The following is a 138,451-nucleotide window of genomic DNA, read 5'->3' as shown; positions in this document are numbered from 1 at the left end:
GCGCGAGCTGGTCCCTTCCCCAGCCGAGCCTTCAGACCGGAGCCCGGCCCTGCCGACTCCTTGGCGGTAGCGGAGGACCCAGCCGTGCCCAGACCCCTCCCCCAGGACCGGTGAGGCCATCGGTGCATGCCGATTCAGGCTGCCGAGGGAGTGGTAGCGGTGTGTGGCATCCAGGTCGCACACACACCACGAGGTGCTCAAACCGCGGTAGCACTACTGGGCGGAGGGCCTGCCGTGCCGAGGAACCTTGAATGACTGCCCCTTCGGCGATCGTGCTGCAATCTACGAAGTCCTACTCAGATACCAGGGACCACTGGGCTCCCAAGTGAACTGGAGACAGGGTCAAACCCCAAAGCCCCAGATCTCTGTGACGGGGAACATACCCAGGTTCCAGGGGGAAAATGCCACTCGTTTTTCCTTCTGGATGTTTCCAGAAATCGGAAGATTCTCCAGCTCTGATCTCCGCTGGCTGCCACTCGAGGCCTCCGTGTTACATCCGCTCCACCGGAGCCACTGATCACGCCGCATTAGCACCGCTGAGCCCTTGGGCATCGGCGCCCCGTCCTGCCCAGGCGGCCACAACAGAACCACACAGGCTGGGTGGCTTCAACAGCCAATTTATTCTCACGGTTCTGGAGGCTGGAAATCCAAGATCGGGGCCCCAACCGATTCATTTTCTGGTGAGAGCTCTCCTCCTGGCTTGTGGATGGCCACCTTCCTGCTGTGAGCTCCTGTGGCAGGGAGGGAGGGAAGACAGAGAGACAGAGAGAGAGAGAGAGAGAGACCTCGTCTCTCCTTAGGACACGAATCTAAGATCCGGGCCCCACCCTGATGGCCTTTTGTAACCTTGATTACCTCCGTAAAGGCCCGTCTCCAGATACAGTGGCCTTGGGGGTTGGGGCTTGACAACATCAATTGGGCTGGGGGCAGCGCGAACACTCAGTCCGTCGCAGATCCCCCCTGGGTCTGCAGAGAGGGCTAGATGCCTCTCCCTCAACCGCCTACCATGGATCCTCTCTTACTTCCTCTGACAATGACCAGTGCTGCCCAACACTTCCCAGTATGTTTCCCACCAGACACCCGTGTGTCTTCGGAAAACAGGATTCCACGGTGAAAGAGCTTGGCCGTGCGGGGTGACCCCGACCTCCCAGAGCCCCACGGAGGGACACCGGCCCCAGCCAGGGCAGTTCTCCTCGGATGGGCGGCTGGGGGATGGCGCCTCTGGCCCAGACGCCGCGTGGCCACTCGCCCTTCCGAGTCCAGCCACTGAGTCCGGTCACGCCGCCCCCAAGGTGAGTCAGAGCCCAGCCAGGAGACCCACCTACCCCGGCAGACAGACCAGCCCCAAGGGAGCCTCATCCAGGCCAGCACCAGTGGCTCCCACCCATTCGCTGACTCTTCCCGAAGCCGGTTCCTGGCTCAGTCAGGGTTTACTGCTGCTTCATAAACTGCCTGAGGTCACCCCTCCTGCCAACCCATGAGCAAACTAAAACAAGGAGCTTTTCCTCCCTCCAAAGGCCTGAAAGGGCATCTGAGGCCCTGTCAGCTGCACCCGGCATCCGGCTCGGACTCATCACTCCGGGCAGCCCGGCGTGTGGGCAGGGCGCAAGGGAGGACACTTAACCCCACCGGGGGCAGGCAGGACCCCTCCCGGGTCGCCCTGCTCATCCCTCCACCTCTCGGCAGGGTCTCCTGCCAGCCCTTGCCCTGGGGACTCAGAGCAGTAGCAAAGTCCCAGGTCCCCACGGGGTGGGGAACTCTGCAGAAGGGGCGTGACGGGAGCCCCCTGAGTCCGGGTGGGTGGGGGACCCCGCGGGAGGGGCGTGGGGACGACCACGCGTGCACCCCTCCCACGCCACTCTGGAAGCCATCAGAGCCCAGCACCGGCAGGCACCCCGGCTAGATGCACCAGCCGTGCCCAGTGTGGCTGCAGTGACACCACAGGCGCCCCCTTGCCTGCACAGAGCCGCCAGCCCGCTGGGGAAATGGCGGGAAAGCGCTACACGTCCGGGACGCTGAGCCCGACCTCCCCCTCCATCGCGGGGGGTCCGGGTGAGGCCTTCTCACGCACCCACCTGCGTCCGTACCTGGGGGACGGGAGAGAGCTTTCCTTCCAGAGCGCGGCTGAGGCCTGTGCCTCTGCAGGACCCGCGGCCTGGGGACACGCCAGCTGCCACCACCTCTGGTCGTCCTCGCCGCAGGGAGGCCATGCCCTTCCCTCTCCGGCATCCCGCGTTTGGGGGGAGCGGGAGGGCTCTGAAGGTCCAGGCATCCCAGCAGCCCCACCCGTGACTGACAGGGCCCCCACAGTAGCAACCGCTCCCCCCCCCAGCCTCCCTTCCCCCTGCCCCACAGTGTGGATCCCTCATACAACTCTGGCCCCCAAAACTCCACGTCTGCTTCCAGAACACCCAGCCCGAGACAGTGGTCGGAGAAGGCAGGGCCTGCCCAGGTGGGGTGGGGGGGCCCATAAACAGCCCTGCGGGAGGCGGGGGTCAGCTGCTGCAGCTTCCCCAGGAAGAACTGGGAGGGGTGCATCTGGCGGGACCAAATAGTAGCTACGAGGACCAAGGGTCTGCGAGGTTATTTCGAAGCCCACTCATGTCCTAGAGAAAGACAAGGGACAGCTGAGCACCAGGGCAGGCAGTGGGACCCTAGGTGTGAAAGCCAGGGGGCCTGCAGGGAGGTGGGGATGGAGAGCGTGTGGGACCAAGCCCGTGGTCCCGGACGGTCAGGGCGGCTGGACTCGGCAGACAGCCAAACAGCCGACAGGGCTGGCCTGCAGGCCAAGGTCAGGGGCCTGGTTGGGAGAACCCGGGACCACAATCCACAGGGAGACACCCTCTCCCCAGTGCTCTGAGCCATCCGTGTCGGCAGGTGAAGCCCACCCAGCCCCGGGACAGCATCCCTCCCCCTGGGTGGGGGCCTATAACCGGGCTTAGGGAAGAGGGGCCATCAAGTGGGGTTTGAGTCGGAGGGGGCTGGAGCAAGGGGCCAGGGCCCTAGAAACATCCGGGGAGAGGCTGACTCCACAGAGATGCTGGGGAGACAGGCAGGCCCTGGTGGGAGACACGCAGTGAGGACCCCGGCTCTGGAGAGGCCCATCCACGGTGGAGACGGTGTCCCTTTTGCAAGGCAAGGCCCGGTGGAGCCTGAGGGCCGGACGGTGGGACCCCGGTTCCTCCAAGTGGCAGGGTCCCGAGAGGGCAGGGCTGAAGAGCGGCGCCCGGCCCCCTCACTGCCTCATCCCTCAGCGGCTCCTCTGTGACCTGGGGGGGGGGGGTCCCACAGACAGCTGAGGGAGGAGGAGCCCCCCAGCTGGGGGGCCGAGTGGTTCTGCCCGGCTCGTGGACACAAGCTGACACCGGCCGGCAGGTTCACGGCGGCCCGGCCTCGGGGTACAGCGTGGAAACCCTGACCCCAAGCCCGGCCGCACCCTCCAGCACCTGTGCCCACGGAGGGGCGGCAGTTCTCGCGAGGTCACACGGCTCCTTCTGCTGACCTTGGAGGAAAGCGGTAAAAGCTCACCGAGAGCCACATCCGAAGCCTTGAAGGCTCCTTGACTCGTGCGCGCAAAGCCACTTCCATGCCCCGGAAAGGAGAGCCAAACGCTGCGCCGAGGCGTTTTTAAGCACATTTCACGAGTGTCATAAACCCTGACTGCAGATAATTTTGTCCACCTGGTTTCTGTATTTCCTAAATAAAGCTTCACAAGGACCTAAAATTCTTTCCCATTCCAGAGGGTGCCTGAGAGCACATTTATGAGGGTGGATGAGTCAAACCATGCCGGGGGCGGGGGGGAGGTTGGGGGGGGCGGCCAACCCCCCAACTTGGGTCTGACTCCAAGAGTCGGCACAGCCCACACTCGAGTCCGATTTCATCAGAGCTTCCCTGCCCCAGACTCCTGGCTCCGGGGCCCGGCCAGGACTGGGGCACTTCGTGTGTTAGGGGCCCAGGCCCCGGGAATCCGCTGGGCCCGCCCTCCCCGCCCTCCCGGGCTCCCCACGGGCCGCATCCAGGCCACAGCCCATCGGAGACGTGCCGAGCACAGCCTGTGGCGGGGTCGACACCTGAGAAGCCGAGAGGCTGAGACAGAGGCGGTGGGGGGGCCCCGTGCGTCCCCGTGTGTGCCTGCCCCACACCCTCCTCCGGGGCTCTGGACCCGCAGCCTGGATCCGAGCTCCCCTCCGCCCGCCGGCTGAGGTTTCCCACCAGGGCCCGGGGCCAGGAAGCTCTAGAACGTCCCCAGAGCCCGCGCCGCCGGGCTCTGGATGGGTGGGCGGAAGCGGTCGCGGTCGCGGCTTCGTCGGCGCCCGCTCCGTAGACAGGGAACCTGAGTCTCGGGCAGCGACAGCTTGAGGCTACACGGCCAACACGTGGGCAAGCTGGCAGCCGGTCCCTCGTCTACACCCCTTTCACCACCGGCCGGACATCTCCCGGGACCACCTTGCCCATTACACAGGTGGGCAAACTGAGGCCTGGAGAGCGAGCAGCGGGCTAGCGGGTCCCGGGTGTGTCCCCGCTCTGCTCTGAGGAAGCTCCGGGAGTCTAGGACTTTCCATAGACCCCCGCCCTTGGAATGTGTGGGGGCTGAAAGGGCAGCTGACCGTGGCTGCGTCCCCAAACCCTGCTGGCAAATGCGCACGCAACACTCAGGGGCAGGCGGAGTCGGGGAGTGGCTTGCGGGGGGGGGGGTCGTCTGGTGAGGAGAGGGGACAGTGTGGGCTCCCAGCTCAGCCCCAGCCCCACGGAGCGGGGTGGGGGGGGTGGGGAACTAGGGAATAGCTCCCTGGCCAGGGCCTGCCTCCCCGGGAAGAGGCCCAGAAAAGGAGGAGGAAAAAATCCATTTCCTGAACATGCACAGAGACAGGGAAGGCAGTGTCCACGTGGCAGCTCCCACGGCATGGCCAGCAGCCTCGCCCCCGGCAGGGGACCGGCAGCGCCCGCTCCTCAAAGCCGGGCCCTCGGGTTCCACCCCTTCAGGCCCTTCGAAAACCCTGCACCCCTGCCCCCCCACTCCTCCTTGCTCCCAGGACGGCGGGGCGAGGGCCCCAGGGAGCCGGGCCGGGGGGGGCGGCCGGGGGGGGGCCAGGGTCCCTCCCACCAGCGGGAGCAGGCTCCCCAGCCCCGGGCCAGGCTTTTTCTTGGGGCCAAATCCATGCCTCCGCGTGCTAGGCCTTCCCCGGGGCACCAGGACCACAGCTGGGAACATTCAGTGCAGAGAGAGGGAAGACGCCTCCGAGCGGGAGGAAGGAAGACACAGGGAGGAGAATGAGTGCAGGGGAGCGTGGGGACATCCCGAACGGCCCCTCGGAGAAGGCCCTGCCCAGAAGCGGACGCCAGAGCGGAGCCTCACGGAGAGACGCGGGAAGACCGGGGAGGAGCTCTGGGCAGAGGCCCTGGCAGAAGCAAAGGCCCTGAGGCAGGAACGTGCCCCCCAAGTGCAGCTGCGGGGCTCCCGGGCACAGGTGCCGTCCTCTCACTAATGGGCACCGAGCACCAGCTGTGCACCCGGCTCTGCAGGGGTGGGGCTCTGCCTCCGAAGCTCAGGCTCTCGACGGAGGACAGATGCACCGGCCGACGGCCACCTTGGGGGAGCTCACAGCAGGGCGAGGGGCAGGGGGTCCCCAAGCTTAGGCCTTACCTCGTGGAGTGGCTCAGAGGCTGGCCTTGGGTGCTCTCTCCAGAGCGGATAAGTCCTCCCCCCGGAGTTCCGCCGTGAGGACCCAGGAGGACGCCCCCGTCCCCCGTGGCGTTGGTGAAGGCGTCTGCACCCTGTGTTGGCCTCCCTGGTCCCCAGGAGTCTGCGAACGCCCACGCGGGGCAGCTGTGAAGGAGAGTGGCACCGGGCACGTCACATGACCTGTCACCTCACCCGGGAGAGGGGGGATTGCCACCTCCCACCCCAGACATGGGGCACACGGAGGACACAGAGGGCACAGAAGCCAGGGTCCACCACTCCGTCAGTGGTGAACGGGGCCCGCGATGAGCCAGGGCAACCGTCCCAAGCCGTCCACACCCTCGAATGGAGCGGGGTGTGAGGGGGGACCCTGTTCCGGGTGCTAGACGTGGGGAGGCAAAGGCAGGAGAGTGGCAGGTGGAAAGGAAGGGTCTGTGCGGCCAAGGGTCCTCGGAAATGCCCCGCGCAGGGGTCCGGACGGTGGGGGCTGACTCCCCCTTTGCCGGCTGGGAACTGGGGGGGGGGGACCAGGTCCTCTCCGGACCGGGCCTGGACCCTCCATCTTCAAGACCGTCGAGGCTGGGCCATGAGAGCTACCCGGGGAGGGAGCCCCCCACCCCCAGCGCCCTGCTTGAGCGGCCTGCTCTGGATCTAGCGTCTGAAACCCCAGAGCCGCAGGGAGCTGCGCTCCCCGCCCCCCAGGGGGTCAGCCTGGCCGAAGAAGGCCCCGGATTCTGCGAGAGCTCAGTGACCGGGACCCGGGGCCAGACTCCCCGCAGCCCCGCGCTCACCCAGCCGGCCACGGTCTGAACAGCCGTGTGAGGGGAGGAAGGTTGAGACCCCACGGCCCCGCGCTCAGGAGGCCTGTACCCGGTTTGTCCTCTGCGGTCGCCCTCCGGAAAGTCTTACTCATTCTCGAATACGGGGCCCTATGCGTTCGTTTCGCGCGGGCCCCACACACTGTGCAGCCGGTCCAGCTGCCAGCTTTCACACCGAGTGCGTCAGAACCCGCCGTGCCCCCACCCCCCGCCTGGACCGCCCATCTGCGGAATGGGTTTATGCCCAGTCCCCGGGGTGGTCTGGGGGAGCTAAAGGAAACAGAAAAGTTCTGAAGCCCTGGGGTGGGTGGCGAAGGGGGGGGTCCCAGAGAGACGGAGGGGTGAGGGGGAGAGGGAGGAGGGGAGGGGCAAGGAGGGGCAAAGCTCTCTGTGTCCTTTCCGCGTGGCGGGGCCCCCTTCCCTCCTTCCTGCCCAGCGCCCACCTCACCCGGGGAGCGAGGCGGGTTGGGTACGAATCCCGCGGAAACGCGGTGGCTGCACATTTTCCGAGTTGTTTTAAAACGTTGTTTTGGTAACGTCGCCTCCCCCGTGGCCCGGGGCCCTGACATAAAACAAGCCTGACCCGCGTCCCGGCCCCAGGCTCCCGCCAGCCCGGGCTCCCGGCTGCCAGACGCCGGGCAGGAGAGGCCAGCCTGCCCTCTCCAAACGGCCTCTTTTTGGGGCCAAAATACACCTCTGGGCGAGCCGGGCTCTGCAGTCGCTAAATGGCAATACTGCGTCGGTGGGGACGGTTCCAGGCCCCGTGCCGACATCCCGGGCCGGGAAGGGGCCCAGCTCAACTGGTGTAATCGGGCCCGAGGCTCTCATGGCGCAGGAGGGGAAACTGAGGCCCGGAGAGGCGGAGGCGCGCGCCTGGAACTCGGGGCAGATGGCCGAGTTGGGGCGGGTCCCCAGGTGGGTTGCGGGATAGCGAAGGGCGCTGGCCTGGGGCGTGCAGCCCAGCGGGGGTTCTCTGAGCCTCGCAGCCCACCTGTAGGTGAGAATACGGGATGGGTCTAGACGTGAAGGACCTCATTGTACCCCGACTGCCTGGCCCAGGGCCTGATTCGTGGAGGCCAGCAGAAACTGGCAGCACATCCAGGAAAGGAGGCTGTGCCTGGGAAGGACTCGGACGCGTGAGTAGGAGTTCGCCGGGATGACAGGTGGACACAGGGACCCAGGCCCCCGGTCAGCAGCAGGAGGGAGGCCAGCAGGCCCCACCCTGGGCAGGAGCAGGGCTGCCTCCCCTGCCTTCATCCGGGCTCATGCGGGGGCCTCCTGTCGGGGAGGGAAAAGTGCTTCCTACCCTCTTAGATTCAGAGTTGGAGGGCTGCAAATTAAACCAATCAAAGTCAGAGTCATGACAGAAAAGACAGATTTTTATCTGTATACGTACAAGCTTGGGAGCTACAGAAAAAAAATGTGATTCACAAGGGCAGTGTGGGGCTTATCTGCCATCTCACAAGGATAGAAGAGAAGAGGAGGGGAGAAGGGCACTTACAGGAAAACAAGTGACTTTCGGGAAAGCTGAACAGGCCTCAGGAGAATCGGTGGGAGGTCTGACAGTCAGGAGAGGGCAAGACCAAGGACTGTGGATGACTCCCCCGGCGCTCAGCTCCAGTCCTCCCCCTCCCCCGGCCCAGGCCCTGCGGAGGGAGGCCCCAGGGTGGCCAGCAGCAGGTGACCCCACCTGCCAGCTCCAGCCCCGGAACGGGCATGTGTCGTGTGTCAGGCAGGCCCATCGGGACTGAAGCCAGGGACACACGTCAGAGGTGCGCAGGGCACCCAGCGGTCACGGCCTGGGCACGAGGGAGGCCAGCCACATGAACGGAACAGAGCAGAGGGCAGGAAGACACAGCGGCGGGACACAGGGTCCCGGACAGAGGCCGCGGCTCAGGCCTCCCCGTTCTACCCGCAAGAGGCCCACCGGACTCTCTTCCTCCCCAGAAAGCTCCACGATGGCCCGTCGGAGCCCCAGACGCCGACGCCCTCCGCGCGGGTCGGGGCCTCGCGAGTGCCAGACGTAGCTGGGATCCCCCGGCCGTCCTCAGCCGCACCCAGAGTCCCCCCAGCAGGACTCAAACTCTCGGTGAGGGACAAGAGCTCTGCCGACAGGGCCCTCTCCCGGGGCTGAGAGCTGCTGGCCCAGAACGGGCTGGCCACCCAGGCCCCACGTCGGCCAGGCCGGGACCACGGGGAGAGGCCGTCCACTCATGAGTGTTCACTCTGGGTAGGCCACGATCGTGGAAATTTCCTTCCTCCCCGCCCGGGGTGGGGAGGGGGTGGTGACGGTGACCTCCCCCGGGGGGGGGCGTGGGGACAGAGAGGAACAGGACAGCGGCAGTTGTCCCCAGACCCAGCTTCCACAGGGAGCCCGCAGCTTCCAAAGTGGAGGCCAGGTGACAAGCAGGCTTTGAGGGCAAACCTTCCACTTCTCCTTTTGAAGCCTCTTTTATGACTTTTTCAATGAGAAGGAGGCATCGAGTGACCAGGAGCGAAAGCGATCGGTATGGAAATGTTCGGGAGGGTCTCTCACCAACGACCTGCACAAATATGGAACCTTCTGGAGCGTGGGGCGGGGCTGGGGCTCCGCGCCCGTGGACGGACGCCAGATGGGCCAGGACGGGACCAGCAGAGGCCGCCCGGTCTCAGCCACTAGCGTCTCCTGGATGCATTGACGCCACGAGCCTCCCGCCAGGCTGGGCGTTCTGCTGGCCGGGGTTTTTATTGAGCTGTTTTAAAGGCTGCGTTTCTTCCCCCTCGCCGCACAAAATTGATGCCCTTACTCTTCAGACGGCCGGCTGTCTTCGGGCAGAAAAATGCAACGGGGGAGCCCTGCACCCGTCCGGTCTGTCTCCGTGAGAGGAGGGGGCCGGAGTCCGGCCGCCAGCAGCCGGCCCAGGAGCCGGCAAGGGCCGGTGACGAGCTCGGTGCGTTTACAAGACCCTCCCGCCCGGGGGTGTGGCTGGCTGGGCACCCCGGGCATGGCTCAGCCCCCGGCCCGGCCCCGCTTCAGAGCTGCTGCCCTCACTCTCTCCCTCCCCGGTAGCTGGGCACCGAACTCCCTCCAGCCCCACAGCCCGTGTTAACCTAGCGTCACGGCGCTGGGCCTGCTTCCGGCTTCCCCCGGCCACGGCCGCTGAGCGCAGCCTGTATCTGGGAAGCCGGTGCCCCTTCCCTGCCTCCCCCCTCCTGCTACGTTCCCCCCCGGTCCTCCTACCGCGGCGAGGCCCAGCGCGGCCCTCCGAAGGCAGAGGCCAAGAGCACAGACCCCAGTTTGGGGCAAGTTGCCGTCGTGACGATGCCCACGGGCGCGGCTCCCGGCCGGAGAAGGTGGGGGGGTTCCATTATCCCCAGTTTACAGAGGAAGAAACTGAGGCCCGGGGGAGCTCGGTAATGTGCCTGAAGCCACACAGGCTGGGTTGGAAGGCACGTCCCTCTCGACGGACACCAGCGCATTGCAACACGCCTCCGAAGCCAGAAAACGGCCCCCGCGGGCCGTCCAGGGTGCGAGTCGCCCGGGCTGAAGGCAAGCCGGGAGGCCTGGAGGCCCAGTGCTGTTCGAGCGCCAGCTGGACCCATCCGCCCGTCAGACACGGGCGTCCGTGGAGGAGAGGAGCCCAGTGCGCGAGAAAACAGGCCGCGGGACCGCGCCACGAAAGCCACGTGGGTCTAGCCGCTGCCGGCACCTGGCCGTGCCGGGTGGGCCACCTGAGGGCCGGAACGCGTGCGAGCCACAGCGTGCGTCGGGAGGCCGCCGGAGCCGCCTCCGAAGCGGCCTTCCAGCCCCGGGCGAACCCTCTGATGACGCGGCCTCTGAAGCGCTTCCGGGTCCCCAGCTCACAGAAGCCGCAGAAGATGGCCCGTGGTCATGCGGTCTTCGGCCACGAGGCTGTGAGCTGGGTCCCTGTGCGGGCCCCCCCACGGCCCTCCTTCCTAAAGAAAGGAGGCGACGATCCCCACCCGGGCCCGCCCCCCAGGCACGGCGGTTTCTCCCATTCGGCCCCCGGTGGGCACACGGCGGGCCCCCGCCAACCCGGCGTGGGGTCGGGGAGGCACCGGGCACCCCCTCTGGCAGAGCATGATGGGGACAAAGGGTGGCCTGGCTCCCTGAGCCAGTCTGACTCCCGCCTGACTCGCGGGAGGACCACTGCGTCCCCCAGGGGACATGTGGCAACGTCCGAGACAGTTGTGGTTGTCACAACCAGGGTGGGGGCGGCTGCCGGGATCTGATGGCAGTGGCCAGCTGCTCGCCACGTCCTCCCCTGCATGGGACGGCCCCAGTCCCGGACGCGGCGTGCTGAGGAAGGCGCTTTGGGCCGGGGGGGGGGGGGGGGCGGGCGGGGACGACGGCACTTCCCTGAGTAGCAGGACCCTGCCCACGGGTGAAGAAACGGCTGTCCCCAGAGCCCCGGGCAGCCTGGAGGCAGGTGTTGGGGGAGGCCGTGGCCCTGACTCCTCCGGCCCGGTGCTGGGGCTCTCCACGGCCGGTGACGGGGAGCCACAGAAGGTGCGTGAGACGGAGCCTTGCCACCAGTGCAGAGGGCCTTCCAACTTTGGACACAAGGAAGCCAAGGGTGGGGGCCACGGCTAACTCAGCACCACCTGAATGTCCTAAAGTGAGTTCTCAAACATGGGGCACTTGTTTGAGAACTACCTTCGGTGACCTGGGTGTCCCCTCCCGACCCACCGTGCACCGTCTCTCCCCCCGGCTCTGGGCTCCAGGGGCCCCGGCTGCCCTCCAGCAGCCCGCTGGCTCTGCCGGTCAGAGGACCAGTGCAGGGTGACCCAGTCCTTCCGCACCCCCCCCCTCAGGTCCCATCCCACCCTTGGCTCCCCACTGCTCCCAGCCCCGCCCTGCGTGAGCCCCGGAGATTCCCCGGCACCAACCCCCGTCTTTGCACACGGCGACCTCGGTAAACTTGCTTCCAATCACCCTGGCGACATGGAGTGTCCCTTTCCTGCCGGGACCCTGCCATCTCCAGGTCCCTGAGGCCCATACTCAGAGGGGGACTAGGCAGCCACCGTGGGGAGGGTGAATTCTCTGGCTGTGACTTCCGTAGGCCTCCGTTTCCCCAGTCGGCAGAGCGAGAGCTTATCCTGGGGGATTCCGAAGGACTTGCCCCGCAAGCCCTCGAGGCCTTCGGGAAAGAGCGACAAGGCAGGTGGCCGCAGCGGGAAGTCGTCACAGCCCGGAGAAGGACCGCCACCACCGGCCACCCCTCCCCCGGGCGGCTCGCGGCCTGGCCCTGGCCGTGTTCGCATTCAGCAGCTCACAGACCCCTCACCAGAGCCCTCTGAGGTAGAAGGTGGCCCCGTGGCACAGATGGGGAAACTGAGGCAGAGGAAAAGTCTGTCATTACCTAAGGTCAGAGAGCTGAGGAGGGCACGGCCGGGTTCTCCCTGTCCAGGCCCAGAGAGCCCTTATCCTCCTGTCCTGCCGCCTTGTGAAAAATACAGCCACCGCCCTTGGGAGCTGCCCAGGACCTCCATAGGGGACAAGACAGACCTAGCCCTGAGCCCACTGTTGGCTGTCGGTGCGCGTCAGTGACCACTGAGGGCAGGAGCCCCCAGGATGCTAAAATTAATGGGCAAAGGGTCAAGAAGAAACAGGATATTCGCATCCTTAAAGAAGCCTCCCTCTCTAAAAAACAAATACTCGCCAGTGTCAGTGGGCTATGCTCCCGGGTCACGGGCAGGGTGGGGGCAGAGGGCCTTCTGGAGGTGGCTCGGACCCGGATGGTCTGCAGGCGCCTGGAGATCCATCACCGTGAAAGCCTTCCGGGAACCCAGGGAGGCCACTGCCGCTACGATCCTATCTCACAGGAGGGGAAACTGAGGCTGAGAGCGGCGGGCCACGTGGTCATGTCCACGCAGGTTGTGGGTGGTGTAGCTGGGGGTCGCACCTAAGCCTGTAGCCCAGGACCCTCTACGGGCCCACACGCCTGGCACCCGCTCGCCCCTCGGCCGACACAGCCAGTGCTTACGGGGAGCCCTCCGGGAGCCGAGATCTCCAGAGACACGAGACTTCTCTATTCACAGAAGCTAGAACACAGGAAGGGCAGACCGTGTGGTCCACAGCAGAGTCTAAAGGAGGAAGAAACTCAGGCGGGCAGACAAGGTTCAAGAGGGCTTCCCGGAGGAAGGAGCAGCCTCACAGAGCTTCTGCCGTTGCAGCCCCGGGGCCACGTTGTCAAGACCACTTGCGATAACCAACCCACTTTGGGTCTTTCCTAGGCTGTATCCACACCCAGCCAGGAGGCCACCCACCCAGGTGAGAGACCTGCCGTGCGGCTGCCTCCCCTCCCACCCATGCCACCGACAGGAACGAGGAGGGGAGGCCCCCGAGCTTGGCCACAAGCAGCTGCTCTCAGGTGACACTGAGCCACGGGTCATCACTGAGGACCCTCTGCCCCTCCCCCCGCCGGCACCAAAAGTTCTGGGGCTCCTGGGGATGCCTGCGTTTCCCGTGGTGGGGACGAGGCCCTCAAGGGGCTGCAGGGGGAATTGCTAACAGGCTTATGGCCAAGGGGCCCGGGCAGAACGGGCAGGGGGGCACCCCACGGAGCAGGTAGGTGCGTCTCCCCCTGGGCTCTGGTGGGGAGGTCTGGGGGGGGGCGAACACCCCCCCTCCACCTCCTGCAGCTCCCCACCCCCACGCCACCCCCATCTTCCCCTTGAAGAGCTGACAAAGGAGTCGGGTCTGTCCCCTCCCGGCCGGGCCCAGTGCATCGTCCCATCTGACCCCAAAGTGCGACTCAAACAGAAAGTGAAGCAAAGACTCAGAAGACAGGCGCTCGCTGCCCGCTGACCCAGGTCCCGAACCCGCCCGTCTGACCCCTGCCTGGTGCTCCCACCCCACCCCAGGCCGGTGGAAAGTCCGACAGAGAATCAGCAGCACACTGCCAAGGCCCCCACCGGCGGCGGGAGGGGGACAGAGAGCTCCCTGCTGAGCAGAGAGCCAGCGGCTACTTTCCATGGAAAAAATGTCTTCAGACCCCCCCCAGAGGCCAGGAGGCCCCAGCCCATGACTCAAGGCTCTGCCGCAGCCACCGCTGAATCGCTTCCCAGACAGACGCGCCCCCCCACCCCCCCCACCCCCGTGTCCTGAGCCAAGCTCCGACCCCCTCCCATCTCGGGGCCCGCTCCAGGCTGAGCCCCACCGCCCCGAGCAGGCCCGGAGCCCTCTGCCCGCACACCCCGTGTCCTCGGGGACCTCAGCCGGGTCCCACCTGTCCGGTGGAAGGAGAGGCTGGGGGAGGAGGGAGGGGGTGGTTTCTACTTGGGCCCTAAGGGCCCACAGGGGCTGAGCTCAGGGGACACCCTGCTGGGTGGGCTCCCAGGGCAGGGCCTGGCTTTCAGGACTGACACGGTTCGGCTGGTCCGGTTGAACCTGAGTCCCTTCGGGCGGACACCCGCTCGTCCTTGCTACGTCACTGGGCATCTCTGGTTTTATTTCAAGAAACATTTCTGACGAAACGTGGAGACGGCAGTGGGCTAGCCACCCCCCCCCCCCATGCAGACTGTCCCGACCGCGAAGTCCTTGCAGACAGCGGGGCTATCTGGGACGGGCTGTGGTCCCCTCCGTCGGGGACCTGGGCTCCATCAGGGTGGGGGTGGGCAGCATCTATGGGGAGGCCCTAAAATCTTGAGGACGGGGAGTTGACATCCTTTCCTGTGCAGCTCCTGTCACGTTCCAGCACCCCTGCTCTGGAGTGGGGTCTGGAGACCCCGGCTAGTGGTGCTGGGACAGGCAGAGGCCCCGACCCGGGGGCAGGGGGCACAGAGGTCAGCTGTCACCCTCACTCCCACTCCAGGGCAAAGGTGGCCAGGACCTGGGGACGCCGTGAGGGTCACCGGCACTCAGCCCCACACCACAGGGCACCCCCGGAAAGCACTGGAATGGGGGTCCTCTGAACTGGGGAGCCCTGAGGGCTGAGCCAGCCCTGCACCCCCGGGGCACCACCCCCCCAGACCCGGGAGCCCGCGATGCCAAAGGCACGGCCGGCGGGCAGAGCAGAGTGGGCTGGGCCAGGCCCGGATTCGTGCCCCCGGAGTCGGTGGGCTTGCGGTGGGCTCGACAGACACTGAACTTCGGGGAGGAGCCCCGTGGAGCGCTTCACCTCTGTGGCCCCCCCCCTCAGCCGGGGCCGCCCGGCCAGACGCCCCAGTAAGTCCGCAGCAGGGAATCTTGTCCTGCTTCCCTCGCCTCTGGAAAAGACCCGTGGCCCATCGACTGTCCTGATTCGAAAGCCAGGAGCCGGCCTGGGACCCATTCCGTGTTCCGTGTGTCACCAAACTATCTGTCTGGGGCCTCATGTTTTCTCCTGACGTCACCCGCACGGTCTGCATCTGAAGCGGCTGTGAAACCCGCAGGGGCATAATCGCAGTTGCCTCTGCAAAGTGAGATCAGATGGTTTTTCCAAACCTCCCCCAACCCCTGCCTCCTCCCCCGCTCCCCCTCTCGCTCCTTTTTTCATTATGTTCTTTGGACCACGTCCAGATGTTTCCTGCAACAACAACCCTCCAAAAATTCACAAAAAAGAGAGCAAGAGTGAACAGCTTCCTGCCGGCCGGGCGACGTGGCGGGGCGGGGGCGGCCGGCCACGTCCGCAGGCCAGGGAGGAGGCGGGCCCCAGTCCGGCCCGGGTCCTCTGCCGCCCCCACGCCCCGGGTCTGGACCCCGGGAGGACACGGTCCCGGGGCCCCGGGGCGTTAAGGACAGCCCCTCTCCCCGGAGGCCGGGGCCCTGGCCACACTGTGGGCCGAGGGGAGGCCGTGGCCCGGGAAAGAGCAGGGCAGGGCGTCAGGACCAGGCTTCGGGCTCAGACCGTCCTGCTGGGCCTCCCAGCCCCGCAGCCGAGGCTGAGTGGCCGCGGGGAAGCCACGTCTCCACGCGGAGCCTCCGTTTCCACAGGACGGGGGTTGTGCTGGGAGCCTTAATTAAAAGCAGCCTCTGTCCAGGGCTGGCACCAGGGAGCGCCTCAACTGGACCGAGTCACCCGGAGGCAGGTGTGGAGCTGAACAGGGAGGGCAGGTTCCGGAGGGCTCGCGGCCAAAGGGACACCTGTGCCTCAAGGGGAGCCCGGTTTTTCCGCAGGCCCACGTCGAGGCCGGGGGACAGCTTTGAGCAGAGGCCCGAAGGCTGGACAGACACACTGTCGGGGTCCTGAGGCGCCTCTGGGGGGGGCTGGCACATGAGGGCCCCCGGTGGGGTGCGGGACGGGGCCAGGCCTCCCGGCCCTGTTGCCACCATCAAAGCTTTGAGCCAGCGGGGAAAGACCCAGACGCTGCCTTTGGAAGCCCCTCCCAGCCCCCAAGCACTCCAGCTTCTGAGATGACACAAAGTCTTTGTGTCCAAAGTTGTTCGCGTCCCCCCCACCCTGTCTGCTTCCCTGTGACCCAGGAGGATGAGATCTGGGATGGGGCTGGCACAGGTCCCCCCGAGCCCATGGAGCCTTTGCACATCTGTTCTGCGCGGGGACTCTGGGCAGGTGGATGTCCTGGGTGGGCAGAGCTGGGGATGCGGACGGGAGGAGAGAGGGGTCAAAGGCCCCCAGGGAAGCCTCAGCCAGCTGTCACAAGCGTGTGTGGTGCCCTGGGTTCCTGGAACAGGACTGCCCTCTGGGGGCCGTGAGGGAAACGGGGCCGACACCTTCCCCACTCCCCTGCCTCCAGGACCAACCACCAGAGATGCGGCACAGGCGTCCCCAGGACCAAGCTCAGGTTCAGCGATTCACTAGGGCTCACAGAGCCCAGCCAAGCCGCTGCACTCACGGTCACAGTCTCTTCCGGCCGATGGACGGCGGTCAGCTCGCCCAGGACCCTGTGTGACCACACACGCGGGGTGCAGCCAAGCCAGGAAACCATCTGAGCTCAGGTGTGTAGGTTTTCACTGGGCAGCGGCCACGTAGACGCGGCCGACCTGAGCCTTCTGCGCACCTCCCCACCCCACCCCCCACCCCCGAGGTCGAGCTGAAACCGTGTGGCCCGAGGGCCCCCGTCGATGCCTCTGGCGTGGGCCGAGGCCCCAGGCAAACAAAGGCAGGACGACATCCGAAGGGCCCAGAGGTCGCCTCCCAGGAGCTGGGCCAGGGCCAGACCTTTGGAAAGTGCCGGCTGTGGGCGCACCCCAGCTGCCCGGTTAACCTTTTCCTGCCCAGTGACACGGCCCGCCGCACACCATGTTGGGAGGCACCGGGCCCGAAGGAGCCCAGGTAGGGGACAATGGGGAATGAAAGCATCAGGCAGACTTGGAGCCCCCCCCCCGCCCACCCCCGGGGTGGGGGGTGGGGGGCAGGACGCCTGCCGCCCCCTCCCCCTTGTGGGTGGTGAGCGGTGGCCACGCGGATGTCACAGAGCCCGAATCCACGCCCGATCTCACACGGAGGCCCACGCTCCTCCCACGCTCCTCCCACGCGCCCACTTGGCCCCTCGGCGAGGTGGGCCCTGCTCGAACCCGCCCAGGCCCCCCAAGAAGAATGCGATGGGACCACTTCAGCCGTGGAATGTGCAGCGAATGTCTGCAGGGGGCAGGGCGGGGCGGGGCAGGGGCTCCGTTTCTCCCTTCCGGATGAAGCCCCAACAGAGGAGGCAGCTTCGGGGGACGGAGGGGCCCAGAACAACCCCCTCCTCTGATGGCAGGACAAGTCGCCACCTCCAGAGAGTAGAAGCGACCTGCCTCTGGTCACGCAGAGCCGTCACGGCCCTCAGCCACCCCCACACCGGGCACCCGTCCAGAGACGTCCCTGATGCAGATTTCATCTTCTGATTCTTTGTGGACACATTTTGGAAGATGCGTACCTAACGGCTTTTGTGAACACAGTGGCTCTCCAGGCTGGTCCCCGGGGAGAGTTGTCAAAGCAGGTAGCACCCAAGCGGGCTGGCCTGGGCCCCGGCGGCAGTGAGAGACTTTCAGTTCGGCCTAACGAGGACCAAACAAGCAGGAACCAGATGATCCTACCGGCTCTGCCTGCTTACAGACAGGTCTAGAGAATCCCCGGGTAACACATAGGCCAAGGTTCTGGAAGGTTCACAAACACAGGCACAACGGCCCTGTAAGCAGCAGTGGGACCAGGCAATATGCGGCCTGGCCATAGAGCTCAAGATTTGGGGCCCACCTGGCGTAGCTGAACCCCCAGACCTCAGCGTCTCTAACGAGAAGATGGGAAAACATCAGCACTGGCCCCAGGGGTAGAGATAAGCCCTAACAAGAGGGCTTAAGCCAATGGTTCCTTCAGGAGCACCCGGTGGGGCGGTCACTGAAGGTCCTTGATTTCTCCAGACTGTCCTCGACCGTCATGAGCCCCACCCGGGGTACGGGGAATGGAAGCCGAAAACTTTGCGCTCACTCAGAGAACTGCCTAGTCATCCTTCGGTGCCCAGCTCGAAGGGGGAGCCTTCCAGCCCCTCCTCCGTGGGTTGCGCTCTCCTCTGTTCTCCCACAGGACCTTGAACGGGACCTCCTCCTGACACGCATCGGCCCACATTTGCTGCCTGCATGCAGCCCCATGAGAATGTTCTGGACTTTCACGGTCCGATACGCCAGCCACTAGCCACATGCGGCTTTGGAGAGCTTGAACGTGACTTGTACAAGTGGAGATGGGCTGGGAGCGTAAATGTATACCAAATCTCAAAGACTTTGTACCCCCAGACCAGATGCAAAATAGCTCATTGGTAACTTATATTGCTTGCATATTGAAATGACACTGACTCTACATGCTGGGTTAAATAAAAAAAAATTATCAAAATTCGCGTGCTTCTTGACGTGACTACTGGCACATTTTTAATCCCGTATGTGGCCCACATGGCATTTGTGTCACAGGGACTCTGCTAACTGCTGTCTATGGAACCAGCTCAGATTTCCAGGCAATGTTTGCTGAATGAATGAATGAATGAATGAATGAGTGGGTGGGTGCTCAGGCCGAGGGCCCCGGAGCCTCTGACTCACCCCAGCGTGACTGTCCTGTCGTCCTGCAGCCCCCTCGTCTGGGCTACGGCCCACCCACATGTCACGTGCTCAGCTGTGCGGGGCACCTGGTCCTGTGCTGGGGTCTCAGGGCCCCTGAGGAGAAGACGGGGAGCCCCCGTGAGCAAGGAGCCTCAGAGGTTGGTTAGCATGTCCCTGACCAGCTGGGGACATGACGGGGAAGGCATGGCGCTGGCCTTTTTCTCAGAGTCTGCGAGGCCAAGGAGAGGGAAGCAGGAGGGTCGCGGACAGTTGGTCGGGGGCAGAGTCACTTGAAAGGCGGTTGGGAGGAGGCCTCTGGAGCCATCAGATGTCTGGCGGACGCTTAGCCGTGTGGGCCTCATGCTGCCCAGCCTCTTTCCCAACCTCCTCCTGGGCCCCAGGCACAGGCTGCTTCCTCCCCGTCTCTACTCTGAGCAGTTCCTTGAACACCTGACACACTCCCGCCTCTGAGCCATCGCCCCTGCTGTTCCCTGCTGGGTGGTCCTTCCCTGGCTCGTCACATGGCTGGCTCCTTGTTGAGGCCTGCTCCCACTATGTACCCCAGGTTGTCTTCCCTTGATTCCTCAGAGTGCTTGGCTGGGGCTGATGGCCCTGGCCCCCCATTGGCCACTGGATGCCCTGCAGAGGCTGCTGGTATGTCCCTCACTGCCCTTCTCTTACACGACTTGCTCAGAACTGGAAAGGTGCCCTCCTGGGCCTTTCTGCAGGCTCTGGGGACAGGCCGGGGGCATCACCTTGGGGTCCAGGGAGGTCACAATTCATAATCACGTCACACCGGACAAGGTCTGGCCACGGAGGGGCTCCCACTGGACCTCCCCCAGGCCTGGGGGCCTTGATCCCCTCGTCCTGCATCCCTCCCCGCCCCCCCCCCAGCAGGTGCAACCTCCCCGCCCACTCCCTGCCCTCCAGGTGTGAGATGACCAGCTGGGAGGCGCATGCAGGGGCTCTGCGGGAGGGAAGGGGGGCGGGGGGCAGGCGAAGCAGGTCACAGGGTTCCCGGGGCCTTCCTGTCTGGCTTGGAAAGCTCCCTCTCTTGTTTTCCGCTCTGTTTCCAGAACAGGATGTGGGAAAAGCAAGCATTTAAGGACAAGAGGACCCCTCAACCAAAATGAAACCAGAGATGCTGATATCGGGCCCCTCGACGCTTCGGGGCTCCGGGTCGGGCAGCTCCCGGGCCCCAGGCGCGCGACAGGGCGCCGGCGGCCCCGGACCACCCCGCAGGCAGCGCGGGGCGCCTGGACGCGGGGAGAGGGCGGGCCGGAGACGGTTGCCAGGGAGACGGCAGGCTTAGCCAATCAGCAGGGTCCACCGCCGGGCGGCGGGCCGCGCTCGGCGGGGCGACGCTGCCCTCTGGTGGCGGTCGCGGGCGCCGACAGCCTGTGCTGCAGTGTCCCCAGACACCCGAGGGAGGCCTGACCTCATTCCAGGTGCATCACACCTGTCCTGAGGGGCAGGGGCTTCTCGGGGAGAAGGCTGAAAACCTCCAGGTGTGGCGAGGTTCCCGTCCATCCCGTGCTCCAGGGACGTCACTTTTTGTCGGAATCACGCCCACGTGCAGCCCCACAAGTCAAGGAAAGGGGTTTGTGTCTCTTTGAATTTGACTCCGTTCAGCGCCGTAATCCGCAGAGTTCAGCGTGTGCAGAGATCGGCTTTACTGAACCCGCTAGTTCCATAGCATATGTATCCCCTAAAGTTGCAACATCCAGGGACTTCCAGCTTGGAATAATTGGATGGCGCCACCCACTGTCCACCCGGAGATGTGCAACCCAGCTGTACCAGCGGCCGTAACTCCTGGGCTAGGGGAGGGGGTCCGGGACCGTTGGAATTCCTGGAGCCCTAAGAGGGCCTGTCCAAAGTCACAGGGGTGGCCGCCCAAGGGGGCTGGCTCCAGACCCTTAAGCCGGCTGCCCACTTGCCCCCTCACCCCCAACTGACCCAGGGGAGCAGGTGCACAGTGACAGTTCCGGCTGACTGGCTGGCGGGTGCCCTGCCTCCACTCTCCTGAAGCCGCCGCAGACCCAGCCCGTCGGGCCTCCGTCTCCTGCCCCCAGACAAGACCTCAGAGTCCTTCTCAGCACAGCGCTCCAGGCAGCGCGGCCATTGGTTGGAACCGGCAATCAGCCCGCCCCCCAATCCAGTCCGTTTCCTCCTAACTCGTTATTTGTGTGTGTGTGTGGATTGCTTTTGTTTTCCTAATGAAAATCCATTTGCTGTTGTAGCCAACGGCCATTGGAGTTGTCCTCACTGGCAGACTCCCACGCCCCTCCCTCCGACCTGCTCCCCCCACCCTGGGGCCCTCTTGAGACCTCATGGCCCTCCGGCAACGCCCGTATCTTGGTCCTCGGCCCCGTGGGCAGCCTCCACTTGGCTCACCGGGGACCCTGCAGCCCAGGCAAGTCCCGCCTTCCACTCCCACCCCCCACTCCCCACCCCCCGCACTGACACCCTGCTTGCTCTCCCCTCCTACGACCGTGGCCACCCAACCCCGGACGGGGAGAAACTCTCAGAAACCCTGCCTGTCTGGAGGGAAGGCTTGCCTGCAGGTTCCTGGCTCGGGGGCCCCTCCACCCCGGGTCCGGCGGGCCTAGGGCTCGGCCAGTGTTGCGGAGAGCTGGGGGCTGAACCACAGAGCGTAACGTGCGCGCGGTGTGGCCCCTGCTTCCGAGGTCCCCAGTGTGCTCAGGACCCTGGGCGCCCCTCCTTTCACTTACCTTCCTCCCCCCACCTCCCTCCTTCCCTCCCCCTTCCTTTCCTCTCCCCACCCCCCCCCCCCCGCCTCTAAATATGAGATACTAATAAGGGCGTGCTGTGGAATCTTTCTGGAAAAGCCAAGTCTTCACTTACAACAGCTGGAATATCTCACAGGGAAACGCATGGGTTTCCGTAAGTAAGAGCTCAGACAACAGTCGATGACTTTTTTTTTTTTTTGTATACATGCCGCTTCGATTTTCTAAATAAACTTTTTGAATTTCGAACAGCATTAGATTTACGGAGAGGTACAAAGACGGCTCAGCGGCCCCCCACGCTGAGCGCCCCCGCCCTGCCCCCCAGCGGCCTTTCCACGCTGTCCTGTCACGCTGCTGGGCACATTTGTCCTAACAAACGAGCCAGGACTGGTGTGTCGGGACTTTGTTTTTCACCCAGTGCCCTCTTCCTGCCCCCAGGGTCCCCAAGACCCCACGTGACATTTAGCCACCACATCTCCTTGGACCCCCCTGGAAGGAGAGTTGCCCAGACTTCCCTTGTTCCGAGGACGACGGGCCGGGCGTCCCGTAGAGTGTCCCTCCGCGGGATCTGGTCCCCAGGTGGGTGCTCAGGTGGGTGCTTAGGTGGGTGGGGGTGGGGACCACCAGGTGAGGCACCGTCCTCACCACATCCTCTCGGGGCGCACGCTGTGGCCGTCACCGGCGGTGGCTCTGGCCACTGGCCGAGGTCACATTGCCCGGCTTCTGCACTGTGGAGCCCCCTTCTCCCCTTCGACACCGTCCCTCGGCCCAGCCCGCGCTCGGGAGCGGGGTCAGGCACCACCTCCCGGGCGCGAAGCATCTACGCCAACTATCTAGCATTTTTCTCACGGCTCTTTGACCGCCTCCCCGTTATGTGTTCAGGTGAGCACGGACGGACTCACGGGTGTCTGTGTCACAGCTGGAGCCGTCGGCCAGCATGACCTCCCTCCGGCCGGCCTGGGCCACCCGGAGCCGTGCGGGTCACGCCCCGTGTCCGTCCGATGAGCCCCACTCCTCGGCCTTCGCTGTTCTGGTTGACCGGACCCCTTTCCCTCTCTGGCCCCGAGACGCTCTGGGCTCCTCCGGTCCGTCTCCCGCCCGCCCAGCCCTAGAATCGTCCCCATCAGAGGCCGGGGTCTGGGTGCCTGCCGGCGGCTTCTGGTCCCCTCGGCTGATGGCGCGGGGAGGTCCCGTGTGCCTCCCAGCAGGAGCGCGCACTCCCGTCTCCAGCTCTGACCCACCGCGTGGCGGCCGCAGCCTCTGTCCCCGCCAGCCTGTCACCCCCACTCCAACAGGGACAGGCCCGAGCCCCCCCACTTAAAGGCACGTGCCGGATCTGGCACCCCACATCCCGGGAACGGCTCCGTGGGCCCCAGCTCGCCCGCACACGCCCCCTCCGCCTTTAGCTTCGCAAACCCCCACCTCTGCCCCCCCCCGCCTCCCCCCGCCATCCGTGAGGCGGCCGTGCACATGGCACTACATGCGGGAGCCTGTTCTGCGCCCGTCTGCCTCCGCCCCGCATTCTCCGGCCGGCCTGGGGCCCTCGGTTTGCACACCGCAAGGCTCCCTGCTGGGGCGGCCGAGGGCTGTGGGTTTTGACAGGCGCGCAACGCCACGCACCCACCGTTTCGGGGCTCGCCGCCCCAAGGGGTCCCCTGCGCTCCACCTGCCCAGCCTCCCCCTGCCGAAACCAGCGTCTGCTCGCCCGCTCGGTGGCTTTGCGTTTTCCAGGAGGCCCGGCGAATGGAGCCACACGCCGTGTCGCCCTCTCTCTCCCCAGCCTCCACCGGCCGCCAGCACGCGTGCGCGATGCGTCCAGGTCCGTCTGCGGCCTGACAGCTCATTTCTCGTTCTCGCTAAGGGTGCTCCGTGTCCATCACCTAACCGGGACGGGGGGCGGGTCTGGGCTGCTTCCCGTGCGGGACGATGGTGACCAGAGCTGCCGTGAGCGTTCATGCGCGGGCTTGGGTGGGCGTGTCGTCAGGGCCGTTGTGTAAACGGACAGCCGTGTGATCGCTGGGCGACATCTCGCTCTGGGGGAACCCACCGCCCCGCCTTGCAGCCTCCTCTGAGGGAGACGACGTGCCGAAGTCTCTCCACCTTCGAAGCTCCCACCTGGCCTCGGGGAGCTAGAGCGTCCGGCGAGGGGAGGTCCGCAGGCGTCGGCTGGCCTGCTCTTCCCCCGGGCGCTGCCTGGAGGCCGCGGTCCAGGCTCCACTGCCCTGTGTGACCCTGATTTGTCTCCTTCCCTCCGAGGTGACTCTCAACTCGGAGCCTTTGCGGAGCACACTCTCGACCGCGTTCACCCGGCCACAGACGGAAGACTGAGGCCCGGGAGGTACGCGTTGCACCCCCAGATCTCCAGCTGGGGTTGGACCCGGGGGCCCGGCTTCCTGACCCTCCAGCCTCCCGGGATGGCCCTGGCCACCGTGGCAGCTGCTGGTGTCGGCAGGGCAGGGGAAGCCAGGCCCTCTCCCGTCTGCACCAGAGGCCTGTCGTCCCCACCGCCGGGGAGGCTGTCGAAGCTGCTCCCCAGCCCTGCTGCACCGGGACACCCCTGAAGGGCAGGCGGCCAAGGAAGGTGCCATCTGGTTCATTCCGGCCCCTGCCCCATGATCCTCTCTGGGCAGCGGGCCAGACTGGCCCGGAAGCTCCCAAGCAACCCGTGCCCGTACACACCGCAGCCAACACCGGTCCCCACGCCGGTCCCCCAGTGGGAGCGGGTTCTCAGCCCCCGCGTGTGCAGCGTGCTCTGCTTCATAGGCGTTGGTCACAGACCCCACAGCCAGCCCTGCCAGCTTGGGTCAGGGTCACCAGGTGTCAAGACAGGGCCTGAGGCTCAGGGTCAAGAACAGCTGTGCTCGGGTTGCAGTGCGGAGTCCAAGGGGTGGGGCGTGTCGTCCAGTGAACGAATGAATGAATGAATGAAGGAAGTCCCCACCCTCCAGATTCCCACCGCCCCCCCTCCCCACGCAGGCAGCTCCAACCTGCCCTTGGATTTTCACCTTCAAGGGCACAATGATGCCCCACCTTCTGGGTCCCCATCTCCAAAGCCACCTCCTGGGCCCACCTTCTGGGTCCCCATCTCCAAAGCCACCTCCTGGGCCCCAGGCCCCAGAACCCGGGGCCCACAGCCCTGGCCTTTCCAGAGGTGGACCCCCGGGGGCTCTCTCTCTCTCTCTAAAGGCTCCAGCCCCAGCCCCTGTCCAGGTCCTCGCCCCGTGTTGGAGTCTCTTCACAGCAAAATAAAACAGCATGGTGGCAACTTCAGAGCATCTGACCCGGATGACCAAGGTCTCGTACACCCACATCACAGTTCTGGGGTGTGAGGCCTTTTGCCTTCATTGTGGGGGGGGGGCGGGGAACCGAGGTCCAGGCGGAGCACACAGTGGCTGGGCTGCCTGGGCCCCCCCCCCCGGGCGTGTCCACAAGGCACATGTGCCGGCTCCACCCCAGACCGTCACATTTATGGGCTCGGGGGCCGGGAGCCGGCTCCTGGGGACGCTGATGCACAGAGAATTAGGAGCCGCCGCGGGTAGGGGCTGCAGGGGCGCCCGCTGACGGACGGATGGGACAAGAAGGGAGCGGAGGAGGCAGGGTGAGCTCTGCCCCGGCGCCTCCAGCAGAGGGCAGTGCCGCTCTGTGCCTCGGGCACCCGGGCGCCAGGGGTTGGGGTCTGGCTTCCCGACCGGGCTCCCCCCGCCCCCAGAGGACTCCCCAGGGGCTCTGCATGCGTCAGGGAGGCTGACCTGGGTGCCCTGGGCCCCGCGGCTGGAGGGCGGCTGGAAACGACGCGATGGCGATGTCTTCCGACACTCCCAGAACACAAGGTCCCCAGCAGCCCTTGAGTTTAGGGACCGATGGGACCGTTTGGGCACTAGGCGCTGGGGACTGAGATCTTTACATGGTCTCCCCTCCCGAGCTCCAGCCCCTTGCTGCCTGAGGTCCCCACAACTTCCCTGACCAGCTCCGAGGGGTTCCTGTCACTGGATGCTGTCGTCCTCATGCCCAGCGATGGCACCAGCTCCTGTCATGTGTGTCCTAGGCAGGGTCTCTCCCCTGCAGCCGCCACCCCCCCCCCCCATTTCCCATCCTCCCATCACACTGCCGGCTTGCTTTCTGATGGCAGGGCCAGCCCCTTCCTGTCACTAGAGAGTGAGTGCTCAGTACCGTCCCTCCAAATCCCCCTGCCCCACACTCACCTCTCCCGTTACCAACCCCAAGCCCTGCTGGGCCCATCCTGCTGGTGGCAAACCTATCAAGCCCAGCATCTCTGGTCCAGGTGATGGCCCCAGGCAGGTGTCACTGAGGCAGCTGGAGGCAGCAGGGAGGCCCGAGGCCAGGTGGCCGTGCCGTGTGGGCCCATGCGGAGCCCAGGGCCGCTGCTGGACCGCTGGAAACTCAGCACACAGCGGTGCTCCCGCTCCGGGGGGTCACCAGGGCCCCTGCTCACCGCAGGAAGTTGGTGTCAGAACCTTGCCCACCTGCACTCACTTGCCTCCTGGCCCCATCCTTCAGCCTGACTCCTCTGTGCTCCCTCACCGGGATGGGGCGGGGGTCAGCACGCTGTCCCGGGTGTGCTCCCCAGAGCCTGCGTCCTGGAGAACACTTGGGAGGACCCTGGGTTGGGGCAGGGTGGCCCCCACAGAGGTCATCTCAGACCCCTGGCCACCCGGGACTGACTCAGACTGACAGAGAGGGCCAAGCAGCTCGGCCCCCGCCTGGAGCGCCCCCCCCGCCCCCCCCCCCCCGCCCTGCCCCGGCTCATTAGGAAGACACAGGTCTGTCCTCCGAGCACCAGTGCGGGGCCTGGGGAATACTGCTTTCCTGGTCTCCCGCAAAGGACCCTCGAGGCCCCTCCTGGCTCTGCAGCTGTCCGGGCCGCTCTCGGACGGGGACATGTACACCTGGGGCCCTCCCAGCCCACAGGAGCCCTCCCCACACGACCACTCCCGAGGGCCTCGTCCAGAGCCCGGCTGGCACCTGCTCGGGGCACACGACCGCCGCTCAACAGTGGGTTTGGTCGCGTGGAAGGTAGGAGAAGGGGTCCATCAGCAGGGAGGAGCCCTCCCAGTTCTCCAGGCCCTCCCAGGACTGACCCTCCCTCCAGACCAAGGAAGCGGCCCCCCGTGGCTGGTATACACGTGCTTTTGACAGGAACGGAGCGTGGACCAGTCCCGGCGAGGCCCAGAGTGGGGGGGCTGTGCTGCGGGGAGAGGTGGGGCTCCCCGTGCCCGCCCCCGTCCAGGCTGAGCTTGTCCTGGCTGAGCTCCCGCGGGCAAGGCCAAGGCCTTGACCCAGGGGAGGGTACACGGAGGGAGCAGCAGGCCTGACAGGCGTCTTACGCTGACACCAAACCACGTCGTCACTTGCTGTAGTCCCACGGGTGCCCCCGACCCAGCCCTGGGGCCCGGGGAGCGACTCGAGGTGGCGGTGCGGCCGCCTCGGGTGAGCCGCTCCCGCTGCGACCGCCTCGCACGTCCTGGGGCTACTGAGGTCCTTGCACCCGTGTGTGGGTGTGTGCGTGTCCTGTGTGCACTGTGGGAACGTACGTGTGCGTGCACACGCGTGTCTTGTGGGTACGTGTCGCGTGGGGGGCCAGTTGTGCACGTGCACACGTGGGTGAACGCACGCACGTTGTGTGTTCGCGTGTCGTTTGTGTGCACGTGTGTGTGAGCACATTCGGGGGGGGGGGGCGGTAACGAAAGGGGAGCCCCCGGCCTGTGGTCGGCTGCACACGTTCCGGCCGGGAGCCGCCCTCACCCTCGGGCCAGCTGTCTGGTGCCACAGAGCAGGACCCCGCCCTCAGGGCTCCCAGAGTCTCCCTGGGAAGGTGCCCGCTGGACAGAGGGCACAGGCACCACCTCCAAACCGCGGCCTGGCCCGGCCCGCAGGCAGCGTGGACGCGAAGAGCATTTATCACACGGGACGCAGCAGACGGGGTGTCATCACCTCGTTATTAACGGGGCAGCGAGGTGATCTCCTTCGTTTTGTGGCCTGTGTGTGGACCGCTCCCCCGTTCGGGCTTGGGCAGCCTGGGGCAAGGCAGGTGGCCGCTTGCCCAGTGCCCACGGATGTGGGGGGACCCCTCTCGGACCTGTGGCCCGGCCCCGGGGGGCTCTGGAGCCGAGCAGACCCGGGAAGGCCCCGCCCCCCCCCCCCCCCCCCGCGGCAGCCAGAGGCCCCGCTCGCCCCTCGCGAGGCCGACTTCCAGACCCAAAGCGGGAAGCCTCCCCGCCCCCCCCCCGCCCCCAGAACAAACGAGAACCGAACGGGGACGTATTTTTAAACGCTCATATTTTGTTTCTCCTCTCAGTTTTTCTGTGTTTCTTTCCACGTTCTGACACCGTTGTTCGTCCGTGCCCGGCACCTGCGGTGGCGGTGTTCAGAGAACAATCACGCAGGGAAGGAAGTTCACAGCCAAACAGAGTCTCGGGAAGGCCGGCTGGCAACGGGGGCGGGACAGCGCAAGGCTTTAAAGACCTCTCGGAAGGGGAAGAAAACCCTTGAACGTCTCGGGCCCACCCCCGCCCGAGGGGGACGTCTGCGCGCAGAGGTTCTTACAAAGCCCGTGCGCCGCGCCCCAGGCTTCGCGGGGAAGCTCTCGCCTCCGTGTCCAGAAGCAGAAACAAAACAGGTCCCACCCCCCCCATCATCCAAGTATACATGAGGGATAAAATTACATTTGTACAAAAATAGATTTTTTTTTTTTTTTTTACCTTTCCCGATGCTTTAGACATTTTATCTCTGTATGTACTTGTCAACCTCTCTAAAGCGTTAGCTACGCGTCCCAGCTAAGGCATGGCTAAGGATCGGGGACTGATGAAGCTGCTTGCTCCAAAGCATCTTAAAATAGATGCACTCCTTGCCTTGACATATTCATTCGAACCCGGATTTCACCCAAGGAGGGGTCCTTATTACTTGCTCACATGAAGCAAATGTACAGGAACACGGGAGGAGGGGGAAAGTCTGGATTAAAAATGAAAACAAAACGCTGGTAACCGCTACGCGTGTGCTGCGTGTCGACGGCGTGTGGCTCCACGCAGTTCCTCTCTGTACAGCACGGACATTTTACACCACACCCCTGCGAGGGCAGGGACCAGGCCACGCGCCCGAATTCCGTGATGGGGACAACATCAGCCGATCACCCACTGGCTGCACGTCCGGCTGGGCCCTCCTAGGGGCCCCCTGCAGAGGAGGGAGCCCTGCCGTGGCTCCCCATGCTTGCCGCCGGCCCGAATCCTCTAGGAACGCCGAGACTTGGAAAGCCGAGGGCGTGGGGCCATCTTCCCCCAGAGACCGTGTGTTTCCAGGTGACAAGGGCAGGCTGGCTTCCAAGGAGACACTTGACGGGGGCTGGGGGGGGGGGGGGCAAGCCAGAGCCTGGCTTTGCGGACACCTTGCAGACGCGGGACGCGGTCATCTGGGCTCCTCTGCCGTGGGAACCCCGTCTGCATGTCAAAGCGGGGCAGTGAGTCCGCGGAGCAAGTACGCGGAGGCACCTGCAGGCCGGGGCCCGGGCGGCGTCCGGCCCGGCCGAGGCGGGATGGGCAAGAGGTGGCTAACGAGCTGATGTTAGTGCTATCTTTAGAAAATTAAAGATTGTCCCACCAAAATAATAATAATAATAATAATAATAATTACAAAAAAAATCACCTTAATGGAACCAGATTGGTAATACTATTAAAGGTCTGGTCACATAAAAATCCTACCTCTCTACTGAGCAACGGGCCGTCTCCCCATCTACCGCCTTCTCAAACAGCACAGGATGGATGACAAGGACAGCAGACAGATGGAAGAGAAGGGCAGCCCAAGGCCCTGGGATGCTGGGCCTGCGGGCTGTGGGGGGGCGGGGCGCAGAGGGGCTGGGGGTTTCTGGCTGTCGAGGTGGCGGGAACCCGGGGGCCTCAGTGCTTTACGGACTAACAGCCGGGGCCCCCGGGGCCCGGACCGATGACGTTCCCACATGCCCGAGGGGGCGGGGTGGGGAGGACCGGGTGCACAAGGCACCAGGGATGCTGGGCGAGGGGCAGTCTACCATTTATTTCCACGACCGGGGACCCCACGAGGGAGTCCCCAAGCGTCCCTGCGTCGCTGCTGGTCACAATGGAGCCCCCAGAGGCTGCTGAGATTTGGGGGAGCGTCTGGGAGCTGGGCAGGCCCCAGCACACCCCGCCTCTGCCGCCCGCCCAGCAGGGGACACCTCCCCACGTGATGAACGGGGTGGACGGTGGAGAAAGGAGGGTTTTGTGCCACCTCAGAGCCTCTGCCCGGAGCCTCACTTTCCAGCTTGGCCGGGGACTCTGGAAGAAGAGCCACAGCTACTTTCCCCACGGAGGCCTGAGGGCCAGCAGGCCTGCCTCTCCGCATCCTGCCTCAGGACCCCCCCCCCCCCCAGGGTACAGGTCATCCCCTCAAGGGCCAAGAGGGCAGGAGCCGTCTGCATCCCCTCACCCCCCATCCCTGCTCAGGCCCCCACTAGTGACAAACGCTGGGATCATGGAGTATGAGGGGTGAGAATGGAAAGTACTCAGACCAAAGGGAGGGCATTACAGTGCAAAAGAAGCCGGTTCAACCTGAGAGAGCCCCTGCACCCCCGGAGCTCGGAGCGTGCCCCCCCCCCCACCACCCAGGAGGCAGCGCCCCTGCCCGGGTCGGCAGAGATGCTACGGAAGCAGGTGCTGGGCTGGACTGGGGAGCCATGAGCCGGAGCAGGTGTCCGATGGAGCCCCACATAAGGCTGTTGCCCAGACAAGACAGCAGCCGGGCTGGCTGTCCCCGAGGGGCATCAAGCCACAGGCCCGAGGACGCTGGCACGCGACGTCCCCGATTCCAAGAGGTTCCTACACACAACAGCCAGCCAGCAAAGGGGGCCTCTCTCCCAGCAGCTCCAGGAAGCAGCCCCCCCACCCCTGCGGGCCTCCCCTCCTCCCACCCCTGTGGGCCTCCCCGGAGGCCATCTCTGCCCGCGAGGTCAGCTGAGTCACACCAGCGTGGCCCGGACTTCTAGGAAGGCCGGGAAGCGGGCTCGCCCTCCAGGAACCGGGCGCGAGCCCACCCCTCCTCACAGGCCGAAACAGAAGGCAGAACGGAGACGGGCCACACACTGGGTCTGGCTACCCTGGGTCGGACGGGGCTGTGCGAGCGAAGAAGCTGAAACCAGGGTGATGCAGAGAGAAAACCGAGGTGGGAAGGTGGGTGACCCCAGTCCCGGCAGCCTTGAGGTGGCCCCAGAACCCCGCACGGAGGTCAGTTCCCGTTCCGGTCGGCTCGGGGGCGAAGTTGCAAGCCATCTTTGGGAAGGGGCTGCTGGCCCGTCCCTGCGAGGGAAGAGGAGCCCGGGGCCCCGGAGCCCCTCTCAAGCGCCCCGGGGCGGGGACGGTGCAGGTGGGGTCGTTGGCACCCCGCCACTGACGCTGGGCGGGGCGCGCTGGCCGGGGGGCACCTGACGGGCGGCGAAGGGGCCACTGCAGACACAGGAGGGTGGCGCGGGATGTTCCAATCACCAGCGGCTGCTACAGCTCCAGGGCAGGCCGGCGGCCAGGTGAGCCGCGCTGCCCTGAACGTAAGGAGGCGTCGGCAACTCTGAGGCTTAGCAGGCTGCGCCCCCACGTCGAACAGGCCAGGCGGAGAAGGGGCGGGGACGGGGCTCGGCCGGGACGAGCAGCTGGCGGCCAGGCGGGGTGGCCAGGCCGGGGGTGGGGGAGCAGGCGGGCGCGAAGGACGGGCCGCGGGCCTAAGTCATTTGGTGTGGAGCTTCCAGCATCTCCATGAGGAAGGTGTCGATGGGCGTGTCCCCGATGAGTTTGAAGAAGAAAAGGTGTTCCAGGCACTTGAGGCCGATGGAGCGCAGGGCAGGAAGGCGCAGCAGCAGCTTGGCGAACCTGTGGGAGGGCCCGTGGAAGAGGAAGCGGGCGGCCCTCCCCCTTCCCCCCTCCCCCCTCCCCCCTCCCCCGTGCCGGTGGCCGCCTGCTGGGCGCCTGGGGACAGGACCCAGGTTGGTCCTGCGCCCACCGCCCTCCGGTGCTGAGCCCGAGGGGGAGGTGGGGCCGCTCAGCCGGCCAGGGCCTGGGGGCGGGAACAGGCGGGGTGGACACAGAGACCCCGAAGGAAGATCCAGGGAATGAAGATCTGGGATGAAGAGTCAGGGCCAGGCAGTGGCTGGGCTGGCGCAGGCTGAGTCGGGCATTACGGGAAAGCTAAAATATGTGGGCCCTCTCTCTCCAAGGGCACTAGGGAGCCACGGCAGGATTTTAAGCCGGGGAGAGAGCTACAAAAACGGATGTGAGTATCAGCAGTGCCTTTGGCCACAGCGGGGAGACTAAGGTGGGGCCGTTCGTGGGCCAGGCAGCAGGTCTGTGCTCGAGCAAGCCTCACCCCATGAAGCGCTGGCATCCCGGGTGCCCCATGCCAACGCCCACCCCTTCCCCAGAAATAGCTCTATTGGAGCTGGGCCAGAGGCATGATCCCCAGGCCCTGCCCGGCCCCTGGGGGTGGGGAGGGGCAGACTGACTGGGGGAGGGAAGGGGGAAGGCTGGGGCTCTTGGAGGAGGGACACCAGGCTTAGCTGCTCTGCCACCAAGGATAGTGCCCTGTCCCCTCCGGGGATGTCCACAGCTGCCCCCCCCCCCCCCCAGCAACCACACGGACCCTCGAGGGGCTGCGGGGCCTCGTTAACTATTCACAGCGTCTGTATTTCAGGGGAGAAAGCCCTGGGGTTGGCTGCCATGCAACCCACGTTTTAAAGGCAAAAACGCAGCATAGAGGCTGGACCGGGGCCAGAGAAAGCGGTTTTCTGCTGAGCTGGCGAGATGGGCTGCGGCGTGCAGCCAGGAAAAACAAGCAGGCCTGCCCTCCGTCCTCCCCGGGAAGTTTCAGTTTAAACCAAACCAGATGAGGCTGGGAGGGAGCGGGGCACAGTCGGGTGCGCGAGCCAGCGGGCACCGCGGGGCGGGCGGGGGAGAGGGAGGTCTGGTGTCCGGGGCTGGGGGGCACACGCCCTGCCGGGAGAGGCCCTTCCGGAGGGAGGGGCTAGAGTAGGACGACAGGCACAGCAGCACCAAGCCACCTCCTGTGCGTCTGGCGCTGTGGACCCAGAAATGAGGCCCAGCCCTTCCGGTGCCCCCGTCAGGTGGGAGGCAAACTCCGAACACGTTTAGGAAGCACCCGCTCTGTGCTGGCCCCCGTCCCTGCTGGGGGCTAGCACGCAAAGGCCCCGCCTCTAGGGGTTCCCTTCAGGGGCGGAGGAGACCGCTGGCTTCATTTTCATACCCCACGGAGACCAGCACCTGCCGCGTGCGGACCGTTTCCGGTGAGTTGCAGGGGGGTGACAGCGCATCCGCGGGGTCCCCGCCCTCCGCACACCTTCCCTGACGGAGGCGGTGCCGCCTTCTAGTTCCCACAGCCGTGCGGGAGAGCGGGTGGCCGTCCGGCCTGGGGCCGGGGGTCTGGAGCGAGGCCCCGAGGGCCCCCGGGGCAGGGGGCCAGGGCCGCGGGCTCACCTTCCCGGCTGCTCAGGGTATTTGTGCTTGCAGTATGCCTCCAGGGACGCGTAGACCTTCTCCCGCAGGGCCTCCACCTCCGCTGGGTTCGAGAGCCCCTTGGAGTCTGCAGGGGAAGGGGCTGCGGGTCAGAGGCCTTGGCCCGGGAGGCTGCACGGGACACCCGGGCACTCAGGCGAGCTCCCCGCTCGGACGAGGCCCGCAGCCGCGGGTGGGCTCTGGGTCCCGACTTGCCACTCGCTGGCCACGGGACCTCGGGCCCATCCCTGGACTTCCCGACACAGCTTCCCCATCGGGGCTCAGACGCAAGGGGACCGCCCTCCCCCCCCCCCGGTTACCGTGGCAACCAGGCTGATGTCCCACCCTTGCTGCACTTGGGACTCCGTTCCTTTGAGGTGGATGAAAGCTCCGAACCTTCACCCCAGCAACACCCCAGAAACAGCCGCCCCCCCCCCCGAGTCCTGGGACCCTGAGGGCGGGAGCCCGGTCCGGAAGGGGCTCTGCCCGTGGACGGCGATGCCCGGGACCACAGCCACCAAAGCCTCCAGGACCCGCCGGTGGGATCCGAGGCGCACGGGGCGGGCCGGGGCTCGGCCGGGTGAGCGTCGTGGGGCTCCCGGAACCAGTCGGAGCCCACCGGGCCAGGCAGTTCCGTCCAGCGTCCTCTCTGCCTCCTTGTCTCCCGGGGCTTCCCAAGGCCCAACAAGCCAACGTCCGACGAGCCCATCTCTCCCCGCAGCAGCCAGCCCTTGGTGGTATCGCGCTACGGTTCACGAGGCCCCGGGTCTGGTCCCAGGCAAGTGTGGTCCAACCCGATGGCTTGGGGACCGGAGGCTGGAGCCCACCACTGCCCGCTTGCTGCCGTCTGAAGCCGCCGCGGCCCCACAGCGGCTCAGCCACGGGACGGGCCCGCCGTCGGGTCGCCTCTGGGCCCCAGGTCGGGGGGGGCGCTCACAGCAGCACTGCCCTGGCAGCCTGACATCCCGGCAGGTGCGCCGAGGCCCGGCTTGAATGCCGCAGGAGGCCTGGGGTCCTGGGCCTCTCGGGGACGCGCCAGGTTTCTCCTTAGCTCAGCGCCCCCAGGCCCTGAGGAGGCCCCAGCTGCAGCCATCTCCTTCCTGTCCCCAGCAGCCCCACACCCAGGACTCGGACAGCGAAGGGGCACCAGCGGCCAGGCCACGCACAACTTGAACGGGGACCCCACCCGGGCGGGGCCGAGATGTGTGGCCCGGCCTCCCATGCTGGCGGGATCACAGGCTTAGAGCATAAATCTGGGGGACAAAATGCCCCACAGAAATGGGGTCTCCCCTAAAGGAGACGTTCACGGATCCACAGGCGGATCGCTCAGCACTGGAGCGGCCGCAAGGCAGGAAGGCAGGGGGGCCCGCTAACCCCCCCCACCCCCGCCCCCGCCTTCCCCACGGCCCGGCCAGCTCGCCCACCTCTCCCTAGAAGCCCGCGGCGGCCCCGAGCCTGCCCCCCTGCGTCCCCACCCGCCCCTAGCAGACCGTCCGGGCTCCCGACCTTCCCTACGAGAAGTTCACAAGGACGCTGCCGCTTCCAGCGACCGGGATTCTGGCGGCCGGTGGTGCCACGCCGCGGACGCGGGGCTCGGAGGGCTCGGCCACAGGCCCCGCCGCACCGCGAAGGAGGAGCGCGAGCCACTGAGCCCCACTGCCCGCGGAGGCCGCCACGCTCTCACGCTCACGAGAGCCACGAGGAGGCGGCGTGCCCGCTCCGCCAGCGAGGAGGCCGCAAGCGATGGGCCGCGAGCGCCCGGGGCGTGCCAGGGGGGCCGTACCGGGGTTGAAGAGGACGATGGCGCGCAGGCAGCCCAGCTCCGTCTTGTCCATCTGCATGTCCCGCATCTTGGACACGAGCTCCGTCAGCACCCTGCGAGGACGCGGCACCGCGGTCCCAGTCAGGCCGTGGCCTCGCCGGGGACCCCCGCGGCTTCCCCAGGGGACTCGCTCGGGAAGCGGCGTGGACGCCGGGCACGGCCGAGAACGACCGGGCCAAACCGGGGGGCCGCCCGGCCGGGGCCTGACGTCCCCCGCGCCCCGCGTGTGGTCCCACCCGGAGACGGGCGGCAGGTGGGATTTGCCAGGAAGGGACCCGTGACAGCTGCACCGAGGGGAGCCAGGGACCCGGACACGGTGGGAAGAGTCCACCGCCACGGCTCCCCACGGCTCGAAGCAGGGCTGTGGCGCACGGCACCCACACCGCTCCTGTGGGTCCCCCGGACGTGGCCCCCCTTGCTCCCTCCCGGCTGCCCGAGGGGGCTTCACTTCCAGACCAAGCCACGCCACCTGTCACAGGGCGAGCCCCGACCCAACCTCAGTTGGCCCAGCCCCTGCGGGCAGCGGGCTCCTGGGTCCCCGGGCTGCCTGTGCTCCCCGACCTCGTCGGCCTGCTCACTGGCCCCCAGAACTCGACGGCCGTGTCCAAGAAGTGGCAAGTGGCTGGCGAGGCTGGGCCACAGGGGACCAAGGACGGTGGCCTGGGAAGAACCTGGATGCTTACCCTGAGGAGCTGGGGAGCCCCCAAGGGTCTGCGGGCTGGAGACGGGAAGATGCCAGGGAGCCTCGGGGACAGGGTGGGAGGGGACAGGCGCTTACGTGCCCCACCACCTCTGCCGCGGCCACGGGGCCCTGAGGCAGGGGTCACCCGTTCCATTCGCTCGAAGGGCAAGGAGGAGCGGATTCCTTCCGATGCCGCTCTGGGCCCCCTCGGGGTACAGCCCCACGCCTCTGTCGCTGTCACCTCTCTAGCGGCTGTGACACAGAACTGGCGGCTGGGTGCACGGTTGGGGCTGCATTCCTAAAGCAAAGCAGATCCCAGCAGGCTATCCTCTCTAAAGAAGGCCTCTGTGGACAATGGTTGCACCCCGCAGCTGCCTTTGCTGACACCTTGTACGTCAGCCTGTTAAAGGCCCTGAGAAGTCCTGCAGCAGAGACGCACCTGTATGCTGTTTAAACCAGCACTTGCCAGGGTACGTGGCCACAGCCCGTTTGCACTTGACACATCCCGGGGAGCTTGAGGGCCGACTTCTTGGTCCTACCGGAACTGCCCTACAGGGCAGCGTGGTTCCTGCGTTTACTCTCCCGTGGGTGATGGCCGGGGGGCCCCGCTCACCTCTGACTTCAGGGCTCCCACACTCGGGCTCCCTGGGAGCCCTGCCACCACCTTCCCTCACTGCTCCCGTGCTGCGTCCCCCGCCCCAGGGACCCTACGACGTCTCTCCCAGCCCTTCGTCTGCAGCTGGCCCAACCAGACGCCCAGGTGCCTGCAGCCGGGGACGGGCAGCTCCCGTCCACCCTGCCGGGTGGAGCACAAGGGAGCTGTGTGTGTGGAGCCACCAGACTGGAGGCGCGGGGTCCCGCCACCCCCGCCAGCGCTGCCTCCCTGCGTGTACGCTACGGAGCGCAGGGGTGCGGGGAGGTGAAGGAGCAGCGGCCGACACGGCAGGGCGCTCTCAGGCTTCGACGTATTAAAAACACAGCAGCTGCTGTAAGACGGTGACTCCTCCTTTTCAGAAAGTGCAGTGCTCCTTCCCCAGCACAGGAGTTAAAGAGAGCCAGGAGGTGGCTCCGTCGGTTAAGCTTCCGACTTCGGCTTGGGTCACGATCTCGCGGTTCATGGGTTCGAGCCCCGCATCGGGCTCTGCGCTGACAGCTCGGAGCCTGGAGCCCGCTTCGGATTCTGGGTCTCCCTCCCTCTCTGCCCCTCCCCTGCTCGTTCTCCCTCTCTCTCTCTCCCTCTCTCTCTCTCTCTCAAAAATGAGTAAACGTTAGAAAAATTTTTTAAATAAAATAAAGAGAGCCGGGAGAAAATAAATCAAAACATTAGGCTGCGGCTGTTGGGTGCCCCTCGCTGACAGACTTAGGGAGACGTGAACCTTCGTCCCTACACTTCCGTGTCCGCATCTGACACCCGCGTGAACAGAGCCCACGCTAAGCGGGACGGGAATGTGGGCCGGGGGCCCCACCTGTCAAAGATGGCGCCCACCCCGGCGCTGTGGGCGCTGTTCCGGTGGACGTGCAGCCCGGTGGCCAGGAGGATCCCGTCCTTCACGGCGATGGACCGGTGGGAGAAGGAGGCGATGAGCAGCTCGTTCCAGCCTGGGGGGAGGAGGGCGCAGGGTCACGCGGCTGCGTCCAGGCCCCGGGGCCACCCTTCCCCCCGTGGGGCTGCCATCCAAAGGCAGCACGCTCTATCACAGGACCATCCCAAAGTGGGGTCTGGGGAACCCCTACATGAGCGTGCCACAGGAACGAGGTTCCCAAGCACCTATGTTTGGGAAATGCCTCTTTCTTCTACGGTGCAAACTGGGGCAATAAAGGCCCTGAGAAGTCCTGCACAGAGCACCCGATTTGGCTCTGTTTAACCAGGTGCTCCCAAACTCATGTGCCCAGAGAAGTCTCTTCCCACAAGGGTGCGCAAGCCACGGAGGATGTGGGGGACTCTCTCCAGGGCGACCCCAGAGCTGCTTCCGTGAACCTTCTCTCAGCAGCGAACTCTCGCGTTAACGTGTGCCACCTGGGGCACCACCAAATAGTACGTTATCAAAGTGAAATAAGGCTGAGCCTCAGGCAAACCGGAGCCTCTCTTTACATGAGTTCCCAGCGCAGACAGACCAGAGCAGGTATCTCGGGTCAGGAAAAGGTACGGAAGAAAAAGTTGAAATGGAAACAATTTCTGTGCTTGGTTCTCACTGACTCCTGTGGAACCGGGAAGCCCGGAGCCTCTTCCCCAAGGACAGCGAAATTCACAGCCACACTGCCAAGGGCTCGGAAGGCTCCGGGCTCCGTGGCAGACGGGATGACGTAGACCATCCCGCTCAATACTGACTACAATCCTACAACAAAACCAGGAGTGGCCCCGTTTTACAGAAGGTGAAACTGAGGCACAGCAGGGGTTACCCCACCACAGTGAGTCAGGTCAAGAACGTGGGCCTCTGCCCACCTTCCCCTGATGGCTCTGGGTGTTGGGTTTTATGCCCCAACTAGAGTGGGAGCTCTTGGAGAAGGCGCCCCTCCCCTCCCCGCCAGGCTGGGGGCAGAGCCGGCCCCAAGAGCACCTGTCCTCCCCAGCCGGCCCCAGCCCTGACACCGTGGGATCACTCAGGAGTCACTCTGCTCTCCCTGCTGCCCCGCGGGGCCTGCCTGGTCCCCTCCTACCTCTGGGCCCGGCTGCCCTCTGCCATTCCCTCAGCGCCCAGCCGGGGGCACGGCCGGGGTCGGGGTACGGCCTCAGCCGGTGGACACAGCACCACCCAGCACGTGCAGGTGGCCCGGTGGGGCAGGAGGCTGGCGGGGGGGGGGGGTGCCCCTGCCAGCACCCTCTGAAGGAAGGCCCAGCATAGCTGGTTCCCCCGTCCCTGCTGTCCCTCTGGCAGGAACTTGCTCTGAGGACCCTAGTCTCACGGCAGAAACCGGCAGAAAACGGCACGCCCATCACGTGTCGGGAACTGGGCCTGAGCTGAACCCCAGTGCCGACGCTCCCACCCACCTGCCGGCATCGCAACCCCCACCCACAGAAGGAGCTGAGGCCTCGGTGTGGGGAGAGGGCAGGACACACACACAACCCCCTCACCGGGGCAGCCCGTGACAGTCACAGTCCCCTCACCCTCTCCAGAGGTCCCCAGACAGCGCTTTACCTCTCAGAAGGCCACTTAGAGACCCCAAACCCAATACCTCCTTCGGGAGGGCGGAGCGAGGCCAGACGGGGCAGGGAGCCCCACGCTGCGGGAGGATGGGGCGTCCCAGGGTCTGGCCCAACCACGGGGCCCCAAGGCCCATGCCCTCTCCCCTCCGATGCCTTCCCCGGCCCCGACCAGACCGGCCACTTACCTGCCCTCAGCAGGATGACCTGGTCGTCCAGGGGCAGCTCTGAGAAGTGCGGGATCCGCTTGGCCCACTCGACCAGGGTAAAGAGCTGCTTGTCCGCTGCCTGGCAGATGTTGGTGACGGGGTCGTTGGGCTGGGCGGGGGGAGGGGCACACAGTGAGCGCCCTGCTGGGAACGAGGCCCGGACCAGGTCCCCCCACCCCCCCGCGGCACCTGCCCCGGGCTGAGGAAGGCCGCAAGACCAATGTGCGAACGGGCCACTTTACATCTCCCTTTGGGGGCATGCCCCGGTGGGACGACGACGGAGGAGACCGGGTCAGAGACGGGAACAGTGAGCAGGAGAGACGCTCGCTGGAGGACGCGAGCCAAGGACGCCTCCGGCACCCGGAAGGGCAAGGGGGCGTCCTCCCCAGCAGGACCCAGCCCTGCCACACCCGACCCCAGTCCGCAGACACAGATTTGGGACCGCGGACCTCCAGGACCAGAACCGTAAGATACTAAAAACGCTGCCGTCTGAAGCACTCAGTGCGGGGCCCGGTGACCCTGTGGCGCAGTCGGGGAAAGAGAAAGGCAGGTGTGAAGCTGGAGCTGGGCCGGGGGGACCCGGGGGGCGGGGGACAGTGCTGGCCCCTCCGTGCCATTTCTTCCTCCCAGCTGTGGAGACGGTATCCAGATGCGGGCATCAGAGCCCCTTCTGCAAAGTTCTAGCCAGAAGGGACCTCTCCACTCATCCTCACCGATGAGGAAACACAGGCAGGCCTCCCAGGCTCCTGGCAGGCGGAGCCTCGGGTCCTGAGCGAGGGGGGGTGGGGGCAAAAATCCGTCGCTCCGGGAACCACAAGGGCCGGGGCCCCCTGGCAGGGGCAAAGGCTCCTCTGAGGAGCTTCCCCAGACAGCGGCCATCTGCCCTAAAGGGAGGCGCAGACTCAACACCCGGGGTCCCGCGGGAGGGGCCTGCTGAGGGCTTGCACGGGAAGCCAGGTGACAAACTGTCACAGAGGCCACCAGGTGGGGAGGGGCTGGGTGAGCAGAGGGGGGGATGCGGGCTGTAGGAACAGGCGTCAGCCAGGGCTTCTGGGGCTCACGGGACCCCCAGCCCAGGGTGACGGCCCCCAGCACACCCCTATACTTGCCCTCACCCCAAAATCCCTCTGCTGCCCAGGGCTGGCCTGTGGGGGTGGGTGTTCCCCCCTGCGTTCCCTGCAGCAGATTCCGCATCGACCAGAAGCCGGGGGCCAGGCTCTGCTCAGGGCACATGTGTCCCCACGCAGCACCCCCATCATCCACACTGGCACCAAGGCTGGCCTGCATGGGGTCCCCAGCTCATGAGGGCGACACACCCAATAGGTAGCCTTGTCCGAGGCCACCCCTGCCGGGCTTAGCGCCTCCGGCCCCGTCAGGTCAGGTGGAGTGGGGCCCAGGGAAGCCTTGTGGAGCGGGGGGGCGCGTGGAGGAGCCTCAAAGCTCCTGGAGGAAGCCCAGGGAGCCAGCCTCCCTGGCCACCGGCTGTTGGCCCCCTAGGAGCCCACAAGGGGCCCAGCGCAGCCCCTGAACCACTCCCGGGCAGTGGCCTCTGCAGCTGGCCGCACAGGTCACGTGTCCCAAGAGATGACAGCAGGCCCCCCCCCCCCCGCCCCCGGCCCCAGGGCGCAAAAGGTGCCACTCCAGAGTGAGCCACCCTCCTGCCGTCTGAGGGACGGGGCCTAATGAGTTGTCCGAAGGGGGGCCAGGCCGACCCAGAGGAAGCTGTAACGAGGCCAGCCACAGGAAGGCAGGCTGGCGCCCCCTAACGCGGCCAGCCCTCGGCACGGCCCGAAGCTCCGGGCCGGTTCTGAGAGCAGGGGGAGCAGGCGGCAGCTGGTTTTTCCCAATAACGTCTGCACTCGACAGAAGAAAAACGTCGAGAGCCCCTGGTCTATCTCCCGATTTTGTCCCGGAGCTTCTGTCCCACCGTGAACCCCTCGAAGCCGGCCCCCCCCCATCCCGGGGCCCTGAGGGGTGGGCTCGGTCCACAAGCAGAGTGCCGGACGCCTGCCTTCGGGCCCCGCGTGCACCTGCTCCCCGGCTGGGCGCCGGAGCGGAGGCCCGACAGGGGCTGTGGCCCTGGGCACCGGGCGCCCCCACGGGGGTCCGGGGAAGCCAGGTGGCCAGCCACGGCGGCCTCACAGTGCCGGGGCCTCGTGAGCACACGGGACACGCGTAGCCGGGGTGAGGGCTGCGTGCGAGCACCCGCGAGCAGGCGGGGTCCCTGGCCGGGGCCAGAGAATTAACCCACCACGCACCCCGCGAACGGCTGCCGTGTGCCGGGGGCCGTGAAGGGAGCTCTGAGCCACGCCCTGGGGCCAGGCCTGCCTTCACAGGGCCGTGGAGGAAGGCCACAGGGGGCAAGGGCCCCAGGAAGAGAGACCCCTGAGCCCAGACAGACGCGAGAGGAGGAATCAGAGAGAGCTGCACGTGCAAGGGCCCTGGCGGTGCACGGGTGGACGAACAGGGCATGTCCAGCACGGTGGGAGCCGCGGCGAGCCAGGCGGAGGACGGAGGGAGAGAGGCCAGTGCCACCTTGGGGCCACAGGCTCTGGGCCCAGCCCTGACCCCACGTGGGGGCACAGGCGGAACAGCAGAGTGGCCTGCACACCTGGGGCACACACGGGACCCCCGACACCCAGCTGAGCGCGGGCTGCAGTCCCCGTGGGGCAGGACAGCACGTGCGGGGTCCCGGGCGTCAGCACGGCCCACGACAGATGGGGCCTCTCGCCCACAACGCTCACCAGGGGCCAGCGGTCCCCAGGCAACGCCGGCCCCTGCTGTCCCGGTGGGGAGGGGGGACCACATGGGCAGGGGTGGCGCTCACCGAGTTGGGGTTCAGCCCCATGTTCGCGTCCACGTACGTCTCGGTCTTGGGCTCGACGGCCAGCTCTGCCTCCAGAATCTTCTCCACCGGCATGTCCTCGTTGGCACTGCTGGTGGACTCCACCTCGTTCTCGTTCCGGTCCTTGCCCCGCTGCCTCTCCTCCTGCACGGCTGCAGGGTGAGGGAGGCCATGGTCAGCCCGAGGCTCCCTGGGCAGCGCCTCCCGCCCCCCAGACCAGGGGCCAAGCCATGTCGGCCCCGAGCCAGCGCGCCCGGCAAGGCCAGTGAGGGCCAGACCACGGCCCGGTCTCTGCCTCTCAGCAGCCACACACACTCACAGAGCACACCCGCCTCTCGTTAATTCATCCGGCTAATTCCACATCAGGACCTGTCTGGGGCCAGGCATACACAGGCCAGGGCACACGGGGCCCAGCTCTCGTGCAGCTGATGGATGGTTCAGCAGGGAGCCTAACGTGCAGCGAGAAGGGTTTTGATGGGCTCAGACAAAGCCAGGAAGGCTGCCCGGAAGAAGCGGCAAGGAGAGTAAAGAAACACGAAAGACAAGGGTAATAGTTCAGGCAAAGGAGGCAGCGTGTGCAAAGGCCCAGAGCCAAATCAGAGATACTCCTGATGAATGGGCCTCTCACACCAGCTGGAGACCCGGTACAAGGGGTACACGGGAGCAGGGGCAAGTTCCTGTGCCACAAGAAAGGGACAGGATAGGACACACACCTCTGAAAGTCCCATCCAGCTGCAGAAAGAAAAGGGGGGCCCAGGGGAGACCAGGAGCTGGATGCCAACCCAGAGCATAAGCCAGGATGGCTGGGTCAGCCCGGTAGGGAATGGGGCAGCCCTGGGGCTGGAGGGCTGAGCAGATGGGTGGACAGGGCATGGCCCAGTCCCTGGGAACCCAGGGAGAGAAGCCGATGGAAGGAGGCAGAGAGGGGGGCATTCACTTGCACACTGCCCCAAGGAGACCCACGTGGACAGAAGGGAGGACACCAGGGCACCGTGCAGATGGCGTTTACAGACCTCAGACTTCAGAGTCCACGAAGTTCAAACTGCCCTTCCCAAGAGAGGCCGGGACCCAGGGGTCAGGCTGTGGACCCCACCCAGAGCCCCACAAGCACCCAAGATGGCTCCTCGGGGCTGCCGCAGCCTCCTGGGGGACCCCCACCTCCACCCCTCCTCTCCGGTAAGAGAACTAAGGGCCCTGGACTGGGGCAAACGAGTCAGCCGTAGGGAAAAGTCACAGCCTGCAGCCCGGTGCGGGGCCAGAAAGGCTGTCCACACGGTACTGTTTCAGCCTGAGCCAGCTAGGAGTGTCGGGAATGCCCAGATGCTGTCACAGCAGCCTCCCCCGAGCCCACCCGAGCCCACCCAAGCCCACCCTCCTATGGTCCCCCTCCACCAGGCCCCTGGGGTGGCCTCGACCTCCTCAGAGCCGGCTCCTCGGCTCCCCCGCCCCCAGACAAGGTCCTCGGTTTCTTGAAGACCCCATCACAGAGTGGGAGCTTGGTGAGGGGACTTCCAAGGGTGTAGCACGGAGACTTTTGTCCCCAGGCCCATCTAAGCTGAGAGGAAGGGCCTGGAAATAGCCCCTCACTGCAGAGCCCAGAGGCAGGCCGACCCCTGGGAGGCCCCAAGGACCGAGAGAGCTGGACCCACCTCTTGCAGCCACATCCAAGCCCAGAGGGCTCCCGTAAAAGGCAGAAGATAACCCTGGGCTGGGGGAGCCCCACATGCCAGGCCCAGGTCCCCCACAGCACCCCAGGGGTACAGGCAGCTCACTCCCTTACTGGAAACCCGAGGGCTTTGAGACCTGGGCGAGTGCTCGTGGCACACAGTCCTCGGACTCAGCCCCTCGCAGCCCCCATGACTGCACCCGGCAGGCCACTCTGCCGAGCCAAGTGCCCAACAAACCTCATGAGCCCCTCAGAACCCTCACCTGGATGGATGCCCAGACCACCCGACTCAGAGCAGCTCGCCTCACCGTCCCGCTCCGGGATCGCAGGACCCGGACCCCCACCGTCCCGCTCCTAGATCGCACCCTGAGCTGCAGCACCAGAGGCCCTGGCGAACGGCCAGCTCCTGGGGGGCTCGTGGGTAGAGCACGAAGATAAAATACAGTGACGTTTGCAGGGAGCCGAACCTGCAGCCCCCAGGTCACACTCCTGCATAGGAGCCAGCTGAGGTCAGCTGACTCCAACCGCTGCAGGCCCTCTGGACCACTGCCCAGCTTCCGGCCAGCCCTGGAGGTGGGGGCTCAGCCAGGGGGCCTCACGGCCCTCCCGAGGATGCTGGCCACACCCTCCTCCTCCAGCGGGCCTTTCCTTGGGCCATCCGGGTCTCCCACTCCCCATTGCTGACCAGTCCCTGATTTATATTCCCAAAGCCAGCTCAGAGCCCCTGCCCTGCAGACCTCAGCCTGGCATCCCTCCCTCACACCCTCACACTCTCAGGGCACTGCGCTCAGTGCCCTCTTTCCTGGTCCAATGTCCTGGGGCAGTGCCTTCTGGAGAGCGGAAGGTGCAGCCTGGCCTGGGGCTTCCTGAGTCAATGGCCCCCTGGGCCTCAAATGGGCTCATTCTCCCCTCCAGGACATCTCTGTGGGGCACAGCACGTCCCCGAGTCTCACAGATGCCAGCTGTCACGAGACCACCTCCTTGAACCTCCAGAGCCCACCCCCCTGCCCTGGCTCTGAGGGCCCGAACTCGGGCTGCCTTACCAAGTCCTCTCCCCTTTGGTTTCCTGATGGGTTTGGCAAATGCAACGGACGGGCAGGAGGGAGGAGGGCGGGAAGAGGCGTCCGTGGCTCTGGCGCCTCCCCGCCCAGCCTCGGCTCTCACCTGCCACCTCCTCCCAAGGCCATGGCTCCTGGGGACCAGCCCTTGAGCCCCCCTTCCTCTCTCGCCGCTCCAGTCCGGGGGGCATGAGGGCTCCCTGACGGTGCTGGCCCAAGGGTCCCACAGGCCTGCCTGGTTCCCTGACAGCCCAAACGGACACCTCTCTACCACCCCGCGGGGCTCCCTGAGGGCAGGCGATGTCTGCCACGCCGGCCGGTGGCTATTTAGAGCCAACCCCAAGCCAGAGGCTATGCTCTCCGAGACCCAGAGCACGGAAGAGGGCCTTTGCACTCACAGAGTGCGACTCAAGGACGGGGGCCAGCTCAGCACCTGCAAATCGCAGCAGTTGGGCCGAGGAGCCAGGCAGGAAGCCCAAGTCAGAGTTTCTGCAAGGCCGGCGCTTCCCAAAGGCCGACAGCAGGTGGGGGCTGCGGGGGGCGGGGGGAGCTCCAGCTGGCGGGCAGGTGGCGAGGAGGCACGGTCGTGCTCCGGGCCCTCTCCAGCCAGGCTTCCAGACCCCAACATGTGGCAGGTGCCGGGCTAGGGCAGGGCACCTCCTCGTGGTCACCCTGCTGCCACCGTGCACGGAACTGACGCAGCCAGCAGCTGGGGTGACGGACACAGAGTCCAGGCAGGCCCATGTCCCCGAGACCCTGAGCGGGGGGGGGGGGGGGGGTCCCGGGGTCTGTGCTCTGGGCACAATCCGAAACCCTCAGGGCCGGGACACAGCCGAGAGGCATGCGCTTTGGCTCAACTGCCTCGTTCTTCCAGCTGGGGACGCAGGTCCAGAGCAGCACGGGGGCACGGCTGAGCTCACAGGACAGCGGGTGGCTCCGGGCGCCGTGGCCCTGCCCCTGCCAGCTGTGTGGCCCTGCTTCCCCCCGCCCCGGAGGGAGCACCGCAGCCCCGGCCCCGGGCTGGCCCCACGCGGCGCTCCCGCCTCCGGCCCCCACACTCCCCACACGCCGGTCACAGATTTCCTCCCACTGCACAGGCGGGCGGACGGGGTGGCCCGAGTGTGGGGGCAGCGCCCGGGGCGGCAGTGGCGGGTGGGGGTCCCCGGCACCTGCCTCCTCGCGGGGGCGGCACGAATTAATTAGCCAATGCTTCGTGAAGCACTTTGAAGCCGTGGAGGGCCGGCACCTCTGAGCGGCATCATTATAAATATTATGGTTGTATTTGTAGCTGGCGGAGGGGGCGGGAGGAGCCCGGGGATTTATGTTTTGCCAGCTCAGTCACCTTCTAGACGTAGTCATGTTTGACTTACGTTCTGCCAGCGCCGGGGAGCCTCAGGCGGGAGGCGTCTGCGAGCACAGGGCCTCGTTCCCTGCCCCCCCCACCCCCGCCCTGGGCCTGAGCCCCCCCCCCCCCCCCACCGCCCCGGGAAGACCAGAGAGGGGGCCGCCAGACATGCGCCTGGGAGGGGGGCTCCGCACCCGACAAGACCGGGGTCCCAGGCATCAAGGGAGACGCTGACATGGGGGTTGGGGAGCGGGGGCCACCCCGACCCACTGCCGTGTCCGCTGCACCCCTGCGGGCCGTGGGGGCTGGGCGGGAAGCCAGGCGGGGGAGGGGGTGGCTATGGGAGCAGCACCCAGCCCCGCCCCTCCTCTGTTTCCAGCACAGAGACAGGCAGGCCTGGCCCAACGCCCCTTCTTTAGCCGGGGCCACTGAGACCCAGAGAGGGGGTGTCCTGCCGGAGGGGCTCTCTATAGCTCAGAGGACACGTTCCCCCCTTCCTTCGGGACTCAATCCAGGACAGTCAAGGAGTCTGTACTCGAGAGCAGCCACACACACACACACACACACACACACACACACACACACACACACGAGGCACTGCCCCCTCTGCACCCCGGTCTTTGGGTTGGGAGACGGAGCACAGAAAGCAAAGGGAGGCAGGAAGGAAGCAGGGAGAGGCCTTCCTGGAGGAAGAAGGAGGAAGCAGAGAGGCATACAGAGGGGCGACCCCTCCAGCCTGGAACAGCACCACCCCTGGTGGGGGCCGGATCCCCCCATCGGACCAGGAGCGCCAGCAGGCCCCCCGAGCCCTGCCCCCGCGTGCTCCAGCAGACAGGCCCGGGCTCAGCCTGGCGGACGGCTGGCATCTCCCCCCGGAATGCCGTGGAGCGAGTCCCAGGTGGTGCAGGTGCGTGCAGGCCCCGGCATTGCCCAACACAGATGCTATCTGCCTGCCTGCAGCGCCCCTCATCAGCCAGCACGCGGCGGGGCGGTCCCCATCCGTGCCCACCCCGACCGCGCCCTCCCGCGCCGCACTGGGCAGCGCTACCTGGGCCCGCGCCTGGGTCCTCGCCCGTGACAGAGGCGTGATCGAGGGCCTCACTGACAGGCCCCGCAGCCCGGGCCAGCCTAGAAGCCAACACCTCACATCCTACGCGCTCCCTACGGCCCACGGTCCCGCTGCAGCAGCCCTGTCCCCAGGGCAGCAGACAGGAAAAGAGCTGTTTCAGGACCAGTTCTGGGGGCGGGAGGGGGGCTGGGGGCAGTTTCCAGCCCCCAGTCACAGGCCTCTTGGCCTGGGAGACCGTGGAGCCCCCTGTGGGGCCAGCACTAAAGCCACACTGCGGCCACTGGTCACCCCTCCCAAGGGTGAGGCTGTGGCCTGGGCCCTGCCACAGAGCTACACACGGGAAAGCATGGGTAAGAGTGCCGTCTGAGGCACGAGAGAGCTCCGGAGGAGGGTTTTTACCGCACGTTCATGACTCATAAATCCAGTACGAGGCAAAGGGGAGGTGGGCCCTGACGGGATCAGGTATTTATCTAACGGCCCATAAATCAGGTCTCGAGGGCCGTGCGCCGCCTCGGGAATGCGCCCAAAGCACCAGATTTATCCATCAGGCGAGAGAGACAAACGGCCTGGTGCCACCCCGGACCAAGCCAACGGCTGCAGACGGGATTCGGCCTGTGCTGGCCCGGAGACCCCCCAGGTGCCCACCCCTGCAGCCCGTCTCTCTGTGAGTGAAGTCAGGGCAGAATCCCCACACCACGGGCAAGGGGGCTAGAGTGAGTGTGGAGACGGGGCCGGTGCCCAGTGAGGCCCCGCACGAAGCAGCTGTTTCTAACAGCCACTCACAAGACCCGGTCACTGTGGGCGCCAGGAGGGGGGTCAGACCAGGTCTCCCCAGCCCTGGGACCCAGCAGCATCCACTCTCTCCCAGACCTTCGGGAGGTCAGGCAGCTGGGGTCTGATGACGCTCAGGCTGAGGGGGCCTTAGAGAGAGATCCGCATTTAGCAGGCAGTCCCGGGGACCCACGGAGAGTGACTCTCTGGGGCCGGGAATGGCATCCAGGCCTTGCAGCATGCCGTATCTGCTGATGCCCTCGGCCTCTGCACACGCCATCCCTTCCGGCTAGGCACCCGGTCTACCCGACACCCTTCCGCCCTGAAGGCATCAGCCTGACATCTGCCTGTAGCTGGGTCACCGCCTCCTCTGAGTCCCCTGCCAGCGCTGAGCACACCTGGGGGGCCCCGCCTGGTAATGTGACAATCCCTTGCAGTGGACGCATGCCCACGGCTCGCTGCTGCGTGCCCAGTGCCCAGCGTGGCGCCTGGCACCAGGAGTGCTGAGCTCGGCCAGTGAGTGGTCTCGGGCGCTGACCCGAGCTCGCTCTGTGCTGGGGTGTCCTCAAGGGAGCCCGAGCCTCCTCCCAGCCCACTGGCACCTGGCCATCTGGCCAGTGCCCTACGCCCGGGGAACACACTCATCCACCACCCACCATGCGCCTGCCCCGCCCAAGTCCCCATCCCGGGAACACAGCTGTACGGGCCACCTCCGGCCAACCCTCCCTGATTACAAAAGGCACCCAGAGGAACCAGGGCCGGGTGCACACCTCCTCTGGCCCCCTGGACAGCGTAAAGGAACGAGGACAGCACCAGGGGCCTGGGTCCCGCCTGGCACGTGGCCTTGGACAAGTCCTGGACCTTCTGGGCTTCAGCTCCTCTGCCTTTCCGAGGAAGGGTGGGTGGGCAGACACTCCTCGAGGCCCCGGCCAGCCCCTGCAGCTCAGTGCTGCAGCTCCCGAGGCCCCCCCCCCCCCCGGCCAGAAGCAGTGCCAGATGCAGGACATCCCGTCGTCCCACTTGCCCTCGTGGCCTCGAGGAAGAAGTCCCACAGGACCACCTGGCCCGGCTGGGGTCTCAAGTTTCCTAACAAGGACGAGTGGGGTAAAACAGGAAATAAGACGAGAGCCGCAGGCACCCCAGGGGACGGTCCTAGGTGGTGAGGCCCCACTGGAGGCCCCACGAGGAGGTCAGAGATGCACACCCTGACCCCACGCAGCACTTCTCCAGCCCCGTGAGGCGCCGGCTGCGAGACTGAGCCAGAGGCAGACGTAACAGCGACCCAGGATGCAGGAGTCATCAAGCCTGCAGACGGGGAAACCGAAGCCCATGGACGGCTGGGGGGCCGAGCAGAGGTCGCACCGTGAGTTGGGGTCAAGGGCTCAGACCCAGGTCTGGCTGAACAACTGGACGATTTCAATGACCTCAGGTGGCCTTCCCTACCTGCTCCGAACCCCTGCCCGTAACAAACGGTTGTCAATAAAACGGGCTCCGAATCCAAGGCGGAGATGCCCGCTGAAGGAGGTCCGAGGGAGGGGGAGGCGGGGCGCAGGGCGGCCCCCCGCATGCAGCAGGGCTCAGCGGCACCCCCGTGGGGGCTGGGGCTCCCTGTTCCACTCCGCCCCCTCATCAGCGCTGTCCCCGCCACGGCGTCCCCGACTGTCCCCTTACCAGTAGGCCGCAACACGACCTCAGGACCCTCCCTCTCCCCATCTCCCACCTGCAGCCTCGGGTCCCAGAGCCCACGCCCTGGGCCACCGGCACCTGAAGACGCTTTGATCGCGTTCCCCCGCGGGGCTGAGAGCCGCCAGCGGGCAGGATGACAGCAGGCGCCCGGTGAAGAGCAGGGGGCCCAGGGCCCAGGGCGAGCCACGGGGCTGGCCCCTGGAGGGAGCGAGCGCCCCGTCGGCTGGCGGGGCCGTGCGCGGGGCGGGGCCGTGGGAGGAGCCGCGGGGACGGCGCCGGGCGGGCCTACCTTCGCGCTTCATGCCCATGGCCAGGCACTTCTGGTAGCGGCAGTACTGGCAGCGGTTGCGTTGCCGCTTGTCGATCAGACAGTCCTTGTTGTCCCGGCAGGTGTAGGTCAGGTCCTTGCGCACCGTCCGCTTGAAGAAGCCCTTGCAGCCCTCGCAGCTGTACACCCCGTAGTGCTTGCCTGCGGGGAGCGGGGCCGTGAGCGCGGCGCCCGGGCGCGTGCGGCCTCGTTGGGGTGCAGGGGCGCGAGGCCGGGCCTGCCCCCTTCGCGGTCGCCCCCCCCCCGACGGAGGCCTCCAGGCCCCGCCCACCGCCGTCCCCCCTGCGGCCTCCCCCGCTCGCGATCGCTGTGCTGCGAAAACACCAGAAGGTCCGGCGCGAAACCCCCTCCTGGGCCCGGCCGGCCGCCCACCTCCCCGCACCGCTGCGCCCTGCCCAGGGGGCGGTGGGGGCAGTCCTGCGGTCCCGCTGCAACCACGACGGCCTACCTGAGGAGCGGTCCCCGCAGATGGCACAGATGTGCTTGGTGAAGGACGCCATGTTCCCTGAGGGGTGGGCCGGGACTTTGAGGACACCATTGAGGCCCAGCGGGGGCTTGATGTCCTCGCTGCTGCTGACGGGGTTCATGGGCGAGCTGAGCTGAGGAGGGAAAACCGGGGGCGTCCAGGGGGGCACGTGCCAGCATCCCCCCACCAGCCCTACCATAGGAAGGCGCCAATGAACCCCCCCCCCACCTTGCAGAGAGGAAACCGAGGCCCAGAGAGGGGCGATGCCAGCCACAGGCCACACAGCACAGGAGCGGCAGGGCCCAGCCCCGCTGAGCCCTGCCCTGCCCTCAGGGACCCCCCCATGGCCTCAGAGGAGGACCCCCCCAGGGCCCTGCTTACACCCCCTGACTCTCACCCACCTCCCATCACTGAGTGAGCCCTGGACAGGGCAGCGTGAGCTCGCGCCCCTCCCCTGTGAGGAAGGCACTTTGTTTTGGGGACCCCCAACCCGCAGCTGGGCGCCGAGGCCTGGTCACAGCAAGGAAAGGGAGCTGGGGTCAACCTCGGCAGCACACCGCTGGGGGGGGGGGGGGGAGCTCGGATCACGTGACCCAAGGAGAGCAGGACAGACAGCGCCCCGCCCCCGCCCCGCCCCACCCGGAGGCTGACAGCCCGATGCTGCCCAGGAGGAAGCGTGGGAACCTCACCGTCACCCTGGCAACAGCTGCCGCTGCAATGACACAGCAGTTTTGGTTCCGCTGCATCCACCCCAGCTCTCCCGGCAGCGCTAGGGCCCAGGGGTGCTTCCCGCTGCGCCCACGGGCTGGCCTGTCTCCACTGGCGCCAGGACCCCGGCCCGGCGGCCCCCGGCCCCCCACTTCTGCAAACCCTGACAAAGGCGGAAACCGGGCGGTGTGCGCGTCTCTGGGAAAGGACAGCAGGCGCCTGGCTGCCCCCGGGTAGCCCCGGGCCCCTCCTGCCAGCGGGAACCTCACCTCCTTCCTTCCCCACGGCCCCCGACCTCCACCGCTTTCTCACGGGGCAGCGAGAACTTGGTGCTCCGAGCACACAAAGCAGAAGGCCCCCAGTGCCTGTTTCCACGCCGGCCAGGGAGGCTGGGAGGGTCATTCCAGCCCCCGTGGCTCTGGGCCCCTCCCCCGCCCGGGGCCCTGTGACTCTGAGTGCACTGACCACCCCCCACCCCCCCACCCGGGACTCCGGGGGGGCTCCCGAGAAACCCCTGGGGGCCATCAGGTGAGAGGGCGCCTCGGACCAGAGCGGCCTGTCCAGTGGCACCAGGGCACTCTCTGCGCACCGTCCCCAGGCCTGGGAGCGTTTCCCACAGGAAAGGGGACAGAGAAGGGGCCGTTTGCGGAGGGCCCTGTGCCCAGGTGCGCCACACACGTTCGCCTCTGCCATGTGGAACCCCCCCCCCCGTCCCTTCCCAGATACGGATGTGGAGGCTCAGGAGGTCAGGGGCCCGGCAGGCAGGCCTCTGGGTAGCAGGCGGTGGGCACCAAGGCGATGCCCGCATGCTGCAGGGGGAACAGGCCCAGAGCCACTCGGGGACCCCACCCGTCACACGCCGTTCCCTAAGTGCCCAGCGACACGGGACACACAGCCCCGCGCAGCCCTGCAGAGCTCGCTGGCTCGGTGGGGACGGGGCGGAGGCGGGTGGTGGGAACAACACGGCCTATGGCGGGGCCCCTGGATTATGCCCTCTTCCGTCCACTGTGTGACTTTGGGGAAATCATTCAATCATTCTGAGGTTCGTCGAGGGCCAAGCTGAGGGCCGCCGTCAGGAAAACTGAGCCGACACAGGGGCAGCTTGCTGCACACACTCGGCCTCCAGGAGACGTTGCGGGCTGGGTCCCAGGCGGAGGGGCCGCTGAGCCGTTCGGGAAGGGCACGACATGGGTGCAGAGGGGGCCGACGGGGGGGGGAGTCACTGAGGACATGGGAGCGGGAGGCCTGCCCCCGCTGCAGCCTTCCCCACGCTGTGGGAGCCCGGCCAGGACCCCACGTGGCTGGATCCACTCGAGGGCACCAGGGAGAGGAACCTGGGCATTTCCTCTTTCATGCTTGCCCACACCGGGCTGGGTGGGTGGCAGGCCACCTGCCCTGTCCCCCGTGTACATGCAGGCCCTAAGAACTGGTGACTGCCCTAGGTAAACTGAGGCAGGGCCACTGCAGTGAGGAAGGCTGGGCGGGCCCCACGTGGGAAGGAGCTCCAGGCGGGAAGGACAGTCAGTGCCGTGGCTGTCGGCCATGTGCCGGAGGCATCCCTGCCCTCCCGGCCTGAGGCTTCCCAGGGGCACAGCAGTCAGCCCAGAGGCCTCTGGGAGCCCTAGCAGACCCTGCACACGTGGGGAGACGAGGCTGGCTGCAGCCCCCCACTCACCACAGGCCTGGGGCCACCCACATCGATCCTTTGCCTCAACTAGTAAACGGTGCCCATAAGGCCACCAGGGCCAGGCTGTGCGGGGTCAGGGGTCACACTTCGCCCTTCCCAGCTCCAAGCTGATGCGCCTTGGGCTGGCCCCCCCATTCTTTGAGGAGCTGTACCCCTTCCCCCCTGCACCCCATCCACGGTGCCAACAGCCCCTGGCTAGGGCCTGGAGGCCATGTGGTGTGGCCAGGGCGGGGCCCAGTCCTATTTCCCCTTTCATATCCTTGGCATTTTTTTCAGTTCCCACTGGAGCCTACAGGACTCGCTGAAACAACCAGCAGCCTCATCAGGGCCCCGCCAGGGTCTCCTGCCGCCTCTGGAGGCTCCTCTCTTCCGCACCCGCCACGCCCTTCCTCCTGAGCCAACAGCAGGCTTCCCCGCCATCCGCGGCCAGAACTGGGGGTGGAGGCTCAGGCCTGCCGCCGCGGGACCAGGCCCTTGGCCTCGCCTGCCTCACAGGCCCCCCAAGGCCGGGGCAAACCTCACGGCCACGGGACCGCCGACAAAGAGCAGGCAGCCGGCCCACTGGCCTGAGCAGATCCCCCACCAGGGAAGGTCTGCTGGGCTGGCGAGGGCTACATGCCGTGGTGCCCACGGCAGGCCCGGTGGGGCCAGAGGGCTCTGGGGCGCGGTGGGGGTGCTCCCGGGCCCTGTGCTGAGCCCCCAGACCAGGAAAGGCACAGGGCAGCCCGGGTGCCGGCGCCTGGGATCTGGACCCCCAGGCACCCATTTCTGGGCAGGGAGGGCGAAGCGAGGCAGACGGGGGGCGCTGGCGGGCCTTCTGGGCTGCGTGGACTCACGCAGGCAGCCCTCGGCAGGGCGCCAGCCCTTCTCCGGCAGCAGAAATCGGAGGACCTCGCTGGTTCCGCCAACCATGACTTCGCGGTTGTGGTTTTGGGGCAGAGGGTGGGGCACGCCCCCCTTTGAACTCCACCCACACTCTTCGTGAACATGGGGAACCCCAGGTTTCCAGGATGAGCTGCTGAAGCCCAGAAGCTCCACTCACTCCAGGAAGGCGCTACCGGGAAACTGAGGCCTCGCCAGGACGGGCAGCCACGGGGGAGGCCGAGTGCGCGGCTCAGACCGTGGCAAAACTCACTGTGGCGCGGCTGACTGATGGACAGAGGGACACGTGGGACGGGTGGCCACAGGACAGCAGTGACCATCTGGGGCACAGCGGGCTGGCTCCCCACACCCTCTCCCAGGCCTGACTCTTGCCCCGATCCCCTCATCAGCCTCAAGGGGCCTGGGGCCCCTCACTCACACGCAACCTGGGTTCAACCAGCACCACCAAGTGCCAGGAACCTGGCTGGGTGCCGAGAATAAGAGAGAACAGGACAGATGTGGTCCCCCAAATCCCTCAGTCCCCAGTACTACCCCGCCCCCTCTCCCAGACGGGCAAACAGTGCCATGTGGCAGGTGACCCCAAGGTCTGGGGGACACCACTGCCACGCCCAGGCTCCTGCTGGACACGAGCCCTCAGGGCGTCCAGGGCAGGTGGTAGGCCTACGACCAGCAAGGAGCCTCATGGGGCTGAGGGCCAGCAGGTGACTGCCTCTGTCGCGGTCCCCAGGGGGGCAGGTGCAAGCTCAGTCTTCATCTGCCCCCTGGCTCGCTGTGCAGCCAGCAAGAATGGGGGTGGGGCGGCTGTGCTAAAAATAACCTGGCCAGGCCGGGCAAAGCAGCCGAGCCTCCCTCAGGCCAGCACCTCAGGCCTCCTGCCTGCTCCGGGGGCCAGGTGACGCGAGAGGAGCACGGGAGCTCTGCACTGACGCCTGAGACCGCAGCTCTTTTGCTCCCGTCCCCCAGACACAAAAGGTTGACAAGGTCACTCTGGAAAAGCCAGCAAGATTCTCCCCCCAAGGCCGGCTCTGGAGGCCCAGCGAGAGGGGCAGTGGGCTGGCTCCAGCTCGGTGGTACCCCGGGGCCAGCAGCAAAGGGGACTGCCCCGCAGGCAGGGTCTTGGGAGCCCACAGGATGTGGCTGTCAGGAGGGCATGTGTGGCTCTGGGCAGGGAAGCCTGCGCCCAAGTCTCTCCCCAGGAGGCTGTCCTGAGGCTCTGTGGAGATGTGCCCCGAGGCTCTCCACCACGGGGCTGTCATCTCGGGGCAAGAATGGCCGAACCCAGCCTTGGACTCGGACCTATTTCAGGAAGGACAGCTCGAGCCCCAGAGAGAGGGAGGTCCCGCTGGGATTCAGGCAGGCCCTCTGGCCGCCCAGCAAGAAACCCAGCAGGAACCGCACGGAGCTGGGAGAGAGGACACCCCGCTGGGCCCCGGGGACCCGTCACCACCCAGGGATCTCCAGAAGAGCTCCGGACAGCTCTGCAGGAGTTTGGACGACAGGTGCCCAGGGGAGGGTGGACTGGGCCCCCACGGTCCCCACGGCAAGAACCAGACCGAGCCAGGCCCGCCAGGCACCACTTCCTTCCTGATTCAGAAACAACCCTGAAAGCCAGACTGTTCCAAACCCACGCCCGTGGAAAATCCCACCGAGCCCTGACAGATGAGCTGAGACCACCGTGGGGCCTGGGGCCCGGCCTGAGGAGGGCACATCGACACAGTGCCTGGAGACACCACCCGGGGCTCTGGGCCCGGGGCGCCGGAACCACCTGGTGTGGGCATGCGCGGCAGCCAGGAGGGAAGGGCCGAGAAGGGACAGGGGCTCAGGGGGGTGGGTGGGTGTGAATGCTGAGGAAGGCGGCGCCCCGCCCTACAGAGCTCCGAGTCAGGGGAGCAAGGGAGCCCCCCGCGGGGGGGGGGGGTGGGCACACTGGAGTAAACAACCAGCAGCGGGGAGGCCGGCTGATGACCTCGGACAGTCGAGGGCCAGGGAGTCAGCCAGACCCGGGCTCAAACTCAGGCCGAAGCCACCGCTCGCTCTGAGGCTCGGCTTCCCAGACATAAAGGGGGGAGAGGACCCCCCGAGGGTCCGCAGGACGGGGCCCGCCTCTGCACTTACCTGGGGGCTGCTGGTGCCGAAGCCCAGGGTGGGCGTGGTGGGCACTGACATGGAGTGGGGGCCCATGGGGGAGCTGATGACTGAGAACGGTGGGCCCATGCCGTTGATGGGCGGGCTCAGGGTGCTGATGGGCGAGTGCAGCTGGCCGGGGGAGCCGAGCGAGGAGCCGATGCCGGGCCCCAGAGAGGGGTGCAGCGAGGGGGCGGCCATGGAGCCACGCCCCGTGGGGGAGTTGAGGGAAGAGGAGTTCACCTGGGTGGAGAAATCTGCAAGACAAGAACCCAGAGGCCGGCGGTCAGGAACCCACCCGGCCCGGCCTGCTCCCCGCAGGGCACAGAGACCGCGGCGAGGCCGGGCCCCAGCGCCCCCATGGCGATCGTAACGGCTCGGGCCGCAAATTCCCCCCAACACGAGGTCCAGCCGGGCCAGGGCGCCGGAAGCTCCCCCTCCGAGGTGGCCCCAGTGCTGGGGCTCAGGCTGGGCCGGGGGGGGGGGGAGGGGGGCAGACGCCGGACAGGCAGGGAGACGGGAAGGCTGCCTGTCCGCCTGGGATGCCTGGTCACCACGAGCTGCCAGTCCTTTGCCCATATGCTCAAGGGGCTGAGGTAAAGGTGTGGGTACAACGGCACAAAGGACGAGACCAACGCCTCAGGGTGCCCATGCCGTGGCAGAAACCAGCCCGTGTCCTCGGTGTAGATTAACGCAAGGGAGGAGGTGGGAGGCCTGCGGCAGGCGCTATCATCACCCCATTTTACAGACGGCACATCTGGGCCTGTGTTCTTACAGTGCCCAGGGCCCGGAGGCTCTGGCACCAGGAGGCGCCCCAGCAGCCGGGGCCCTCTGCCCCACGAACCCCAGATAGATGCGCACTTCCTGTGTGCCCCAAATCCGCGCTCCCGAGAGGGCTGGTGCTCAGAGCGAGCAGCCCACAGAGGCTGTGGGGAGGGGCCGGGACCTCCCACACACAGACTTTCATCTCAGGGATTTCAAAGCCCGGCAAGCGCTAATTAGGCCTTAGGCCTCCGCACCCCAGCCTGGGGGCTCAGCAGGAAGAAACCTCCCCGGAGGGAGGCTCTCAGGTGGTGAATGTGCTGCCCACAGGGCGAACACTCCAGCATTCCATCAGGAACTGGCGGAGCCCGAGGGCGGCAGAGGCCAGTGGACTCCACCCCCCCCCCCCCACCCCAGGCAAGCAGGGGACCCTCTGGGCCTCAGCCTTCCTGTCGGCAAAATGTTCCCTCGGCCCTTCTCGCTCCAGCCCACGGTGACCACAGGTGCTTCCGCCAGGTCGAGCGGGACCACAGACACGATGGCGTGGCCTCTGTCCACATGCACCCCAGGTCAGGGGGCTGCACCCCTCGACGGCCCCGTGCAAAACCCGCCTCCGCCAACCTTGCAGTGGCCGTGTCCTGAATGTTCCCTGTGCAAACGGTCTCGGGGGGGGGGGGGCACGCACCGTCACAATTCAGGACAAAGCTGCCAACCGGCAGAGTCGGAGCCTGGCACTCGTGACTCCAGCCGAGACCCTCATGCAGGGATTTATGAACTTGTCCCTGGAGACGCTGGGGGGAGGGGGGGGATCAGCCCGAAGGGCGCGGTGGGCGGCTCCGGCAGGAACACAGCAGGCTCTGCCACTCTGCCAGACGCCCTCCTCTGCGAGCCTATACCTGCCCCCATCGCGCAGCCCCCTGCCCGCTGGGCACTTCCCGCTCCGTGGAACCAGAGTCCCACAGTGGAGTCGGGGGCGGACGAGCCCGCCTGCCACTGCTCGCCGTCCGACTCCACTAGTGGGCAGCTTCGTCCGATCCGTCTGAAATCCCAGCCATTCACAAAAGTGGAGATCAGCCGCTTTGTTGAACTTGAAAACCCAAACTGAAGAATTCCAGAGCCGGATGGTAGCAGCACCTGCTGGCAAGGATGGGTACTGCAGATCGGCCCTACTAGTCCTTAAGGGCCCCAGGTCCGCACCCCGGGAACTCCCGCGGGAAGCCTGCGGTGGGGGGGCAGGGCTGACGAGAGAGGACAGGCAGGGAGAGGCCAGGCGGTCGAGCACAGCAGACGCAGGCCCGGCTGCAGATCTTGGATCTCACGGAGCTCCCACGTCCCTGCCTACCCACTTGTGACAGCCGAGGATATTGAGGCACAGAGAAGGCAGCGGACCCGCCCAAAGACAGGAGCCCAGAAACCCGCAGCTGCCCCTGCACCAGGCGAGCACTGTGGCCCGCCTCTCCGGCCTGCAGTCGGCTTCACCCCTACCCGAGGCTCGGCTTCCCCCTCCGCACGCCTGCTCCACAGGAGGTGGCCACAGCCTGGACCAGGGCTGTCCCCTCCACGCGGTCTAGAGAAGCACCTGTCCGACTTCTGGGTGGCAGGAAAAGGGGAGCAAGATGGACCCTGCAAAACAGGCTTGGCGGACGCCTCCCAGGGCAGCACAGAGAGAGAGGCAACGCAGGCAGGGGCGTCTGGGGCTCCCCGCCTCAGGATGGCGTCCCTGGGGGAGCCGCCCACCTTCCTTCCCACAAGTGGGAAGGAGACCATGATTCCAGGGCCGAGCAAGAGAAGCCACTCCTAGATTCCAACCCCCCCACCCCCCCCCCCGCCAGGTACTCCTGGGGGCCCTTGGGCCCTGATCAGAGCAGGGCCCGCAGGGTTTCTCTGCAGCTGTTCTCCATCAGGGGCCGGGTGCAGCCGTAGCCACAGCCACTGGGAGGGGCCTCTGCTGCCACCAAGGCTCACAGCTGCAGGGGCCGGTGCCCCCGGAGCTGCTGGTTGTTTGTTTGTTTGCTGCTCCCCCCCAAGGAAAGGGAGGGAGAGGCAGGAGAAAGCTTGGCCGGAGGGGGGAGGGCGGCAGGGAGGAGGCCTGTTTGACTGCCAGCCGCCAGCCTGCACCCCAAAGCTCCCCAGCCCCCCAAGGCATTGCCTGCACCCAGCCCGAGTCTGCGAACCAGGAGGAGGGGAGCCCATGGGGGAAGGAGCACCCCCCTCGAGCCTCTGCAGCAGGCACCCTGCCCACCCGGCCGGAGGCTTCGTGCTCAGTGTCCAGCAATCGCTCCACCCTGCTGTGAGCCCCTGGGGCTGCTGGGTCCCAGGACCCCACCCCACCCCAGCCCGCCTCCTCAGGACCCCTGCTGCTCCCAGGCCCCCACTCTGGGTGCTTCCTGTTTACATAGAACATCCACAGAAGACACTTTCCCGGAGCCTGGGTGACAATGGGCTGGGTGTGTTTTCTGGAGTCTTCTGGAGAGAGACACTCTGGCCAGGAAGGGGAACATTAGAAAGAAAAGGCAAGGGGCGCCTGGGTGGCGCAGTCGGTTAAGCGTCCGACTTCAGCCAGGTCACGATCTCGCGGTCCGTGAGTTCGAGCCCCGCGTCGGGCTCTGGGCTGATGGCTCAGAGCCTGGAGCCTGTTTCCCATTCTGTGTCTCCCTCTCTCTCTGCCCCTCCCCCGTTCATGCTCTGTCTCTCTCTGTCCCAAAAATAAATAAACGTTGAAAAAAAAAAAAAATTTAAAAAAAAAAAAAAAAAAAAAAAAAGAAAAGGCAAAAAAATGCCCAAACATCCTCGGCTCGCAGAGGCCCTGCCCACCCCCTTCCACGTGGGTGCAGGCCCCGCCGCTGCCATCCGCCCCTACCCGCTGATAAGCGGAGGCGGCGATAAGGCCTTATTCTTTAAAAGTCATACTTTGGACTTGCTGGGGCCTTGTCACTGGATGATCGCCACACACTTATCTGATCCTCGCTCAGTGGGGCTGGGGGGGGGGGGCGGGGCTGCAGGACATCAAGCTCAGACACGGGGGAGCCAGCTGACACCCAGCCCTCCCTGCCCAGGGGGGGTGCAGAGGGGCACGTGGGGAGGGGCGGCGCCCAAACGCCGAGCCTCACACCCTCAGCACCCCCGCACCTCACACCCCTTCCACCGCTCCCCGCCGCCATGCCCTCTTTGGGACGATGAGGCATCAGTGGGACTCGGGAGCTCATAGGGACCTCCACGAGACAGGCCTCTGTCCAAACGGACGGGAGGCCCAGCAGCCCCCACACAGGCAAAGAGACCTGGACAGGCTGCCAGATTCAGTCCGGGAAGGCTGCACGGAAGAGGTGGTGGACGGATCTCTCCTTTAGCACAAAACATACTTGAGGCCACAAAACTGCATCTCACACACGAATACTTGGAGGGCAGCCTCAGAGCCACGGGCAGAGGTGGGAAGCCCTGGGCTCTCAGCCCCAGAGCAGGCGCCCAGAACCTCCCTGAGCCCCAGAGCCTGGGGGTTAAGAGCTACGCTTGATAAAGTTTGAAGCCGAGAACGGTCTCCTGGGGACCGACAACGGCAGGGGCCGCTTCTTCGGGCGGTGGGCTCTCGGTCGCGGCTGCTTACAAGCGGAAACCACTGCCACCACTCAGGAACAGGTGGCCCAAGGTCCCTTGGAGAGAGGGAAGAGACATCTCCGCTCTCCAAAATTCCACAGCCGCATGGGGTCCCGCCAGGACCCCCCTCCCCTGCCCTTGGGACCCCACGGCAGGAAGCCGGGGAAGCCCCACCGCCTCCTTTCCGGTGGCTGCATGGCAGGAGGGAGGTGGGGAGGAGGCAGGAAATGCCAGCCTCACCGCGGTGGGGTGGGGGCGCGCCCCGGGGGCTCCACCTCCCCCAGACAGCCAGGGAACCCCTGACTCTTAGAAAGGGGAGCTGGGGCTCCTCCAAGGCCCTTCTTGGCAGGACCGATCGGGGCAGGGTCCAAGCAGGCCACGGGCTGGGGCCGCGTGTCCAGTGGGAAGGAGGAGGACACCGGGCGGGCCACGCAGGAAGCAGAGTGGGGAGGGAGGGACAGGAGGTCCAAGTGAGGGAGCCCGGGGAGGGGTCCCACTTCGGAGAGGGGCAGGAAGGCCGGCGTGGGGGCGGGAGCGAAGGTGCCCAGGAGGAAGAGGGAAGAACGTTGTAAGAACAAGAACAGTTCTGAGCACAAGCTCCCCCCACCCCTGCAACGCTTCGCCCCTGCCCGGGGACCCCCCCCCCGGAACCGAAACCCCACATCGAGGAGCTGGCAGGCCCTCAGGAGCGTCCCAAGACACCCACCTACAGCCCCCACCTTCCGGAAGGACTGCTTCCCCGAGGCCGCCAGGGGAGGGAGAAGTGGCGGCCTGGTGGGGACGCGGTGAGGACCGCGGCGCGTCTGGGTTTGGGGGAAGCTGCGAGTGGCTGGAACACAAGGAGGGGGAGAGGGGAAGCTCCCGCTGGCCCCACGGGGCGAGGGGCCTTCAGGAGCTGGGGCCGGCTGGGCAGATGGCCCCTGACATGCGGAGGCTCCAGCCGCAGGGAGAGCGGACCGCTGCCGGGACTCAGGGCCCCTGGCCTGTTTCCCCTTCTGCCAACAGAGTGCACCCAAGGCAGCAGCTACTGTGGTGGCCCCTGTGCCCCGTCCGTGCCTGCTTCCCACCCTGCAGAGGGTGGGCTGGGACCCAGGGGCCTGTCACCTCCGGCCCTCGGAGAGCATGGCCCACCGACGACCTCCTGGCCCAGTGTCAGCTTACGGCTCAGGTGGCTCAGGCTGAAATTTCAGCTCCTCTGGGGTCACTCTGCCCTCTCCCAAACCAGTGGTCCCAGCCCCAAGTCTCAGCCCCTGCTAAGGAGGACACAGGTGAGCTGGGCCTTTACAGAGGTGAGGAGAAACCCCAGCCTGCCTCTGTCCTGCCCCAAGTCAGGGGGCCTTGAGCACGAGGGTCTCGGTCCTGCCCCAAGCCCGGGGGCCTCGAGCAGGGTGGCGAACGTGCCAGGCAGGCAGCTTCGGGGGTCTCGTTCTGCCGGGCTCAGCAAGCACACGGACCCAAGGGGGCCAGAACGTGGACCTGCCCAGCTCTACACAGGGTCCGGGGTGGCCCAGATCCACCCAGACCCCAGAGAAGAGAGGGAGGGAGAGGACAGGGACAGCAAGCCAAGACGTGCATTCCTTCACCCTGCCCCCACATGCCCACAGGAAACGGCTCCAAGGGTTTTGGTCCCTGGGCACCCAACAGGGACTTCACCCCCATGGGTCCCGTGGAGACCACCAGCTGGCCTCTCCAAAGTCCTATTTCCTGGCACGACCCCACCCCGCCCTCTGCAACAGACAGGGATGCCTGGGGGCCCAGGAGGGGAGGGGTGGAGAGGGGGCAGGCAGGGTGGACACCGAAGGCCAAGCGACGGACATCATGACCCTGCCGGCCCCAAGGCCTTGTGTTGGCCCCAGAATGAGCAGCCACCACGGACCTAATAGGTAGAGGCTCTGCCCGAGACTCGGAAAGAGTCAGGGGCTCCCCTAAGAGCCTCAGGCGTCCTCCCCTCAGAGTGACGCCGGGTGGGCTGGGTCAGGTCAGGGCCCTGGGGCCCAGCTGAGCACAAGGCCTCAAGAACTCAGAGACGCCAAACCTGTCTTTAAGGCCCCTGACCCCACCCACATCAGGCAAACCAGGGGCTCGGCTCCTTTCCCCACCCCAGAAGCAGCCACGCAGCTGGGCTCTCCTTCCTTGAACTCATACCCTGGCCCCCAGGATGTGATCAGGGGCTGAGAGTAGGAGTGTGGGACGCACGGAAAAGCGAGGGGCTGCGCATCAAAGCCCCTCACAGGAGGGTGTATGACACAAAGCACGGCTGCTCACACGTCTGGACCCCCAGGGGAAACAGATACAAAGGCCAAGAGTAGGACTGCAACCCCGATCTGTAGGGCCCCAGTCAGGCCGTTCTCCCGAGGAACTCCCTGGCATCCCAGGGTGTGAGAACAAGAAACAGTAACACAGGCGCTGGGACTTCTGGGTCCCAATGAGGAGACACCAACCTAAAGCCCTCAGCCCTGACCAACTTCAAACTCCCAGGGTAGATGGAACACTCCTTGCAATGCGCCTCATGGAGAAAGACCCCAGAAAGGCCCAAAGGGTCTAACAGGGGAAACCACTCTCTGTAACAAAGCCCGGGGTAACACAACGTCTGTGCTGATAGCCACTGAGCACTCGATGACAGATACATCTATACCATCACCATCAACATCACCACCTAAGCAAGCCCCTGTCCTGCCCCACGGCACGCACGAAAGCCTAAAGCCCAGAGAGACTGACGCTAAGTGGGTTTTGCCGCAAGCAGCGAAAGGGATGGGGTTTTGGGGTTCTGCTGGCCATACTGAGCAGGCCAGGGCTGGTGAGGGGCAGGGGAAGAAGAGTGGCGTGGCCGCCCTCGCCCAGCCACCTCGTACGGAAGGGGTATCGCAGCTGGGCCCAGGGGGCAGCAGGTGTGGCTGGAGTCCAGCCACCGTGGAGGAAGTGAGCAGCACGGCCGGGAGGCAGGGGGTGGCCAGGAGGGGCTCCCCGCGAGTAGCCAGCCAGTGCCTGGGCCCGGGAGGTGCTGGAGAAAGAGCTGAGGACAGCACTAGTGCCCCGGGGCACTCCCACCGGGGTCTTTGCCGGAGGCTGCCCGCCGGGGCCACACCAGGCCCAGCCACAGAGTCAACCAAATGCACCTGCACCCCTTCCCCTCATTCTGGCAGCAGGGGGTGTCATCACCCCCCCCCCAGGCTGGCAGTGCTCTGATGGAGGCCCACGGTGAGCACTATCTGGGGTACCTGAGGACGAGCTGCACACCCAACCTAGGGAGGCACCACTCAGACCACCACGGAGCAGAGAGGGCGGTGAGTCCTGGAGCGGCACACAGCCCGAAGTCTTCGCAGCTTAGGGACACACGACGCCAGGAGCACAGCGGGGCCGCGCTCCCGCCGGAGCCCTGCCTGTCTGGCCCAGCCCCGTCCTCGCCCGGCCACCCTTGTGTGCCCGGGTGCGACAGGGAGAAGGCCCCACGGGCCGCTCACAGCTTCAAGGTAGCAGGTACCAGGACCTGTCGCACAGACAGCCCCAAACGCGGCTCAGGAAACGCCAACTCCCCACCTTCCTTTCCCTCTTCCCCGTGACTCCAGAGCCTCCCAGGACCCAGGGTAGGGCCAGTGTTTCCAGAAGCCACGTGACCACGGGCGACGGGCAGGGGGGCGCTGAGCACCAGCAGACAGGTGGTCTGCAGAGGCCCAGGGACTCGGAGGGGCAGTGGTCAGGACCGGCGGCGTCAGGTCAGTGGCTGTGGGACAGAAGTCCCATCCCGAGGGCTCGGGCAGCCTCCTGTCCCCGGTGCCGTTCCTCCATCCATCCATCCATCCATCCATCCATCCATCCATCCATCCAACAGGCAGAAACCTCAAAGATGCCCGGCCCCCGAGTGCAAGCCACACAGCCACCACCTAGGGTCCCCAAATCTTGAGGGGCTCCAAGGCATCTGATCTCACCAAGAGGTGCCCACATCCCTCCACCCCAGAGACAGTCGAGGGGGCAACAAGGCTGCCGGTGGCCTCGCCGATGGGGCTACCCACCAGCCCAGCAACCCCGGCCAGCACTGCAGGGGGAGCCAGGAGAGGGCCCCAATCATCAGTACAATGCTCCCAGAAAGATGCCAAGGAGTCCCGGACAGTCCACAGAGCTGGTTTCCAGCCCTGTGGCCAGAGACCCCCGGCAGGCTGGCCGGGCCCGCGTCCCCGGGCGCAGCAGGCAGACCTCCCCACGCTGCGGCCAGACATCCAGGCCACGGCCCCGCTTGGCAGTCTAACACACGCTGCCTGCTGGACGGCCTGCCGGACGGGCCAAGAAGCAGCAGCCGTGGACGCCCCCCCCAGACCTGCTGGAATGCCGGGGGAGGAGGCGCAGGGACAGAAACGGGGGGGGGGGGGACAAGAGGAATGCGGAGGAACCGGCAGCCTGCCCGGATGAGCCTGCCGTCGGCACCCCGGCCGCTGCAAATCAGAGATCCCCACGCACGCGAGCCTGCCCCGCGGCCCCGCAGAGGGCTGTGAAGTCTCCCCGAAGACACCCCCGTATCGCAGAGGGCGAGTCTAAGCAGGACTCGACAGCACACCGGCCCCACACACCCCGTCTGATCACGGGAGCTCTCGTCCAGCGGGCAGGGGGAGGGCTCGGTGGGAGAGGCTCCTCCCGAGCCAGAGCTGCCGGCCAGGACCCTTCACCCTCACGAAGACCCCCCACGGCCAGCGGGGCGGCCGGGCACCGAGCCGCAGGCACAGAACCTGGCGCCCAGCAGCGCCGCCCACCGTGGGGACGGAGCGCAGGGAGCGGGAAGCGCGCTCACCTCTCCGAGGCCAGGCGAGGGCTCCTGAGCGCCACGGCCTCCCCTCCAGGCTGTCCCCTCCACTGTCCCCAGCACCTGTGGGGCGCTGCCCAGACTGTGGAGGAAGGTGGGTGGGAAGGGGGGATTCCTGGTGTAACCCCGCCTGCGGCAGGAGAGCTTGCGGGGGAGAGAGGGCCCCGAGTCTGCGGGCTGGTTGAACCAGTTTCTTCTCAACAGGAAAAGAAATGATTCTTGTTTCATTTTGAGCCACGTTGCCCTGGCTGGCGCAGAGGCCCTGCTCCGTCGGGGAACACGCCTGTGCGTCCTGCCCCCGACAGCTGTTTGTTCTCACTCTCACGTGCATCCCCGTCGGGCCCTGGAACACATCTGCAGACACCAGGGCTGAGCCTGCCCACACCCCACCCGCCTGTGGTGGAGCGTGGGGGCCTCCAGGCAGGTGGCCGGGCAGGTCAGAGCTTTCCGGAAGGGCCAGGGAGAGGAGATGCTCCGGGTGAAACTCCTCTGGGCCTGGGGTGGGCTGGTCGCACCTGGAGACACTGCCACGTCCCCCCTCTGCCCAGGAGCACCACCGTTTCACGGCCGTGGGCACGAATGCTCAGAGCCCGGGGCCGCACGGTGGGTGGGGCGCGGCCAGGCCAGGGGTCCCCGGGGAAGAGGGCGTCTGCTCAGCTCCCAAGGAGTTCCCGGAGGGCTTCCCATGACCCCCACTGCCACGTGCTGTGAGCCCTGGCCACGCTCCCCTCGGCAGAGGCTCACCCACGCCGCACCGACTCAGCCAGCGGCTCCCGGCCGGTGTCAGTCGCGTGCGGGGGCCCGCCTGGCGGGGCCCTGCAGACCGGAGACAGGGCCTCACCAGTGACACAGACCGAGAACCTGTCGTCTGCCCGCTGGAGCAGGGGCTTCCCCGTCTCAGCTAGAGCAGGGGCACCTCCCTCCGCAGGCGAGGGCCTCTGTGGGTGCTCACCTGGACGGCACAGCAGCCCAACCCCCGCTCCCCACCCCCCGGGCCCTACAAGGCCAGGGCAGCCTCTTCAAAGGTCACCCTGGCACGCCACCCCCGCCCCACCTCTGCTGAAAACCCTGCCAGCTCTTCTCTGCTCTGGGCAAGAAGCTTCCGTGCAGGAGCCGCTCTGGGACCAGCACAGGCTGACCTGTGAGCCCCTCGGGGCCTGCGAGGCCGACGGGCTGGGCTGGGCTGGACTGCCAAGCTGAGATCTGCCGGGGACCCGCTGTGTGCCAGGCTCCGCCCACTACTTTCCCCTCTGGGCCCCCGGCAAGAGCAGGAGGGGGGAGGCAGAGGCCCCGAGGTGGCCGTGTGAGCACAGGGCCAGGCCCGGCTGACCCCAGAACCTCTGCCCTGTTCACAATCCAACCACGCCCCCAGGACACCGACTCCTGCCGTACCTGGGGAAGGGGCAGGGGGGGGGGTGGGTGAGGCCATGGAGAAGGACAGGCGGCATCTGTTCCCAAGCACCCAGGACAGGGCTCCAGGGAGCACCCACGGGAGCGTCCAGCCCACAGGGTCCCCAGGCAGAAGCGGGGATAAAGAGACTGACAGACGGCCCAGGAGGGCTTCCTGGATGATCACGACCTCCATCTGCACAGCTCTGCCCCCGGCAAACGCCCACCAGTCCCCCTGGTACAGAGGCCCGGCCGCGGCCACCTCGGCACGGTGTCCCCATGGCCACCCCCGCCGCTGGTCACCTGGCAGGATGGTCATGGTGCGCCGTCACTCCTAGAACCTACCATGGCTCCCCATTATACAGCCCCCAAATCCCAAAGCCCCCGGCCCATCCTGGAGCCCCGGGGAAGCCCCGTGGCTGCCCAGTGCTCCTGCCTGCTCGCCCCGCGGGGCCGGGGCCTCCACCCGCACACTCGCTGCCCCCGTGCCCCTTCCTGGCCCCCTCGGGCTCACCAATGTCCACTTCCCTGGGTGTCACGAGCAACCCCCAGGGGGTGGCCAAGGCCAGAGTCAACGTGGGGGAGGGAACCTGGGGAAAGTATGTTTCCACCATTTGGTACTGTCCTTGGGAATATCTGAAAACAGCTTCTATGAACTACCAACAACACGCATTTTTGAATGCCTCGGGGTGGGGGAGGGTAACAGGGCTGGGGGCCGGCCAGCCGCCACAAGACGAGTCAGGTGACCAAGAGTGCTCCCCGCGCGGCAGGGCTGAGGGGCCCAGGTGACCCGAGCCCCGCCCCGGGGCGCTGGAGCTCAGTGAGGCCAGGCGCAGAGCGCTGGGGGGAAGCCAGCCGGCAGATAGCTGCACCCAACTGTCACCCCAGCCAGGGACAGCGGACACCCTGTCAGCATGAGAGAGAAGCGGCGAGGGCCCAGAAACACGCCTTCTCAGACGTGGAACCCACCCCACTTCCCGAAACCCACACACAGTCCATGCAGCAGCAGCCCCTGCCAAGTGGGAAAAGGGTCTGGATCCTTCCAGCAAACACACAGCTCGCCGGGTGCCTGGGGAATCCCTACCACCTGGCCCCGCGGGCGCCCGGCTGTGTCACCTGGACTGCGAGGACGTCAAAGAACAAGCTGGCTCCGTCAGAGATCTCCCACCCAGACGTCGGAAGACCCCAGATCCAGGTGCAGAAACACCCCAGAGACCAGCAAAAAAAGCCTCGAGCACCCGCCACAGCCCCCACTGACGGACTCCAGAGCCCAAAACCCATGCACTCGACTCGCGGAGGAAGTCCTTGCTCAGAGCCTGCGGACGCAACGCCACACACAAGGCGAACACGCCGCTTCCCAGAGAATAAACGATCGGAAAGCGCTAAACGTGGCCGCGAGAGGTGGGAGGTGGGGGACGACGGGATAAGTCTAAACGTCCGACAAATGCCCAGCAGCCAGGCGCCCGCTCCAGGCAGACCCCGTGCTCACCTGCACGTGGCCAGAGCGCTGTCCCCGAGCCGTCCGCAGGGGAGACGGTCAGCAGGCCCCGCGGGACGCTTGGAAAGCCCGGCCCGGTCACCAAATGCCCACGATGACCCCTTGCCACGCACACGTGGGCTGCACCCACAACGCCCCGCTCGCACATCTCACACCCGCCTACCGCTTTCCAGCTGAGAGCCACCCAGCCAAGTGGGACAGGTTCGCCTGTCCCACGTTGTTGCCCAGCGGCCACGTTCTAACTTGGGTGCCAGGCCCAAAGCCCAGTGGTTCCCAGAGACCGTCTTGCCCGGCGCCCAGCACTGTCCACACGGCACACCACGGGCCGGGCCGCGGCTCTGGACACAGAGACGCAAGCAGGAGCCTGAGACATCATGGGCTAAACGCCCACCAAGTGCCAAAGGACTTTAATAAGAGGGCTGGAGGAGAAGGGCGCTTGCGCGGCTCAGTCAGCTGAGCGTCGACTCTCGACTTGGGCTCAGGTCACGGTTCGTGAGTTCGAGCCCCCCGTCGGGCTCTGTGCTGACAGCGTGGAGCCGGCTTGGGATTCTCTCTCACCCTCCCTCTCTCTGCCCCTCCCCCCACCACTCTCTCTCTAAGTAAATAAACTTAAGAAAAGGGCTGCAGGAGCAAGGTGGTCCGAGCTCCACCCCCAACCGCCCAGGTCTGTTTGAGCCCCTCGCGAGCCCCTGTGCGGCCCCGGACAAGTCACCGCACGCCCGAGCCTCAGTTTCCCCTGAGCCTGGGCACAGAAGACGGCATCCTCCCAGGGACGTCTAGGAAGGTAAGTCAGCAGCCTCTACAGATCCTGGCACAGGTGAGGGATCAAGACACAGGCGTCCTCACAGCGAGCGGAAGGGACACACGGCGCGAGCCGGGAAGGCCGGAGGTGCAACCCCCGTCACCACGAGGGGCTCGACTGGGAGCGGCTGGGGCTCCAGCCTCTCACTCCTCAGCAGAGAAGGGCTACCAGCCACCCCCACAGGCCTCCTCCCCACGTACCCCGCGCTCAGGCCACCGGGAATCCACACGCCCCACCCCACCCCCGCCCCCAGTTAGACCAGTGCCACGGTCCCCGTCTCATGTGCAAAAGGGGAGTGAGCCAGACCCCGAGGCGCCCTCCCTGGAGTCCAGCGCGCACATATTGGGGGCAGGCCAGAAACCAGGAGTCCGAGCCCGAGGCCATCGGGTCTACAGACCAGAGGACCCCAGTCACGGCCGTGCCCACGGGACCTCAGACAAGTCTCCTCTGTTCACGCGTCTAAAGGACGAGGCGCTGAGAGAGGCAGCCAGGGATGCTGGTCACAGTCGGGAGGGAGCAAGATGCCCTCACCCGGGCCCCCAGGCAGACGTTCCACCGGCTGAGCCCCACACCCCACAGGCAAGACACTGGCACCCTCCCAGGCCGGGTTGCCCCCAGGCCCGCCCGCCCGGCCCGGCCCTCACCTGCCGGCCACCTGCGGTCCCCTGCCCGCCAGGCCAGGCCCCCTCCCGAAAGAGAGGCCAGGAGGTGCAGCCTCACGGCGAGCGTGGGAGACAGGTCCCACCACGGGGGCGGCCCCATCAGCCCCCGGCCCGCTGGCTCGGGGTCCCACGGCCTCCGGCGACGCAGTGTGGCGGCACACGAGCGGCGGCGGGAGCTTGGGTGGGGAAGGAGGCCCGGGAGGACCGGCGTCTCCACAGGGCAGCCGCGAGCCTCAGGAGCCAGTGGCGCTCAGGCCGGCCCAGCGGGCGAGTTCCCCTTTCCCAGGGCCCGCCCGGCCCACCACCCTCACCCAGACACCTGTGACCACAGGCAGCTCCCATCGGCCGAAACCGGCACTTCTTGGAAGAGGACGCGGACCCCAGCCTCGTTTCCTCAATCTGAGCCTGCAGATGGTGAGCCAGATGGGCAAAGTGCCCGGCAGGGCCCGGGGCCGGGGGCCGGGGCAAGGCCCCGACGCAGGCGGACCAGAGCCCCACCGGCTCCCCTGCCGGCCGGCTGCCGGCTGACCCGGCCAAGCCCCCTTCCCCGGCTGCACGCCGTGAGGATGGGGCGCGCTTGCCCACGTGGTGCCAGCCGCCCGGGGGGGCTCCTTCGTCCTGACGGACTGTGCCTGTCCTGGCCGACCTGCGATGCCGTCCTCCCGCACCCCGGCAGGAGACACTGGGCACTGAGCCCGGGGAGTCTTCCCCTTGCAGCACTGAGTCCCAGCCAGGGCAGGGGGCGGAGGGGGGCGTGGGGGAGCAACGAGGAGCCCCACAGCCGGGGAAGCGGGGCCTGAGCCGGTCTGGGTGGACCCCGCCTCCGGGGGCCACAGGGACTCAGCCTCTGAGGGGAGAGGGTCTTCGGGAAGGCTTCACGGCCCCCGGCCGCTCTTTCAGGCCACAGAATGCGTCCCGGGGCCCATCAGCCCAGGGCTCGGGGCCGGCGTTGGGAGTGGGCGCAGGGGGACCACAGCACGCAGACTTCGGCCCGATGGGCCCCCCGCCAGGCGAGGAGCCTGAGGCCCAACCAGGTCTATCCACACGGGGCTGCCCTGCCCAGATGGCAGGGGCCCGGGCGGCCCCCAGACCACGCCAGCGCACCCCACGCCTGTCCACCAGCTTGCACCACCCTCCGCCGGAAAGCCAGCTGGCCGTGGGACTGGGGCAGGCCCCTGCCCACGGGGCGCCCACCGGACTCCCAAGGCCTGGCCTACCCCCAAGGCAGGCTCCCCCCGGCGCTCGCGTCCCCACGGCCTGTCACATCCTCCAAGCCAATCCTGTCACGTCACCAGGGACCCACGTCACGCTCCAGTCCCCCATGACTATCTGCCCAATCTGGGGTTCCAGGATCCGGGGGGAAGGCCCCAGAAGTCGCGCTGCAGACTGGAGGGGCCCGGGGCTCCCACATCCACGGTGGGAAACGGCACGTCACTTCCTGCACTTTTATTCGGTTTGCGTTTGGTTTGCGACGCAGGTGTTGTTTTCATGACAGTGACACAAGCCACCTCTGCAGCAGCCTGACTTTAGCAAGACTCTGGCCACACACGAGACCCAGGCTGCTGCTGTCCGTCCTCCGGGTTGGCCGCGATCCCTCATTCACTCCTGGTCACACCTCCCAGCGCCTGTCCGCCTGGTTCAGGGCCTGGGACCACACCTGCATCAGATCACCCCATGGACAGGTGCGGCGAGGTCCTGCCTGGAACCAGCACCACAAGCCCAGCCCAGGAGAGGCAACATGGCAGCCCAGCTGTGGCCGGTGGTCCACTGCGTCCCCCAGATCGTCCTCAGCTGCCTGTGGCCTGACCAGCAGGCCCACGCTCCCAGGGCAGGGCAGTCCCTGTGAGACCAGCGCCCTGGTCACCAGTCCCCACCGTGGCCCGCCCGTGTGCGGACACCCGGGGAGGCCAGCCGCCACCCACCCCCTCCCAACATACGCACACGAGCAACATCCATGTGGGTCACGTGGCCCCAGAGTCCTACCAGCACGGCCCCCGGGGCTCTCCCCGACCAGACCCCGCCTTGAGTGGGCCCATCCAAAGGCACTCAAACAGTCAGCAAATGCCAGGAATGCGGTAGGTGCTAAGCAGAACCGGGAGTCTGGGGGGCGGACAGAAAAGCGGCAGGGGTGGGGGTGGGGGTGCCGCCCAGTGGGTGCGCATCTCCTCCCGGTAGGCGTTTCGCGACGTGAGACATCGTCCATAGCTTGAGGTCGGCCGCGGAAGCATTCGCAGCACAGAAACCAGGAGACACCCCAGATCAGAGCTCCCTCACCCCACCCCACCCCGGAACCATGGGGACACCCCCTGCCGGCCTCGGCTTCCCTGTCTGTAACCAGAGGGGGTTGGCAGGACCTGAAAGGCTCCTCCCATCCCCCCAGCACCCCTCAAGGCCGCAGACCTACTGTTCCTCCCGGGCACAGGGCCCCTTCTTAGCCAGTCCCCTGCCTCCGGTCCGCCCGGCCAGTGCGGCCACATCCAAGATGGCGGCCCAGAGGCCTTCTGCCCACTCAGGCCCGCGGCCCAGCCTCCCCCTCCCACCAGTGGGCCAGATCCGCCCCAGCACCAGGCCCCAGCACCAGGCCCCGGGCCCCTGCAGCCCCCGCCGCCCGCCCCGGCCCGGGTGCCCCGTGAACAGCAAACCGGACCTCAGCTTCCTTCCTCTCCACACGCGGCGGCCGTGAGGGAGCGGCAAGAAGGGCGAGGGCTGGGCAAGAGGTGCCAACCCCACCGCAGCCACTCGCTCCCGTGCTGCCAGGGGCGGGGGCTGCCGCAGAGGCCAGCTAGCCTCCCCCATTCCCCCGGGGCCGGGGGGGTGAGGACATGCCCGGGGAGGGTCCGGGACAGCTGTGCCCAAACAGCCCCCACGGAGGACCCCCTCAAGGCAGGGAGCCACCCGTCAAAGCCCTGACCAGGGCTGTTGAAGACCGCTGACCATCAGCTTGGAAGCCTCAAATTCACCCAGGGGTCTCCCGTCCATCACCCGCACCAGGGCCAGCCCACCTCCCTCTCTCAGAGGGGCCACAGGGGCCTAGCCCCCCAGCCCTCTCCAGTCAGTATGCCCATCGGCCCCTCCTAGCCCCAGCCCTGGCCCTCAGAGCAGGCACAATCATTCACTGTGGGTCTTCCTGCCAGGAACACCTCCTCCAGGAAGCCTCCCTGCCCCTGCCAGACAGAGTAAATGGCTGGGACAGAGCCTCAGCCCCAAAACCCTCTCAGAGCACCAACTCCTACCCTGTGGTCGCCGGCTTAGGTCTGAGCCCAACAGTCCAGGCTGGTCATCTCCCACCCCTGCCCCTAGCCCAAGCTCGGCCCTCTGGTCACCACTCCCAGCCATCTACCTCTTGAAAACCTCTGAGCCTCAGATCTGCTCCAGCTGCCCCCCTCCCCTCCAGGACCTCCCTCAACCAGCCCAGCCTATGTCTGCCCTTCACAGAGGTACCCGGATGGCCCTCCGAAGGTCTGGGGCTCTTTCCTGAAAAGCTGTGCCCAGGTCACAGAGCTGGCAAGAGGTTCTGCCAGGCTCAGGCCCTTACCAGTCCGTACCTCTCCCCACAGTGGGGGAGCACGAGCCTTCCGGCCCACCCTTCAGGGGCTCTGCTGTCTCTGCAGCAAAGAGGGCCTTCAGCAGAAGCTGTGGCTACCGTCTACCTTGGGACCTGCCGCTCCAAGGCCCCCGATCCCAGGACTGGTGGCCCTGAGCCCTGCCGAGGGCCTCTTCTGGCCTCTGGCCCCCAGAACCAGGTGCAAGGGATTGGCAGAAGGTGAGGCTGCCTGGCCAGTTCTATCCCTGCCCGGCCCAGGAACAGGACTGGGGCAGCACAGGCCTGGTAGCCGTGGGGCACAGGCCCAGGAGGCCCACCCTTCAGGCCCACGGCACTGCCACGCCTGCCCCCTGCACAACCAAGGACGCGGACCCACCCGACCCAGGGGCCAGACTCCATGTTTTCTGCCTTCCTGCCTTCCCTCCTCCCTGCCCCATGGGTTTGCTGCCCAATCGCAAGGTGGGCACGAAGCAGCCTCTGCTCCTTGGGCGGCACCGACCCGGGAGGCACCAACTTCTCACAACCAACCGCCCGGCCTCCCCGGCCCACAAGAGAGCCCCCCACCTCCCACCGCACAGCCTGGTGGGAGGCGGGGTCTCTGAGAGGGAGGCCACGAGCAGGCCCCCACGCACCCGCTCCCCCTACTCCCCCGTGCCAGGTCAGCGGCACGTCTCAGCACGTTACCCCACAGCCCGGCCCCTGCCACCCCCGCTCCTAGGATCAGCGTGACTCACGGGGCTGGAACGCCGCCTGGCCCCCAACGCAGGCGGCCGCCCTCTGCACACACACCTGTCCAGACTCGATGCTGGCAGATGGCAGGAGGGCCTGGGAACTGGGTGTCCCCAACGCTGTGGGGCCGGCCAAGCACCGTGTCACGGAGGGGCTCCCAGGAGGGACGCGGGAAGGTCGTGTTCGGGCAAGTGGCTCAGGAAACGCAGCCCCTACAGGGCTGGAGGCCCGATCCCGAAAGCCCGAAGGCCCAAGGGCCTCCACGAAAGGGCCTAGAACTCAGATGGGGCCACTGCCTCCTTGACTCACCCGACCCAGAGGCCAGCATGCCAACCGAGCAGGGAGAGTCCCAGACCCTCCAAGTCCAGGCACAGGGGCCACTGCCTCCTCCCACAGGAGGCCGGGCTTCACCCCGGGGGGCCAGGCAGATCTACAGGCCCCACCCCCACACGGAGTTTCCGCTCAGGCCAGGCCAAGGTCTCAGCTGTCCATCAGGGGTGTCCCGTCACCTCCTGGGAACGAGGGATGCTTAGAAGGGGCAAGAGACAGGAGAGCAAAGCCCGGCCAGCAGTCAGGGGCGCATGGGAACACCCCCAAGCGGGCAGCCACATCTTGGCTCAAAGGGCCAGAGCTGGCCTCTGACACACAAGGGCCACCGACAGCAATGCCCATTACCCTGACTCACCACCCCAAAGGTGGGGGCCACTGCGGCCCCTCCTGACCACAGGCCCCCCGAGGCCATCCCTACAGATGGCCAGAGAACAAGGGAGTCCCCATCCCGGGATGCCTCCAGGAGCACAGAGTGCCGGCCACCCAGGTCTCCCGTGCGTGGGTCACAAAGGTGTCCTGAGATGGCCCCGACTTCACCCTTGGGGAGCCCACGGGAAGTGGGCAGAGACCTTGGAGGAAGATCTAAGGGGCCCCACTTAGTGCGGGTGAACGGGGCCAGGGACTGAAGGAGAAAAAAAGGAGAAGGTACGGGAAAGAACACGGCCAAGGTCAAACAGGACAGGGATCAGCCGGCCCCCCCGGGCCGGTGAGACAGGAGGGGGCCAGGAGCCTGGCCCCCGGCCCCAGGAGCTGCGCCAGCAGGAGAGCCACTGACCGGGGGGTGAGCCCTGGCCGGGGAGGGAAGGAGAGGGGCTCACAGCCCCGCCCAAGGACAGAAGCGGGCCTCTCTTCCGGGCACAGGATGGAGTAGGACAATCTGACTCGAGGAAACAAAACAAAGTCACAGCCAAGGGCAGCCCTGCTCCCACCCTCCGCTCAGCTTGAGGGACTCACACAGGCAGCACGTGGCCAGGGGCCAGGACGGCCGCCTGCGTGCAGGACCTCCAGTGGCGGCTGGAGACAGACGGACGCACGGTCAGGCCGGGGCACCTCTGGGATCCGGAGCCCTCGGCGCGCAGAGAACAAGCCTCCCTCAGCAAACCCTGACTCTGAGGGGAGCCGCAGGGCAGTGCACCACCTGGGGGCCAGGGGCCCCCCCTCCCTGGCTGGTGAACCTCGGCCCTGAGCTGGCGCTGGATGGGGAGGTGGGGGGGACCGCCACCTCCACCTGACCCGGGGCACTGCCACGGTCTGGCTGGCATCTACCGCCCTCCCAGCGGACAGGGAACGCACCCCAGAGTCTGGCTTCAAACAAGCAAACAAACCAGCAAGTATCCTCAGTTCTCTCCAGGCCACAGTCCCCCCAGGGCAGACTATCACTTCCGCTCCACCTTGAGACAGGAGGGTGCAACCCGCCTGGGGTGGGGGTGGGGGGGTGGCATTAAAGCGGAGGAAAGTGTGGGGCCAGGGTCCCGGTGCAGGGCCCTGTGCATAACCATCACACTCGCGGTGGCCAGGCACCCCTGGGAGCTCAGGCCCTTGCCCGCACTCTCTCCCTGCCCTGGCCCTGCCCGGATTGCAGCTTCCTGCTGAGGGCGCCCCTAATCCCCAAAGGCAGTCGGCCAGGCCATGCCATCGGCAGCCCCACACCGGCCCTGCCACCCCTGCATTTCCCCAGGCCCCCTGGGGCCTTGCTCAGTGCCCCATCGCCTCCCCAGTGAGGCTACGACCAATGAACACACACACACACACACACACACACACACACACACACGAGCAGAAAGGAGAGAGCAGAAGCCGTGAACAAAAACTCTAGATCTCCGGGAGAACAGGGCAAGATCCAACCAGGGGGAGATGGCACGTGTGGACCAGGCCACGCAAGACTCTGCTTCGACCCACGGTGACGACACTGGGGGCAGGCTCCCCCACAACCCCCCCCCCCCACTACAGACACCCAGCGTGGAGCTCGCGGCCATGGCGGAGAAGGCGGCGGTGCCCAGACCCCGGGGCCACCAGGCCGGCACAGGGCGGGCCTCACCAGGCACAGTCCTGCCTCCAGCACCAAGGACACTCACACATGACACCACACAGGCAAGGGCTTCAGTAAGGACAAGCACCTCAAGAGGCCCTTGACGTGAGGTCCAAGAAGAGACAGAGACACAGAGCGACAGCTGCCAGGACAGAGATGATGGGGTTGGTGGGGGCCGTGTGGGGTCCCCAGGCCGAGAGGTCCCCAGAGCCGCACACAAGTGGGATGGATGTGCAGTGTTCATGGTGAGCACATTCGGCCTCGAAGCAAGGGGCCGGCTGCCCACGGGGGCCGCACAACGGGGACCCTGCCCCGGAGCGAGCTCCTTGGTCAGGTGATCAGGAACTCAGGCCACCACCCCTGCGCCAGGGGACGGCACAGGGTGATCAGGGGGTACCGGCCCAGCCCATCGGTGGCCTGATATCCCGGGAACAGAGGGAGGGCTCCCGGTCCCACAGCTCAGAAGCAACAAGCCTAGGGTTCCGCCCCCACCAGGTCCCAGACGCTAACCAAGACTGGCCAGGGCCCCTGCCCTCCAGTGCCGGCCCCTCACTAGGCTCACCTCCAGGCCGGGGGTCTCAGGGCCCCCAGCAGGACCCGCCGGCCCCAGTCAGGAACAGCAGCCGAGAGTGTGCCGGGGAGGAAGGGAGGGTGTGGGCCCAGGACGCACAGACCACGCTCGGCCTGGAGGTGAACTCAGGCCGGCCCACCCGCCCGGCCAGCCACGGCGAAGTGAGTGCGGCCCGCAGCCACTCCAGCCCTCCACAGGCCCAGAAACTGCAGGGCCCTTGGCCCTCACTGCGGCTTCCGGCCTCCCTTGAACCCCACAGACAACGTGAAACCTACCGCCCCTCTGAGCCCAGACGGCTCGTTGGTCTCAGGTGCAGGATGCTGGCCAGGTCCTTCCCGAAAGCCCCTGTACTCTCAGATGGCAAAAATGCCCCTGCCAGGTGCCCCAACGGCTCCTGTAAATGCCAGCCGGAGGGGTGCCAGAGTCCCCTGATTATCCCTGATGCGCAGGACCCCGCACTGGACGCTAATTTAGAACGTGCGCCTCATTCGGGTCTTTCAAACGCTCTACGGGCATCGCCATCTTTTTACAGACACAGAGAGCGAGGCTCCGTCACACAAAGTTCAACCTACCCAACGCCACACAGCTGGTCAGTATGGGCCACACTTGAGATCAAGGCTGCCCGGGCAAAGGTGCGGTGGGGGGGGGGGGGGAGCAGGAGACAGCCGTGTTAGGAGACACAGCAGAGCTGGGCAGCAGGGGCACTGACGTCAGGGGTGCTGGCGGGAGCCTGTGCCCTCACGGGTGGGTGGAGACGACTGAGGCAGGGCAGTGAGGCCTAGATAGGCATGAGCACACGCACACGCCCCACAGGCACACCCTGCTGGGGGTCCGGTAGCCCCTGGAAACCCCAACCCCGGGCGAGGCCCTCGGGGAAGCGGGAGGGCAGCGACCAGCACGGGACCCCCAGGGTCCTGGGTCCTCTCCAGGAGCACCCTGGTCCTGTCCTCCACTGTCCATGAGTCCTACCAAAAGGCCAGGTCTCCTTCCTCCCCCAAAAGAGGGCAGGCCGCTTCTATGGAACGTTCCAACTTTGACAGAAACCAAAAATCTGGACTCCGTTTTTGTTTCAAATGTAAACATCGGGATATGCCGCGATCTATCTGCGCTCGAGAAAGAGGCTGACCCCAAGCAAGACGCCCGCGGCACTAACCTTGGCGGTGGGGGGGACGCGGTAGCTGCTTTTCGCTTTGGCTTTGGTAACAGAGACGCAGGGTGTTTGGTTTGGGGTTTTGGGGCGGTGGGGGGGGAAGTGCTGTATAGAATCTCAGCATCCCCCTGTCTGCCGGCCCCTGGCACAAACCCCCCACCTAAAGCCCCTCCACACCAACACAGATTTGATTTTCCCCAAAACTCCACCCACCCAGGAGCCCCTCCAACCCCGCCCCCAGGTGAGCTGGAAGAAGCCCTGGGAGCTCCCTGCCCGGACCCCCGCCCACTCGCCTCCCCCAGCCCGTGGTCCTCGGCCGTCAGGAGGAGAGGCCACTCGGCAAACTCGAACGCCAGCCCATCCGAATGGTCCCTGGGCTGACCCAGACGTGAACCGGGGTTTACTCTGGGCCGGGGCCCGCGGGGGGGCCTCTGCCAGCTGCCCAGGGCCAGCTCCCCCCAGCATGCCCCAGAGCTCCAGAAAGGGCCAAGGCCCACGAGGAGAACCCCCCCCCCCGCCCCGCCCCACCCCACCTCCCAGACCCAGACCGCACCAGCTGAGCACCCAGGAGCCGCTCCAATTCTGGAAGCAGGAAGGTTTCCTGTGGTACCCGGGCCGACCACGGCCACAGCGGCCACCACCCCACCCCCGCCCCCCGCCCTCCTCTTGCTCGTGCTGTCTGGGCCTGCCCACTCTCCTCCCCCAGCCTCGGGAACCAGGTCACTTCCAGGAACACGCCGGCTCTCTGGCCTCTAGGCTTGGACAGGGTGTTCCCTGGGCCGAAATTCCCTCTACGTGTCTCCTGGCTCTCTCCAACCCAATTTAAACAACACCTCCTCCAGGACGCCCTTATGATCCTCTTAGCCAGAGCAGGGACCCCCTCTACCACATACCCCAGAGAGGGCCCCCCTGCTGGCTTGTCTGAGGCTGCTAAGGTCTGGGGGCTCCTGAGGGTAGGAGCCCCAACTGGTCCATCAGGCATCCCTGGGGCCTGGCGCGCAGAGGTCGGTCCCCCATGAAGTCTTATAAATACGTGGGCAGGGTGGTGGTGAGAGAGGTAGGAACGAGCCAGGGCAGAATGCAGGATTCACCGAGAACCAGCCAAGCAAGCAGCAAGTTTTAAAGAGATCCCAAAGCACCGACAAGCTGCGCAACCCCCAGCAGTTAAACCAACCCCTCTGAGTTTTTATTTCCTCTTCTGCAAAGAGAGGTCATCACACATGAAGAAAAGGGGCTAGGGCACAAGTGGAGGAGACGAGGGGCCACAAAGCTGGCCTTTCCTCATCCGTCCCCACAGATGATGAACACAGGTGGAGAGCGGCCAGCGGCCCACAGCCAGCAGACCTGGGCTCCACTCCTGGCCACATGACTCATGGCCAGGTGGGGCCGCAAGCATCTGACTCAACCCCACTGGTCTCAGCGCCCCTGTCCTCAGAAAGGCTTCTGCTCCCTTCACATATCACGGAGTGCCGCCAATGAGACACCTGCTCCCCACTGACACCCGTGCTAGGAATAGGCAGATAAACGAGGCCGGGCCCTGCCCCGGGACGCGTAGTCCAGACTCACACGGAGACCCTTCCAGGAGCCCACAGAGAAAAGGTACTCTTATCTGAGAGCAGACATCAAGGAAGGCTTCCTGTAAGAGGAACCACTCGCCTTCCTCCAGCTATAACACAGTAGATTCCTATGTTCCCCTCCAAACCAACCCCTGCACTCTGTGCAAACGGGACAGACACCCCTGCCACAACCCCAGGGAGGGCGGCAGACAGATGCAGGGACCCCTGCTAGCAGGAGGCATTGAGACCAGGGCCCAAGTCCAGTCCTACCCCCTCCTGGCCATAAGCCACAGGGAACGATGTCACCCCCCGGGCTAGGACATTCTCATCTGGAACACAGTTCAGGACAGAAGCGGCGTGGCTGAGCACGGCCCTGGCGCACGGCAGGTGCTCGATAACCAGGAGCCACTCCGGGGGCCACGGGCCTTCCCACCACGGCAGTCCCAGCCCAAGTGTCACCCACATCCTCCCCACCCCAACCACAGGGACTCCCACCTTACCAGAGCCCAGGTCTCCCGACACCCCCTTCTCCACGGCCCCTGGCTTGGCGGTTGCCTCGCTGTGTGGCCCAGACCCAGCCCATCATCGTCTCTGGGCATCTGCTTCCTCCTCCATAAGAGACCAGTCTCCAGCGCCCCTCCCCTGCTGACGAGCGACAGTCAGACGCCGCAGCCAGGGTGAGGCCTGACCACAGGTTCCCAGAAGCCCGGGCCCCTCCGTCCCCGTAGCAGGGGCCTCGTTGTCCTGCGAGGCCCTGTCCTGCTCGCCTACACCCAGAGAGCCAGACCTTGGAAGTGTTCTCAACCAACTCTGTGCCGGGGTTGGCGGAGTCCCCGTGGGGGCCCTGGGCCACTCGCCCGAGGTGGCCCACCTCAGAAGGGCAGAGCTGGGGTGTGCCCCCGAGATCACACTCTCCCACCATACCGTGTCCTCCCGGTCTGACCCAGAAGAACCCCAGGGAGGGTGGCCTTCACCGTCCAGCAGTGTGGACGGGGTTTCCTGCCCACTGGCGGTGTGACCCCAGCAGGTCACTTGGACTCTCGAAGCCCCATTTCCCCCCTAGACACCAAGCATGAGCACGCAAACCCTAGGGGTTAAGGGAAGGCTCCACAATCCCCCCAAAGTCAAGGGCCTGGAGCACAGGGGGTGACCAGTCACCACAGCCATCGCGGCCGCTGTCTGCCCTCTTGCAGGGCAGTCCCAGGCACCAGGCCCTGTTCCAGGGCTTTCCACCATCTCCTCAACAGGAGGTCAGCCCAGAAAGGGGCGCACGCTCAGCCAGGCCAGTCCCCAGGGGGTGCAGGGGCCGGGACCCTCGGCTGCACCATCTGCTGCTACCTGACTGGTGCACGCCCACCAGGCTGGAGAGATGTCCCCGGGCTGCCTCCGCTCCTCCTTTCCCTTCCCTTCCCTTCCCTTCTCCTCCCTGCCCTGCAGGCCGCAGCAGCACAGGCTCCAAGCTCTGGGTTCAAATCCTGCCCCTTCCCCCAGTCCAAAGCCCAGTGATCTATGGAAAATGGGCAGGTCACAAGGACTACGTGGGCCCGGAGTAGTGTCACCCCCTCCTGATGCCACGAGCGCTGCCAGAGCCCCGGGCGGCCTCTCCTTGTCTCCTCGGGGAGGAAGCGGGGAGCCGGGCACCCCGGACCGGGAGGCGCAGGCTGCACCAGGCTCCCGACACCGGGTCCTGTGACGGGCTGGCAGGATGTTGGGAAACCCGTGAGCACTTATTTCAACACCACCGGCCACGTCAGCGACTGGTTTCAACACGCAGGCACCCGGGAAGGGCCACTGCCATCCTGTCAGGCCACCCGCCTGCCACGCCGTGCCACGCAGGGGGGATGCTGGCCTCGGGCACAGCGCTCTCGGCCCCCTCCCCTCACCGTCCCCCAACTTGGGTGACATCCCTTGTCCTCAGGGACTCGCGGACACAAGGGTTGGGTCATTTCAAAGGTGCAGAGGCCACCCCCAAAGCCGGTTTGCCACACCCCTGCGCCGGGCTGCAGGCCCAGTGAGCCAGGGGGCACCGGGCCTAGCATCAGCCACCAGGCTCTGTCCCAGGCCTGTGAGCCACGGCTGTGAAACAGCGACAGGAGTCCCCTGCGGGCCTGCCGGGGCGAGGTCGGGGCCTCGGGGCACCCCGCCAGCCCGGACCTCGCCAGGCCATCTCAGCTGACACGGCGGCCGGTCAAGTGGAGCGAACACGCGCCCCTCTGCACAGCCCAGCCCAGGGCCCGCTTGCGGCCTACGCCGCTTTGCTGAGTTATCAGCAAAATGAGAGTGGGGCCCGTGCTCCAGGAAAACGGTCCCACTGAACTCTCAGGGAGGTCCCGCCCCACAGAGGAGGACACTGAGGCCCCGCGAGGGCAAGGGACTCCCCCAAGGACACACCTGCAGGAGCGGGCCGGCAGGGACCCCACTCTGACCCACACCCAGCTGCCTCCATGGGGCCAGCAGGAGGGCAAAAATGTGGTTGGGGTGGGGGTCTGGTGGGAAGGCAGATCAGCTTTAGGGGTAAATCCCTGGGGAGCGGGGACCGTCTGCTACCGGCCTAGGGTCCTGCCACCTGCTGACCCCAGAGCCGGCCCAGGGGCCCCAGCTGCAACCAACTCCCCCCCCCCCCCCAGCTGTATCTCCAGCTCGGGGGCTAAGGTTCCCGGCACCGCCACCCACCATTCAGCTGGACGTGGCCTTGCCCCAGGCCCTTGGTACACATCGCATCCCGAATGAGCTAGCAGAGCGGACCCCGGGCTCGCCACTGCCTCCCTCCGTGACTGCGGTACGCCCTCCACCACCTCCCCTCTTGGCCGTGTCCTCTCCTAGCAGGGCTGGCCCGGGAGCATCCCTCCCTCCAGGCCCCCCCCCCCCCGGCCCCCAGAGCCTGCCTCCGCCGGCCCCGCCCACCCTGCAGCCTCACCACCGGCTCCAAGGGGCCACGTGTCTGTCTGGGCGCCCCCACCCCCCGCATCCCGCACAAAGCACAGATGACTGCCGGGGACAGCTCGGGGTGACGAAGAAGGATGACTGGGGCTGCCAAGCTGCAACTGGCTCCCTGAAATCCCCAAGGGCTCAGCACAGCCAGGCCGCACCAACAGAGAGACACAGAACTCCAAACGAGGGGTGACCGGCCTGCCTTCCACACCAGATGCGGGGACACGGCAGAAAGCCCACTGCGGGAGACAGAGGGTGAACCAGCACGCAAAGGAGGGAATTAGGGGTCGAGGGGCAGGGCGGCCCGGTGTGGTTCTGGGGACCCGGAAGGGCTTCACGGAGAACCGGGAACAGGAGGGGCCGGTGGGGCCGAAGGCAGCCCGGCACTCAGGGCAGGGGAGCAGCCGGCCAGAGGGGAGCCTGTGGGGGGAGAGCAGGCTCTGCCAGGCGGCAGTCGAGCCAGGGTTCAAGCTCAGGTCCGAGGACATGCGAACCGTCAGCCCACACGGCCCCCTGAGGCCCCTGAAGGCATCCGCTGGGTGAGGACGGGCGGGCCTCCTTCCTGTCCCCACATCAGGAGACCGAGGCCAGATCCGGGGAGTCAGGCAGTCAGGCGCCCCCCGCCACGTGCCCAGCCGAGGCCGCCACCTGCTCCTCACACCGGCCCACGCGAGTTGGGGTCCCCGTGCGAGCGTACATGTGTGTGCGCGTGCGTGCACACCCATGTGTTTGCGTGAAAGCTTCCGGGTTAGATGGGGCCTTGAGCTGGGAGGAGGGGTCTCCCGATTCGGCCTCCCCGACCCCCCTTGCCGCCTCCAAGCCATAAGGCTGCAGGAGACGGTGGGGCAGCGTGGGGTCGGAGGCCCGCCTGGCCCAGGGGGAATGCGCTAAGGTCACCCAGCCGCCCCAGGTGGAACCGTGGACCAGGCCCATGACTCCCAAGGCCAGGCAGCACGTGCGGGGAAGGGGGCCCTGGGTGGGGAGCTCGTGGGGACAGCAGGGCCCAAAAGGCCCTCAGAGGTGTGGCGGCCACCAACCCCCACAGCCACACGTGCACACACACACGTGTGCACCACCCACAGAACAGGACACCTGCTCTCTCTCTCGAGGCAAGACAGCCAACTTTCCAGAACCTTCTGCTGCCTGGGCCTTTTCACTCCACAGGGAGCATCTCTACCGCATCAGAGCACAGGGAGGCCCCCTGGCAGGGGGTGACCGGCGCTGGGAGGGAGCCCCCGGGCCCACAGGGGCACCCTCATCGGAGCCCCGGGACCGCTGCCCTTCTTTCTGGAAGGAGGCCTGGCCACGCCCCCGTCAAGCCCTGGGCAGCCCTTCGTGGGCCTGTGGGGGCACCGGGCAGCAAGGGAGGGAGCAAGAGCTGGGAGCAGGCAGGGCCACACACCCAGGCGTGTCCTCCTTCACTGGGAGGAGGCCGCTGCAGGGACAGGGGCCCGCTCAGACAGGGTCCAGGACGAGGTGTAGCTTTACGGGGACCACCGCCCTGCTGTTCATCTTCTGCAGGCTGCTATTCCCCAGGATGGGGCTGGGGAAGCCCCCGCTTCACCCCTCAGACACTGGGAAGAGTCCCCAGGGGCTGGGGAGACACCCCCCCCCCAGATCCACACCCGCTGCAGCCAGGCTCCCGGGCGTCGCAGAAGCGGGGTGCCCTCGCGGCGCAGCCCAGACCTGGAGCACAACCACACAGGCGGCCTCTCCGAGGAGGGGAGAGGTGGCTCCAGAGCGAGCCGAGCGGTGTTTGTTTAATGACAAATTACGCCAAGCAGGCAGAGAGCGTCTTATCGCAGAGTCTCCCGCAAGGCCGATACCATCAACTGATGTCAGGGAGCTCTGGGAACTATTAGCTTAATTAGCAGTTCCTGCCGGGTCAGCGAAAAGTGCCGGCTGAGCGGGGCTGCCAGAACCGGGCTGGGCAGGTCCCGGGGTGGCGCCTGGTGAGGGAGAAGCCGGCACGGCGTCGCCCCTCGAAGCCCTCCACCCGCCGGCGCCAAGGACGTGCTGTGCCCCTGGGCGGGTGCGTGCGCCCACACACGCCCACTGCCCAGGGGGGGCAAGTGAAGGCCTGGGAGGCAGCATGAAGGCAGACTCCACGCCCAGGACACACCCCAAAGGCCCCGACGGCCTGGCAGGGGGCTAAGAGCCCGCCTGGGTTCACACCGGGTCTCCAGGCGGCCGGGTCCCGCTCTGCACCGCCCGCCCACCGAGGCCCAAGGCCGCCGCCCCGGCTGCCCCTCCAGGGCGCACGGCGTCCACAGCCCCGCAGGGCCCGCCGGGGCACTGCTCGGCCTCAAGCGAGGGATCCACCTCTCTGGGGCTCAGTTCCCCGCACGCCCACGTCGTCACAGCTGTCGTGGGGACAGTCTCTCCGGGGCCCTTCACACCCTGAGGCTGGATTTCCAGGTGCTACTCCCCCGAAGCTGGAAGACCAGGCCAACAGAGACCCTCTCCAGCCCCACCCAGCTCCTCATGGGCGGGGAGGGGGGCACACCCCCCCTCCCACGGCCACACTGGCCCCAGGCCGGCCTCTCCCGTCCAGGGGGGCCCAGGGCGGGGGGCAGCCGCGGCCGGTGCTGGGGAGGGGGCCGCTTCCACTGCCCCCGGGGAGCCCGCCGCGGCCGGCCGCTGTGCCACCGACACCCCGAGGTAACGCGATCCAGATGTGGCCGGTGGTGCGAGAGGGGAGCGGCCCCGCGCCCTGCTGAGGGAGCTGGAAGCGGCCTGAGATAATGTGGGATTCCTGAGCCCGCGCCCAGGCCCGTGGACCCAGGAGGGTGGGAGAGCACAGGCCGCTGCCCCTCCCCGCGCGTGCACGCCCGAGACCACCCAGGCGGGACGGGAGCAGAGACACCCCCCCACCCCGGGACCGCAGCCCGTCCGCTGCGGCCCCCGCATCTCCGAGCCTCAGTCTCCCGTCTGTGCCCGGCAGGGGCACCTCTCCCGGCCTGCTGCTGAAGCCCCCGGGGGCCGGCCCGAGATGCTGAGGAGGTGCCCACCCAACCCCTCCAGGAAGGAGGGGGTGCCAGCAAAATCCCGTGGTCTTGAGGCTCCAGCCAGGACAGAATACTGCTCCTAGAGGTCACTCACCTGACCCCTGGCCCCCGATCCACCCCCCACAGAAGACCCAGCTTCATTGCTGAGCATTTGCATGTACCTCCCTGGCCAGCCCCACCCCACATGGGACTCCTTCCCCAAATCAGGCCTGAGCTGGACAGGATGACGGGGTGGGGGGATTCTTTCTGCCTGACACATGTTCCTTTCCTTCCAGGTGCCCCTACTTGAGTCTGCCTGGCCCCTCACAGCCACGCCTGGCCAGGGTCTGCAGCCACTAAGGTCAAACCAACTGTCCCATCCCAGGTGCACTGAGGGTCAGTAAGAGCCCGGTCCACACACGGCACAGACCCCGGGGCCTGGCACTGGCCTCGTCCGGCTAGCAACAGCTGAAGAGGGTGGAGCAGGGGGCCTGGCCACACACGGCCCCAGAGCCCCCCGTCCACACTGAGGCCGGTGTGTATAAGACCCCAGATAAGCCAAGAACAGTCAGCTCTCTCGGAACACGTGGTACAGCTGCTTTTCTCGGAGCAGGTGCATCTGCCAAAGCGTCCCCGAGGCCGGGATGGCCGACGCTCCGGGCGCACCCAGGACCCGGGCCCCAGCTACCTCTCTGGCTCACCCGCCCAGGTACCACTGCCCCCCAAAGGAAAGAACAGGTGGGCAGAGGGGCTTCTGGCCAGCTGCTGGTGGGCTACTGGGGTGTGGCCCTGAGTCTCCACCTCTTCATCTTTAAAGGGGGTTCTCGGGAGGACCCTGTGAGACGGCACGCACGGATGCCTTCCCCGGGGCCTGGGGCGCAACCTGCACCCCGACCCCAGCTCCGTTCCCCACCCGAACCCGCACAGCCTTCACCGTAGGAACCCCCCACCCCAGACACTGCAGGACCGGCCCCTCACACAGGGTGCCCGGGCACAGGGCACAGCTCTCTCCGGCCTGCCTGCTCTCCTCTGAGACGCGGGGGAAGCAGCGAGAGGGGACGGACGTCCTCATCCATAACGCTCCCCAGCCAGGGCCAGGAGGCCAGCTCCGCCTCGGGCACTCAGGGCCCACAGCCACCACCTCCCTGACCCCGGCCCAGGTCACCTCCAGCAGGAAGCCACCCAGAAGTCCCAGAGGAGGCCAAGGCCAGGTGGGCAGGGCAAGGCCCCAGTGAGAACCCCAGTCCGACCTGTTAGGCCTCAGCTTCCAAACTGTAAACTGCCCCGTTAGGCTGTTTCGACCTGAGAAGGGACGGCGCCCGTGACAGGTAGGCACCCGAAAGGTGCTTCTGTCATTAGTGTCAGCAAAGGCCCATCCTGGATCCTCTTAGCAGATCATCTGGCCTGTCCCCACTAGGGTTCCAGGCCCCCGCACGTCGGACGCTCACCTGACCTTCCCACCCGGGGCCCATGAGCTCCCGCCCCACGGCTCCTGCACCCCGTCCCCGAGCACCTGCACCTCAGACGAGACGCCGTGAACCTTGGAAGCTCAGCTCAGTGAGAAGAGGCCTTAATTCAGCGTGAGATATGGAGGGAAAGAAAGATCAGTCACAACACCACGGTAGGGGTCTAGAGGCCAAGAGCAGAAAGCCCGCTCGCGGTGTGGACCACCGCCTCTCAGCTGTAACGTTCTCAGGGAAGACTCCTCCCCGAACTCCTAAAACGAGTGGGGATTACAGAACATAGGGAGCCCGAGGCTCACTCCAGAGTCCACAGCCTGAACCCGCGTGCGCCGGAAAGCGGGCGCCGCCCTGGACGTGAGGAGGACCAGCGCGCCCTCCCGACCGGGCGCCCTCAGCGTCCGTGTCCGCGTCAGCAAAGGGCAGCGCGGGGCCGTCCCGAGGACCCAGGGGCCACGCCGACCGCGCCCAGGCAGACGGGCAGCCGTGCCACCGCATTAGCCGAGCGCCGACGTGCACTCAGTACCCGGCCCGGCTCGGGATGCCCGGCTCCTGGCGGCGTCCTCGCCGCAGCTTCACATGGCCCTGTGGCCGCGGGCCTTCCTGGAGATGGTGGCAGAAAGTCACAGAACCCATACGGCAGCAAACAGCCACGCAGACACGGGAGCCCCCACAGGGGTGAGGGGTGAGAAGCGGGCCAGCACTCGGTAGAGAGCCTGCGTGCCGGGTCCACCCCGAGCCCGCCAGGGATGGGCGCTCAGATGGGAAACCGGTGAGCGGCGAAATCAGTGGATCCTCTAAATGGACGCTTTCCGCCCCTCCCCTCCTGGCAGGGAAGGGGTGGGCGGACGGCCCCGTGGGCTCCGCAGGGAAGGGGACGCCTCGGAAGCAGGCAGGCCGTGGCTGGATGTGTGGGGACGGAGAGCCACGAGGTCCTGCCGCCCCACTGGCCCGCAGCCATCACTCGGGTTACATCCATCACCGGACATGGTGCCCCCCGGCTGGGTCTGTGTCCCCAGGCGGAGCACTGCAGAAATGAGCACCCGGCACCGCCAGGAGGGGAGGCGGGTGGGAGGGAGGGGCTCCTGGTGGTATAACAGTGTCAGCAGAGCCTGGGCAGGAAGAAAGGGGTGTGGGAGGGAGGCAGGGCACGGGCTCGGGTGGGCGGTGAGAGCGAGGTGAAGCCCCGTGGCCTGGCTCAGCTATACGGCCAGCAAGGGACACACAGAAAGTGGTGGTGGGCCCGGCTCCCACACAGACCCCAAGTGTCACTCCGGGGGGGCCTCTTGCCTCTCCTGCTCAGAGGGACTGGCCGCAGGGGCCCCTGTGCCCAGCCTGGCGTGGCTCCTGCCCCCTCGGGGCTCACAGCCAGGTGGGGACAAGCCACCAAAGCCATGGAGCTTGGGGCACAAGGGAGAGATGCTGGGGGCTGTGGGAGCATGCGACGGGGACCCCGACTTGGGAAGGGGTCGCCCCCTGTGGGGCTGGTCCAGGCTGCGGGACGCGTGCACCTGGGCCGAGGCTCCAGGCGGGGCAGGGGCTAGGGACGCAGGTTAGCGCAAGGACAACGGGGACCCGCAGAAGGCAGGCGGGGCAGCACCACCGCAGCATGGACAAGCACCGCTCGCCGTCCGTCCGGAGCCGCGTCCCCTCCCAACCCACACGGGAAGTGGGACAAAGGCCAGGAGAGGCGGTGCCAGCCAGGGGCGAGCTCAGGGCTGGGAGCGAGCCAAGTTCGATGGCTGCACTGCGGGGCTGTCCCTACAGGAGCCAAGACGCCCGCCCAGCAAGGCTGTGGGAACATCCCGGCCCCCCAGGGTGCTCGCTGCAGGGGACACTGTTGTCCCCAGTCTGCAGACTGGCAGGGGAATCTCCAGCCCGGGTTAGACCAGGAGGACACCCAAGGTGCCCAGGCTCTGAACTCTTGTTCTGGAAGCTTCTACCACCACCTGGTCACTTAGGCGGAAGGAAGGCAGCCCTGAGAGCCACAAGCCTGTTCCCAAACAAGGAACCTCCAGAGCCATTAGGTGCTCGCTTGGCAATTAAGAGGCACAAATTATGGTGCCACAAAGCTCGTTACCAACGAATGACCGTGTGACCACCAGCAGCACACAGTCCCTGATGAATTGTGTTAGGGGTGTTCGTCTCCGGGAGCCCCAGCACCTCCATGCCTGCAGCCCTATCTGTCACCTGCACCCGCCCGACACTGTGTCCCAGCCCCAGACAGCCCGCGCCCCCCACCGGATGGACTGGGGCTGGATGGAGCATGGACGCCACACGGGGACATTTAGGGAGAGAAGGATGCGGTGGGATGCACGGGACGGTGGGGCAGGTCCTCAAATGAGCCTCCGGACGCAGTAGGCCCTCAGCTCGAGCTGGTCATGGGACCCAGGGTGGTGTCCAGGGGGGGTGGGGTGGGAACAGCACAGAGACAGCCACCAGCCTCGAGGGAGGCCTCAGTTTCCCCATCTGTGAAATGAGAACATTAAACAGGATCTCTAAGTTCCCCTCTGGCTCTGAGACCAGGTGCCTGACCCAGAGAAAGTTCCAGAATCATTAGCCGATAAACAAATCAGCAAAACGGTTACTACGTTAACGTGATGAGTCAGATGGCAGGGCACGTGGGAAAGTCAAGTCTGACACCAAAAGGCCCGCTCTCTGCCATCAGATAAGACCTGGCTAGAGCCGGGGAGAGGAGGAGCTTACGAAAGGCAGTGGGGGGCCCAAGGCAGGCACGGTGTGGGGGCTCCTCCGGCCAGAGGCACCCCAGAAAACTTGCCAGGCTTCCTGGATTCCAAGACCACCCGGAGGGGGCTCCCGGACCCCAGACCAGAAAGACAGGGCTCAGCTGGGGCTCTGACAGCCACTGGGGAAGGGACCCCCCCCCCAGCCTCCCCTGCCCCAGATCGCGGTCCCAGGGGGCCCTGCCTTCCTGAGCGCCCAGCGCCCACTGGGGCCTGCCCCACCTCAGCCCGGATGGAGGTCCCAGGCCGTGGCCCTGCTGGGGGCAGCCCCTGCTCACACTGCCCCCCAGGGCCTGGATGGTGAGACCCCAGGCAGCGGCCTCAGATCCCAGGTCTGGCCCCACACAAGGCAGGCCCGGCGGCCAAAGCGCCGCCTGCCCGACGCCCGAGCAGGTTCCTCCGTTGCTAATGAAGCTTCCACACACCCGAGCCGTGAGCCACGGTGGCAGCGGCACCTGCAGGGGCGTGGGCACCCACACCGGGGAAAGGAAGCGGGCTCAGAGGGGCCACACTCGCACCCGAGGCTGGTGCAGGGCCACCGGGCACCATCCCGTGACCAGCAGGGGTGGCAGCGGGAAAGAACAGCTGCTTCCTGCCCGCTCTGCCCCCACCCCTGACAACAGGCGAGTGTGCAGGGAGTGTGGCGCTGGCCCAGCACCCCGCGGCTCCCGGCCCAGCCCGGGGATCCTGGGCCGCCCCCAGGCAAGACGCGGTGAAAGCAGGGCCTCAGGGAAGGGCCTCCTCCAAAGTGGCCGAGAGGAAACCGGCCTGCCGCGTGCAGCCTGCAGCGGCACTTAGCCCTGGGAATGACGTCACTGCACCACTGCCCTGCCTGGCTCCCCGCCCCCTTGCCAGCCTTGGGACCCCGGGCAGCTCCAGAACCTTCTGCCGCCCTTTGGTGGGGCGATGAGGAAGCCGGGCTGCACGAGCCCCTTCCCTGCACAGTCCAGGCCCGTCCAGGGCCCCTTCCAGGCTGCCCTGCCCGAGAGGGAAACAGACGGGAGGTGGCCTGGGGCCCGGGCCAGGGCACCAAGAGCTGTCACAGGACCTTCCACACCCCAGTGAGAGCGGGGGTGCAGCCTGCCAGCTGCTCCCACCAGGGCTCAACCCCAGCTTGTTCTGGACCCCGATGCCACACGCACCCAGCCCTCTCCTAGGATTCGGGCCACAAACGATTCTATGTATTCAGCGGACTCAGTGAGCCGTCTTCATCCAGGTCAGGAAAAACCAATCCAGGCCCACTGATGGGGAGAGGGGGTTGGCTACCTCCCCGGGGGTCCCACCCTCAGTGGCCCAGCACCTCTAGCAGACAGAGCCACACTCCAGCGTCCCCTGAGGCGAGAACGAGGGGCTGGGGGGCTGGGAGAGGGCAACCACCATGACTAATTAGCTCATTACTGCCGCGTAATTATCTCAGGGCCGCACTCCAAAACACAAGAGGCCCAAGGGCGCCCGGTCAAAGCCACTGAACCCGACACGCCCTCGTCAGGGTCTACATGGCCTTGGGTGTGGGTGTCCCGTGCTGGGCCTCAGTTTCCCCGGCTGCAGATTGAGACCACTGGCTTTCAAATGTGGCCCTAAGGTGCCCTCAGATGGAGCAGGGACCCCCCCCCAGAGCCCAACCCAAAGGAACACTTGCCCCCTCGCTCTCACCTACGATGGCCCGGGACAGCTCTCCACGGCCACTTCTGTACCTCGCTCCTCACCCAGCCTCCGCCCAGCCCCCCGACTCTCTGGCTGCAGACCCGAACTCTTCCTGGGCCTTCCCCAAGCTTCTCCTGTACCCAGGCGTGCTCAGTAAATGCTCCCCGAACAGAATGGGCCCCACTGTCATGGCGGGGGGCGGGGGAGGCTTGGCCCACGAGGGCTCCACCTGCACCTCCCTTCTCCTGTCCTGGGACCCCCACCCCTCCCCTGAGCCCAGGGCCGCCCATCGCAGGGCTTCCGCTCCCCCCACCCCCACCCCGCCACCTGAGCAGCACACTCTCACACACAGGCCAGGCTCAGACCTGCCAACACTCCCAAGGCGGCCGCGCCACCTCACGGAGACCCCAGCCCTGGCCCAGGCCCGCCCCAGGAACAGCCCGTCTCCGCCAGGGCTGAAGGCCCTGCCCTGTCCTGCTGACTGATGACCAGGCCCAGGAGAGCGGGGGAGGGAGGGCCCAAGGCAGCTCTTCGCTGCTGGAACCACACCCAAACAGAAGCCTGGAAAGCCAGATCCCGGGATTCCTGGAGAATTCTCTGCGCCTGGACCGTCTGGTTCCCGCACACAACGCTTCCACGATTCCCACAGGGTCAAGTCCAGACTTCATACGGGGCCCCTGAGACCCGCCAGGCCTCAGCTCTTGACCTCCCCGCACACACCCAGGACTCCTCTCTGCACAGGCCTCTGCATAGGCTGCTCCCTCGTCTGGACCTGTAGACTGTCGCTTCTTCCAGGAAGCCTTCCCAAAAGCTCCACCCCAGCCCAGGTTAACGGAGACGCTTTTCACCCAGGACCGCAACTGCCCAAGTCCCGTCCCTCACCTCAACTACACCCTGCACCCTTGCCCACCTCCTGCCTGAAGACTGTGGCCGCTGACAGTCTGACGGGCCTCCTGGCCGGCTTGCGGCTCATTGAGCCGGGATCCTCACCGGGCAAGGACACCCCGGCTGGGCTGGACAGAGTCTGCCATTTCAGCCCCGACGGGGAAGAGAGCTCACTCTTGGCCCAGGCCGGGGGTGGGGCACCAGGGCGGCCTCTCAGAAGCGACACGCGGCCTCCTGTGGGGACCGCCGTGAAGGAGATGACCCTCGGGTGGCGGACGACCAGGGTCTGTCCATGGGAACACACGGAAGCATCACAGCTCATTCCAACCATGTCCCAGAGTCTCAAAAAGATCCCACGATCCGTTTCCCCCACGTGCCCGTGTCCCCGGGGCACCCTTTCACTGGGTGGCCCAGGTCACAGTTGGTATCTTCTGCCTCCTCCTCGGCTGTCACTTCTCCCTGCTAAACTCGGGTTTGCTACAAACTGTCCCCGAGGTCTTGTCCTATGATAAGATAGGTCAAAGGTCACCAGGGCAAAACTGATAAACTTACTAAGAAACCATGATTTACGAGTTTCTAAGAACAGAGGATCCGAGCTGAGGGTAGCCCTTTTTGCCTCCTTCTGGCACATGTCTGTGTTCCAGAAGGTTCTGACTAACAGAAATCTGACTTCTGGCTGGGTAGGGCATCTTCTACCTAAAATCTGCTCTCGATTATGTCCACCAGCCAGTCCCCTGCTCTGTGCAAAGCCCCCTTTCTCAGGACCCGCAAGGAGCCTACATGAGCCGCCTGCTCTAGGCAGTGACCTCCGGCCAGGTTCTCCCCTCCACCCTGGGCAGGAACCAAACCTGTCCGACTGGCCCAGACAGTCCTCGCCTGACAACTATCTCTTCATCGCATTTCCCCACGGCACCAAGCAAGAGATTGCAACAGGCCCCGGAACAGATAAGAAGACTCGGGGTGTGGGCTGGGGGCTGGGGGCGGATTCTTGTTTTGTTCTGTTTCTGCCCTAGATGCGCCTCCACTGCTCCCCAGCCCTGCGAGGGGCCCGAGGCCTCCTGGGGGTGCCCTGCAGGAGCCTGGGTGCTGGGGCTCCGGGGCCGCCTGCCCGCTGGGTGCCGGGTAGGGAGGAGACAGGCGAGCGGGCCCCAGGGAGCCGCCCTCCGTGACAAGCTGGGGGCTGAGCCAGCCCCAGGGCAGGGTGAGGCTGGCGCGGTGTGGCCATACCCCTGAGAAAGCAGCTCTTTCCCAACTGTGAGGACACACCTGCCACCAGCCACGCGGTGCCCTTCCCTTCCAGCTGGCCCACGATGAGAAGGTCCACCATATGCCCAGTCTGGGGCTCTAGGGTGTCGGGTCAAGAGCCACCGAACAGGACCATCACCAGTGCTCTCAGGCCCTTCACTGGGGGACAGGGGCTGGTGCCCTCGGGTGAAGCACTAACTCTCCCCGAGCCTTCTCTGGACAGAGGGGCGTCTGGCCCAGGCACGCTCATCTGCAGGGCTCTGCGGCGGGTACACAGTGGGGTCCCTCAGCCCCCTTGGTCTGGAGGTCCGTCAGGGACCGTTCTCATGGGCCCGGCCCGACCGCCCGCATGTGTCCCAGGCGTGAGCTGGACAATTCCTTTCCGCTCGACAAAAACCCAACACACGACTCTTTTCCTCCCAGTTCACTGCTGAGGAAAGCCTGGCTCAGGCCGTCTGAGTCACCTGCCCACACGCCCTGCTCCCCAGTGGGGGTCGCCCACAACAGACCGACGTAGTCCACAGGGTGGGGTGCTGGGAAGTCGGGTGAAGGTGGGGCGGCTCCCAAGGAAAGCCCCCGCCTGCCCCAGCCCCCAGCCCCCCAGGACGGCCAGCAGGGTTCGTGGTCTTCCAGCCCCGAGAGGAGGGAGACCTGGCCTCAGACAGGCCCTGCCACTCTGCGGGAGGGCGGGAGGGCGGGGGGGCGGGGGGGGGTACATCAAGGCCCAGCAGCCGTCCCGGAGGGCAGGTGGCCACTCCAGAACCCAGCCACAGTCCAGCCTCCCCCACTCAGGGCTTCTCTGACCCTTGGGAGCAGGGCAGAGCCCAGGGCCCTGGGAGGAACCCCCAGCAGCGTTCCAACCTGTACGAGGCAGCCGGGTCCCTACCTGCCTCCGTGGTGTGGCAAGGACCCGCCGCCCTTCCAGGCTGCCGTGCATGGAAATGGAAGCTGGGTGCGCCCCCCGCCCCCAACAGCCCTCATCCGGCCCTGGCCACAGAGGGCACTCTGAAACCTCGCTGCGGACAGCTGCTTCACCAAGCCCCTTGTTCCGGGCCTGGGCCTCTCCCTCCCTGCGCCACTCGGGACGTGCAGCCCCAGGGAGGAGTGACCCACACTGAGCAACAGCGACCCCTGGGCCGGGCTGAGCCGTGAGCACTCGAGCATCGTTCGCCAACCCAGCCCTCCCGAGGGCAGGACCAGGACGCCGAGGCCAGGAAGGCGCGGGGGTGAGGGTGCTTTCCAACACCTCCCAGACCCACAGCGAGTCTCGGGCTGGTTTTCGCTGACAGGCCGGGGCCCGCCGGACAAGGGCTCCCTGCCCCCTCCAAGATGGACAAGCCGCATGGCCCACCCAGCACTGCTCACACTGACCCGGGGAACCCGCGGCACAGATCCCAGGGCCTGGGGACCGCACTTCTGCCAGATGAGGGGACGGACCCGGGGGGGGGGGGGAAGAGACAGAGACACGGGCAGCAGGGGCCTCCCCAGCAAAGCCGCTGCCCCTCTCGCCCAGGGGTGGTGCCCAAGCACTGTGCGGGCAGAGGGGAGCCCGACGTAGAGGAGGGCTCAGGGGTGCCCAGCCCCAGCCCCACCCTGGACCCCAAAGGCCAACATGGGCAGATGAGAGAGGGATATGCGTTCTTCACGGAATTCTGCATCCTGGGCCTTTCTACGACGCAGACCCCATACGTGCAGCTTCCTGAGAGCAGGGGGGCCCGTCTCTCTGGGGGTCGCTCTGGTCCAAACACGCCAGAACTCTGGGGCAGGCTCCCAAACTCCCCAGTGACACTTCCTGTGGCCCCTGCAAGGACAGTCAGAGTGCACGGATCTACAGACAGAAACCACAGATTGAGGGCTGGGATAATCATCGCCTGAGGAACACGGAGGGCCCGGGGCCCGGGAGGGCGGTCTGACCCAGATCTGAGGCTCACGGCGACAACAGAGCTCCTGAAGACTGCAATCTCACGGATGCCTGGCGCTCACGCGGAGCCGTGCGGAGGGCGCCCAGGAACGCGACCCGGATGCCCTGAGCCGGTGGGGTCTCGACCTGATGGCACGTTAGGACCCGTCAGGGAGTCGCTGAGAAGCCCCAGCGCCCGGGCACACCCCCGGGGCCGCTGGTCTAGTTGGTGTGGGGTGTGGCCCGGGCACAGGGTGCTTTGCAAACTCCACCCGTGGCCCCGAAGGGCAGCCACGGCGAGCGCCACGGGCTGGCCCACGCGAGGCTGCAGTTCGTGCGGGAGATCCGTTCACCCCGGCGCCTCCTCCGGAAGGCCTCCTCCGCCGGGCTGCTCGAGGACAGAGGACGTGGAACCTGAGGCGGCGAGCAGCCGACGATTCTGCACGAGACAGGACGACGACGGACGCGGCCCCCTGGCTCAGCTCTCGGTGGAGGAGCCCGGCTGCAGGAGCAGCGGGGGGCCGAGGACCCCGGCCAGCCCCGCAGGGCACGTGCCTCTTCCTGTGCCGTCCTCCCGGGCACACGCCACCAACCCGGCACGGCACACCCTCCTGCCAGGGCCCAGACCCAGACTCCTCGCTGCTGAGCCCCGTTTATTCAGCCCACCGGAGCAAGGGTGCCGGCCGCACGCGCCTACCGTCTTCCCAGGTAGAGGCGTGGGGGCAGACATGTTATGGAGGCAAGAGATCACGGTCTAGTCCTGGCTCCCTTTCTCCAAGGGCCTGGGGGCCACTGCTCTCGCAGGCGGCACCTCTCCCTCACCCCGACCTTATCCAAGCCAACACCTTCGGAACACTTTCCCCCGACCGGCAAGGACGGTGGATGTGTGCGGAGCCGTCCCCGAGTCTGGCCAACATCACCCGGCCCGACAGAGGTCAGGAATCCCGGGGGGCTTGACTTACCAAAAAGGTCCACCCAGCCCTGTAAACGGATCCCGTTCCGAAGGCACCCCTTCCCTTCCCGAGGCCTGGCATCACCACACAGAGGGCCCCTCGAGCCCCCTGCCCAGAGACAGACGAGGAGAGGCGGACCACCTGCTGACCTGGAGAAGGAGGGGCGTGCCCAGGCGCCACCTCCAGGAGGCCCGGAGCGTGCTGGGGACACACAGGTTCCAAGAAGGTGACAGGACACCTCTGGGTAAAGCCAGCGCTCTTGAAAGCAGGTGAAGGTCTGCTTAAAGCAACGAACGCCAGGCCGCGAGAAGGGAGACCGGCCTAACGCGTACAAGTGTGAGCACACGTGCACGTGGACAGATGTAGGCACGCACGTGCGCACGTGCACGCCTACAGCCCAGGCCACCTGGGCTCCCCAGGACCCCACAGCCCAGGCCACCAGAATCTCGGCCTCCCGGGGACATTCGGGAGCACACCTCCAGCACCCCTTCCCCGCCGAGCCAGCTCAGGGGGACCCCGGCCTCCAGAGCCCCCTCTGGGCCTGCCCTGCCCAGCCTACGCCACACGGCCCGAACCACCGCGCTCGGCAACGAAAACCACAGGACCCGCCAGGTGTAAAATGCCCAGTGATGCCCACGACAGGAAGAGGGGCTGAGTCCCCGGGGAAAGAAAACAAAGGCAAGGAGAAGACGGGACTGCGGGCTCAGTGCTGCAGGTACGGGTACGGTCACGGTCGGGAGAGAGAGCAGAGGTGCACCAGCCCCGCTTCGGGTGACTCGGCCCCCACCTCCCCCTACCCGCCAGAGAGGCCAGCCGAGGCCTCAACGTCCCCAAAGGGAGTGGGGCACCCTTGCTCCCCCGGCTGACTGTGCAAACAGCAAGCAGGACCCTCTCTGCACCCCCGCAGGACGCACACGTGGACATTAAGAACTGAACGCAGAGCCGCACCCCCAGGCGGGCACCGCCCCCCACCCCGGCCCCAACCCTTCGGCACCTGCACCGGGAAACCGGTGGCCCGCCCGTCAGCAGCCGGGATCAGCTCCAAGAGAGGCCCAGCAGGAGAATGGCTGGAGGCTGGGTGGTCCAGACACTCGGCCTTGTGCAGTCTGCTGCCTGGCGAGGGGCCACTTCTGCCCGCCGCTGGGCAGGAGAGAGGCGGGGAGGGGCAGGGCAGCACGGCCAAGCCCGGCGCGCCCGCCGGGGGGCCCGGAGCGGGGCCCCTGCACCCTCCCTGGTGCCTGAGATGCACCCAGGGGCCCTGATGCAGTCTTTTGGACCCTTGGGGGCCCCGGCAAGCAGCCACCTGGCTGGATGCCCCCACCTCCCTGTCCTCCTGACCCGGTGCACCCGCCAGGAACCCTGACGTGCTCACCTGGAGTGGTGGCACTACCCATTCAAGCACAAGCTCCCTAGGCCCGGAGGCCGCGTGTCAGCCGGCCCGCCCCTCTGGTCTTGCCAGGCACCCGTCAATCCACATGGGCAGCCCCGGAAAGAGGCCTTCTCTCCCTCGGCCCCAGGGCCCAGAACACCGTCCCCCTGCTGCGCCCGAGCCCTGCCTACCCTTCCCACATCACACCCGGGACCCTCACCATCCCCAAGCTGCCCGTGTGACCTCACGCCCCCCTGGAGGGCTGCCAGGGCTCCGGCTCTCCAGGCGCCAGGCAATGCAGGCACGACAGGTTTCCCGACCGGCGGGAAGCCAGACCTCAGCCACCCAGGCCCTCTCCAGCCCCACACGTGCACACGCACAGACGTGCGCACACACAGAGACCGGACTCTCCCACCCAACCCTACGTATATGCGCAGACCAGAATGACCCCACCAACGCATGCCAGCACGCGCCCAGGCCCCGCCACAGCCTCTGCGTGGCCTCCACCGAAGACTCGCAGGCCCCCCGCACGCCCGCTCCGACAGCCCTCCTGTGCACCGTCGCCTCTCGCTCGGACGGTCAGGGATTCATTCACGGCAGCAGATTGGTTCTTACGTCTTAATTAAAGAAAGCCGCGCAACGGCATTTTCAACAGCGACGTCACGTTCTAGCAGACGTGGCTCCGTCACCGAGAAAGATGCTCCAACGGGCCGGACACAGAGGCGGCGCCCCTCCTCCGCCCTCCGGGAGCAGCCCTGCTTCAATTTTTAATCCGTTGATGAAATATTCACAGGCCAGGGAGGGGATCACATTTCCCGAGGTGTCAGTTCCCTGCTCTCTCCAGGGGCTCCCCCAGCCAGGAGGACACCAAGTTTGGGGGGATGAGGTCAGGGCGGCCTGGGGGAGCAGAGCCCAGGGGGCAGAGGCTAGACGCCCGCTGGCCCCACAGCCAGCATCCCGCCCGTCACCTGGGTCGTGGGTGCTGCCTTTCCCGTGTCCCGGCTCTGGGTGCCTCGCGAGCCGTGCCAATGGTGGGGGGCCTCTAGTGGGTGAGTCCCTGCGGGAAGTCTCCAGCAAGACCTCCCTGGCCACAGTCCTGCCATGGCTGGACCTCCAACGCCAGCCCGGCCCTCCGGAAGGACCAGCCCCATCCCTAGCACTGCAGTTTCCGAAGCAAAGCGTCACAGGGCCCGGCCCCTAACGCCAACACTCCCTCACGATCGGTCAGTTACGCCTCAAGGTTGAGTGTGCTGTCCCTGTTTTACGGGAGGGGACACTGAGGCAGGAGAAGAGAGGCCCTGCCCGCCGTCCCTGGGCGCCTGCCCAGCCTTGCCGAGGAGCAGAAGCGTGGCCAAGCTGTCAAGTGCGGGCCCTGTCCCCTCACGGAGCCACCACACAGCCCACGAGGGACGGTGCTTCAACCAGCAGTGGGACCCTCAGCTCCCGGGAACGTGTCCCCACGTGCACTGGTAGCAGGGCAAGGACACCCGGCCTCCCTCCCTCCCACCTCCACCTCTCAGCAGAGAACAAAAACATCTCAGATGAGCAGCCCCTAGTGTGGCCAGGAGACCCGCGCCTGGAAGGAGAGGAGGGGGAGGGGGAGGAGAGGGAGGAGTAAGGGGAGGACGGGGAGGCGAGGGGGAGGGGAAGAGGGAGGGGAGGAGGGAGAGGATGGGAGGAGGGGGAAGGGGAAGGGGAAGAGCAGGAGGGGAGGGGAGGAGGGAGTGGGGGAGAAGGGGGCAGAGGAGGAGGACAGAGATGAGGGGGAGGGGGAGGACGGAGGGGAGAGGGAGGGGAGGAGGGAAGGGATGGGAGGAGGGGGGAAGGGGAAGAGCAGGAAGGGAGGGGAGGAGGGAGGGGAGGAGGGAGAGGATGGGAGGAGGGGGAAGGGGAAGGGGAAGAGCAAGAGGGGAGGGGAGGGGAGGAGGGAGCGGGGGAGAAGGGGGCGGAGGGGGAGGACAGAGACGAGGGGGAGGGGGGAGGACAGAGGGGAGGGGGAGCAGAGCCATGCTGCAGCCCAGGCCGCCCGGAGAGCAGGGCTCCCCACCCGGCAAGCGCCCCCCACTTCCGCACAGGCACCCGGAGCCGGGGCCGGGGGACACAGCCGCCGGCCCCGCGCAACCCTTCCCGGGCCGTCGCCAGGTCCTCACCGGACAGAAACCACGGGCCTCCGAGGAGGAGCATGAGCCCCTCCAGCCGCCGACACACCGTCCACACGGTTCCGCACCGCCTGTGGAGACGCCCTCCCTTGCAGATGGGGAAACTGAGACTCCGAGGGGCAAAGGGCCCCCCGAGTCCCAGCTGGTAAGTGGGGGCCCGGGCACGGGCCCGGGGTCTCTGACGCCCACCCCCTCCCTCACCGCCCTCACTCCCTCCCTGCCAGGCGCCGGGCGGCTTCCAGGCCTCTTGCCACGCGAGCCTGACGCTGACCAGCTGCCGAGTCACCCCGGACGGGTTGTTCAATCAAAGCGCGCGGTGGGCGTGACGCCTCCTGGTACCTTCGGGCAGAGGAGCCCGCCCGGCCATCAGCTGGGCCCGCTTTTCCCGACCCCGGGCCCGCGCGTGCTCTGGACAGAGGCGTGAGTCAGGGCTCCGGGGTGCGGGGCAGGGGCCCAGCAGTGCCAGGGACCTCCAGGCAGGCCAGGCCAGGAGGACAGGGGACTGCCGAGGTCGGGGCGAGATGGCGGGTGCCGTCCACGCGGCTCTGCCACAGACGACCGCCGGCCCGCCTCTGAGCAGCCTTCCGGAGCGGGCGGCACCCGCGGGCTCGGATCCGTGCACACACAGCCGCGGTTCCGGGGTGTCCCGTGGCCAAATGCGCACTCAGACCCCAGGGCGCAGGCAGCCCCAGGTGGGACTACGGACCCCCAACGTCGCGAGACCAGATGGCTGGCCGGAGGGATCCGCGCCCTCCCGATGTTGCCGGCCTGCCCCACGCACGCCCAGCCAGACGCTGGCGCCGGTCCCCGCGTGCCCTCTGCACATGAAGAGCTTCAGGGGCTGAGGGACCCCCGCCCCCAGCCCAACCGCCGCGGTCACCACCGCCAGATGCAGGCACTTCGCACCCAGAGGCACGACTCCCTCAGTCCCACGGAACCTCAGAGGCAGAGTCTCAGGAGGGCACCGCCCCCCCCACCCCGGCCCCGGGGCACGCCCCAGCCCCCCCCAGCCGAGGCCCACCGACACACAGCCCACCAGAGCAGCCCGCCTTCCTTCGCTCCCTCCCAGACACCTGCCCCCGCCTCCAGAGCCCCCCACAGGCCTGGTCCACGCCCCACTTCCCCGCCCACGGGTGCCCTCTCTCCGCTCCCACCAAACCTGGCCAAGCCCATCACCCGGGCCGAGGTGCTCCCTGCCCAGAGCTCCCCTGACCGGAACCACCAACAACGCACAGGTGACGAGGCACAAAGCCCGCAGAGTGTCACCAGGCACGACCCACCTGGGGCACGACCGGGTCTCCGGCGTGCCTGCGCCCCCCGCCCCCGGAGCCTCTCTCCGCGGTGAGACGGCACGGCCCACGCTCAGCCAGGCAGAGCCGGTGTCGGGGGAGAAGCCCGCCCTCGCCGGGGCCCGGCTGCGCCCCTCGGTGCCCCGCATCCCCGGGAGGTGCCCCAGCGAGCTTCCGCTGCCTGACAGCCAAGGGCCAGACACACCAGAGCCCCGGGACCCCCGGACCAGGCGCGGGTCTGACACGCGGGAGCAGCCTCTCTCAGGAGGGGAGGTGACTGTCTGAGGAAGAGTCCCCACAGCCGCCGACCTCCGCTAAACCGAGCTCCACGGTGCGTGTGGCTCCCCCGGCCACGACTCACCCCAAACTGCGGCCACCCTCCCCGCACCCATCCCTCCACGGACACCGCACCGCCACGCCAGCAAAGGCCGCTGCCACTATCCGGAGTCAGCGGACGGAACGCCGCCCCTAGAACGTTCTGCGCTCTGACCGCAGACCCCGGAGTCCCAAGCCTGGGCGGCGATGGCTGCTGCTCCAGCCTCCACGTGGCCCCGTGAGGCCCTGCCGTCCTCAAGGCCCACCCAGAACGCCGGACCCCGCCCCCGCCACACCCCACACACAGCACCCCCACCCGGACCCAAACCTCTCGGGCAGCTCAAGCCCCCGGAACCCCGCCCTGGCCTGTCGATCGTGGCTCTAATGACAGCCCAGGTTCACGAGCCACCCCCCCCACCTCCTCTCAGCCTCTCACCCAGGCCAGGGTCCCCCAGACTCCCGCAGAGTCCCGCTCCCCGCTGAGCCCCATGAGGACTTTGCATGGCTCTCGGGACAGGCCCAGCAGCCCCACCTGTACCCCAGCCGGCTTCGTCTCCCGCCGGCCCCGGCCCCTGCCCCGCCTCGTGGCGGGACCCGGCATCCACCTGCACGCTGACCCTCGCAGGCCGGGCTCGCTCCCATGTCAGGGCCTTTGCACGTGCTGCCTCTCAGCCCGGAACGCTCTTCCTCCACGGCTCTGCCTGCCACCTCTTCCCCTGCTGCAACCCCACCGCAAACATCACCCCCACACACCCGGGGCTTGACCACAGTCACCGCAGGCCCCGGGCCGTCTTGGCCTAGCCCCTGAGCTCCTCTGGAGACGGGGGTGCAGGAGTCAGCAGAGAGCCTCCTTCTGGAGCCTTCCTCCTCAGCAGATGCCCCAACGCTCCCGCGGCGGCCCCTGGCGCTCCGGCTCCCCGACCGTCCGGGCGGAGGGCGTGGCACCTGCCCCTCGCTCTCTGGCCTCCGGGGCCGGCAGAAGCACCAGGCTCAGGGGCGTGGAGACAAAGGCAGGCTGACCACCAGGAGCCCACAATTAATCTTGGTCAACGCCACGGTGAGGTGGGTCGTCCTCCGCCCCACGATTTACATTTTTATTAAATCACGACGGAAAATTAGAAATACGATGACTTCGCTCAACCTTTAACCCCTTCTCCACCAGGCTCTGCACCCGGCTGCCCGTGCCATCCGTCCGAGGGTGATTCCTAGGCTCCCGCCTCACCTCTGCCTGCCTATCACCTCCACGGTGACCTCCTGGGGCCCTCCCCGTGACCTCAGTGATGGCCAGGGCCCTCCCCCACAGCCCAGGTCCAGCCCAGGATGTGCAGCCGGGAGGCGGCTCCTCTCAAACCCTCCCCCGAGGCCTCAATCCAGGCCAAACACCTCCCCTTCAGGCCTCAGTTTCCCCCTTCTACAAACTAAGAATCAGGACGTGGCTGGAGGGGTCCCGGCCAGGCCCCCGGCGTCTCTCATCTATCCAGACACTGCCCAGCTCGGCCTCCCAAACCCCCGAGGCCCCCGAGAGCACTCACCATGCAGAGCCCAGCGATGCCGCGTGGGCCGTCCGCCAGAGGCAGCACCTTCCCTTCACCCCTCCCGAAGGGCACCCCACGGTCTCGGCAAGGTTACGAGCGGGAGGAGGCAGAGGGCAGGGGCAGCCGCAGACCCCAGAAGTGGGGCTCAGCCGCGTTCCCGCTGCACCCACCGTGAAGGCGTGTGGATGCCAGGATACAGGCCAGGATACGGTCCCTGGGGCGGCCACAATCCCAGAGCACACCCGCCTGTCAGGGGGACAGACGGCAGCCCCATCAACAAACCCTCAGAGGCTGAGGTGGCTGAGGTTCACGATGGGGGTGAGGCCACGGCAGTGAAGGGGTCTGTGGGGGGGCGACACCCAAGCGAGACCAGAAGGAAGGAAATGGGCCACGGGGCGATACGAGGAAGGGCATTCGGGGAAGGCGCAGCACGTGCAAAGGCCATGAGCAAGGAGAGGGCTGGGAACATTCTAGCAACAGAGAGCAGGTCAGTACAGCTGGTCCACCCCCCAGCAGGGACGAGTGCCAGGGCCAGAGTTGGGACTCCAACCTAAGGACCATGCCAGCGTGGGAGAGCTCTAAAACGCACGGCACGATCACTGCCAAGCGGTTGGGGACAAGTGTCAATGCAAGCAGGGGGTCCCTGACAGCACATCACGCCCCCACGTGCCCCCCCAGAGCTGCTGCCTGCCCCCAACTTGGTCCCTACAGGGAAGGTGGGGAAAAGACACCACCGGAGGCAGAAGACACTGGGCCTCAGGGGTGGGGAAGAGCCTCCCAAGTGGGGGTTATCGAGGAGGGCTTCCTGTCGGAGGGGGCACCTGGGCACAGCACGCCAAGCGGGTGCGGTCGCCCTGCCGCTGTCCCGCCGTGTGGCGCCCGCTCGTGCTTATCTGTGCCGGGAGCTGACCCAGATTTAGTCATGAATGAAGCGAGTGAGTCGAGACTCTAATTACGTTTCGCTCTCCCTCGTCACGCATCGCGCACTGATGGTGAGTGGGGGGGCGGGGGGAGGAAAACCACGCAGCGCAATTCATTTCAGCTTCAGTCGTCCCCTCCCTCCTTGCACAGGCCAACCCCCCACCCCGGGGAAGAACCTGTTTTAGCTCATGTTTTGCAAATACCTTAAGGGATCAAGCAGGCAGCTGGCACCGTGGGGGGGGGGGCACTCAAGCGGCCATCAGGCACGGAATCAAGACCCGGCAGGCGCGGCCAGGCCCCGAACGCGAGGTCAGAGTGACAATGGCACGTACCCACCAGACCCTGCTTGCGGGGGGCCACCCAGACCCCGAATGCAGCTCTTCAAACCCAGGCTCCACACCCAGCACGCCGGTCCCAGGGTGGGCACGAGGTGCGCCCACCGCTGGTGGCCACGGGGCCGCGAAACCCCGTCTCTGCATTCAGCCCAAACCCTCAACCTCCTCCCCAGCACCTCCACCCCCAGGAGCAGGTGCAGCCCCAGGCAGTGCGGACATGGGCCCCCAGACACCCCGACGGGGGCTGGTCTCCCCACCTGACAGTGTGGAAACTGAGGCCCTGGCCCCAAACCGCCCCCTACCGAGTACTCACGGATGACCCCTGGGGCGCATCCACGCCCCTCCCCTCCACAGACCCTCCGTCGGTGGTCCAGACAGAGGAGCCACCACACACACTGGACTGGGGCAGACGGAGCCTCAGGGGGCCGGAGGCACCCTCTCCAAGGAGCTCGAGCAAAGGTCCTGTGACCACCAGCCCGGATGCCCTGCTAGGCAGCCCCAGGCCCCAGGAGGCCGGCCCCGCTAGAGGGCTTCAACGCTCCCTTCCACATGTACGTCTGACCACGGGGTCCAGCACGGACGCCGAGGGGGCTCCGAGCCCCACCCTGCCACTACCACCAGGGTGATGGTTCGCCGTCACTGCTGCTGAGGGCCGGAGGAGACGCAGCCCGGGAGGGCCCCCCGAGGAGGCCGCGTACGTGCGCACTGGACAGAGCAGGAAGCTTGCAGGTGAGGAGGCGTGGGGCCCGGAGGCAGAAGCAAGCCTTGCTCCTGAAGACCGAGGGGTATCCCAGGTGGCGGCAGGAGGGGCAGGGCGGGCAGAAGGAGAGCCAGGCCGGGAGGCAGTGAGAACTTCCTCCTGTGAGCACTGGGGAGCCACAGAGGGTGGTATGCAGGGGAAGGGCAGTCGGGGGTCGGGGGGTGGGGAGACACCCTGGCTCCAGCCCCAGCCCCCATCTTCTGCTGGGAACCCGGGGGCAGGAAGCAACCCCACTTCCCACCTTGGAGAGAGCAATCTGGGCCCTGTGGCGGATGCCCAGGGTTGGGGTTTTTGTGGAGAAACCTCCGGTTTCCCCTACCCTGCGGCTGCTGAGTCAGGAGCACAGGGGTGGGACCCGAATCACAGACCCTTCCAGCAGTGTGGGCAGGAAGCCAAGTCCGCTGGCCCCAGGCCCTGCCAAGCACCTACAGCACGCTAGCCAGATCCCAGCTGAGCGAGCCAGCTCCGGGCCCCCTGCCACCACAGCGGCCACCCCCCACCCCGAGGACCATAAGCCACACCGTCCTGGCTCCTCAGCGCCGGAAGGGAACACCTGGGGCTGGGGAAACTGAGGCGCGGGGTGAGCCAAGGCAGACTTGTCCGCGCGTGGCCCGATCCCCTCCCGGGGCGCGGAGCAGAGGTGCGGTGGCAGGGACCCTCACAGGGCAGGGACACGCAGCTCAGGTCTGGGGACCAGCTGCAAGGGGGGGAGGAGGGTCACTGGAACCGGGGTGCAGGGCTGGAAGAGCTGGGGCCGGGCAGGCACGCCAAGCAGAGGGAAGGGCCTGCTCAAAGGCTCAGAGGTGGGAGCGGCCAGAGAGAGGCTCGCTCTGCCAGCGGGGACCCCCGGGAGACCGCCAGGTCCCGGCCAAGGGGGACCTGGGCCGCCCTGGTGGGGCCGTGAGGACGGGCAGAGGGCGGGAGGGCACTGCTGGAAGGAGGGCAGGAGGGCAGGAGGGCAGGAGGGCAGGAGGGTGGGGGACGTCACATCTGCTGACCAAGCCCCCACCCCCGCCCGCCTTCGGGGAGAAATGCTCTTTCCCACAGTTACGAAAGATCCTCTTTGCTTTGCCGGAAGAAGGGGAACCCAACCCAGAATCACTCCCCTGCAGGGCTCAGTGCTCGCTCCCTGAAGCTGGGGGCCGGGACGCTGCACAGGGAGAGACCCGCGGGGACTGCACAGGGGACGGACCCCCCAAGTCCATGCCAAGGTCACACCTGGCAACGGGTCTCGCTTCCCGCCCCTGGAGATCCCTGGTGCCCAGGATGGTTCTGGAGCCAGCTGCCCCTGAAACCGCCCCCTCCTAGGGGAGAACTTTGGCCCAGCCCGACACCGAGTGCCCCCCACCTTCCTGGTGCCACCGGGCACTGACGGGCAATCCCTCCCAGGCCCGGGCCCCAGAGCGAGAAACTCCTCTCCCCACCCCGCAGACGAGGACACCGAAGTTCAGAGGGGCCCCCTGCCACCAATCCTCCCTGCTCCCAGGCAAGAACTGAAGGTCTGTCCCTACTCGGACCCTCCCCAGCGGCCAGTGTCACTGCCCCACTTCACAGGTTTTAACAAAGTCCAGGCCCCGAGAGGGCGATGCTGGCCCAGGCCACACAGCTAAGGTGTGACTGCAGCTGCCCCAGCTCCCCAGGGCCACCCTACCCACACAGGGCTTCCCAGGCCCCAGGAGCCCCCCACTCTGTAGACCCACCGCCCAGATGTCCCCTGCCCACATACGCCACCTCCCAAGGGCAGGGCGGGGATAAATCCTGTCATCTCTGGGCCCCTCCAGGGAGGGAGCACCCCTCACCCGCCTCAGCTGCGGGATTCGGTCTCCTGGCCCCTAATCAAGGGATCGCCAACAGTCCCGGCACCCACACGTGCACGCGAGAGCCACCCACGTCACCCACACGGTGGGATTTCGGCAGAGGACTCTCCTGAGCCAGCCAGGACAGGAAGGGCCAGGAGGGAGGCCGGGCAGGTCCGTCCACTGCCTCCTGGGGCCAGAAGCCCCCAGACCCACGCGGCAGGCCTGAGCGCTGCTGGGGCTCCCACGTCAGCCCGGGAGACCACACCTGTGCCCTGCAGAAAGCGGGCCGCAGGCCCTACCTGGAGCTCACCCCTCCCCTTCAGGATGGCAGAGGGTCCCAGTGGACCTCGGCAGGGTGCAGTTCGGGACCCGTGGCCGCTCGGCACCCGTCGCTACTGCCAGTGATGGAGAGACAGACACAAAGCAGGCACCCCCGGGGCGGGGCCAGACCCGGACAGCCCCACACCAAGCCTGTGTCCTTCCTTCATCAGTCACCCCGGCAGCCCTCCCGACCATGGAGCCCTAAGCCCCCGTCCAGACCCACCCGTCCGCTCTCCGGCCGGCCACCGGCCACCTGGCCCGGCTCGCACCACGAGCATCGGCAGGGCGGGCCTGTCTGTGTGGCAAACGTCTGTATCCCGTGTCCCCATCCGGGCAAGCAGCGCCCCGACGTCAGGGCCACGCGGGCCTTCCATTCTGATGCTGCAGCCCTCCACCTGGTGCGTGGCCCCCAGCAGGTCCTGGGTAAACCTGCTCCCTTCCCTCGAGCCCCTCCCCCGCCCACCACCACCACCACCACCGAAGGCCCGGCACGGGCAGCACGGGGTGGGGTCCCAAGCTGCCACCCGTGGGACCGTGGCAGCAGCATTCCGGCTTCCTAGGCCTCGGCTTCCTGGTCTGACGAAGGAGACAAGGAGAGGGCGGGGGACTGGCCACCCCACACCCCGAGCTGTGTGACCTTGAGAATCTGCCCAGCCTCTCTGAGCCCAGGCCTCACCTGCGGCGGCTTTGGCACCGGCCGCACCGGGCACCTGGTGGGCCACAGCTTGGCTGGTCCCGCACCCCAGCCCCACTCAGCCTGGGAGCACGGAGGGTCGGGTGCCTGGTCTCACAGTTCAGGACCCCAATCCAGCAAATGCCGGCACACCACCCAGCTGTGCTCACACAGGCAGGTACGGTCCCCAAGGCCCCTCACCCCAGGCTGGGCCACGAGCCCCCGGGGAGTCGCCCCCTAACCTGGGGTCTCCATGTGGCCCCTAGCCAGCAGCACCCACCTCCGATGCTCCAACAACCCCCACCCTGGGTGGGGGGGTGCTTTACTGGCCCCACAGCATGGCCGGTCTCTCAGCAGGTTGGCCCAGGGCCCTTGGTGGACACAGTCTGAACAAGGCCAAGTCCAGCCCTGCCCTCGGCCCGCCCTGTCCAGTCCAAGGCAGGCACACGGCATGTTTATTCACCCGCGTGTCCACAGCCCACCCCACCCAGCACACACACCTATACCGGTCCTGCCTTCCCCTCTGTCACGGCCACTGCCAGCCTCAACCTCCAGCTGAGAACCAGGCAGGGGTGTGAGGTGACTGAGTCACACACCAAGGCAACCCCCCCCCCCCCGCCAACCCCGCCGGTGGCTGGTTTCAGAGGATGGAAAGGGGCCACTACGGAACTGTCTGGAGAGGGAGTGAGCTCCCCATCGCCAAGTGAGTGCAAGCCAAGGCCCGAGTCCCTCCCCCCACCCGGAGCCACACACACTCATGTTCTCTGAGGCCCCAGGCCCGGGCCAGGAAGCCGGGTGGAGCCTGGAGGGCGGGGGCCTATCTGACCCAGAGCTGCTAAAAAGAGCCAACGGGGAAGTAAAAATAGGAAATAAAAATAAAATTGCTCCAGCCAGCCCCGGCTGTTTGTGTAGGAAACAAGGCATCTACGGCCCCACCAGGCAGGCAGGCGGGCTCAGCAACCGGGCCCCTCCCAGACGAGGAATGTCTCCCCCAGCCTCCAGCTGCCACCAAGACGTGCCTCAAAGAGGAATCCCGAGAACCCCGTTCAAACCCCAGCTCTGCCACCAACCAGCCGGGTGGCCCTGGGCAAGGAGCCGAGCCCCCCTTGTCACCCATGGGGTACAAACCCACCTCCTGGGTACCGAGAAAGGCACAACATGCAAGGGTCCTGGTACCCCACACGCCTCTCCGCCAGGTTCTCCCCCAGGTGTGTTCCCCTCTGCCAGTTCCCCATCGGCTCGCTCACCCCACCGCCCCAGGGGGGCAGTCAGAAAATAAGAGCGCCGGCTAGAGTAAGACATTGAACCTGGCTCCCGGCTTGCGCCAGCTCACCACGGACGGGGCAATCGGACCTAAACGTCCTGACGGAACAATCGGAGGAAACCTGCCTTCCTATCCTTTCCTACTGGGCCCGTCCAGGATGGGCACGAGGCTCGTTCATACTAAAGTGAGCATGACTGACCCTACCCGCAGGACTGGCTCGCCCTCCAGGGTGTATAGACCTAGATGCCCGGAAGGCCGTGAGCGGATCCTGGAGCTGAGACACCCAGCCAGAGGGCAAGGAGGGTCCACCTGGGCCGAGGCACAGCTCATAAACGCGGCCCCCTCCCCCTCCTCAGCTCTGTGAGGACCCTCCCCTACTGGCTCCATTCAGTAGGGCATCCGCTGGGTCAGTGCTCACCGACTGGTCGAGGGTGCCAAGGCGGGACCTCAAAAGGGGCTCTGAGGGCGGCCCCCGGCCAGCGATGCTTGCCACAGCCTGGGCCCGCGGCAGTGGGCACGCGCCACGGGCGGGCCCCAGCAGCCCCCGTTACTCCCAGGAGCCCTCGCGGGCCACCACTGGATCTGACGCTCACAGCCCCCTCCCGGGGGGAACTAACGTAGGCTCCGGGGGCGGGGGGGCTGGCCAGGGAAGTCTAACGGGGACGCGCCCAGCCTCACCCAGCGTCAGCCGGCCCCAAAGCGCCCTCCCTGCGACGGTCTGCCAGCTTCCCAGAACACACCTCTGCTTCCGACCCTCTCCATCCTCTGGCCTCCACGAGTAAACCCCAGGTCTTCGCGCAGCTCAGCCGCCCGCCAGCCCCCGCCTGGCTCACGTCGGCCCGGCCTCCCGGCAGACACCTGTCAGCCCTCGCCGAGGGAGCCAGCCCACGGGGCGGGGGCGAGCCCGTGTGCAGCCCGGCCAGCGGGAGGTAGGGGCAGAGGGCACACGGGACACACACACACGTGCACACTCAGGCACGCACACTCCTACGGGCTCACGCACTCACACGTTCTCGCACACACGCGTGCAGCGCGCCCTGACTCCAGACAGGGGTGACCCTGCCAGGTCCCCCTGCCCCGTGTGGCTCTGCCTCCGAGTCCCTGAGGAGAGTCTGGGAAGGACAGGGTCCCCAAGGGTGGGGGTGGGGAAGAAAGACGGAGCGGTTGGCAACGTGCCCTCCACCCAATCCCGGCCTTTCTGCCCAGCACTCTCCAGCCGACAGACCCTCGGCACCTGCCGGAAAGTGTGGGGTAGGAGCCCCCATGGCTGGGAGCGGAGGACGAGAGGTAGACCCTGGGCCCCGTGACCGCCGGGTCCCGAGGCCAAGCCTGGGGCCAGAGACGCCAGCAGCCCACCGGCCCCAGGCACGTGGGCTGGGGACCCAGATCCCAGCTTGCGGTCCCAGGTGCTGGCTGGTGTGGGCCACCAAGCACCAAGCGTGGTCCAGGCAGCCAGGGGGACGGCAGTGGTGACAGCAGTCTCCTTGTTCTCTGAAACTGGGGGGGGAGAGGGGCGGACACCCAGAGACGGAAAGTCAGCAGGGCAGGGAGGCCCAGGCCCAGGCCAGACCATCTCCTCGCTCTGGGGTCCCTGAGACACCCCCAGGTCCCCACGAGGTCTGATCGCTACCCCAAGGCCATGATCTGCCCGGCCCCTGCCCCCCTCCCACCGGGCTGAACGGGGCACAGGGCCTGACCTCCATGCAGGACCGTAGTGATGGCCAAGGGGGTGAGGGACACTGGCCGGCCCCTCCGATAAGAAGCTCTGCGGCTTATCGGCCACGTCCAGGGTCAGCGTGGGCTCCGGAGCCGCCCCTCCCCCACTCGGGCCCAGCGCAGGACACGCAGTAACTGTCCACGAGCAGATAGGTCTCAGGGACGGGCTGTGGGCAGGGAGGGCACTCGGGAGGGCACGCCTCTCCCAAGACTTGCAGCCAGCGAAGGCATAAGGAGACGTGACCTCGCCCTGTGACCCTGGGGCTGGTCGGAGGGGCCAGGGATAGCGCCGGGGCTGGGGGCCGGTCAACCTGGAGCGAGCGCTGCCCGCGGTCCCATGCTGGGAGGACTCAGCCCTAACTCCTGACGGCCGTGGCCTGTTCTCTGAATTCCACCAGACGCAGCCAGAGGCAGTCGGCAGGAATCACCCGCCTGGCGGTGGTGGGTTCCGGGCGGAGGGCCAGGCCCGCAGACCCGCCCACCCCTCCAGCCCGAGGAGGGTCACCAGGAGAGGCTGTGCTCCCCACTGGGCCTGCAGCGCCCCGTCTCCTATAACCCTCAGGCGCCCTGGAGCTAGCGTGAGCCCTACATGCAGGTGCGGACACTAAGCTGGGACCCAAACCAGGCCGCGAGGCCAAGGCGCGTGCTCCGCACTGCCCAGCTGCCTGGGCTCAGGTGGCCGCGGCCCAGGACAGTTCTCCCGCGTCTCAGGTGCCTGGGGCTGGCCCTCCCGGCACGCGCCAGAGAGGCGCCCGGCGAGGAGCGTGCCGGGTGCGGTGCAGGGGGACCCGGTGTCCGGCCCGGTGACCCAGGACGCGCCACACTCCGGCGGGGCCCCCCAGCTGCAGCGGGGGTGGGGGCGGGGGGGGGGGCGGAAACAACCTCTCTCGCGACGGCTGCCACATTCTTCCAACGGGCCATCAAAGAGCAGAGACCCTGGGCTGGGGGCAGAGGGGACGAGCCACGGGAGCCCCGCCGGCGCGGAGGGAAGTCCCAGCACGTCTCCGCACCCCTCCTCAGTGTGGGGCCGGGGGGGCTGCCTCTAGGAAGAGGCCACTGCAGCTCTGCGGCCACAGACCCACGAGGACCACGGGCGCAACTCCCCAGCAGGTGCCGAGAAATGAAAGGGAAAGGGGAGGGGGGGGGTCCCGCCTCCAAAGCCCGGCTCAAACAGCACCCCTCCCTGCAGGGGCAGCCCGGGGGGGTCCCACCCCGGCTGGGTTCAGGACCGCCCCTCCGGGTACCCCCTCCCGCCGCGCGGGTTTGCCGACCCCCTGGGGCACCGCCCACCACAGCCCGGGCCTCTCCCCTGCACTGCGGGCCCGCACAGCCACTGCCTGACCTCTCCCGGGGGTCAGAACACCTCCCCGGCCAACAACCCGACCGCCCCCCAGACCTGCCCCCTCTACCGCTCTCCTCGTCTGGTAAAAGGCACATCGTTCTTTCAGGCACTCGGGCCAAGAGCCCCGAGACCACGGCCGCCTGGCTAGGCTCCCCCGCCCTGCGCTCCGGCCCCGCTCCTCACACAGCGGCAGAGCCTCCTAGGAAGCACAGGCCAGATGCCGCCCTCCCTGGCCCAGGAGCCTCCCCTGGCTCCAACTCCCTGGAGGCAGAGGACGCAGAGCCTCCCCCCGTGCCCTCTGATGCCAGCTCCCCCTGCTCCGCTTGGCTGTAGCCACACAGGCGCTCTGGGGTGGCCCCTGACAAAACAAAGCTCGCGTGCACGTCTGAAGATACAGAAACCGACCCCTCGCAGGTAAACTCCTATTCATCCCTCACGACCCAACTCACAGGGCCCAACCCACCAAACACCAGGGCAGGCTGGTAACACTTCTCCTGTGCCCCGCCTGCCCTCGGTACCTCTTCCTACCACACTCACACCATCTCCTTCCCCAGAAGGAGAGCAGGGATCACATGAGGCCAGTCGACCTCAGCTCCACTCTCACTCCAGGCGACCTGCCCTGACACACCATCAGCCCCACTTTGCAGACAAGAAAACCGAGGCCCCGAAAGGCTTTAAACATCGGGCCCAAGGTGACCCGCTGTCGACTGGCAGCACTGGGTCCCTCCCTGTTCTCTGACCCCATCGGGGGATGGGCCTCACTCAACTCTGCCTCCCCAGCGGGGCCAGATGTCCACGGACACACAGCCAGTCAGACGAACAGACAAGAACAGCAGGCAGGCGAGAGATTTGCTCCGGACCTCTTGGCCAGGCCTTAATCCCCTCCTCCCCCCACCCCCCACGACCCAGTTTCAACAAGACGTGCCGAGCAGCAGAGGAAGGAACCAGGTCCCGACACGGCTGGTCATGTGGGGCTGAGGGGCCTTCCCCACATGCATCTGCGCATCTGGGCCCACGGGAAACCCAAGATCTCCCCGGCAGCGGGCAGCGGCTGGCATCCACGGGGGTCCACCGGGGGGCTCGCCCCGTGGGCAGGAACGCACACGGCCGCAGGCTCCCTCGAGGGTGCCCGGGAGACCCTCCAGGGCAGGGGCCTGGCCCACTGTCCGGCCTCTCCCTGCCCCCCTCCCAGGCTACACACAACGGGACCCCCCCTCCCTCGACAGCCAGCAGACCCCGGAAAAAGAGTGATTCGCGCCACAGCAGCAACTGTGAAAGTCAACTTCGTGAGGGGCAGGCTCCCCCCACCACCTCTCTGAAGGGCAGAGGGCAGGGGAGGCACCTGCGGGAAGCACTAATTCAATCAACAAACATTTCGCAAGGCCGGGCAGCGCCTGGCACCGTGGCTTCAGCCGCAAACGGGACCAGAAGCCACCCCACGGATGAGGAGGGACGCTCCGCGGGCCGGGGACCCGCGGGGGGCAGAGCCGCTCCCAGGCAGCACGGCTGCCAAGGGTCCCGGCCGGGAGCAGCCGCCAGCCGCCAAACTTCCCACCTCCGGCCCCAACATCCTTCCTTCCATTTGACAAACGAGGAAACCCAGATAAAGAGGGAGGAAGTAACATGCTCCCTGTCACAGAGTTCACGTGGCAGAGCCGGAACGGGACAGGCAGGCGGGCCACCCGTCCCCCGGGGCCCCCGGTCTCAAGGGGTCAGCCTCTCGGGGGTAAGGCTCCCTGGGGTCCCAGCCTTGGGGGCAGGCGGGCCCCGCAGGTCAGGAGGACTGGTACCCTGACCCTGTATCCCCGAGACAGAAGGAGGAAGAGGGAGGTCCCGGCTGCCCTCCCCTGGCTGACCCCCCATTTGGGCCCAGGAAGGCCAAAGCCAGCACTGCCCTGCCCCAGGGGTCACGCACCCAATGCCTGTGGTCCCCACCTCCCAGCCCTCCTCCCGACCTTGGTCCTAGGCAGAAAGTCCAGGAGCAGGGGTGGGGTGAGCCACCTCCCGTGGACTCTGGCCCCATCGGCTTTCTCTTCCAGGCAGCGGTCACGCAGGAGGCCCCCGGGAAATGACACCTAGCTGCCACGGGGGAAGGGGCAGGCGTGCAGCAGGGGGCACCGTGGAGGTGGACCAGGGATACGGGGACGGCCAGGCGGGGTGGGGAAGGGACCCCCGGCACCTCCACCCGGAGAGGGACGCGGCAACGGCCACTCACCCCAGGAACCAGAGCTCTGAGCTGGTGTAACACGCGGTGGGCCAGCATGGGTCATGCTCCAGACAGGGACATGTCAGGGCCTGGAGGTAGAGGGGACATGAGGCCAGCGGGCACCCAGCTCCGAGGGGCTGCCTACAGCCGGAACGGGGTCCACCAGGTGAGAGCCAGGCCTACCGCCACCCTTGACTCCTCACGGGGTTAATTATTCCCAGACCAGCTGACCAACCCCTCCCCCCCCAAACCAATGCTCCCATGGTTCCTCACCAGCACAGACAGACCTGTAACCCAGCCAGCAAGAGGCAAGCCGCAGCGGCCCGGCCACGCAGTCAGATCCTTCCGAAGTTCTCCAGGGAGAATGCCCGTCCACACAGGCATCCCCTCCCCACACCCTTGGCTGGAGCCAGAAATCCCCAGGGAGAGTCCACCCCTTCTCTCTACCTGGACTCCCTTCCCAAGCCTACCCAGCAAACTCCTATTCGTGCCTCAAAACCCAACTACAACAGTACCTTTTCCGTGAAGCCTCCCCAGGCGGTTTACAGGTGAGGAAACTGAAGGCCAGACAGGCAAATCTGCCAACCCAGGGCCACACAGCCCCCACCTCAGAGCTGGCACTCACTCCTCACACAGGACGGCCTTCGCCAGCAAGCTACAAACACGAGAAGGCGAGGAAGGAGTGGTGCTTCATGAGGCCGGAGAGGCTACGGAGCCACGCGACACTGAGCAGAGGCCTGGCCTCCATGCTGGGGGCAATGGGGAGCCATGGAGTGTTCCAGACAGGGGAGGTCAGAGCCCAAGAAGAGCCTGGCTTGGCCTCGGGTGGTGACAGCATGCCCCCGCCGCCCCCTACGATGCCCAGCCATTCCTAAGGCTCACCATTTCCCCATTACGAGCAGCTCACCCCGAAGTGTTTTGCCCTAACTCTCCCAGCTCAGAACCGGAGCCCCACCCCTAGCCAGCTCAGAGCCCACGCTTCCCAGCACACGGGCAGCCCACCCCCAGCCCGGGGCCCGTCCCCCTCGGCCCAGGGAGGGCACAGAGCCAGTTCCGGAGAAGCTGGTCCACAGCTGTGACGCCCCAATCAGACGGCCACGAGCTTATGGGAACAAGGCCAAGGTGCCAGGAGGGAAGGGCAGAAGCCTCTGGCAGCCAGAGAAGCCCAGGGAAACCGAGGCCAAGAAGGAAGAAGGCGCCTGCCCAGGCATGCAGCAAGCCGGTTCGGGGAGCACGGCACCGCCCACCCCAGCCCTGCGCCGCACCTCTGCAGGAAGCGGCTCTTGGGCCCCGAGGAGGCAGGGTGGGCGACCAGCCGCCCACCCGAGCGGGCTGAGACAAGGGGGCTCCAGGGACGCCCCCCACCCAGCACCCCTCCAGAGAGCGGCAGCCACAGCCTCCGCCGGGAGCACCCCAAAGTTGTTCTGGACAAAGCCAAGCCACAGGGGGTGCCAGGTGGGCACCAACTGTCCCAGGGAAGGACACCCGCCTGGCCTCAGACCCCAGAGTTAGCCTTCGGGGCCAACCTTCCCGAGCCTGAAACCTCCACTGCAGAATACAGACGAAACAGCCCCCACGCACGGGCCCGTCCACGGACACGGCTGAGCGGGAACACGGCTCAGGACGTGGCCCCCACGGCGGCCACCGCTGTCACCTCGACGGTCACTGGCCAACGCTGCCCGTGCCTGGCCCTGCCTCTCAGGGGCCACCAACCAGCAAAGTGGGTCCCGCAGGCACGAGGCCTGGGTTCACTGGAGAGCGGGGGCCGGACCCACCCCCCCAGCCCCTCGCCAGGACACTGGGTGCGGCCTGCACAGCGTGGGAATCCAGCTGCCACCGACGGTCAGTCGCGGGGTCTTCTCCGTCCTGGTCCTGAATCAGCCGGGCGCTGCCTGGACCCCCGTGCCGGGGGCCGCGTGACTGCACACGCCTGAAAGGGCCCTGCTCTCAGGAAGCCTCGGGGACCACGGAAGGCGGGGTGGGCGGCCAGCACGTCAGGAGCCCACAGCAGGCGGCCTCTAGTCCCCCGTGCGCACCGAGCCGGCTCACCCTCCCGGGTCCCCACGAGGCAGCACGATGACCCCACGATGGGCACGGGGGAACGGCAGGGCCAAGGGCCGGGAACCGGACGGCGGGGCCCGAGCGCCCAGCACGCCGCACTGCACTCTGCGCACAAACCGGCTCAGGCTGGGGCAACACACGGGCCTCCAGAAGGCCACAGCTAAGGACGCGACTTTAGGGCAGACGCCACAGACAGCGCGGGGGGCGGGGGGTGTCCAGGCGGGGGGGCACAGCACCAGCCAGGCCTGACGCACCCCTACTCCCCAGAGCTTCAGACGAGGCGGCCGTCCATCGGGAGCCCGCGAGCGCGGCGACTCGGGCCACCTGGGCTGTCACCGCCTGACCTCTGCCCGGGGCCGGTGCGGACACTTAAGCTAAATTGGTCAATTATGGGATACTTAGATCCCTCCCCGGGGCTTCCCAGCCTCCCTCGGTTCTGGGCCGCAGCACCAGGAAGCCTGTTGAATCAGTAACCTCATTACAGCCGGGCGGCCGCACCCGGGCCCGGCTTTGAACTCCACGGGTTTATCCGCTGCGCTGCAGGATTTACACGCCGCCTGGCCCAGGCCCAACGCGTGCTCCCCTTCTCTTGTCTCCCCTCTCCTGAGGCCCATCGCCACCAGCACTGCGCCCCAAGCACCTCAGGGAAACCGAGGCACGGCTGGAAACCACCGCTGCTCAGATGGGCCCACGGAGGTACAGAGAGGCTAGGGCCAGGCCCTCAGTCACCCCAGGAGCAGGGTCTCAGACCAAGGGTTCCCCTTTTCACCCCCAGCCCCAGCTAGCAGAGGTAGAGTGCTCAGGAACTCAGAGCCAAGGGCCAATTGTGAACATCTCAGGAGGGGACCTGGAGGTAATGCCTCACACTGAGGCCCCAGGGGCTCCAGCCCCATAAAAGCCTCCCAGTGTCCCATTCCTCGGCCCCAAGGCCAGTCCCAACATGGCCCTCGGGTACCTGCTCTGACCCCACGAGGCCCGGCCACCTGCCCGCCATGGTCACCCCATCCCCTCAACTTGATCGGGTACCCTGAGCCTGACTCCTTTTCCGGGACTGGGCTTGAGCCCTCTTGACCACCCTAGTGTCTCATCCTCTTTCCCAGAGCCCCACTAGCACCCCAGGCCCTGGGACATCTCAGTTAACGTGGGGCAGGGAGCACAGGCTGGAGAGCATTGCCCCTGAAGGACAGGCCAAGGGCCCCAGGGCCCGGAAGGAGGGGAGCAGGGGTGGGGAGGGAGACAACCACTCTCCCAACCCCATGACCAGGGGAAGGCAGAGAGACCCGCAGCCAGCCCAGAGGCCTGGCCTGACCCTCAGGAGGCTGCTACTCGGGGCGGCCCGGCCAGGGCAAGGTCAGCAGCCCACACCTGCCACGTCAGGTTCCGGGCCCACCTGGGACCCCTCCTCCTTCCAGCCCCGGCCTGCCTCCGGCCCACCCTCTGCACAGAGCTGGACGCCTAATTCCAGCTGCAAACATCACCATGCCCATGGTGCCCCGTGGCCCCGGGCCCCCACACACCTACCTGCATCCCAGGCCCTCGCCGGGACACGTGACATGCCGTCTCCTTTCACAAGGCACCATCTCTCCCAGCTGCAGCCACGCAGGCCCGGAGGACTGGCCTCGGGCCTTTGTCTGGGCTGTCCCTGCCACCTGGAGTCCCCTCCCCTTGCCACCTGTTGCAAGGCCGCCTCTCGTCCAGACTCACGACAGGGACCAGCTCCAACAGGAAACTCTGCCTGCCCTCTGCTCCTCAGGCCCACCCCGGTGGGACGGCAGGACAGGCCAGCACCCAGCAGGTACGCCCCAGGTGCCGTGCGGACCGAGGCCAGCCAGCAGGCCTGGGTCCCCCTAAGGAAAAGCTCGTGGAGACTTTGTTAGGATAGGCCGGCAAGGCCCGGCGTGTGCACGTGTGCCTGCATTTGAGTGAGCGCGTGTGTGTGTGCATGTGCACGCGTGCGTATAAACACGTGTTGGCGGGTGTGTGCAAGTGTGCATCTGTGGGTACGCACCTGTGCGTGCATACGTGTGTGTTTGTGTGTGCGCAGGCATGCGTGCACACGGGGGTTCATACGCGTGTGTGCACATGCCCGTGTTCGTGTGTGCGTGTATGCACATGAGTCTCCGTGCACACGTACTTGACGTGTGTGAGTGTGTGCGCGGGCAATGGTGATCACAGAGACAACCAAGGCCCCGCCCTGCCCCGGAGGCCCGGTGTGGCCATTCTAGCCCAGCGATCACCATGCAGCTCCCTCAGGAATTTGTTCCTGGACAGCTCAGTCCTGGCGGGGTGAGGAGGCGGGCACCGGGCCACAGGGGTCCTCAGGCTGTGCCTCTGGCTGCCGACCCCACCCACAGCTTTCTGGCCCATCAACAGCCCCGATCCTGCCCCACCTCCACCAAGGACAACCCTGGATGAGGATCGGGGGGTCTCTGCTGCCCAGAGAGCCTTCAGTGGGTACAAGGGGACAGAAGGGACGTAGTGAAGTTTCAGTCCTCCCCCAAGTCCCACAGAACGGAGCACTCATTCACCTGTGGGCCCAAGATCCGTAACAGAGCTCCTAGGCAGCCCAGTCGGGGCACAGATCCGGGCCCCGGGACGCAAGCGTCTTCTGAAAATGCTACCTGACGGTCAAGAGGCCTGAGGGAACAGCACTCCCAATCCTGGGGAACGGTCCTGACCCAGAGGCCCAGCAAAGGCCAGTCAGCCCTCATGGGAGCTCAATTTCCCCATGTGCTCAGTGGGCCTGCCTCCTTGCAGCCTCTATGAGGTCCTGAAAATCAGGTCCCAAGTACACAGCAGGTGCCCAAAGACTGGAGCCATCAGCACCCTCGAAAGGGGCAGCCCAGGGCCCAGAACTTGGGAGAGGTTTAGACAAACGGGGTGGGCAGGGACCACGGAGGCCCGTCTGGCTTCTGGAGATGAGGAAATCAGGCCCCCAGCGGCCCCCTCGCTCACCCAGGGGCACAGAGACCCAGAGATGTAGGGATGCGGGGACACAGATCTCAGGGACACGTAACACCTCCTGGTGGAGCACCGGGCAGGGCCCAGCTGCGAGGGCCAGAGCCACCTGACAGGGAGAATGTGAGCGTGAGCGTGCACACATCCAGGCCCTGCACGCTCGTGTGCGCCCCCGCCCCCCCGGCCGCGCCAATCTCATCTAGCTGCTTTCTGCCCCATTTCGCGCTCGCTCAACTGCCGAGCACCATAACTGCTTTGTAACTCCAGGGTGCGATCTCCCCGTGCGTGCGGCCCCGGGCACAACCATGAGCCTCAGAATGCCTCGCGCCAGGATGGGAGGATGGGGAGGGGTGCCCGTGTGTCCGCTGCCCCACCCGCCTGCTGGGGGCCTCCAGGAGAGGGCCGAGGGTGAAGGCGCCCGGCAGAGGGGCCACAGTGCTCACTCAACTCACGGAGGCCGGGGGCGGCCCTCCCTTCCGCGTCTGCTGCCTGCACTTGAGAGCACCGGCCGTGGTCTCTGCTCCGGGGTCCTGTGTGATCCAGCTCTCCAGGCCCGGGCCCGCCCTGACCCAGGCAGAAATCCCGTGGGGCCCTTGGCCACAGACCTCACCGTCGAAGAGGGGCCGTCAGGACGAAACGGGCTGCCTTCCCCAGCACCCACGTCCATTTTACAGATGCATGCTGAGGCTTGAGAGACAGGCAGGCCCCACGCACACACACGGCAAAGAGAGGACCGGACCCCTGGCGCATGACCACCAGCCCAGCAACAGGACACGGACCCCCACGAAGGTGCTGCTCCTGGTCCCTCCCACCCCCAGGGACGGTCGGGTCGTTGCAGAGAGAGCAGGCGTGGGGAGCAAGTGACAGAGCGGCGTGACAGGAGGGGGAGGAGGAGAGGGAGGGGAGGGGGCTGGAACTGCATCGCACAGAACATAAATGTTGCGGGCAGGGCCGCACACAGGAGGGAATGTACAGGCGGGACCAGCTCTCCCCACCCCCCACCCCCCCCTCCAAAGCGTCCCTCAAATCAACACGCTTAATGAGTATCCGGACAAAGGTCTGGAAGGGGATCCCCAAAGGGGCACCAGCCCACCAGCCGCCCAGGCTCTGAGTCCACACACACAGGGTTTGAGGGCCCGGACCCCTTCCCCATCCCCAGCACCACCGGTGGCCAGTTCCCACGGGAATGGACACCTCAAAGCCCCAGCCACCAAAGCCCACAACGGAAGACACACTTGGAGCCAGTGGAGAAGGGAAGGAGCACGTCTAGTCTCACAAAGCCTCAGCCCGATGACGGCGCCCAGACTGGGCCGGCTCAGTGGCCCCTGCTCTGTGTCTAGTGGAGAGCAGCTGAGCCGGGCCCAGGAGCCCCTTCCAGAGGACGGGCCTCCCTCGCCACCCGAGACCACGGCCCTAAAACACACCGTGGTGGCAAGAGCCACGAGGCCCAAGATGCTAGAACTGTGGGAGGCTCCACGGGGTCTGGGCCTTTAGAGGCTTTTAGGACCCCCCCCCCCCCACGCCACCTCTGTGCTGCCCAAGTCTGGCCCGCCTGGAATCACCACGGGGCCACTCTCCTGTCGCCCAAGCCCCTGGCACGGGCACCCGGCCCCGCCCCATCACCCACTCTGTGCCCGCACAGTCCCACAGCCCCCCCTCCTCCCTCCCAGGAGAGGAAACAGAGGGAGTGAGGTGGGGGCCAGGGAGAGCAGGTAGAGGGCTTCCTGGAGGAGGTTCAGTTCCCCGCAGGCCCTGAAGGACACGCACAGCTGGAAACACTACCCAAACTCCCCAGCAGCCGCCCCTGTGTGAGCAAGTCTACTGGCTCAACCCTGCCTAACCCTAGCTCCCGGCCGACGGCGCTCCCAGCACGGCCCTTCCTGGGGCCAGCCCATTCCACCCACGTCTGGGCAGAGGGGGTCAGGGGTGCACGCCGGGCCCAGGCACGACAGCTAGATGCAGGCAAGTACGCAGGCCGCAAGGCCTCGGCCACGGTCAGGCCGCACCGAGGGCTGTTTTTCTCGCCCTGACACTTCTCCTGTCAACAAACAGAGCCCCCTCCGGAGTTTACCAAAACAAACGCCCCAACAGTCGGCAGTGCCCAGGCCTAGACAGCACTGCCTCAGCAGGCCGGACTCCAAGCCCGGACTCCAAGCCCAGCCTCCCAAGAGTCATGTGACCCTGTTATTTCGGGAGGCCCCGGAATGTGCTCTATTTTGGGTCCCTCGGGGCCCTGATGTTACCAGAAGCCCCTCACCAGGGCTCCCAGCTCACTCGGGTCCCTGAGAGTCCCCCAGAGAATGGCTGGGGGGGGCTTATCACTCTGCTACTGGCTGCCCCATCCCCCCAGGCAAGTGAGCCACTACCAGCCCAGCAGGGTCTGGCCAGGCCTGAGACCTCTGGCCGCCTGTGCAGGCCCGCCTTCTAGCCCCACCGCCCGGGTGGGTGCCAATGCAGGCCTCCTCCATGGGTGTGGGGGGCACCGAGGGGCAGGGGCAGGAAGCAGGGGCTGCCCTGGGCCACCTACCAGCACCAGTATCTGTACCTTGGGCTCGTCCCTGCCCTCACCAGGGAGTTCAGCGGGCAGTAGCTGGGGGACACCCAGGGAGATGACGGCCAAGTGCCCAGACCCGCCAAGCCTGGAGAGGCCCTCTCTGCCCAGGGCCCGACACGTGAAAGAGGCAGGTGGGTCAGCCTTCCCAGCAGCGCAGGGCTGACCTAGGGTGCCAGCCGGGCCCCGGACGAGTGCGCGGGGCCTTCTGAAACTCACCCCCAGGAGGAATCAGGCTGTGTTTACAAAAGAGCCTGGGCAAGTGACTGCTTCAACGGGCCTTCAACCCCACTACACTTCAGAGCAGGCCACAGCTCGGAAAACAAATAAAATGTCATCAGAGCCCAGGACTCTCCACTCAAGCCTGGGGCTGGGACTGCTGGGCAGGCGACCAGCCTGGTGGAGGCGAAGCCTGAGTCTCTGAGGAACCCGTCCAGGTTCCCGGGGCCAGGGCTCAGAGGCAGGACCTCGCCTCTTCGGGGGGGACTCCAGCACGGCAATCCTGCGACCTGGGCCTTGCACATGTCAAGTCCCAGGACCCTCCCAGGACGTCAGAGACCCAGACCTTTCCTGCTCCCAGTACCCAGCCAGGGTCCTGCCACGTCGGGGGCGGGGAGCCAAGACAGAGCGGAGCATTCTTGTTCCAGAAAGGACCCTCCGGGAGGGCCTAGCTCCGTGTGCGTGCGAGCGCGCAAAGCTTTCACGGGGGAAACGGAGCCACCGTCGGCCCACACGGGGCCCCGCCACCCCACACTTAGCTTTCTTTTCTCTTCCCCACACGCAGGCACCCACCTAGGGGTGCGGATCCAAAATCTACCACTTTGTATACTGTGGCCTCAGTTTCTCAAAGCCAGTCTGCAAAATGGGCAGGAGTGCCCACCCCTGGGGGCTCTGGGAGGAGCTTGGCGTCTGCAGAAGTCATCACCTTAGAGGCAGAGAGGGGGTGTTCCCAGATCTGACCACCCGTATCCCAGTGTCCCTGCAGCGTGCCCTGTTTGTGAGGTGGGGGGGGGGGGTGGCTGGGGTGCTCAAATCCTCACCCTGACACCAGGGGTTGGGGGGCACCTGCTGGCTCCCCGCCACCTCCCAGTCTCAGCAAACGTTCCCACAGCTGTGCCCGTTCTGGCTGCCAACCTGGTGGCCAAACTGCGCCCCAGGCTGCAGGGGGGCGGGCAGGCAGGAGGGACGACTGACCGAGGGGTTTCATTCATAATCAGCTGTTTGAATTTCCATTCAGCACAGATCCTTCACCCACCCTCACAGCCTGGCTGCCGGCCCCACCACCAAATTAATATCCTTCCCGGCGCTCGTTCATAAAGTCTCCCCACCCCCTCCCCCCTTCCCTGCCTCTCACTGGCTCCCAAACCCCAGGGAGGGCAGCGGCCGCGGGGGGGTAGGGGGGAGACGCCTGGCCAAGCCCCTTCCTCCTGCTACGTGGGTCAGGGCCTGGAGTCGGGGTGGGGGGACAGTCTGGGGTAGGGAAGCCGCTGGGCGGGATGGCAGCAGGAGGACAGGAAAACTGAGCCTCCGCGCCTCAGAGGTGTCCTCCCCCCAAGTGCAGGGCCAGCCCCCCCCCCGGAGAGCGCCCCGCACGGCAGCCGGGTGCGCCGGAGTGAGGGGCCCCATTTCTGGAATGGGGCCTTCCCGGGTCTGAGGCTCCCGGTGCTAAGGCCCCCTCGTTGACCCTGCCCACCCGCGCCCTGCTCCGGGGGAGGAGGGGTCCCGCGCGTTCCAGGGCCGGCGGCCTGCTGGCCTCGGCAGCCCGGGCGGCGGCGCACAGGCCGTCCCGGTGCCAGGGCGGCCGCAGGCTGGGAGCGCACAAGTTGCTCCGCCCGCCCCGGCCCGGCCCCTACGCAGCCCGGCTGGAGCTGCGCGCCCGGGGCCGCGGGCGGACCGGCGTAGCCCGGGAAGTGGGGGGCATGGGGGGGGAACCGGGGCGGGACCCCCTTCCCCAGCCGCCAGCCGCCCCCCTCTTCGCCCCGCCGCCGGCCCGCTGCCCGCTCCCGCCCCGAGACCGAGTGGCGGCCCGGCGCCCGCGCCCCCCGCCCCGGCCGGCCCGGGAAAAGTTGCCCGGCCGCCCGCCCCGGGCCGGCGCCCCAACAACTCGGCCAGGGCCGCGCGGAGGGGGGCGCGGGGCCGAGCGGCCGGGAACGCGCCCCGCCGCCCCGCCGGCCCGGCCCCGCGAGCACTCACCGAGCGGCAGGAAATGTTTGGTGTCCATGTCGGCGGCGACCGCGGCCGGCGGCGGGACGGCGGGCGAGCGCGGCGGCCCCCGGCGCGGCCGGCCGGGCCCGGGCGGCGGGAGCCGGCGGCGGCGGGGCGGCGGCGGCGCGCGGAGGCCGCGGCGCGGCGAGTTGTTGCAAAAGTCGCCCAACAATGTAAACTACTTGAGCTGCGCGCCGCCGCCGCGCGCCCGCGCCCGCGCCCCCGCCGCGCGCGCGCCCGCGCCCGCTCCGCTCCGACCGCGGCGGCGCCGGCGGGGGGGCGGCGGGGGGCCCGCGACGGGCGCGGACTCGGCGCAGCGCCGCCGCCGCCGCCGCCGCCGCCCCGCCCGGCCCGGCCGCCCCCGCCCGGCGCGCGCCCCCCCGCGGACCCCGCGCCCCCCGCCCCCGCGCGCGCCGGGCCGCGAGCGCGGAGCGGGCGCCGCGCAAACTTGCGAGTTGGCCGCGGCCGGGCCGCCCGGGAGCCGCGCGGGGGCGGCGGGGGAGGGGCGCGCGCGCGCGCGCGCGGGGTTCCCTCCCCGCTGTCCCCAGCCCTCCGCGCGGAGGGGGGAGGCGGGCGGGCGGGCGGCGGAGCCCTAGGCGGCCCGGCCATTGTCTGGGCGGCCACACAAAGCGGCCGGCTCCGCCGCGCGCTGCCCCCGCCCGCCGCCACGTGGGGAAACTGAGGCTGGCGGTGGCCCGAGTTCCAGCGGGCCCACGGGCTAGGCCTCCGCCAAGGAGTCCTCCAGTTTCTGGACGCGTCCTCTGGCCGGCCCGCACTTTCACGCCCATGGAAAGCCGCGGTCCCCGGGTACCCTCTGCCATGCCCCGCGGCCGGCCCCACCAGGCAGCCGGGCCAGGCCGGGGCTCGCGCTCCCTGCACGCTGGCCGGACTTCGGGGACCCCTCTTTAGAAGCACCGGGCTGGGGAGGAGCTGCCGTGAGTTGGGCGCTGACTTTGAGGCCGGTGGCTACTTCCCTACCCTGACTTTTAAATTTGTGATTTGTTTAAAAACGGAAGGAAGCACGCTGGCCCTGAGACCGGGACCGCCTGGCAGCAGGACTTGGGGTGCATGAGTTACCTGCATGGGGCGACCCTCCCTCAGCACATGCAGCCCAGGGGCGCCCCCTCCCCACCAGCCCCCAGGAGCCTGGAGCACTGCTCCAGGATCTTTCCCGTGGAGACCCACCCAGGCTCCGGGAGGTGGAGGGGCTTACCGAAGCCACGCTGGCTGTGCGCGGTGGTCCTGGGGCCGCCCTGGCCTGATGTGGAGGGAGATGATGACTGGATGTGGAAGGCCTTGCTGCCCAGAGAGACCCCAGCCCTGACAAGGAAAGGGGGATCCTGCCTGGTGCGCCCCTGAGCAAGCCTTGAGACCCTGCTGGGCTTTACCTTCCCCTCTGTGAAATGGGGAGTAACAGGACCCACCTCCCACCTGACGGTCAGGAGCTGGGTCTCTGGAGGGCCATTTGGGCCTGTCCAGGAGGGAGGCTCTCATTCCACTTGGGGCAGGAGGATGGTGGGGGGTGGGGGACAAACACTGTTGGAGAGCTACCCCCCACAGCAGAACCCCCCCCCCCCGGCTGGTCCTGTCCCCCTGGCTCCTGCTTGATCCACACTCCCCTCCCCTGCTGCAGAAAGCCTCCCCTTTGCTGGCCCTTGAGCCCCCCACCTGTACCTGTAGCCCCCCCCCCCCAACCTGCAGAGCTCCCTGCCTTCCCTTCAGCCTCGGCCTGTTAAACTGTGGCCTTCAGCCACTGTCTTCACACCCTCCTCACTGCCTGGGACACAGCTTCAAAAACTCACTTCCTCCTGCCAGGGCCAGGGGCGGGCAAGCACACAGGGAAAGTTCCCAGAAGGAGCAGACGGAGGCACTGACATGGAGAGCAGTCCTCAGGCCTGCCTCTATCGCCCCCCGCGCATCCTTGGCCATGGTGCACGGTCAGGTCCCTTTGGGCCCCGTCCTCCCGGCCGGCACCACCAGACCCCACCACTCCCGCCACAGAAGAGGCCAGATGCCCTTTTCTTGCAGGGACCCCACTGGGCACAACTGACCAGGAAGAAGCTCCCCAGGACCACAGCCCCCACTCCTCTGCCTGACAGGGTCATCCAACAACCCAGGGGCAGTGGACGGTACAAGCCACCTGACTGACGAGAACACGAGGCTGAGAGAGGGGACGTACGGGAACATGTCACACAGCAGTGAGGACAAAGTCAGGATTGAACCCAGGGCCCGTCCTTGGACTCTGTGCCAGGCCCGTGGGGGCCTGGGTGACCATCAGTGACGCTGCCTCCCTAACACCTCCTGTATGGACAGCCCGTCCACAGTCCAAGGCTCTGGGCCTCAGGACAGAGAGGGTGAGGGTGAGAGTGAGTGGCGAGGAGCAGGAGAGAGAGAGATAAGTAATCCCTGCTGTCCAATGTCGTGGATCATTCATTCATTCAACAAACGTCCGTTGAGCCCTTGCTCAGGCGGCGGTGTGGTCCCAGATGGACAGGCATGGGCCAGATCCCCGCGCTGCCCCTTTCCAGCCGTGCAGCCAGGCCAGGTCACCCCCCTCCCGATGCCTCAGCTTCCTCATTTGCAAAGCAGGGACAACATGCCCTCCTGCCTGAGTCACCGCGATGACGACATGAGATGGCACCAAGTGAGCTCGGTTGCCACTTGTCCTGCCACCACTATCATTAGGTGATGAATTAGGCCCTCTGGGAGCCCCAGCCCCGAGGAGAGCCAGGACGTGTCCACAGGGAACTCTCTTTTAGGTGCAGAGTAATGGGCACGCAGGAAGAGGCGTGGACGGTGACTGGAGGGCCAGGCCACGTGCAGCCGGGGGCCCCGGGCGCTTCCGGGTCCGGCTGGTCCTCCAGTTGGGTTTTGAAGGAGGGAAGTTTTCACCGGGTAGACGCAGGGGTGGGGACACTCCAGGCGGCCGGACCGGACCCGTGTGAGCGCTGGCCTGGCCGGGAGGGGAGGTACTGAGCTCCTGGAAGGAACGGCAGGCAGCCCGCTCGGCCGGCAGGTCGCAACTCGCTGGGCGCTGTGGGGAAGCCGGTCCTGGAGGCCTGAGAGGCTGGGCTCAGGCATCCGAAGTCACCTCTGACAGTGGGCAGCCTGGCTCCCCGCCCCTCCCCAGCCCCACCCCTGCCACGGAAAACTCGACGCTGGAACCATCGTGGCCTGGAGCCAGGGAGCCACAACCAGGCGAATTTCCACGTGGGCTCCCCGCCCCAGGGAAGGCACAGAGGCCAGGAGGCCGGGGGTGAGGGGCCCTCTGTTCCGAAGACAGATCCAAGGAGGGGTCGTCCAGCCCCAGCCTGCGAGCATGTGGACAGGGGAGCGAGTGCGGGGTCCCGGGCCTCAGACCCACTTATACTCCTGCCTCAGGGCCCTCAGATGCCGACCGACCACAGGTGCCCTCAGCCTTGCCTTCTGGTGAAGGGGTACAGGGCGCGGGGTGCCCTGGAGCCACCGCCAGCGGCCACGGGGCCGCAGCAAATCCGGCTCCTTGGTGGAAAATGCCTGTGCCCTTTCTATTTCTAGGTTTCGCTCCCCTGAAACCGGGGCTCTTTGTGGAAATGCTCCCACAGGACACCGCCCGGGACGGCGGCTGCCCCATTTGGTGTAGCCGGGTCCAAACTAACCATGGAAAAAAACACCCCCAGCCTTCCTGCCATGTAGTCTGCAGCCAAAAAATGTTTTTATAGTAATATCCCATCTATTTACAACCTGAGATCTAAGAGGGTTTTGTTTTTTGTTTGGGTTTTTTTTTTTTTTCTTTTAAACCATCCCTGAAGGATGCTTTTTAAGGTATTTTGGTCTATTTCATGTGCCTGTCTCGGCAGAGCCTGGTAAACAGTCTCCGGAATCACTTGGTGAATAATATTTTTTAAAGGCCCACGTCTGCCGGGCAGGGGCCCCTGAGGCTGGTGTCTGGGTGGACAGCTCCCAGCAGTTCAGGGGACACCAAGGGGCACCTCGGCCACTTCTGGCTCCTTCCCGTAAACAGGGTCCACGTGATCCCGAGCTGGTGACCAGCAGGACCTCACAGGGGCTTAGGCTCGTCCTCATGGGTGGGTGGCCTGCCTCTGTCCCCAAACACCCAGCCCAGAGTGCCCTCTCTCACTGACTCCGCGGCTCTTCTGGGGGTGACGCTCTCTGTCTGTGCTGAGAGATGACTCAAGCTGAGAGGTGGTGAAGCCCAGAGAGGCAAGGGCTCGCCCCAGATCACACAGGGAGGCCTGATGGAGCTCCCCTCAGTCTCCCCCTGTCTCCCCCTCAGTCTGGAGGACACGGAAAGTTGCCTGTGTCCTCGGCCTCCAGTGTTGTGCTTAGCGGAGGGAAGGAGCAAGGATGGGAGATGGGAGGGGGGGAGGGGAGGGGATGGGAGGAGAGAGGAGGGGACCTGGGGAGGGGAGGGAGGGGGGAGAGGAGGGGGAAAGGCAGAGGACAGAGATAAGGGGAGGGGAGGAGAGGGGAAGTGAGGGGAGAGGAGGGGGAAGAGGGGGAAAGGGAGAGGACAGAGATAAGGGGAGGGGAGGGGAGCAGAAGGGGGAGAGGAAGGGGGAAAGGAGAGGACAGAGAGGGGACGGGAGGGTGCCTTCTGTGGCCGGGTTTGGCCCTCCGTGGAAAGCCAGCAGCCCTGCAGTCCCCACACCGCACCTGTCCACAGCTCCTGGCCCCAAAGGACAGCTGGCCTCGCACACCCAGGCCCAGCAGACCGAACCCCAGAAAGAGAGGATGCGTGCTGTGTGAATCAGGTGCCCTGAGGGTTGCTCCCTCACGGGGGGGGGGGGGGGGGGGGGCGGAAGCCCAGTTCCAAACCTCCAGGGAGCCAAGGGCGGTTTGGGCAAAGCCATTCAAGTGAGCCAGGCCTGAGGGGGGAGGGGCTGGTTTGGGGAGAAGGGCCAGGATTTGGGAGGACTGGTGGGTTCCTTCCAGGGCCCTCCAAAGAGACGCTCCATCTGGATTCCGAGGCTGCCTAGAAGCGGTCCCAGCTGCCTGGGGGGGGGGGGGGGCAGCCGCAGGCCGGAGAGGGCCTGTGATTCCGTGAGGTCTGAGTCAGGAGAGGACACCGGTGCTTCCTAGGTGCCTCTCGGTGCCAGGCCTCTGCACCCTGCCGGGCACTGTCTCCCCCAGACACCCGGCCCTGCATTTCCCCATTTCTCAGATGGAGACACTGAGGCTGAAGGGAGCCTGGCTCCAGGCCGTGCGGGGGCTTCAGCACCAGGGGCATCAGCTGCTTACCGGGGAAGCCTCGGGACAACCACCGGCTCCCGACCCCTGCCTGGGGCTAACTGTCCCAGCGCCCAGCTCCTCACAGTGTGGGGGGGTCAGCTGGGCAGCACGGGGCGGGCAGAGTCCAGAGAGGAGGGCCAGGCAGCAACACTGGAAGGCTGGGTGCTGGGGTGGGTACCGGAAGGTGCAGCCACCAGCCCTCACGTGGCTCTCTCAGGTCCACGGCCTCCCATAAAACGGAAGAGAGGAGCCACCAGCCACAGAACCTTCCCGGCACATGGGGAGAACCTGTGCGCGGCGGGATCCGTCCCAGGAGCCGCAGGGATCGGCCACAGCGTCCCAGCCCTGGCGTCAGCCCCAACCTCGCCTGACTGGAGAGGGCGCGCCCCTCCCGGCCCCTCCCCTCCGTGCCCTCTTCAGACGCCGCCCGTCCGGCAAGAAGGCGATGTGTTTTATCGGGGGCATTTATTATCGACAATTGCCTCATGAATCTCCCTCTATACACATGCATATACATAAGAGGTGGGTAAGTATGCAGGGAAAAGCCACCGAGCCCAGTCTCACTGATGGAGTCAACTTGCCCCCATAAAGATAACGGGAAATGATTCATAATATTTATTTGACAGACATGATATGAACCGTAATAGCCTGTTGGGATTAAAAATATCCGTACGTCTCTGTCATCCACCAACGTGGTTTAAATATTATATATGTGGCCACTGGGGCAACAGGGAGCTGGGAGCGGTTATTGATAGCGGCCATAAAAAGGAGTCGTTTTGCACTGAAGGATGGGGAAAGTAACCGAGGAGTTGGCCCCAATGCTCCTTGGGGCTCGCGTCGAAAGAACCTGCACTTGAGACGACGCTCCCCGCCCCCCCAGACTGCCAGCACCCGGGGGCTCGGCCGGCGGCGGTGGTGTCGCGGGAGGGCCAGCCCCAGCTCCAGGCTGCAGTGCAGGGTCCCCACAGGGGAGGCCACTGAAGGCCCGGGCCCCACCCTCTCCGGCCGGAGACCCCCACAGGTCAGCCTGTCCCCAGCCTCCACCCAGCAGAAGAGAGCATCAGCCCCCTCCCCGCCACCCTGTGAGTCAGTCACTCCCCTGCTTAAAAACTCTTCCAAGCTCGCCACTGCCTTCGGGTAAAGTCCAAACTCCTAAGAGAACTTCAGCCCTTCCCACGAGCCATACCCCACCCCCCAGGCCGGCAGCAGGGCAGGACTGCTGCTCTGGACCACGGTCCCCAGCTGGCCACCCCACAGCACACTCCAAGGCCCAGCTCCGACGGGCCCCTCTCGGCAGTTTGCAGACCACCCTCCCCCAGCACGCACAACCCCCAAGCCTGGCTGGGGCTTCTCTGTGCCCCACGGCAACCTGCACCCCGTGTGCCTCCGTGTGGCCTGTTTCCTTGATATTCCCAAGGCCAGGGACCCAGGATCGGCAGCTTTCCATTCCTCCCATGGAAAGTCCCCCGTGGTCACCAAGGGGGGGTGGGGAGGACACCGTTTTAAAGGGCCCTGGGCCCTGCCGTGGCCACGCAATGGCTCCCCCTCCAAGCCCTGGGGGTGGGCCTCAGGATCCTCGTTTATTGTCCATCTAGGTCCTCCTAGACTTAGAGAAGTATTTCTCTCCCAGGACTTCGGTTTACCTCTCAGTACAGCGACCCTTCAGCATGGGGATGTCAAGGCCCCTTGAATACCTCACAGGAAGCCTTTTAGGGTTTGCTTTGCGAAGTGCCCACGGGCATTGTCACCGAGAAAACCTCGGGGAGGGTTAACCCCCTCCACCACCACCCTACCTCACCCCACCCGCCTGGCCCCCAGCCCTATCAGGGAGCCCGGACCCCAGGCTGATGAATTACCGGCTCCTGGTGACAATGGGCCTTTGTTTGTCCCACTAATGAGGGTCCCAGCTCCCTAAAGGAGCAGCCTCTGGGCTGAGACACCGGCAGGAGGGGCGGGGCAGTCCTGGAAATGAGGTCACCCGGGAGGAGAGGCCGGGGCCCCACTGCACACAGTGCCTGGGGTCTGCGCCCTGGGAGAGGACAGACGGACGGATGGGAAAGGTAAGAACCAGGCCAGAGCGTCGCTGATGAGCCAAAGGACACAGAGCACGTGTTTCCAGCCTGCAGGCACAGACCTTCATTTTACCCCTTTTAGGGAGACCTGGTTCTTGCTAGGGACCCCCAACTGATGCTCCCAGCCTCCTGCTGTGTAGGCAGCGCTGGTCACGTGTGGGGCTCCCAGCTCTGCCAACAAATGCCTGGACCAGGCAGGAGCTCCTGCTGTCCACGTGTTGAACCCCCCGGGGTCTCCCTCAAGCAGGAGACACTCGCACTTCGGGCTCCCTCTGCTTCACCCACAGACCCCGCCAGAGCCCCGCGTGCAGTGGGCATTTGTGGCCCCGGCCCCGGGTCCTCGCCCTCTTCCCTGGGATGTGAGCATCAGGGCCTCCACCTGCCTAGGGGCAGTGGAAATTCAGAAGTGGTAGCGGGGAATGGAGACCAGGAGGTGACCGGTCCCATGTCCGGCCCGGACGGCTTCCCTGGGCTCAGTGTGCGTCAGACAGGCTTAATGACATTTGACTTTTTTTCCCTCCTTAAAAAGATCGTCTTCAGGGTCATAAACTATTTCTACGGACGAGTGACCTAGGAAACACACACGCACCAGTGTGCCTTTGGACAAGACACCCTCCTACCCCTCCCTCCCCACTCCAGCATTGAGGTGGACACGAGATTGGAGAAATGAATACGGCAGGTGGAACAGAGGGAAACCCGCAGAAAGGTTGGAGTATAGCATTTTGCTTGGTTCCATTTCCTCGGTGACCCTGGTCTGGAAGGGCAGGTGTAAGACAGGGGAGGGGCCGCGCCCTGGTTGGGGCCAGCTGGGGGGGCCCCCGAACCTGCCCGTTATCCCGTCTACTCCAGAGGGGCCGTCCAGTCACCGCAGAATCACAGACGCCCGAATCAGGAGGGAACCCCAACCGACGGGGGGGCGGGGAGTGATGGGACTGACCCTGCGGGGTTCAAGTGTGGATCAAATGAGATAATGTCTGCAAAGCCGCCAGCCCAGGCCTGCCCCAAGCTGGCGCTGAATAAACGACCTGGCTAATAGGATCATCAGGCCCGGCTGGGGTGCAGCTCCCCACGCACATTCGGTCAGGGCACCGCTCAGCCCAGAGCCCAGCAGTTGTCTGGAAAGGCAACTTGCCCGAGGCCAGGCCCCAGCATTGCCCGATGGAGGCCCCGTGGCAGAAATTTCCAGATTGTGCTGGTGTTTATATGTCGGTCCCTGGTATCCCAGGTCCCTTCTAGTGACGTCTGTCCACAGATGGGGTGATGGCGGGTGGCTCGGGCCCTTGGGAGCCGAGCTGGTTAAGGGCTTTTCCCCACCAGCTGCGTCGTGCTGGGCGGGCTGGCTCTTGAGGGACACAATTCCTGGGCAGCCAGGAGGGGACAGAAGGGCCTCCCAGTGGGCCCCGGGAGCCTGCCCGAGCTGGCTGGAGGGCACAGGGTCAGCAGCAGAGAGCTGAGCTCCTGCCTTGCCAACGGCACACTGCATCCGCCGTGGGCAGAGAGCGTGGCGGAGAGCCCCTGGGGGAGCCACTGTCCCCACACAACATCCATGACCACCGGTGCCAAGGACCTGGCTGGCACACCACAGCCCAGCTGCTGGCCCTCTCAGCAAACCGATCAGAGAAACATTCGCCGGAGGGCATGCCATCACCCTCTTGGTCTGACTGGTGTCGCCTCCTGGGGTTCAGACTCAGTGAGGCGCTCCGTCACTCAGCTCCCCCGCCCTCGACTTCCTCCGTTAAATAAGCCTGCCTCCCACGCCCCACCGGTGTGGGGTTCCAGAGCTCTCTCCCGGGGATGCCCTGGTCATCACGATGCCCCTCGGGGCACAGAGGGGTGCCTGGAGCAGAGCAGGAACCATGGGGAGCCCAGTGCCCCCCATGCCGTGAAGGGTCCTAGGGAAATAATCTCGGAGGACAGCCTGGGGGCAAAGGTGCTGGGGGAGGCCGGCCGGCGCTGCCTGGACAGCCACTGGGTTAGCCGGTTAAATAACGATTGGCCAGTTAAATACACAGTTGTGCAAAAACAGTGTATTGCCAAGTGAAAACACAGCGGCTTAAAGTTACATACAGAAGGATTCCAGTTAAGAACGCTCGCCCAAGAGTCTGGCGAGAACCCCCCACCCCCGACCACCGCTTATTCACGGTGGTGAGTTCTAGCCACAGAGCTGGGGGGGGTGGGGTGCGGCGTCCAGATCTTCCTCCATAGTTATCTTTGTTTTCTGTAATGAGCCTTTATTTCTTTATATTCAGAAAAAAGTAGGGTTAACAAAAGTCTGTCTGCAATGCGTCTGAAACCCCAGCTCAGGTCCCGTCTCCCCTCTCAGAACCCCCAGCCGGCCCCCACCCCCGTGGCACCCATGTGACAGCCTCACGGGCTCTGGGAGCAGTGGTCGTCTCCCCGGAGCCCTCTCTTCTCCTCTCTGCACCCCCCTCCTTGTCACGGGGGACTCCTTGTGCCCACCATCCAGCCTCCCTCCGGGGACAGGCTCTGAGCCACCCGAGTCGTTCTGGAAACATCCGTGACTACTTTGTACAGATAGGAATATGCTCTCCCTCCCCTTGATCGGCCGGGAGGGGGTTTGTCTGATCCGCCCACCTGTCACTGGGCCAGGCGGAATTAACAATACACTTAATTTCACAAGCGTGGAAGGTTGTATCTAAATGGCCAAAATATTTGGACTGTGGCAGATAAGTGAGATCATTTCAGTGGTTTTCAAAGCTGACACAGAAGCCACTTGGCCTTTGTTCCCAGCTGTCTGTTGCCAACACAGCCAATGGTTGAGCTCGTCCGAAAGGTTCTGAACTGCAGGATGGAGCCCGGGACCCCAGCACCACGCAGATGCCACCGGGGGATGGGGGGCAACGAAGAGGGAGAACACAGCCCAGGCCCCTCTTCCCTCCGCCTCCAGGTGACACGCTGCGTGACACCCCATGGGCCACGTCCCACCATGCCACCCTGTGGCCCCCCGGAGAGGGGGCAGGGCACGAGACCAAGAAGAAAGAAATGAGGGTCAGAGACACCCAGAGGGCATTATAGGGCCTTCTGGCCAGGTGTTGGGGCACAGGGCTCCGAGAGCCTCAAGGTGGGCCAGGTCTGGCCAGGGGACGTGGGTGGGCAGACTGGGGACCCGGTACTCAGTGGGGAGCCACGGGGTGGCTCAGGTTCGGAAGGGCTTTGTTCGCCCAGCCAGGGGGCTGCTGAAAGGTGGGAGGGAGTCCGGCGGTCTGAGCCCAGAGGGACCCGCCCTCCAGGGGGTGCCATCGTTGGCCCCACTTTGCCAGGAGGAGCCAGGCTTGGAGATGCCAGGCGGCTTGCCTTACACCGGAGCTGTGCTAGGGCCCTGTCGGGAGCCTGGTGCCCCGAGGGCAGAGCAGGGCCGGGCTGGCCGCTGCAGGAGGTTGGGTGCATGCCCCCACCCCCAGCCCCACCCAGGGCGGCGCGGGGGCTGGGCCCACACTGTCCTGAGCCCCGAGAGAGCCTCGCCCAGACCGCCTTCCAGAGAACTAGCAAGAAAGATGCTCCCAGACCACCGTAAGTGGAACTCGGAGGCCCAGGAGAAAGGAGGGGCTTGTCCAAGGCCAGAAGCTTCCAGCAGAGGCTGGGCCCCTCCCTCTGACCCCCCCCCCCCTCCAGCGAGCTGCAGAGGATTAGTGCCTCCTGGGGCCCATGCCACCTCCCTCCCGCCCCCCCATGAATGCTTGAGCTCTTTATCGGGCTGCTGCCCCAAGAGCGGCTTTGTCTGGGAGTCACCTCACCCAAGAAGGAGCCAAGCAAAGGGCTAACAGGATTTCTCAGCCCTGTCACTCGGGCCATGAACCCCCCTCGGCCCTCCCAAGAGGGATTAACGCTACCTCTCCCCCCTCCACCCAGGCACCGGCCCTGAGCGCCTCCTGCTACCTCTGGTAGCTGGTCGTTGAGCCAGACTTCAGGCCCCTGTGACCCGAAGGGGTCACGGGTGCCAGGACAGATGGCAGGTCTCCCGTGGGTCGGGCAGCCCTCGGCCCTGCTGTTGGGGGGCCCACGGAGTGGGGTGCAGACAGAGCAGGGCCTTCCGCGCAGCCCGTGGTTGAACCCCCGTTCTGCCACGCCTCACGTGCCAGGGGCTGGCACCTTGGCCGCCTTGACCCTGTTTCCTCCCCCTGACAGCGAGGGCCTCGGACCCTTCTGGAAGGCAGCTGTGAGCTCAGAGATGCAGGGCATGGTGTCGATACCTGCTCAGTGTCACCGCCGTGACTGGATCAGTGACGCTCCAAGGATGTGACTCTGAGTGTCACGTCTCGTTAAAGTGGCCCCTGTGCCGGGGACTGGGTTTCCCGGGTCCCGCGACGACAGCTTCCTGAAGGGACCGGAGCTGCCCCCACGGGTGTCCCGGGGTCTTTCCCTGGGCTGGCATCCACGCCGGTCTCCCCGGCGAGGCGGTGGCTGGCCTCCTCTGGCCCAGAGTGACACCCTAAAGGTCCCCTTTGCCCTTTTCCCTTCCACATGGGACCCACGGGGCAAGACCTCTGTGCCTCCGTTACCCACATTCTCCGGGGCTCCGCAGGGCAGGCTGCAGGGATCTATGGCTTGGCCTGAGGGGCCCGGCCGACCCGGCTGTGTGTCCTGTCTCTGAGACTCGGTTTCCTCACCCACAAAGGGGGCGTGGCAACCCCTCCTGTCATAGGTCCAACGATCGTGGCACGGTGCACATGCAGAGCAAGCACTCTATAGGTCTTGCTTCAAACAAAAATAACACTTGACTGTTGGGAAAAGAAACGGGACCCCCGGTCACCCCCCCAAACTCATCCGTGGGGGAGGCTCTTCTCCCGGGAGCTGTGCGTCCACGCTGAGCTCCTCCAGCCCGGCGGCTGGCTCCCCGCCTTCGCTAGGGTCCTTTCTGGAGGAGGCGCCCCCTCTGACGGGGGGGGGGGGGCCTGGGACCAGCCCCCGGCCGGTGTGCCCAGCAGGAACGTGCAGCTTCCACATCCGCCACAAGCGGACTGGTCACCAAGAGCGTGCCCAGTGCGTGGGGGACGTGGCAGGTTTGTGCCGGACTTCCTGCTCCCCCAGGGATGAGCCCTGTGACGGGGGGCCGGGACCAGACCCCCAGCACGTCTGAGCCTCCGCTCCTCATCGGTGAAATGGGGAGTAGGGCCTCTGCAAGGCTGGCTGTGAGGAGAAGGGAAGATTTTCGTGATGATCAATCAGGCTGAGTGACCCACAGCCTAGGTGAGGAGGCAAGACAGACTCTCAATTCGAAGAAAGACGGGCTAATGGCAGGGAGGGCCTGCCATCAACCAGGAGGGCCAAGACATTGCCTTGACCAACAAGGAGACAGGCCCAGAGAGAGGAATGGACTCAGGTACAAGGCACTGTGACCAGGGGCCTGGAGCAATGACACAAGAGGAGTCCCAAGGCCGGCAGTGACAGTGGCCAGAGCAGAGATGGCAGCACAGCTTCTGAGGAGGAGGGTGGCGAGTCTGAAATGGGTGGGGTGGGCGGAACCATCTAGCAGGTGACCCCGCCCTCTCCACAGTGGCCCAAGGAACTCACAGCATCACTGGGCGACTTCTTCCCTTGTGCCTGGAACTAGGATCACGGGTACAGCCTGTCCTCTCCAAATATAGGCAATACATTTGCAATCCGAAAATAACCCCATGTATCAAAATTTATAGGTGCAGCTAAAGCAGTACTGAGAGGGAAATTTATAGCTTTTAATGCTTATATTAGGAAAGAAGAAAGATCTAAAATCAAAGACCAAAAGTTTCACCTTAAGATGAGTTTGAAAAAAAAAAAAAGAGCAAACTAAATCCAAAGTAAGTAAAAGGGGCTCCTGGGGGGCTCAGTCGGTTGAGCATCCGACTTCGGCTCGGGTCATGATCTCGCGGTTCGTGGGTTCGAGCCCCGCGTCAGACTCTGTGCTGACAGCTCAGAGCCTGGAGGCTGCTTTGGATTCTGTGTCTCCCTTTCTCTCTGCCTCACATTCTCTTTCTCTCTCTCTCTCTCTCTCTTTCTCAAAAATAAACATTAAAAAAAATTAAATAAAAGGAATGAAATAAAGAGAAGTCACTGAAACAGAAACAGACCACAGAGATAATGAACAAAGACAAAAACTGAGACTTCGAGATGAACAAAATGGACAGAGCCCTGGCTACTATGATCAGGAAGAAAAAAAGAGCACAAAAATCACCAGTATCAGGAATAAGGAGAGGTTATCAGCACAGATCCTACAAATATCAACAAGAAAATGCTATAGACAACTTTTTGCCAAGAAATACGACAATGCAGATGAAACGAACACATTTATTGGAAGAGAGACCTTACAATATTGACACAAGAAGGAATAGAAGATCTGATCAGCCCTATAGCTTATTACAGAGCTTGAACTTGGGACGCCTGGGTGGTTCAGCTGATTAAGCGTCCGACTTCGGCTCAGGTCATGATCTCACGGTTCTTGAGTTCGAGCCCCGCGTCGGGCTCTGTGCTGACAGCTCAGAGCCTGGAGCCTAAATTGGATTCTGTGTCTCCCTCTCTCTCTCTCTGCCCCTCCCCTGCTTGCGCTCTGTGTGTGTCTCTCTCTCAAAGATAAAATAAAACATTAAACAAAATTTTTTCATGTGTTTTCAAAGATTTTATAAGAATCTGTATTAAATTTTTAACAAATTAAATCCAGCAATATATAAAAGGGATACCTCATGACCAACTGAGATGTATCTCAGGGACACGATGTTGGTTTAACATTGGAAAGACAACCAACAAAATTCACCCTATTAACAGACTAAAGGAGAAAACTCCTGTAAAAATATGATCATTTCAAAAGACTCAGAAAAGCATTGATAAAATTCATCACCCAATCATGACAGAAACTCTCAGAAGATTAGGTTGGAAGTCAGAGAAGTTCCACAAACTGAAAAAGAGAATCTGTAGAAAATAAGTGACGTAGGGGGCACCCAACTGGCTCAGTCGGTGGTGCGTGTGGCTCTTAATCTCAGGGTCATGAGTTCAAGCCCCACACCGGGCATAGAGTTTACTTTAAAAAAAAAAAATACAGGGGCGCCTGGGTGACTCAGTCGGTAGAGTGTCCGACTTTGGCTCAGGTCATGATCTCGCGGTTCGGGAGTTCAAGCCCCACGTCTGTGCTGTCAGTGCAGAGCCTGCTTTAGATCCTCTGTCTCCCTCTCTGCCCCTTCCCCGCTCGCACACTCTCTCTCTCTCAAAAATAAGTAAAAACCGTCACAAAATAAAAAAAAAAATTAAATACAGAAGGAAAAGAACAACTTATAACCAACATCACCCCCTTTCCTGAAGTCAGGAAAAAGCAGGGGTACGAGTGGCTTTTGTACGTGTTAAAAGGATGACCCTTGTCCCCAAATAGCAAGCCATGGGCTCTGCTGCCCCTGCACCCCCCCACCCACCCACGCAGGTCGCCCAGCACTTGGCTGCATTTTCTTCCCAAGCCCCCAAAATAAAATACCGTTACCTCTGTGTGCTGGGCCTGCCTGACCGGAGGACCCTGAACTTCACCTACGGGGTGGCATTTGGTTAGATCCCTGCTGCGGCCAAACCCTGGGGCCCTGAGGCTCAGAAAGGCAACCCCTCGCCCTTAAAGTAAAAACCCTTGGGACTCCTTATGGGGTGGCCCCGTGCAGGCACAGGGGGCATGGGCTGGGGGTCAGGCAGACCCGGCTCAGATCCTGCCCAGCATCGGGACTTCGGTCTGGCCCCTGAAAACCTCATCTAGGGCAGGAAAGGAAGCTGTCTTCCCCAGGCCAGTTCCGAGGCACCACCGTCTGTGCTCTGGGGCACTGGCAGCTCCTGCTCTGGCCCAGCACACGCTCCCACTCCCTCCACACAACCTTGTCCCCTTTTCCTCTCAGGCAGCAAACTCGGGACTCCTCAGTGGCTCCCTCTGTAGCAGGGCCTGGCGGGAGAGAGTACCAGGCTGTGGTCGGCTTGGGGACCGCCGGGGGCTGTCGAGGTGGCACCCTTCGGCGTAGCCTGTCCTCTGGGGCTGCCCTGCTAGGAGCGGGC

At 66.1% G+C, this 138,451-nt stretch overlaps 1 protein-coding gene across 3 annotated transcripts; it reads right to left on the bottom strand.

The window, feature by feature from the left end:
* Nucleotides 1-27,475: 27,475 nt before the first annotated feature.
* Nucleotides 27,476-123,200, bottom strand: RXRA (retinoid X receptor alpha). Of its 3 annotated transcripts, none has more exons than XM_047093774.1 (10): nt 123,126-123,200; nt 55,196-55,461; nt 49,786-49,936; nt 49,299-49,478; nt 41,397-41,566; nt 38,549-38,678; nt 36,685-36,817; nt 34,498-34,589; nt 32,697-32,802; nt 27,476-31,079 (listed from the first exon to the last, which is right to left on the bottom strand). In XM_047093774.1, exons 1-10 carry the CDS (start codon nt 123,151-123,153, stop codon nt 30,932-30,934), a joined length of 1,404 nt encoding a protein of 467 aa, XP_046949730.1. In that variant the 5' UTR covers nt 123,154-123,200; the 3' UTR covers nt 27,476-30,931. The 3 variants fall into 3 exon arrangements, with proteins under 3 accessions (XP_046949730.1, XP_046949731.1, XP_046949732.1); XM_047093775.1 differs by lacking the exon at nt 123,126-123,200 and adding an exon at nt 79,110-79,269; XM_047093776.1 differs by lacking the exon at nt 123,126-123,200 and adding an exon at nt 56,652-56,713.
* Between the last annotated feature and the right edge of the window lie 15,251 nt (nt 123,201-138,451).

Source organism: Lynx rufus, unplaced genomic scaffold (genome assembly GCF_022079265.1).
Source record: "Lynx rufus isolate CCGP_SWC_20201006 ecotype Redwood Valley unplaced genomic scaffold, mLynRuf1.p SCAF_36, whole genome shotgun sequence".
In the NCBI taxonomy this organism is placed as follows: Eukaryota; Metazoa; Chordata; class Mammalia; order Carnivora; family Felidae; genus Lynx; species Lynx rufus.
The sequence above is the reverse complement of the archived record's forward strand: the minus strand, read 5'-3'. Positions and strand labels throughout refer to the sequence as shown.

Excerpts from the sequence above, each read along its gene's own strand:
- RXRA (XM_047093774.1), bottom strand. The coding sequence starts at position 123,153 with ATGGACACCAAACATTTCCTGCCGCTCG. Across the intron at positions 55,462-123,125 it reads CAAACATTTCCTGCCGCTCG|ATTTCTCCACCCAGGTGAAC; the intron begins GTGAGTGCTCGC and ends CTTGTCTTGCAG. Across the intron at positions 49,479-49,785 it reads CTGCGGGGACCGCTCCTCAG|GCAAGCACTACGGGGTGTAC; the intron begins GTAGGCCGTCGT and ends CGCTCCCCGCAG.